At 42.1% G+C, this 144179-nt stretch overlaps 1 pseudogene; it reads left to right on the plus strand.

The window, feature by feature from the left end:
- Positions 1 to 83672: 83672 nt before the first annotated feature.
- On the plus strand, positions 83673 to 83791 carry LOC126191897 (5S ribosomal RNA; annotated as a pseudogene).
- Positions 83792 to 144179: the final 60388 nt, after the last annotated feature.

The raw sequence follows: 144179 nt of genomic DNA on the forward strand, positions 1-144179 counted from the left end.
GTTCTGAGGTGGAGGAGCCCTAAGAGATAGACTATAACACATTTTTCAATAATGTATTACGCTATTTGAATTACCACACTATTTCGAATATTTTCCACTCCAATTTAAAAAAAGACAGTCAACGTTTTTGGAACTATTGATGTTAAGTTTTTTTTTCTTTTTTTTTTTTTTTTTCAAACAGATAGTGATATTAAGGCTGCGTCTTGAAATGTTATATAGGGATTGAGGTGGGTCGGGGCGTGGCTAATTGGCAGGACAGTTGTTTACAGGCTTCTGGAAAGCTCGTTGTGCCAACCTCCATTTGACTTTTAGCTGCCACTAGTTGCCACGAAGGGGAATCATCAAAGTGGCTGTACGTTTGCTCTGGAATCTCTGTCTCTGTATCTCTCTCTGATGTCCTTTGATGCGTCATTAATCTATGTTTTCATAGAGTTAAAAATACTTTTTGTTTTTGGCGTTGGCAATTATATCCTTGGAAATAAAGAAATGCTACATTCGTGCACGTCTGACTAGAGTGTGCTGAAATACGGTAACATAAGTGTGACCACAGAGAGAGAGAGAGATTTTCATGAACTGTTAGATGAAATAAGGACGCGAAACTTGCGTTGTTACTTTCAGTTAACAACAACTTACTTATTTTTAAAAGCGTGCAATTGATCAACTGTGTTATTTGCAAGCTATTTTCGTTAGTTGAGGTACACTATGATGGTTTTCGCAACGTATTTGTCAGGCAGAATGCCAATAACACATAATTTGAAACATAATAGTAGGGGACAAAAAAATCTGTAGGACTAGCCGGCAGTCGACCTCAGTGATACCAAATTCCCAGCCGTCCCCAGTGTGGAAACCATAAGCCGTCTCTGCATATAAATAAAAGTATAAAGATTATTCTCAAGCGCTGCTTGATAGCGCTGCAAAATAAAGAATAAGTTCAAAATGGCTCTGAGCACTATGGGACTTAACATCTGTGGTCATAAGTCCCCTAGAACTTAGAACTACTTAAACCTAACTAACCTAAGGACATCACACACATCCATGCCCGAGGCAGGATTCGAACCTGCGACCGTAGCAGCCGCGCGGTTCCGGACTGCGCGCCTAGAACCGCTAGACCACCGCGGCCGGCCTAAAGAATAAGATTATACGATTTAGTTTAGTGTCATTACGTATAAATCGAAAGGTCCGGAAAACAAACAAGAATCCATTTCGCATTTACGTTCATTCATTATTAATAGTAATCTGCAGGGCAGAGTACTTCAGCTAGATGTGTTTGCTTCAAATTCTCTTTCACTCGAGAAAGCTGCTGGATTTAGAGAAGGTATACGGCAGTACATACTCATGTTAAGTGAAGCAAACCTCCTGGCGGTATTATGGGGCGTCTGGTAAACGAAACGAATTAGCCAAAATTATTCCGGCGAGCGACACAGTGCAATGTTTGTTGTTAAGAATTAATTACAATAGAATTGTGACACGTACAGAGCTCAATGTTCATACTAACAAGGGAACCTCCCCATCGCACCCCCCTCGGATTTAGTTATAAGTTGGCACAGTGCATAGGTCTTGAAAAACTGAACACAGATCAATCGAGAAAACAGGAAGAAGTTGTGTGGAACTATGATAAAAACAAGCAAAATATACAAATTGCGTAGTCCATGCGGGAGGTAGGCAACATCAACGATAATCTGAACTCAGGAGCGCCGTGGTCCCCTGGTTATCGTGAGCAGCTGCGGAATGAGAAGTCCTTGGTTCAAGTCTTCCCTCGAGTGAAAAGTTTATTTTCGCGAAGTTACGATCTGTCCGTTCGTTCATTGACGTCTCTGTTCACTATAATAAGTTTAGTGTCTGTGTTTTGCGACCGCACCGCAAAACCGAGAGATTAGTAGACGAAAGGACGTGCCTCTCCAATATTCATTGACCTTGTTATTGAAATCGCGAGCTATATTTGCAGGATTCGTATTGCCCACGGAATACATCTCCTGTATTTAATGCACTCTCGTCCAAAGTAGCGAACAGTCAACTGCCAGCCAGGGAGCCTCGTTAGCAAGAATACTCTCTCTTCCGTGCGCTGTAGTCGACTGACGTGGTGTGTTTCGATGTTTGTTTAGGTGTAGCGTCTCCATACTAGGGCGTAATTACCTCGCATCGGACGGACGGACGGACAGATAATAATTGTCTGAAAATAAAATGTTGTGGGTTGGCAGGAGAGTCAACACCGTGTTACTAGAGGAGGCCGAAAGGCACGCGTTTTAGCTCACGCAGGCTGGCGTGAGGTCAGGAACAAGACAAGGAAATTAGAATTTAGAAAAACGGACGTAGCTGGTGGAATACTTAACTTTAATCCATTAATGAAGAACGTCGGTCTTGACGGTACATGAATCAGTATCAATAGTAACTGATAATGGCGCCTTGCTAGGTCATAGCAAATGACGTAGCTGAAGGCTATGCTAACTATCGTCTCGGCAAATGAGAGCGTATTTTGTCAGTGAACCATCGCTAGCAAAGTCGGTTATCCAACTGGGGCGAGTGCTAGGAAGTCTCTCTAGACCTTCCGTTTGGCGGCGCCCGGTCTGCAATCACTGATAGTGGCGACACGCGGGTCCGACGTATACTAACGGACCGCGGCCGATTTAAAGGCTAACACCTAGCAAGTGTGGTGTCTGGCGGTGACACCACATAAAAAATTAAACTTCTCACTCGAGGGAAGACTTCAGCCAAGGACCTGTCGTTCCGCAGCTGCTCAAGCTAACCACGAGACCACGACGCTCCTGAGTTCAAATTCTCCTTGATGTTGCCTATCTTGCACATGGACTACTCAGTTTGTATATTTTGCTTATTTTTATCATAGTTTCACACAGCTTCTTCCTGTTTTCTCGATTGATCTGTGTTCAGTTTTTCAAGGCCTATCCACTGTGCCAACTTATAACTAAATCTGAATGGGGTGCGATGGGGACGTTCCCTTGTAAGTGCTGAACAAGACTCGAAGCCCAATCTAGAAACCATGTATTTTTTGACAATCGATCAGTTCGCTCACGGATCATACCTTGAGCCTGACAGTACCCAGTATACTGCCGTGGTACTGCAACGTCTGCAATACTGTTGCCTGAATGAAGTTTACACGTACTAAGGTTGAGAACCCCACATAATGGAAGAACCTTGTTTAGGTATCTGCTGCATAAATGCAATAGGTTAAATCAATCACTGTGTGATTTAAAGGAACATTGAGAACAGTGCTTTGGAGAAGTATGTTGAATAATTACAGGTGATTAATGAAAGCGCTCAGTGCAAAACTGTTTGTGTTAGACATAGAAGCAGTCTCAGCATTGAAGGATGCTCCTGCAGAAACAGTAAGGAGATAGAACCATCATTTCTCCTCTTCACGTGACCAGGAAACATCATCATCATCATCATCATCGACTGGGTGTTATGCTGTTGTTATACAGCGTTAGTGTGATGCTGAATGTTAATTTGGAAAAGAAAAGTTTAGTAAATAGACACCCACACCCACCCACCCACACACACACACACACACACACACACATACACACACACAGAGAGAGAGAGAGAGAAGATGGAGTATTATGGCTTGCGGACCATAGAGTTGTTAATTTCCGATGCACAAAGAAAGATAGTGAAAGATAAAACAGAGATAAAGGGGAGGGGTGTAGAGGGGACAGGGGGGAGGGGAGATGGGAGAAAGGAAATAAAGTGATAAGTGATTTGGTGTTAAGACCATGTATATGTTTCCAACGTACAATGAACATTAGTGAGAAACAAAAAGAGGAGAAGAGAGAGAGGAGGAAGGGACAGAGAGGGGGGGGGGGAAAAGAAATAAGATAAAGTGATAAATGATCTGTATTTGCCTGACATTGTTCAAATTTGGGGGGCGATCCAGATTTATATAGAAACAGAAGTAAGAAACTTCCAAATAGCCACAATCGTTTTCGTAGAGCATTTATTCAGATTAACAGTTTTGGCAAACTATGTTGTCGTGTTTGGGTCTTATTCACTGTACTTCAAAGACCCTTGTCCAAGGGATCACACTATGTTTTGTAACATCGCAAAAAGAAATTTCTACAGCATGAATGGCGTATTATATCGGCATATGACAGGTAAAACTACCATTAAATAAAATATCACGCAAGCTGATCGAAGTTGTTACGCGGACACGCATAGTAGAGTACAGAAGGAGAGAGGAAACATGAACGTTCCAAAGCCTCACTACTCTGGAGCAAGGAGAAGAAAATTTTATCCGCACCTACGTACATACTCCGCAAACAACCGTAGAGTGCATGGTGGAGGGTACCTTGAGTCACTTCTAGTCATTTCCTTTCCTGTTCCACTCCCAAATGTAGCGAGGAGAAAACGACTGTCTAGAAACCTCTGCACGAGGCCTAATTTCTTGCTTGTTATCTTTGTGATCCTTACGCGAAATGTACGTTGGCGGCAGTGGAATTGTTCTGCAGTCGGACTCAAATGCTGTTTCTCTAAATTTGCGCGACAGTGCCTCGCGAAATAGTGTCGTCTTCCTTGCAGGGATTACCGTTTGACATCACGAAGCATCTCCGTAATGCTTGCATGTTAATCAGTCAACCGGTAACAGACCTATCAGCCCACCTCTGAGTGGCTTTGATGTCTTCCTTTAATCCGTTCTGGTGGAGAGACAGTGACAAAAATTATGCTGAAAGTTTAATCTGTACAAAACACATAGCTGCAACTTGACTCTCATGGTACTCTCACATAAATCACTGTATCACATGTTTTCTGTGGATAAACAGAGCGATGGTCACACGCTAGATTTCTGCGTGCGGTCACCTGCGGTCCTTCACCTGACGTCTCGGCTTCATGTCTTTCGACCGCCTTCCGACAGAACCAACACTGACGTTATAAACACTCGCTGTGTTCTATTAAACCCGCGAAGCGCGCCACTGCACATGCGCCCTTTGGTACAGTAGCGCCAGAAACAATGTCATCGGCGGCAAACAACTATGCATAAACTGAATATGTGGATAGGTACCGGCTTCCATGCTGCGTGCAAGCTGAAACTGCTGTCTTTGTTAATTAAAATCTTCCCCAAAGGTTTTTCTATTGTTTCCTTCAACGATGAGTCGCAGAAACTCTATGCTAGAATTTTGACGATGCCACATAGCGTGAGGGATGTCGCCGCAGTCCTTCGCCAAGGCTGATTTATTGGGTCGCAAAAGCCGGATGTCGCTTGAATGTTCGGTGCGTCTTTGACGGACCGTCGAGTACCAGGTCAGATTATCTGCTGTTTCTCATGGATTACGTTTATTTTGTGCTTGGTGAGGATCCGTCCTATTTTTGACGACAGGCTTCCCAAATATGCCACGAAAGCCATCAATCTCTCCAATTGATCCTCCTTCTTTCATAAGTCCACATTGTTATCCGTGGTGCCTTAGGATTTTGTTGCTTCAAAAACTACGTTCAAGTGCAGAAGCTCATGCTGAAGACTGCTCTCGTCAGCGATATTATGAGAACATCCGTTGTGTGGGACCCGTGGTGGACACCATAAGCCACTCTCGTGCGCCATCCTCTTGATCCCACAGTAGCAACTGCACTCGACATCCTGCATCATTTCCTGGATGCAGTCCAATCTCAGTCTTCCGGTACAGTTTTTACCCTTCACAGCTCCCTGTAGCACGATGGGAGCTGTAGATGGTAAAAACCTTACGGGTAGACGTGGCGGTTTGCATGTAAATACAAGTCCGTATTAATCAGCTCCGTGATACTGCTGCCGTTATCTTTTCGCCGAACCAAAACATTCAAGCATGGTAGGCGTTACAACTAGCAGATTCCAGAGGCCCTCCGAAAATAAAATGGCCAGCAGGGGCATGGGACTAACCATGGCGACATTATCAGCCTGTTCAAAAATACGTCGTTGAATATTGTATGAACACAAAGTACAGAATGACAATTATTGAACCATATGAAATAAAATCGTCATAACTTCTCAACGGTTTGCATTAGGACGTTCAAACTGCAAGGCTGGCAGCGGAGGATGTTGGGAATTAGTATGCGCATGCATGGTTTGGTTTAGCGACGAACCTCACTTTCTTTTGTATGTCCATCCTTTTAGCAGGAGGTCTCTGGGACGACGGCCGTTTACTACCGTGACATAAAAAAAACACCTATAGGCGTCCTTATGATTTTATTTTATTTTGTAGCCGCCAGTTTCAACGCTTCAGTGCGTCATCTTCAGGCTGTTTTTCATGCGGTTGATGGTTGGAGTGCTGACACATTATCTGCGTATCCAGTAAAGCTGGCAACTGATGTGTTATGCATTGGGATCATTTCAACCTGTACCGCATCAAAAACAGCCTGAAGATGACGCACTGAAGCGTTGAAACTGGCAGCGACAAAATAAAACAAAATCATCAGGACGGCTGTAGGTGTTTTTACTTGTCACGAAATCCACTTTCAGTTGGATTGGTTCGGGAAAACTGACGCATTTGGGGGACTGAAAATCTGCACTCCGCGATCGAGAAGTCTCTTCTCCCTCAAAGGGTGACTGTGTGGTGTGCAATGTCCAGTCACGGAATAATCGGTGCGATATTCCTTGATGGCGGGATGACTGCCGAACGGTAGTGAAGGTTTTGGAAAATGATTTTTTCATCTCCATTACTCAAAGTGACCCTGATTTCGAGAAGACGTAGTTCATCCAAGACGGAGCTCGACCCCATCGAAGTAGGAGAGTGTTTTGATGTCCTGGAAGAGTACTTTGGGGACCACATTGCGGCTCTGGAGTACCCAGAGGCCACTGGCAAGGGCCTCGATTGGCTGCCATATTCTCCGGATCTGAACACAGGCGACTCCAAAACCATTGCTGAGCTGAAAACAGCCATTCAGCAGGTCATGGACAGCATCAATGTTCCGACACTTCAGCGGGTCATGCAGAATTTCGCTATTCGTCTGCGCCACATCATCGCCAATGATGACAGGCATATCGAAAATGTCATAACCTACATCCCAATACCTTCAGCGACGTCTACAAGTTGAATAAAGAGTGTGTACGCAGTAGTTTGTAACTAACTTACGTTTTTTTTCATATAGTTGAATAATTGTCGCCCTGTATGTCAGACGAACGAATACCTACATTAGAATACAGGAGGAAGAGGATATTAGTGTTTAACGTCCCGTCGACAACGATGTCATTAGAGACGGAGCGCAAGCTCGGGTGAGAGAAGGATGGGGAAGGAAATCGGCCGTGCCCTTTCAAAGGAACCATCCCGGCATTTGCCTGAAGCGATTTAGGGAAATCACGGAAAACCTAAATCAGGATGGCCGGAGACGGGATTGAACCGTCGTCCTCTCGAATGCGAGTCCAGTGTGCTAACCACTGCGCCACCTCGCTCGGTTTAGAATACAGATATACACCTCAAGGGAAAAGGAATGTTGGGCATCTCCTAAGAAGACATGGAATGATCAGCTGCAGTCTACTTCAGATTGGAAGAGGCAAGACTGCCTCATCCAAAATTGGATAAATATTATGGTGATCGATGGTATTTTGAAATGCAGCCACCAGGTGGCAGTCAACTGGTGCTAATAGGTAGTGGCGGAAAGCTAATGGTGTTACAAGGTCGAAACGACCTTATTCGCTTTTCGTGGCAAGACAAAAGACGCCGTCGCTCAACTGGCAATACCGGAATTTGGCTTTTTCGATGTGCGGCTTCCTTGACGCAACTTGAATGGAGTGACGTAGCTAGTGTCCCGCCTCGTCTTTTTGGTTATTACAGAAACGACGGAGGCCTAGGTGAATGCCAATGCAGTCACGTAAAACGAGTAAACGCTCGGTACAGCCGAAGCATACGGGGGGGGGGGGGGGATGGAGGGGGTAGGGGGTAGGGAGGAAGGGGGGAGGGAGGGAGAGAGGTAGGTAGGTAGGTACACTGAAACCGATACTCCACGTGCCAGAGTCGGTGAAACAGGCCAAAACGTATATTGCGAACAGAGTTGACTTCCTTGGTACTGGTTCCCACAATACACTGGACATACGTAATACAGGGCGAACATTAGTGTTTACAGGAGAAGCTTACGTAACTACACTTCTAGCGAAGTGCTGTACGCCAGAGAAGGGGTGTGACGCTGCGGTACACCGCGGGGCGTGGCCAGGGGTCACCACAGCTGGTCTAGACATCAGCTGTGGCTTCACCCAGTCACGACCAACGGCGCAGTTGGGCTACACCGCTGTTCCGCTGCAACACTATCTCTGTAGCCGGTTCCAGCACGTCGTGACGCAAGCTTGACCATATGTCCCGTCTTGTTGAAAGGCGTTCATCAAATAGTCACCTTTTAAATTATAATTTTACATGCGTTCAGACTTGCTAATATGTTAGAAGGACGTTCTATACCAGTGTTGTCGATTGCTAAGCATACGACTATCTACAGCCGGTAAAGTGAAGGTATGTTTGGAGCTAGAATCGGTTGGGCAATAACAAGCCTGGATGACCAGAGTCGCACGTTGATGTGCCCCCTTCAGTGGGAGACAAAGCTCTCATTTATCCTGTTTTGAGTTTCTACCTTCCTGCGGACGACTAGCCACTCCTGCTTCTTGAAACTTGTCAGAGTTGGCTTATGAAACGTCGTGCACTTGGTTTGAGGTTACATTATAATAACTGTTCTCATACTAGAAGCTACCAGGATTGCCGTGAGACCATGGGATGCTCTAGACTCTTGGTGTAATATTTTGTTTGTAACGCTTTCAAGTCTACAGATGTACCTTCCGTCGTGTTCAAAGAAATGGATCTTTTTCCCTGTTCATGGTACAGTACCTGTAGTTCCATAGTCCATCAGTGAGGTTATTGAAAGTACTCTATTCATTACACTCCCAGTGATTCAATATTGCTTAAAGTATTTTGGTGTGTATTAAGCTTCTTTTTGTTCTGATTTTCATACATCTTGAACTTCTACAATGAAGCGCCAAAGGAAATGGTATAGGCATGCGTACCCCAAATACAAATGTATGTAAACAGACAGAATACGGCGCTGGTTCTGGCGCTGCAGTCTGGAACCGCGAGACCGCTACGGTCGCAAGTTCGAATCCTGCCTCGGGCATGGATGTGTGTGATGTCCTTAGGTTAGTTAGGTTTAACTAGTTCTAAGTTCTAGGGGACTAATGACCTCAGCAGTTGAGTCCCATAGTGCTCAGAGCCATTTGAACCAATACGGCGCTGCGGTATATGAGACAACAAGTTCAAATGGTTCAAATGGCTCTGAGCACTATGCGACTTAACATCTGCGGTCATCAGTCCCCTAGAACTTAGAACTGCTTAAACCTAACTAACCTAAGGACATCACACAGCCGGCCGAAGTGGCCGTGCGGTTAAAGGCGCTGCAGTCTGGAACCGCAAGACCGCTACGGTCGCAGGTTCGAATCCTGCCTCGGGCATGGATGTTTGTGATGTCCTTAGGTTAGTTAGGTTTAACTAGTTCTAAGTTCCAGGGGACTAATGACCTCAGCAGTTGAGTCCCATAGTGCTCAGAGCCATTTGAACCATTTGACATCACACACATCCATGCCCGAAGCAGGATTCAAACCTGCGACCGTAGCGGTCGCGCGGTTCCAGACTGAAGCGCCTACAACCGCTCGGTCACAACAGCCAGCTAAGGCAACAAGTGTCTGTCGCAGTTGTTAGATCGGTTACTGCTGCTACAGTGACAGATTATCTAGATTTAAGCGCACGAGCGACGGGACCCAACATCTCCGAAGTATCGATGAAGTCGGTATTTTCACGAGTGTACCGTGAATATAGGGAATCCTGTAAAACATCAAATCTCCGTCATCGCTGTGGCCGGAAAAAGATCCTGCAAGAACGGAACCAACAACGACTGACGAGAATCTTTCAACGTGACAGAAGTGCAACCCTTTCGCAAATTGCTGCAGATTTCAATGTTGGGCAATCAACTAGTGTCAGCGTGTGAACCATTCAACGAAACATCATCGATATGGGCTTTCGGAGCCGAAGGCCCGCTCGTGTACCCTTGATGACTGCACGACACAAAGCTTTACGCCTCGCATGGTCCCCCAACACCAACACTCGGCTGTTGATGACTGGAAATATGTTGCCTGGTCGGACGAGTCTCGTTTCAAGTTGTATCGAGTGGATAGACGTGAACGGGTATGGAGACAAACTCATGAATCCATGGAACCTGCATGTCAGCAGAGGATTGTCCAAGCTGGTGGAGGGTCTGTAATAGTGTGGGGCGTGTGCAGTTGGAGTGATATGGGACCCCTGATACATCTAGATACGAGTCTGACAGGTGACACGTACTTAAAGATCCTGTCTGATCACCTGCATCCATTCATGTCCATTGTGCATTCCGACGGACTTGAGCAATTCCAGCAGTAGAATGCGACACCCCAAACGCCCAGAAATGCTACAAAGTGGCTCCACGAACACTCTTCTGAGTTTAAACACTTCCGCTGGCCACCAAACTCCCCAGACATGAAAATTATTGAGTATATCTGGGACGCCTTGCAACGTGCTGTTCAGAAGAGATCTTCACCCCCACGTTCTCTTACGGATTTATTGTTAGCCGTGCAGTATTCGTGCTGTCAGTACCCTCCAGCACTAGTTCGGACCATGCAACGTCGTGTTGCGTCACTTCCGCGTGTTCGCGGGAGCGTTACACGATATTAGGCAGGTGCATCAGTTTCTTTGGCTCTTCAGTGTTTATCACGTGATCCACCGTCGGACAAGTGTAAATAAATTGTTTGTCGTTGGTCACTGATTTGCTTGTTAATAATCGGGAATTTCAATGGAGCATCTTCGATTTTATTTTTTCACATTCATTTACGAAATCAGCACAATATTTTGGTGTCACACATGCTCTTATCTTCATTCTTGCGACTACACACGACGTGAGCATGAACTTAAAAGAACAGCTGCTAGCAGCAGGAATATCTCGAAATTTCTTACATACCTTCCAGCTTCTAAGATACAACTGTGGAGACTACTAGACTTCAAATTAAATACGAAGTGACTTTTATATTCCCTATGCAGACGTTAGGCCTACAGTGTTGGTTTGTACACCATCACTAAACAGGATCTGCCTCTAACAAGGGAACCTCCCCATCGCACCCCCCTCAGATTTAGTTATAAGTTGGCACAGGGATAGGCCTTGAAAAACTGAACACAGATCAATTGAGAAAACAGGAAGAAGTTGTGTGGAACTATGAAAAAAATAAGCAAAATATACAAACTGAGTAGTCCATGCCCAAGGTAGGCAACATCGAGGAGAGTGTTAGCTTACGAGCGCCGTGGTCCCGTGGTCAGCGTGAGCAGCTGTGGAACGACAGGTCCTTGTTTCAAATCTTCTCTCGGGTGAAAATTTTAATTTTTTATTTTCAGATAATTATCAAAGTTCAGGCACTCACACATAATCAACTTCGCTCTCCAAAATTCCAGGACATGTTCAGATTTGCTTGGACATATACAGAATTTGACGGTCTACGCACGGAAACATTTGAAAACGTAAAAAAACATATGTTTTGACAGAGCACAGGGAAAACTGTGCGACTCTGAAACTGTTGCATTCATTTGATGCAGTTTATGTGACAAACTCTTATGTTTTCATCACTTTTTTTGGAGTGATTATCACATCCACAAGAAAACCTAAATCGGGCAAGGTAGAAGAATCTTTTTACCCATTCGCCAAGTGTGCAAGTTAGGTGGGTCGACAACATATTCCTGTCATGTGACGCACATGCCGTCACCAGTGTCGTAAAGAATATATCAGACGTGTTTTCCTGTGGAGGAATCGGTTGACCTATGACCTTGCGATCAAATGTTTTCTGTTCCTATTGGAGAGGCACGTCCTTTCGTCTACTAATCGCACGGTTTTGCGGTGCGGTCGCAAAACACAGACATTAAACTTATTACAGTGAACAGAGACGTCAATGAATGAACAGACAGATCGTAACTTTGCGAAAATAAAGAAAGTAAAATTTTCACTCGAGGGAGGACTCGAAACCAAGGACCTTTCGTTCCGCAGTTGCTCACTCTAACCACGAGACCACGGCGCTCATCAGCTATCATTGTCCTTTATGTTGCCTATCTTGCACATGGACTACTCAGTTTGTATATTTTGCTTATTTTTTCATAGTTCCACACAACTTCTTCCTGTTTTCTCGATTGATCTGTGTTCAGTTTTTCAAGGCCTACCCACTGTGTCAAATCTGAGGGGGGTGCGATGGGGAGGTCCCCTTGTAAGTGAGATTACATCAATACTTCTCAGTCATGCACGTTAGTACAACGAATAATTACGATATTAGAGTCATTCAAACGTTTGTTCATGCACAAGTTTCTTTCCCAATTGCACAATGAAAGCATGTCCTGTTCTTGAATATTTCCATTAACCAATATCAGATAGTGTTATTAATTATTATTCTTGGGTCAATATTTTGTATAAAAGAGGTACACATCTTCGGGGCAGTTTAATGAAATCACATATTTCGTGTACTCAGTTCAGTCGGATTACAGCGAGGATGACTGTGAAAATTGCAGCAACCAAAATAAATCACCCTAACGAATCTACACTCGGAATACGCATCGAACAATAAGGTAAACCTGCCATCAACCTATGGGGTGGTTTGAGCACTTCGGTTTTCACTAGCTAGGAGTAATCCTATTGAAGATGGTATACACCTCTTCCTTCATCCTACTTTTAACTGAGTTAGGAGAAGTTCAGGTAGTACAGACACATAACCTTTTTTGTAGGGTCGGTTTGACATCTTTATGGATTACGGAAAAAGATTTTTGTTGCACACAATCAACAAGATGGCAAGGGACACACTGAAAAAAGGTTTCTCTGTCTCTGGCATTGTTTGAGCACAAGTGGGGTTGTACTAATGGATATGGCAGAAATACATGTGGCCATAATGTGCCTACCAAGGAAAAATCTGCCATGAAGAACTACTGTTAATTAGTATATAGCACAAACTTCAAAGACAAATAAAATTATTACAGATACATACACTCCTGGAAATGGAAAAAAGAACACATTGACACCGGTGTGTCAGACCAACCATACTTGCTCCGGACACTGCGAGAGGGCTGTACAAGCAATGATCACACGCACGGCACAGCGGACACACCAGGAACCGCGGTGTTGGCCGTCGAATGGCGCTAGCTGCGCAGCATTTGTGCACCGCCGCCGTCAGTGTCAGCCAGTTTGCCGTGGCATACGGAGCTCCATCGCAGTCTTTAACACTGGTAGCATGCCGCGACAGCGTGGACGTGAACCGTATGTGCAGTTGACGGACTTTGAGCGAGGGCGTATAGTGGGCATGCGGGAGGCCGGGTGGACGTACCGCCGAATTGCTCAACACGTGGGGCGTGAGGTCTCCACAGTACATCGATGTTGTCGCCAGTGGTCGGCGGAAGGTGCACGTGCCCGTCGACCTGGGACCGGACCGCAGCGACGCACGGATGCACGCCAAGACCGTAGGATCCTACGCAGTGCCGTAGGGGACCGCACCGCCACTTCCCAGTAAATTAGGGACACTGTTGCTCCTGGGGTATCGGCGAGGACCATTCGCAACCGTCTCCATGAAGCTGGGCTACGGTCCCGCACACCGTTAGGCCGTCTTCCGGTCACGCCCCAACATCGTGCAGCCCGCCTCCAGTGGTGTCGCGACAGGCGTGAATGGAGGGACGAATGGAGACGTGTCGTCTTCAGCGATGAGAGTCGCTTCTGCCTTGGTGCCAATTATGGTCGTATGCGTGTTTGGCGCCGTGCAGGTGAGCGCCACAATCAGGACTGCATACGACCGAGGCACACAGGGCCAACACCCGGCATCATGGTGTGGGGAGCGATCTCCTACACTGGCCGTACACCACTGGTGATCGTCGAGGGGACACTGAATAGTGCACGGTACATCCAAACCGTCATCGAACCCATCGTTCTACCATTCCTAGACCGGCAAGGGAACTTGCTGTTCCAACAGGACAATGCACGTCCGCATGTATCCCGTGCCACCCAACGTGCTCTAGAAGGTGTAAGTCAACTACCCTGGCCAGCAAGATCTCCGGATCTGTCCCCCATTGAGCATGTTTGGGACTGGATGAAGCGTCGTCTCACGCGGTCTGCACGTCCAGCACGAACGCTGGTCCAACTGAGGCGCCAGGTGGAAATGGCATGGCAAGCCGTTCCACAGGACTACATCCAGCATCTCTACGATCGTCTCCATGGGAGAATAGCAGCCTGCATTGCTGCGAAAGGTGGATATACACTGTACTAGTGCCGACATTGTGCATGCTCTGTTGCCTGTGTCTATGTGCCTGTGCTTCTGTCAGTGTGATCATGTGATGTATCTGACCCCAGGAATGTGTCAATAAAGTTTCCCCTTCCTGGGACAATGAATTCACGGTGTTCTTATTTCAATTTCCAGGAGTGTATTTACTTGAACTTTCTACGTTACAAATATAATATTGGCGAATTTGAAAATTTTCGAATTTTTCTTACAATTATCGGCTCGGTTATCTTACGATTTTCGCGTCAATCGTTTCTGTACCACGACTGCCTACCTCGAACTAACACGCTTTCCCTCTCTATTACACTTGGGAGTTCGATTCAACTGCATGGAAACACGCTGAAGATGACGATAATGTTACATGTTACGGTTATCCAGTAACCACTGTTTACTTGTGAACTTCCAAGAACACACAAAGGCACTCTCTGACGCTGTTTCATGTCGCTTGGAGCCCACTGTAGCATTTATGAATATGATGTAAACCTAACGTCTCAGAGACAGAGATCGTGCAGATCTTTGTAATCATTTGTCACTTAATTTATCTAGGACAATGCAAAGTGGGCACTGTCAGCCGCAAACTGCTGATTGTCTTGTCAGCTGGTGACTTCTGATTGCACAGTTACTGACTGCTGATTGTCTGCACAGTTACTGACTGCTGATTGTCTCGTCAGCTACTGACTGTTGATTGTCTTCCCAGCTACTGACTGCTGATTGTCTCATCAGCTACTGACTGCTGGTTGTCTCGTCAGCTACTGACTGTTGATTGTCTTCACAGGTACTGACTGCTGATTGTCTCGTCAGCTACTATCTGCTGCCTGTTGACTTGTCATCCGCTTTCTGCTGCTTGTCTTGTCAGCTGCTGACTGCTGGTCCTGCTGATTGCACGTCGCTGGGGGCCACGTGCAGCTCTCGCTGCTGGTTTCAGATTCAGCAGCACGAGCTTCACGTCGCCCCTGGCGCCGCAGAGGACGCTGACGGTCCAATGAGCCTACTATTAACTAAACCGTCGAAACACTACCGACTCTGATCTTCACCACATCCCTAGTGCGACACTTTGTGAGTGGCCTATTGCTACACACAGACTCCATTTTCTGTCAACATACCGGGTGATCAAAAAGTCAGTTGTTGTTGTTGTGGTCTTCAGTCCTGAGACTAGTTTGATGCAGCTCTCCATGCTACTCTATCCTGTGCAAGCTTCTTCATCTCCCAATACGTGCTGCAGCCTACATCCTTCTGAATCTGTTTAGTGTACTCATCTCTTGGTCTCCCTCTGCGATTTTTACCCTCCACGCTGCCCTCCAATACTAAATTGGTGATCCCTTGATCCCTCAGAACATGTCCTACCAACCGATCCCTTCTTCTAGTCAAGTTGTGCAACAAACTCCTCTTCTCCCCAATCCTATTCAATACCTCCTCATTAGTTACGTGATCTACCCATCTAATCTTCAGCATTCTTCTGTAGCACCACATTTCGAAAGCTTCTATTCTTGTCCAAACTATTTATCATCCATGTTTCACTTCCATACATGGCTAAAACTCCATACAAATACTTTCAGAAACGACTTCCTGACATTTAAATCTATACTCGATGTTAACAAATTTTTCTTCTTTACAAACGCTTTCCTTGCTATTGCCAGTCTACATTTTATATCCTCTCTACTTCGACCATTTGCTCCCCAAATAGCAAAACTCCTTTACTACTTTAAGTGTCTCATTTCCTAATCTAATTCCCTCAGCATCGCCCGACTTAATTCGACTACATTCCATTATCCTCGTTTTGCTTTTGTTGATGTTCATCTTATATCCTCCCTTCAAGACACTGTCCATTCCGTTCAACTGCTCTTCCAAGTCCTTTGCGGTCTCTAACAGAATTACAATGTCATCGGTGAACCTCAAAGTTTTTATTTCTGCTCCATGGATTAGTACCTACTCCGAATTTTTCTTTTGTTTCCTTTACTGCTTGCTCAATATACAGATCGAATAACATCGGGGAGAGGCTACAACCCTGTCTCACTCCCTTCCCAACCACTGCTTCCCTTTCATGCCCCTCGACTCTTATAACTGCCATCTGGTTTCTGTACAAATTGTAAATAGCCTTTCGCTCCCTGTATTTTACACCTGCCACCTTCAGAATTTGAAAGAGATTATTCCAGTCAACATTGTCAAAAGCTTCCTCCAAGTCTACAAATGCTAGAAACGTAGGTTTGCCTTTCCTTAATCTAGCTTCTAAGATAAGTCGTAGGGTCAGAAAACTTAATAAACCACGGAATAATGTAGATAGAGATGTAAAAATTGACACACATGCTTGGAATGACATGGGGTTTTATTAGAACAAACAAAAAAAATAAAGTTCTCAACATGTCCGACAGATGGCGCTGGACAGCAAAACGTCAGTGACTGCGCATGACAATCGTGTATAAAAGTAGCTGTAATGAGAGAGAGAATCAGATGCGCCAGCAGTCGCAACATGTTGAGGTTACCTGAAAAGGCGCTTTTAGTGAAGCTGTATTATCAGAATGGGGAATGTGCTAGTTCAGCGTTACGATCCTATCACCATGGGAAGGGGATTCGAACGGGTAAAGGTCCGTTGTCAAATGCAGCTGTGGCGAGAATGATTTCGAAGTTAGAAGCCACGGGTTGTTTAGACGATAGACCCTGTAGTGGCCGACCGAGCACAAGGCGTAATGCTGCTGAGACAGTTCAGGAAGAAATTGAAGCGGGTTCGTCTATGCACGGGGAAGTCAGCGCTCGTGCAGTCGCACGTCACACCGGCATTCCATACACTACTGTTTGGTTGGCACTTAGGCGTACCCTCCGATGATGCTATCCGTACAAAATCCATCGGCATCATGAACTGTTACCTGGCGATTTAGTGAAGCGGAGGGCATTTGCGGTGTGGGCGTTTCAAAAGATGGCGGAAGGTGACGATTGGTTGAGTAACGTATTGTGGACCGACGAAGCTCACTTCAGGCTCCGAGGGTCTAGCAACGCCCACAACTGCAGAACTTGGGCTACCTAAAATCCTAGAACTGTCGTGGAAACTCCATTGCACGACGAGAGAGTCACGGTATAGGTTACATTTATCATATCTACCGTTATCGGGCCTTTTTTCTTCGAGGAAATGCGTGATTCTGGTTTTGTAACTGCTACCGTGACGGGTGAGAGGTACGCCGATATATTACAGAATCGCATCATCCCCAGCCTGGCTGATAAAACACCTGCTGGAACGTACGATGTTTATGCAAGATGGCGCTCCACCCCATATTGCTAGACGCGTTAAAGATCTCTGGCACGCGTCGTTTGGTGATGATCGTGTGCTCAGCCGCCACTTTCGTCATGCTTGGCTTCCCAGGCCCCCAGACCTCAGTCCTTGCGATTATTGGCTTTCCGGTTACCTAAAGAAGCAGTTGTATAGTGATCGACCGACATCTCTATGGATGCTGAAAGACAACATCCGACGCCAATGCCTCACCATAACTCCGGACATGCTTTACAGTGCTGTTCACAACATTATTCCTCGACTACAGGTATTGTTGAGAAATGATGGTGGACATATTGAGCATTTCCTGTAAAGAACATCATCTTTGCTTTGTCTTACTTTGTTATGCTAATTATTGCTATTCTGATCAGATGAAGCGCCATCTGTCGGACGTTTTTTGAACTTGTGTATTTTTTTGGTTCTAATAAAACCCCATGTCATTCCAAGCATATGTGTCAATTTGTACCTCCCTATCTACATTATTCCGTGATTTATTCAGTTTTCAAATTTATACTGACTTTTTGATCACCTGGTATTTCACTTTTTCTGTCTTATTTGAAAATTTACAAGCTTAACTTGCTTTTCATATTGTCAGTCAGCGATTATCTGCACTGTTAGTGCCATATGTGGATTACATGTAAGGGAAATGACTAATTATTTACTGTCTTGATCTCATATTTGGTCTTTACAATAGTGTACGGTGACGTAACAATTCCACACACAAGTCAGAGGGCGGAGTTTCCCTATCTAGAACCTACATTGTTTCGAGTGAGGTAGATTTTGGTGTTAGCCCTCTCAATGCAAAAGACATCGATACTTCCGCCCTAAATACATCACTTTTCTTGGGGAAGCAGATTCGAAGACAAAAAATCTGTGGGAGATAATGGGACAACTGCAGCGTTGTTAGCTGTGTAGAACTCACGATGATGATGTTTCTGCTGGCATCCACATATCCTCTGCACCGTCAGCCGCAAACACATTCCGGAGGGAGGTCCAACGGAGCACCGATGGCATCAAATTCATCAGTGCCACCTTGAATCTCCCTCAGAAATGGAACTGGAGAGGAGTGAACTGTCTCACAGCTGAAGATAACGTCGTTAAGCGCTGTCCATCTGCATGGTATTTTGAAGTCACTGTAATCCGAACAGGTCTAACCATAGAAATTTGTGCTTACAAGGTTTATATTTTCTCTCTGGATTTCTGCTCAAAGAAGCAACGAAGGCAGCCAAAGGTTATCACAGTATGTATGGCCCAGTGGTCCATTGGTCAAGTGCATCCTTTGAAACTGAAAGGCCATGGGATCAATTTTCAATCTACCTTCAACCTAACCGTCATGTCTCGAAATCTGACGAGCCGCCAGGAATTACATGAGGTTCGGAGTTCACTTTAAACTGTAGGTACCCTTTTCATGCTTGGAAAAATGGGTTAGATTAGGGACACGCAAGCCACTGGATTGGTGTCCAACTGAAGGACTTACACTAATACTACAAAAAAAAGCCAGATTACAACAGTGGATATTTCAAAAGATCTCGATGCACTGTTGTGAAAAGAGAAAAACTACACTACTGCCCATTAAAATTGCTACACCACGAAGATGACGTGCAACAGACGCGAAATTTAACCGACAGGAAGAAGATGCTGTGATATGCAAATGATTAGCTTTTCAGAGCATTCACACGAGGTTGGCGCCGGTAACGACACCTACAACGTGCTGACATGAGGAAAGTTTACAACCGATTTCTAATACATAAACAGGAGTTGACCGGCGTTGTCAGGTGAAACGTTGTTGTGATGCCTCGCGTAAGGAGGAGACATGAGTTCAATTGGTTGGTTCAATTGGCTCTGAGCACTATCGGACTTAACTGCTGTGGTCATCAGTCCCCTAGAACTTAGGACTACTTAAACCTAACTAACCTAAGGACATCATACACATCCATGCCCGAGGCAGGATTCGAACCTGCGACCGTAGCAGTCGCGCGGTTCCGGACTGAGCGCCTAGAACCGAGAAATGAGTACCATCACGTTTCCGACTTTGATAAAGGTCGGATTGTAGCCTATCGCGATTGCGGTTTATCGTATCGCGACATTGCTGCTCGCGTTGGTCGAGATCCAATGACTGTGGGCAGAATATGGAATCGGTGGGTTCAGGGGGCTAATACGGAACGCCGTGCTGGATCCCAACGGCCTCGCATCACTAGCAGTCGATATGACAGGCATCTTATCCGCATGGCTGTAACGGATCGTGCAGCACGTGTCGATCCCTGAGTCAACAGATGGGGACGTTTGCAAGACAACAACCATCTGCACGAACAGTTCGACTACGTTTGCAGCAGCATGGACTATCAGCTCGGAGACCACGACTGCGGTTACCCTTAACACTGCATCACAGACAGGAGCGTCTGCGATGGTGTACTCAAAGACGAACCTTGGTGCACGAATGGCAAAACGTTTTTTCGGATGAATCCAGGTTCTGTTTACAGCATCATAATGGTCGCATCCGTGTTACGCGACATCGCTGTGAACGCACATTGGAAGCGTGTATTCGTCATCGCCATACTGGCGTATCACCCGGCGTGATGGTATGGGGTGCCATTGGTTATGCGTCTCGGTCACCTCTTGTTCGCATTGACGGCACTTTGAACAGTGGACGTTACATTTCAGATGTGTTACGACCCGTGGCTCTACCCTTCATTCGATCCATGCGAAACCGTACATTTCAGCAGGATAATGCGCGACTGCATGTTGCAGGTCCTGTACGGGCCTTTCTGGATACAGAAAATGTTGGACTGCTGCCCTGGCCGGCACATTCTCCAGATCTCTCACCAATTGAAAACACCTGGTCAATCGTGTCCGAGCAACTGGCTCGTCACAATACGCCGGTCACTACTCTTGATGAACTATGGTATTGTGTTGAAGCTGCATGGACAGCTGTACCTGTACGCGCCATCCAAGCTCTGTTTGACTCAATGCCCAGGCGTATCAAGGCCGTTATTAGGGCCAGAGGTGGTTGTTCTGGGTCCTGATTTCTCGGGATCTATGCACCCAAATTGTCTGAAAAAGTAATCACATGTCAGTTCTAGTATAATATATTTGTCCAATGAATACCCGTTTATCATCTGCATTTCTTCTTGGTGTAGCAATTTTAATGGCCAGTAGTGTATTCAGTGGTTTATTCAGTCTTGAGAGGAATCCAACAGATACATCTTGTACATAGTGTTCAAGAAATGTTGCAATAAACTTCGAGGAGCAAACAGAGGATCGGGACCTGAGTCCGGAGACGCCATCCAGTCACACCCAAAGCGCGGAAGTTACAGGCGCCAGCGATTGCCACTAGGCTACCTCTTTGGCAGTAAACGTGACCTTGGTACGCTGACGGACTATAGGCGGAACGTCTTGCAGCGTTGTTTGTGAACGCAACTTATAGCGATGAGCCCCAGCTGAGAAAATGGAGATAGCTGCTGCATAGAAAGGTCTCTCCTATCTGTGCCACGCTATTGCCTCAGTGGATGACAATTCCGTAAGTGGGTTTCGATCTGATGTTTACTTTTCTCCTGCAACTCTGTAAAATGTCCTATGTTTTTCGGCGTACAGGAGAAAAATAAACTGCGGATCGCAATCCATGTCTGAAACCATAATCCACCAAGAATATAGAGCACTACATTCGTAGGAGGCATAACCTCTGTACGCAGCTGCTAGCTTCGTCTTCTCCATTGAGGATCGTGGCAATCATTTGGAATCACTGAATAACAAACAACACTGTGCGACATTCCGCCTACGGCCTGTCAACGTACAGTCACGTCTGCTGCCGAAGGGGTGGCCTATTGTGAGGCGCTGGCGCCTGTAACTTTGGCGCTCCGCAGCGTTACTTGGTGACGGTTTCTGGACATGTTCCTATCCTCGATCTGTTTCCCAAGGCACCTTCTGCAACCCCACGAAATTTGTCGCGATATTTCTGGGACACCCTATATATCTCTGTACTTTTTTGTACTCTGCTCGTTTTGCTTTGCCACTTGCTGCCGGTTTAGGAAGGTACTAGGCCTCTTAGAAGAAAGTGAGTCCTTTTATTCTCCATACGCTCCCGATCAATAAATAACGATGTGGGCCGACACTCCGAACATGTAACCCAAACCAGCTAATATAGGAATTCAGTCCGAATATGGACAACAAAAAGAGAAATTGATAAAGTGGGCCGGCCGAAGTGGCCGTGCGGTTAAAGGCGCTGCAGTCTGGAACCGCAAGACCGCTACGGTCGCAGGTTCGAATCCTGCCTCGGGCATGGATGTTTGTGATGTTCTTAGGTTAGTTAGGTTTAACTAGTTCTAAGTTCTAGGGGACTAATGACCTCAGCAGTTGAGTCCCATAGTGCTCAGAGCCATTTTTTGATAAAGTGAACACAGATAGAAGTCCATCTCTTCCTCTCCCTATATCTGTCCATCTCGTTTTCTCTCTTTAAATGGTTCAAATGGCTCTAAGCAGTATGGGACTTAACATCGGAGGTCATCAGTCCCCTAGACTTAGAAATGCTTGAACCTAACTAATCTAAGAACATCACACACATCCATGCCCGAGGCAGGATTCGAACATGCGACCGTAGCAGCCGCGTGGTTGCGGACTAAGCGCCTAGAACCGCTCGGCTACCGCGGCCGGCTTTTCTCTCCCTTCCCCTCTCTCTGACTTTGGTCCTTGTTTATTGCTGTTGCGAACTAAACCCTGACTGGCAGTTGATATCGCTTAGAATGAATAGGTATATCCGTTGGGATCAATGGTGACAGCGTATGGAAGAGACTTCTCCAGGTGCTGGGTTTATGAGGATAGTCGCTTCAGTCACCGAATTTCGCATAGTTATAATCTACAACTGCTACGATTACAAACTTTCCGACGATTCTCATTCCGTAGTAGTATTATAATCAAATGCCGACTAGCTACAAATACAACTTTCCTGTATTACGTCAAAACCGACTCACCGACTACGTCTGTCTGGTTGTTTCTTAGAGTATCATGTAAAAATTTGAAGTAAATCGGCCACGAAGTTTTTTAGATTTTTGCTAACAACGTTTCTCTGTCTATTACATATATGTTTATGTAGCTTACCAAACATATTAATAATATGTGGCACATGTCGCTCCAAACGCTTATTATATTATTTTTATTATATAAAAATTAAATGGGAGAATACGGTTTCGAGATTTTTGCTAACAAGATTACTCCTTTACATATTAAATAAATATACATATACATATATATATATATATATATATATATATATATATATATATATTATAAAGTTATATAGACCACGTTCGTCCACACGTCTGTTAGACCAATATCTAAAAATTAGAAGTAAATCGGTCAAGAACAATTCGATATTTTTGGTAACAACGCTACTCCTTTATAAACTATAATTAGATATAAATACATTATGTATAATTAAAAAAATATGTAACCTATGACAGTCTTGTTGACTTGAAACTTCTTGACAGATTAAAACCGCTTAGCCAATGGGATTCGAACCTGTGACCTTTGCCTACCGTGGGCAAATACTGTACCAACTGAACTGTTAAAGAACGATTTACGACACACCCTGATAATTTCATTTCCGCTATTGCGACGTCCTATCTTCCATACTTCACAGACTTCCTCCTGCATACCTAGCAGAACTAACTCTGCTGGAAGAAAAGCATACAGCGGAGCTAAATCTTAGCCACAGACTCATATTGTTTCCAGAATGGATTTTCACTCTTTGGAGTATGCGGGGGGGGGGGGGGGCAGTATGTTCTGATTTGGAGCTTCCTATGTTACTGACCAGGCCTCAAACCTTGGGCCTTTGCCTTTCGCAGGCAGGTGCTCTATGCACTGACCTCTCCAATGAGCTCTACACCACCAGTACTCTCACAGGCCTTCTGAATTTCAGAGAGAAAATTCATTCTGATCCTGGTAAAGATCTCCCAGGTTGTGCAGAACCCATTTCTCTGCTACACAGGTCGTTCAAAATTAAAGTGCTGTATATTCGTACATGAGGTAGTATTGGTCACAGCTAAAAGACAAGTTTCTACAATGTTACGTCCAGAAACAAATACTTTTGAGATATAGACCAACCTGTCCTGTCATTCCCACCAGTCTGTTATGCAGAAGTAGAGACTACAGGCACTGCTGCGTGTGATTACCATGCATCCTGACGCATCTCTCAGCTCTTCTCCACAGTGAATCATGCACTCTATTTAAATACATCTGGATCCATTTGGGGTTTATCACACGAATTGGGCATACGCTTCTATAACATCTGCACATTGCCAAAGAGGTGAGCATATACCTATGCCTTTAAATACCGTGAAGCTAGAAATCAATGGATTCCAGTCTGGTGCTAGTAGATGATCTAGACCAATCAGTCGCCTGTAAAACATTGCTGTGAGATACCATTTCATGATACACAGAAAATAGTTTCACGCCGCACCATGCATAAACCATAGTAGCTGTCTTTCTGCAATGATAACGTCCTCAAATAGCACTCTCTAATTTACCAAACAGAAATCGTTGATGCACTGCACTCGTAAACAGAAATCGTTGATGCACTGCACTCATAAATACGTTACAGTTTACGGCCCTATGAGCCTATCACCATCAATTCCCACTGACACATTGATTTTAAAGCGATCCTGTAGCCTCACCTCCATGATTACTCGAAGATTTGCATATGCCGACGGGAGAATTTCATGGTAATTTACTACGCCATTTCTTGTGAATCCTGCTTCATCACAAGTAAAACGGTCCATATCTTAACAGGTTCTGGCTTCCAGACATGTAATTATAGGAACTTTTTTCTTGGTTTGATCAATACTATTGTTACCCTGAAGTTTATACCCAAGCTGTCATCCAACTTATTTTATAATATAATATCCACATCCCAATAGTCAGTATAGTTGAGTCTTTAACACTGCATGAAACGGCAGGAAATATTCACTCCTACCAATGATTGCACAGCTAATTACTGCTGCTTCTCCTTCCCTCTTAGTACAGTGCGGGCCACTTGTTATTTTCTGCAGCCTAGCGAGCTTTGTTTTGTTGGCTCGTTACAGAGAAGTTAACTTAGAAGGACCAAAGTGTCATAACCTTGTTCAACACTGAAAGCAGCCCCCGAGCAGGCAAAGAACAGGGAAGTCACAGAGTCCCACCTCTGTACAGCAGGTGTAGGAGGGCGCCCTGTGTGTGTTGTGTGAGGTGCTAGCAGGAATACTTTTAGGAGAGATAAAGATCTGACAGCCAGGTGAAACACACAGAAATTGAGACTGTGGGACCGGCCATTGTTCACAGCCATAGCATGCAAGATCGTTCGTTTAAATCCAAGTATAAGGGGCTGTAACTAGCTCACAATAATTACTTCGGTAGAAGGCGTGTTTTCTCACGTGTGTCTTCATGAAAAGCTTTTGATTGCCCAGGGTTATAAACCTGTCATGTAGTGGGAGAGATTTTCTGACTACTTTCCCAAGCCACACTATTATTAGTTAACCACGACAAAATTTGGGAGAACAGGAATTTGTTAAACTTGCTCATAAAACTATTATTGGTCAGAAATTGAAAGGTATGCTACAACTCGCCATCGAGATTTCTATACCGGAACAACAAGCTATTTTTCAGGGATTAAAGTCAGAACTCTCTTTCTGCCAAGAAATCAATGAGTAGAGGGATGCTGTCAAGAATACACTTCACTTTAGGCAGCAGTATACAGAGATCACAGTATAGAGGTCGAGTTGGGTTCAAAATTTGCAGCCATATTCCAGGCATTCTGTTGTAAGCATGAGGCAGTCATGCAATCACAGACCTAAGGTGGAGACAATGCTGTTTAATTTACATCAGAGTTTAATTATACACTTGTAAAATTCACAGCCAAGTACTTGCACCCATCATGGACAATGGTGCGTCTATTGTATTGGTGTTTATACTTGCTTTTCTGGGGTTCTTTCTCCAAATCACTAGCCATTTTTACTGTCAATTGCCATATCCATGATATACTTCCACATTATGCTTTCATGTAGCCACCCACTTCTCCAAAGAGTATAATTCTTGCTTAAAGGTTTTTGTCTATTGATTAAATGTTTATATGGTTTATGTGGTGTCACCGCCAGACACCACATTTGCTAGGTGGTAGCCTTTAAATCGGCCGCAGTCCAGTAGTATACGTCGGACCCGCGTGTCGTCACTGTCAGTGATAGCAGACCGAGCGCCACCACACGGCAGGTCTAGAGAGACGTCCTGGCACTCGCCCCAGTTGTACAGCCGACTTAGCCAGAGATGGATCACTGACAACTACGCTCTCATTTGTCGAGACGATAGTTAGCCTAGCCTTCAGCTACAATTGCTACGATCTAGCAAGGCGCCATAATCCTTTGCTATATATATTGTGGTTATAACATGTATCATCATGAGCGATGTTCTACAAATGTGGATTAAAGTTAAGTATTCCAGAAGCTACGTACTTTTCTTTATAGCATTCATTACGTATCCTGTTTCAGACCTCGCGCCAGCCTGCGTGAGTTTAAGCGCGTGCCTTTCGGCTTCCTCTCATTTTGTCTAGGCTGTCTTGTCTAGACACAACAGTTTATTCATTGGGTAAATCATTTTGATGTCTTGTGATAATAAAAAAAGAAAAATCAAGACACTTTCATAGGATTTGTAGATCCGGAAAATGCGTTCGACAGTGTAAAATGGTGCAAGATGTTAGAAATTCTGAGGAAAATAGGAGTATGCTATAGGGAGAGACGAGTAATATACAACATGTACAAGAAGAAGGAGGGAATAGGATTGGAAGACCAAGAACGAATTGCTTGGATTAAAAAGAGTGAAGACAGTGTAGTCTTTCCCCTTCTGGTTCAATCTAATCACCAAAGAAGCAATGATGGAAAATAAAAAAAAAGTTTAGGAGTGGAATTAAATTTCGAGATGAAAGGATATCAATGATAAGATTTGCTGATGATATTGCTATCCTCAATGAATGATAAGAAGAATTACAGGACCTGCTGAATCGAATAAACAGTCTAATAAGTATAGAATAAGGATTGAGTGTAAATGGAAGAAAGGCAGGAGTAATGATAAGTAGCAGAAATGGGAACAGTGGGAAACTTAAGATCAGGATTGATGGCAACGAAAAAGATGAAGTCAAGGAATTCTACTACCTAGGCAGCAAAATAACCAATGACAGAAGTAGCAAGGAGGACATCAAAAGCAGACTAGCATTGCCAAAAAAAAAAGCATTCCTGGCCAAGAGAGGTCTAGTACTATCAGACATCGCCTTAATTTCAGGAAGAAATTTCTGACCAATTGGAAATGAAACATGGACTGCGGGAAAATCGGAAAAGAAGAGCGTAGAAGCACTTGAGATGTGGTGCTAAATACGAATGTTGAAAATTGGGTGGACTGATAAGGTAAGGAATGAGAAGGTTGTGTGCAGAATCAGAGGGGAAAGGAGTTTATGGAAAAAAAACCGACAAGAAGAAGGGACAGGATGATAATACATCTGTTAAGAGACCAGGGAATAACATCTATCGTACTAGAGGGAGGTGTAGAGGGTAAAACTGTGGAGGGAGACAGAGATTGGAATACATTCAGCAAATAAGTGAGGAGATTGCAAGTGTTACTCTGACTGTGGGATGAAGAGGCTGGCACAGGCATAGGAGAGGAACTCATGGCGCGTTGCAGCAAATCAGAGACGTTATATGTTGCGTGATATGGTTTCCCTTATATTTGGAAAATGTAGATAACCTGGGATCAGCCTTCCAGCATTTTAGGGGTGTGCTAAATAACTTGACCGACAGCTCACACTACCTCCTGTAGGAATACATGTTTTAAGCGCATTGTGCACTGTAATGTAAGAGTGTTACTCACGCAAGGTAAGCAGGAGCACTACTGTGAAGTTTGGAAGATAGGAGTGTCGGAAGCGAAGCTGTGAGGGTGGATGTGTCATGAGTGAGTACAGGATAGCTCAGGTCGACAGAGCAGTGTCCCACGAAGGGGAAGTTTCCAAGTTCGAGTGCCGATCCGACATATAGTTTTAACCCGCCAGGAAGATTCAAATGAGTGTACATTCCACCTCAAAGAAAAGTTGACTTAGTCGGCTTCTTTTGCTAAACGATTCACTTGATAATATTAAAAAAAAAATCCAAAAGAAGAAAATTAAATACTCATCCAACACTTCTATTGACAGTCCTCGCCAAATTAACTGTTACAGCCGACAGATCGTACATTGTTTCCGTGTTCAATCATTGTATAATGGAAACATTATGGAATTCTATGGGCACTACAAGTAAACATTCTTGCATTTGTAATCTTTAATGTCGATACGATGATGAAGAGGATGGTGATGACAGTGGTAAACATGCTTTGGTGAGATGAGCTGTTGGTCTCTCAAGCCGTCAGCAGGTCATCACCATTATCATCATCATCATCGGATCGACACCACTTCTGGACAGACACCTCTTTCAGTCTCCACACACTTCCTCGCTCCAGCGATATGCTTGTGGTTTGGTGCTCCATGTTTGGCGATGTCGTGTATCCTCTTCCATTAAGTACCCCCGAAGCCACTATGTTGTTACCCAGCGTGTATGCCAGAATTAGGCTCCGGAGTCTCAACACGAATACTCATTTTTCTTCGTGCAGGATGAACTCTTTCCATAATAATTGTCAGTCAGTTGCAGGTGTCCATATACCACGAGGGACTCAAATTGCCCGATCCCGTAAAAGGCTCCTTCTCTGGTCAGTATTGGACGTTTCAGTACATTTTGTGCTGTTCCTAGACCAGTCTCTCACACCAAAATTCAAGACCGCACCGTTTTGCATTACGTGCCATGCACTCAGAATGCCAGTTGGCTTTAGGGCTGCTCGACGAGTCATGGTGGCCAATTCGATGCAACGACCTGAAGCGGGTGGTGGTGTGGATTCTGCACAGGAGGGGCGTTTCCAGCCGCTACAGCTACACCCCTAGCACCGCGTGTAGCCAGGGCGCCTGGAACCACCCCTCCCGTGACGTAACAGCCATTCTCCGACGCTCGTCTCTTCAAGTGCTGAGATGCCATTCCCCGAAGCTATTTTCTTATTGTCAACGGTATTCCGATAATAACAAGTAGTAATATCGCTTTGTTTTCCGCTCAATGTTTGTTATGTATCAGATCCACAATATTGACATAATGCTTTTAGCAATGAGTAAATACAGCTTTCGATTACATAGTCGACATTTAATGATAATAACAATTCATCTGCGGATGCCTATCTTTTGCTTCCTCTCCGAAGAGGGAAACAATGAACAAATATACAAGGGCTGACACAAATATGGAGACACTGAATACACATTACCGTACCTAGTGTCCGCCCCGATAGGTGAGTGATGGCGGCACGGTACTTGTGCGTATTCGGTCAGAGTAATGAGTAATAAAAAACTGAGTAACGGATTCACCAATCAAACTTAAACGTATGTCTTGTGACGTCCACCCAGATCAAACTCAAACCTAAAAAAAAAAAAAAGTGTGGTCAGCGTAACGGATTGCCGTTCTATGGGCCCGGATTCGATTCCCGGCTGGGTCGGGGATTTTCTCCGCTCAGTGACTGGGTATCGTGCTGTCTTCATCATCATTTCATCCCCATCCGGCGCGCAGGTCGTCCAATGTGGCGTCGAATGTAATGAGAGCTGCACCAAGGCGGCCAGACCTGCCCCGCAAGGGGCCTCCCGGCCAATAACGCCAAACGCTCATTTCCATTTACCGTACCTAGTACAGCGTAGGAAAACCACTTACGTACAGGACAGGTTCCAGCGGCCTCAGACTGGATAAATACAAGTTCTGCGTGGTTTTCATGAGAATTTTAAACATCCTTCCTGGAAAACAGTGGTAGATTCAGGTAACGATAATGGAGGTGGAAAACAATCGTGCACCCTTCTCTCCGAAGTAGACCACAAAGGCACAATAATGTTGTGATCTGGAGATTGTGGTGGGCAGTGGAGGTGCGACATTTCATCTTCTTCCTCACAAAACCAACTCTGGGCGATGCGAGCTGCGTCCTCTTGGAGCACAGCATCACCATTGGGGAACAAACATCGCACCACAGAATGCACCTGATCAGCCAAAATGGTCACACCTTTCAGAGTAACCATAGGGCACAGAGAATACCACGACATGGCTGCCGAAAACACCACCCATCCACTGTCATGTTTCGCTCTTGGGAGGTTAATTCGGCTTGAAGTTAGTGCGAAACAAGACTCATCCAGCCAAATGACTTTCTTCCATTGCACCACAGTCTAGGTTTTATGGCTTCGGCGCCACGTTTTCTTGCTACAGGCATTTTCTTAACTAATGTGTATTTTGTGGAACTCTAATTAGCCCTGCAACTCCTTGCCTACGGAGCTCTCTCCGTGTTGTTTTGATGCTGACAGAGTTCGTGAGTGCGAGATTCAGTTCTGCAGTGATTTCTGCAGGTGTCGTTCTTTTAGTTTTCGTCATATCTCCAGTGACTGTCTGTCACGATCACTCAACATAAGTTTCGTCCACGTTGTGACTTAGGTGATGATGAGTTTCCGATTTCGTTCTATGCAGTATAAATGTTCAGCACAGTGCCTCTTGAAACATCAACACTTCGGCTGCCTTGGTTACAGAAGCACTCATCACATGACCACCAACAATGTTTCCACGTTCCGACTTACTGAGCTCCAACATGGCGCACTCAAATCTTCCCAGAGCTCTGTTCCGACAGCAAACGACACGTACTGACAATATCGCACAGGTTCCGTTCTCAGTCAAATACAACAGCGCAACCGGCAGGCTTGACCAGCACCTGCAGTTATGTCCAGGCATCCATTCCTCGCAATGTTTCCATATTTTTGTGCAACCCCGGAACTTGTTTTTAGTGTGCCATTTGAAGAGATAAGACTCATTCACCTATTCATCCACCCTTAATAGCTTTTTAATGAATGCAAACTATAATCCACTATTACGTGAAAGCTTACTACATACAAAAATGGTTCAAATGGCTCTAAGCACTATGGGACTTAACATCTGAGGTCATCAGTCCCCTAGGCTTAGAACTACTTAAACCTGACTAACGTAAGAACATCACACATATCCATGCCCCGAGGCAGGATTCGAACCTGCGACCGTAGCAGCAGCGTGGTTCCGGACTGAAGCGCCTAGAACCGCACGGCCACGGGAACCGGCTGCTTACTACATACTGCTGTACCTATAAGTATTAATATCTAGAATAAATTATCAGTATCCACTGGCATACCTCTAAGGAAAGCTAAATAATAAACAAAAGTTAATCATTAAAATATGTTCACGCCACCTGTGCGTCAGCATTCCATACTAATTTTTTTTGTTCCCCTTTATATATATTAAAGGTATATACTTAAATACAGGAGAAACAAAGTGTCGAATAGTTCGTGACCGATTCGCTTCAAATTCTTACAATGTCACATGGGCATCTTTATATTTACGTACAACATATGGCGGTAGGTATGTAAAAAGATGCGCGTATTGGAATGCAACATAGTGCCAAATTTTCAAAGCAGTCGGTGGAGAATTTTGAGACATTTAAGATTCCGAACAAACGAACGTAGACATTTTTATTAATATAGATAAATAATGCAGTGATTGAATTTGTTTTCATATTATTTCTGTAGCTATTTAACACACGTCTATCTTTGATTATTGATTTACTAGGGTCATTGGCCACACAAGTCTGATTTTGTTTATAACACTTCCGTTGCACAAATGTTTTCCTCCATTTCCTTTTCGATTAAAAGTTCCACGTTGAGCCACGTATTATGAATTGCTATACACGCTGGAACGTTTCCCTCACCAGTTCTAGACATATAGTGTTTTCGTCACTAGTTTTCGAATTATGGTTCAAATGGCTCTCAGCACTATGTGGCTTAACTTCTAAGGTCATTAGTCCCCTAGAACTTAGAACTATTTAAACCTAACTAACCTAAAGACATCACACACATCCATGCCCGAGGCATGATTCGAACCTGCGACCGTAGCGGTTGCGTGGTTCCAGACTGTAGCGCCTAGAACCGCTCGGCCAACCCGGCCAGCGTTTTCGAATTAAACTTATACATTCTGTTCAGCATAAAGATATAACTGGGAATGAAAATAGAAATGTCTCAAGTGTACACAAAGTTCGAAATTATGATATATAACGAAGTGTAGAGTACGACATTTCCATACGATATCTGCAAGTCTGAGCACGTTCGCAACCACATAATCTGTGGCGCATAAATTCTGAAAACTGATTTACCCAATCGAAAAAACAAAGGAGTGGGATATGCATCTAGCTTTACCTCTTACCCTGTTTAATACCGTCAACAACGATACGATTTGCAAATAGATTTTAAGAGTAAATAATGGGGTAGAACTGAACAAGCTGTCAGTATTAAAAGTACTTCTTTATGTTGACGAACTGTATTGATTTCGAGGACAGAAAAAGACATACACATACCACCTAAAAATTGAAAACAAATGTTGGGAATATAATGTAAAACTTTGCTGTGTATTAAACTAAAAACACATCCTTTATAGGTAAGCACCAAACTTAAAGCGGCGTTAGCAATAAAATAATATAATAAGTCAAACAATTAAAATATTTTGGATTCGATATAATTTACGGCTGTTATAACCATACATCAGACGCCTGAAAAATTAAACTCTTGTCAGAAACATACGAGATTAAAGTTTTCTAAGACCGTTGCTCAACCAGCAATGTTATACGAAAGTACACCATGAATGGTAAATGTTGTGGACCACTTCATTCAGTATAAGGAGAGTTGGTATACAGAGCGGCGTGGCAACTCTCGTCGTAGGAAAGCTGGACAGGCGCAGAAATGATTTGCGAAAAAGTTAACACAACGAGCAGAAGATTTTTTCTCTTAAGTTTGCATGATGTTATGGGGAGCATTCCTCCCATTCATGTCACTGTGTGTCGGACATCTACGAGGGTGGTTTGAAAAGTTCTTGGCATTACCACGAGAGGTCAGCGCTAGCGCATCGAGTTGTTCTGTTCACGTGATATTCTTTGCACTGTTGCCTGTAAACACGCGCCACGTCAGTGCTCTTGGAAGAAAGCTGTGGCGGTGACGTGGCTCTGCTGCTCCCGCGTAGTGATTTGCGAAGATGGAAAAAATCGAGATTCGAGCTGTGATTAAGTACTTCGTAAAGAAAGGTATGAAAGCGAAGGACATTCTTGCCGATTTCCAGGCTACACTGGGGGATTCTGCTCCTTCATATTCAGCTGTCGCCAAGTGGACAAATGAATTTAAATTTGGTCGGGGGAGCTTAGATGATGATTCGCGCAGTGGTGAGCCAAGATGTATCACTACTCCAGAAATCATTGCAAAAATGGCACAAAATGATTATGGAGGATCGCCGATCGAAAGTGCGTGAAATTGCTCACGCTTGCCAGATTTCGAAAGTGGCTCTGAGCACTATGGGACTTAACATCTGAGGTCATCAGTCCCTTAAAACTTAGAACTACTTAAACTTAACTAACCTAAGGACATCACACACATCCATGCCCGAGGCAGGATTCGAACCTGCGACCGTAGCGGTCGCGCGGTTCCAGACTGAAGCGCCTAGAACCACTCGGCCACTGCGGCCGGCGCCAGTTGTCATCTGAAAGGGTATACCACATTTCAACTGAAGAATTCGAAATCAAAAAATTATCCGGAACAATGTTTGGCCCGTTTTAGGAGAAACGAACAAGAGTTTTTTGCACCAGTTTGTGACCACAGATGAAATTTGGCTGCACTTTTATACCCCAGAGACAAAACAACAGTCAAAGCAGTGGAAACATGCTGATTCTCCGCCACCGAAGAAAGCAAAGATAATTCATTCGATGGGAAGGTCATGGCATCAGTGTTCTGGGATGCGTAGGGGATTCTGTTTGTAGATTATCTCCCCACTGGGCAAACAATTACTGGAAAATACTACGCTAACCTCCTGGACAAATTGCAACAAAAAATACGCGAAAAAAGGCCTGGTTTAGCAAGGAAGAAAGTCATCTTCCATCAAGACAATGCGTGCCCGCACAAATGTGCCGTCGCCATGGCAAAATTACACGAACTAAGGTATGAATTGTTGCCACTGCCACATTATTCACCTGATATGGCTCCGTCAGACTCCCATCTCTTCCCAAAACTGAAAATTTTTCTTGGTGGACGAAGATTCACTTCAAATGAAGAACTGATAGCCGGAGTTGACAACTATTTTGCAGGCCTGGAGGAAACTCATTTTCGAGATGGGATCAAGGCACTGCAACATCATTGGATCAAGTGCATTTATCTACAAGGATAGTACATTAAAAAATAAAAAAAGTTTCAGTGATGTAAGATAGCTCAGTGGGCAGAGTAACCGCCCGAGAAGGCCAAGATTCCGAGTTCGAGTTACGGTCTCTGGCCTGCCAGGAAGTTTCAAAAAAGTATACACTCGACTGCAGAACGAAGTTGACTTGTTTTGCTAAACGACCGACTTGATAGTATTAAATATAAAAATAGAAAGCACGAGAGTGCAATCATCATTCAAGGCTTCTGTTTACAGTCCTCAGCAAAAAAACTGTCATAGCCAACAGATCGCATATGGTTTGTGTGTTTAATCACTGTATAACGAAAACATTACGGGATTCTGCAGACACCACAAGTAAACATTCTTCTATGTGTAATCCCTAATGTCGATAGGATGATGATGAGAATGGTGATGAAAGTGGTAAACATGCTTCGGCGAGACGAGTTGTTAGTGTCTCAAGCCATCAGCAGGTCGTCATCATCATTATCGTCATCAGCCCATTGGCACCAGTTCTGGACAAACTCCGCTTCCGGACTCCACACTCTTCCCTGCATCAAGGATGTGTGTAAGTTCATCTCCTCGAAGTCTGGTAATGTCATCCACTCATTCTCCATTAACTGTCCCAGAAGGCACTGCGTTGACACGCAGCATGTACGGCGTAATTAATCTCAGGAGTATCAATATGCGAACTCTTTCTTTTCTTCGTGCAGCACGCACTCTTTCCATAATAATTGTCAGTCTGTTGAAGCTGTCCATGTTGAGCGAGGCATTCAAATCCCATGCGCCTTCGTTGGTCAGTGTTGGACGTAGCGGAGGGTTTCAGCACGTGTTGAGCTGTTTCTGGATCAGTCTCCCACGCCGAAATTCAAGGCCGCATCTTATTGTGTGGCATCACATGCCCTGAACACTGCCGATCACCTCCAAGGCTGTTCGATGCGACATGGCGGCCAATTCGACGCAGCGACCTGAAGCTTCCAGTTCAGCGCCGGTGGTGGTGTGGATTCTTCACAGGAGGGGCGTTTCCAGCCGCTACAGCTACGCCCCCAACGTCACGTACAGCTGGAGCGCCTGGAACCACCCCTCCCGCGACTCAGTCATCCTGCGAAGCTCGCCTCTCCACCTGCCGAGATACCATTACCTGAAGGTATATTCTTATAGTCAACGATATTCTGATAATAACAGGTTGTAAAATCCCTCTGCTTTCCGCCTACAATGTCATTTGTGAATATATGCTGCAATATTGAAATAAACAAATTTATTAGCAATGAGTAACTATAACTTTCGATTATGTAGCCCGCGCATCAGAATAACAATAATTCATTTGCGGATTCCTTTCTCTTGCCCCCTCTTTCCGAAAGGAGAGACAATGAACAAAATTACAGGGGAGGATGAAAATATGGAAATATCGGAAACAGAACGCATTACCAAACTAAGGTGCGCCGACCGCTGTGACCGAGCAGTTCTAGACGCTTCAGTCTGGAACAGCGTGACCGCTACTGTCGCAGGTTCGAATCCTCCCTCGGACATGGATGTGTGTGATCTCCTTAGGTTAGCTAGGTTTAAGTGGTTCTAAGTTCTAGGGGACTGATGACCTCAGATGTTAAGTCCCATAGTGCCTACAAGGGAACCTCCCCATCGCACCCCCCTCAGATTTAGTTATAAGTTGGCACAGTGGATAGACCTTGAAAAACTGAACACAGATCAATCGAGAAAACAGGAAGAGGTTGTGTGGAACTATGAAAAAAATAAGCAAAATATACAAACTGAGAAGTCCATCTGCAAGATATACAACATCAAGGAGAACGTGAGCTCAGGCATCGCCGTGGTCCCGTGGTCAGCGTGTGCAGCTGCGCAACGAGAGGTCCTTGGTGCAAGTCTTCCCTCGAGTGAAAAGTTTAATTTTTTATTTTCAGACAATTATCAAAGTTCAGGCACTCACACGTAATCAACTTTGCTCTCCAAAATTCCAGGACATGTCCAGATTTGCTTGGACATATGCAGGATTTGACGGTCTACACATAGAAAAATTTGAAAACGTTAAAAACATATGTTTTGACAGAGCACAGGGAAAACTGTGCGACTTTGAAACTGTTGCATTCATTTGTTAAAGTTTATGTGACAAACTCTTATCTTTTCATCACTTTTTTGGGAGTGATTATCACATCCATAAGAGAACCTAAATCGGGAAAGGTAAAAGAATATTTTTACCCATTCGTCAAGTGTACAAGTTAGGTGGTCGACAACATATTCCTGTCATGTGACGCACATGCCCCCAACAGTGTCGTATAGAATATATCAGACGTGTTTTCCTGTGGAGGAATCGGTTGACCTATGACCTTGCGATCAAATGTATTCGGTTCCCATTGGAGAGGCACGTCCTTTCGTCTACTAATCGCACGGTTTTGCGGTGCGGTCGCAAAACACAGACACTAAACTTACTACAGTAACAGAGACATCAATGAACGAACGGACAAATCATAACTTTGTGAAAATAAATAAAGTAAACTTTTCACTCGAGGGAAAACTTGAACCAAGGACTTCTCATTCCGCAGCTGCTCACGCTAACCACGGGACCACGGCACTCCTGAGCTCACACTATCCTTGATGTTGCCTATCTTGCCCATGGACTGCTCAGTTTGTATATTTTGCTTTTTTTTTCATAGTTCCACACAACTTCTTCCTGTTTTCTCAATTGATCTGTGTTCAGTTTTTCAAGGTCTATCCACTGTGCCAACTTATAACTAAATCTGAGGGGTGTGCGATGGGGAGGTTCCCTTGTGAGCACTATGGGACTTAACATCTGAGGTCATCAGTCCCCTAGAACTTAGAACCACTTAAACCTAGGTAACCGAAGGACATCACACACATCCATGTCCGAGGCAGGATTCGAGCCTGCGACCGTAGCCGAATAGCGGTTCTAGACTGAAGCGCTTAGAACCGCTCGGACACAGCGGCCGGCAGATGTTATGTCCTATAGTGCTCATAGCCATTTGGACTAAGCTAAGCTGGTATAGGAAAACCACTGACATTTAGAACAGCTTCCAGTCATCTCGGAATGGATAATTACCAGTGATGTGTGGTTTCCGAGGGAATTTTATGCCATTGTTTCTGCAAAATAGACGTGGATAGCGACCATGCAGCCTAACCTGCAAAGTAGACCACAAAAGCTGAGTAACATTGGGATCTGGAGATCCATTTCTGGACGATGCGCGCTGTGTGAACAATTGGATTGTATTCTTAGAACACGGCATCACCACTAGGGAACCAATATTGTACCACGGAACGGATCCCATCAGCCAAACTGGTCATCTGATTCTTGGCAGTAATGCAGCTTTACAGAGTAACAATGGATCCCATGGAACACCAAAACATGGCTGCCCAAATCATAACCGAAGTACCCATGACGGTTCACTCTTGGAACAGAAACTGAACCAGAAGTTGCAAACAGTGTGAAACGACACTCGTCCCATCAAATGACTTTCCTGCATTGCTCCAAAGTCCAGGTCTTACGGCGTCGGCACCGCGTTCTTCAGTGATGGGCATTTACGTCAGCGATGAGTGACTTTGCAGTTCCCCGCTTATGGAGGTTCCTTCGTCCTGTTTTCGTGCTGACAGAGTTCACGAGTGTGGCATTCGTTTCTCCATTGGCTTTCGCAGCTGTCGTTATCTTATTTTTCGTCAGAAGCCTATTCAATGACCTTCTGTCACCACACTCAACGGGCAGTATCATCCGCGGTTTGACTTACCGGGTGATATTTTTTTTGTAGTGAAGGTGGACAGGACAAACTTTGCTCACAATTTTCTCTTCTTAAAAACGTTCTAGAAAATGTCTTGAGCATTTGTTTTAGCGATACCGAGTTCGTAGCTCAAATTCCAATATGTGACGCAACAATGTTGACACACTACAGCAGCACATTCACTACTTAAACACTATCTGCTCACAACTGACTATTCGAAGGCACATATTCTGTTGTTTACAGATGTTAATTCAAACTGCCATTGTAATAAGGGCGCTGACGTCGCTTATACGCCAGGAGTAGCATGCGTCTCGGAGTTTTTTTCGGACGGATGGTGAATAAACAATATAACCCTTCTGATCCCACGTGTTGTGAGGACGAGAGGAGACAAAAATGAAGGGCAATGTGTCAAAGATCAGCCAAATTAAAAATAAATGAAAATCTGCTAAAATGTTTAGACTTGGACAGTGTTTTCTCTGCCTGGTCGAGATATATCACAACAGCTCGGTTATATCGTTAGGGCAAAGGACATAACTTGAAAAGAGTTACGGACAAATAGTTTGACAAAATAGTCTGTCATACCAAGGGAAAAAATAGATAAGCAGCATATAATAATAGTCTTTCTATGGACCCCACTTCGATGACTTGCGTGTCCCTAACATACTCCAGTTATCCAACAGGGGAAAGGTGACCTGTAGTTTAACGCGCAATCCGAACCACTTGTCCTTTGTGGTGATTGCGCTCCTATCGTTGAGAAATGAAGGTGTAGTGATCCATGCTATTCATGGAAGGCAATGTATCAGGTTCGTCAGAGTAAATATGGTACGTGATCGCAATTAGTTTGTAAACATCGGGCCACATACTGTGGTTAAGTATTACTCGACAGGTGCGGAATCCACCTACTCGAGAGCATGCGTAATCTACTTGGAGCAAGAAAGAACGAAGGAGCTCTCTGGTACAATAGAAGATCGCCGCTACGAAGGACATGATGAACACAAGCGATCGTTGTTATATACTATTCACACACAGAATGTAAACGAGAAGTCTTTGAGACAGAAACAGCAGTTGATTCCCATGTAACCTTTTGTGAAAGTTTGCGATAATGCACAGAGTTAATTGGAAGCAATCTACGCTTTCTTTAAGTAGATAACCAGAGTTTTGTTTTATAGCCACTTCACTTATAGAAATCTGCACGGAAGAAAGAAGTTCGATGCCGAACGAGAACAGGGGACAACAGATTTGGATCCTGAGGTAAATCACAAGAGTTGTAAGGCTGAATGTCTACATGAATTTAATAAAGGAGCGTAAAGGCGCCGCTGCATGGAGTAATAGGTCTAGAAAACACGCTGCTCAAGTAGTCAAAAAACATCGCCATACTAACTAAATACAGCAGTCATCAGACACTAATAAACACTCCAAAGGCTGGCTTAAAACGCAAACTGAAAAGTTCAAGGTCCTAATGGGATTCGATACCGCGACCTCATGGCTTCCTGGGAGGCACTTTACGATCTTTCTTTAAATTTTATTATCAGATTGACTTGGTACTTTCCTGAACATTCAGAAGACCACAGTCAAAATCATCATGTAATATGAGCTGCAAATTGAGAAAACGAATAATTAATAGTAACGAAACAAGAAAAAAAGATTCTGAGTTACCAGGAAACCAGCCCTATTGTCTATTTTTTAATTCTAGTTATTTATTTTCTATTTTATTTCAATTTTTTTTATCACGAAGAAAGTGAACAAAATAAGGTTTCACGTGATTGGGCACCAAAAACAAGGAGGAATCAAAGACCACAGGGGAACTTAACCAATATACTATCGCAAAAGACAAGAAGAAGCATATTTGCTGAAAGCGCTCTGTAACTTGGGAACCGCTGCCTCTTCCAATGCGCGGTCTCCAGATACTGGTGAAAGATACAGGCATCAGCGTCGTTTCCACCTTCAACATCGTAGTGAACGTAATGGTCCAGGAGTCGGTTTCGTCTACGGAAGAAGGCATACGTCCGGGCGAATAAGAAATTCATCCGATGAAGCGGATTCAGACCCTCGGGAAAGATAAGCCAACTGCAGACAAACCCAGAAATAATTATCCCGTCCACAAGAGACCAGCCTTTGAAGTAGGTGGTGTCAGTGTGATGACATTCGAGACGTTGATCAATTGGGCGAAAGCCTAAGCGAAGAAGACGGTCGCCAGTCGGTATCCGACGATGAATGGCCCTATACCATGATGAAGCGATCTCCATAGGTAATACAGGAAGATTAAGAAGAGACCAGTTTTCCAGGATGCTGATGGGGCAGCTGTTTCAACTGTTCAGCGTCGTGGGTCGGCGCAGCTTGCTCCATGGAAGTCCACCTGCCGTTCCAGAGTCTGAAGATGATCCTTAAGGATTGAAACCGGTCACTCCAATTAAAAGAAATTTACGATCAAGACTGTTTTTAATTACATATATTTAATTATATTATATAAGATAGCTGATAATGTTTTCAAAAATTTTACGATACTGAATTGATCAACATTCGCTCGAAGAGTATTTTGTGGGAAAACGTCATTTAAAGATGTCTGCAGAGGATTCGAAATGTGTTATACATTAGCAACAAACCACCTTATAACATAAGTCAGCTTTTATTTTTCACAGAGTTAAGTGTTGGATTTTGTCAACATTAGCACAAATTGTTTATTACGACGCGTCTAAGGAAGTATGGAATGTCAATGAGAATTCATTTTCCCATACACAGCCAACACTATGGATTGCAGTACAAACAAACATAAAGACAGCAAGATAAGCATGCCGAACTGAAATTGCTCGTGCACAAAGAAAACAGAGAAAAATGTTAGTAGCCACGCGATAAGGAAAACTTGTCCCGTGCAGGCTTTCAGCTCGTAATATCGGTCGTGATCTGTAGTTCAATGCCAAATACATAATTTTTAACACAATACGTGTTTCGCAAGTGCAGATATATACTAACGCAGCCAAAGCCGTTCTGTGGCTCGCAGAAAGAGCTGTTGACGCTGAAATGGGACGCATTAATCGACGTAACGGCCGTTAACTGCTACGACCGCAATGGAAACTAGCGGCTCTCAAAGTACTGCTCCTTGTTATCACGCGGCGCAAGTACGTTGTGGGAACTGATAGCGGACAAGTCTTCGCGGAAAGCTGCTACAAGCCAGGCGACGCTAACTAAACAGGGAGAACACTGTTTTAGTGTCACCAGGAACAGCAGCTCGTATGAGTCTGGAATGTGGAAGCTAATCGGCCCTGCCCGTTTTAAAAACAAACGACGTCCGTCCCAGAGGGGAAAAAAAAACCAGACTCGGAATTCTGCTCGCCCACAGAAATGAAATGATCATACGGCATTGTTGGTAGGGAGAATCGACGACAGTTGTGGACAAACGTTTCAGTTTAGTATACGTTCGAAGAATACCAAAACAGGCGATGGATATTAACTGGTAACAAGCGAACTCAGAGAACCGATGTCAAAACTATTCGGTCACTCATCACTATTGACCTTGCAACTGAAAAACGCCAGGCGGGTTCTAAACCCCTGCATTTACGATATATCTTCAATTCGCCACTATTTCTCTTCGTGTTACTAGCCGTCTGTGTGGAGTAATGGGACAAAAAACCTCGCCCAGATGAGAGTATGTCGAAGGGGATGACATTGATGTATACAAATAAATGAAATTCTTTCCAGAAAAGTCGATTTCCCGTAATATTCTTGAACTCGTCTACCATGTACACTTTTCGTAATCCCGTAAGCAACTGAGAGAGAATAAAGTTATTTGTATTCTAAGACCTTACGCGAATATTCGAATATCTAACGCAAATTTGTGCAAATTCTAAAGGCAATCTTATACGTTAAAATCGACAATTGAAGTATCGATTTTTAATATTCGTTACACAACGAGTCCAATGGAACATTTATAATTAGAAAGGTACTTTGCCCTAGGTGCGCACAAAAATCATGTATGTATGTAGGCGTTAAGAGAGGTAAAAGGAAGTAGACATACACACATTTCAGAAAAGTTTTCCACTGTCCGTCACACATGCCAGCTTATGCCCCGCGTACCGATCAGGTACTCTGGTAGAAATGTCACACGAAAGTACGGAAAGTAACAACGTGTCACGAAATCCCTTCTAGGAACGTTCATGTTTAATTGTCGCACGTGGTTCATTTACAGTATACCGGGCAGCTGCAATGCCACAACTGTTAGGTCGTTGATGTTGGTAACAGAGGAAAACAAAACATCGCAGGAACTAAACCTTCGACAGCAACACAGACTGTACATAACATTGTTCACTGCCGTCTTTTTTTCGCTTATTTTTGTCTAAACAGGACTAACATTGTGTTCATTTGCCGTCGTTACCACAACATTTGAAGTAAGTTCCTGTATTTCAGTTTCTTCATTATGAATGACTACGACTTCTCGTGTTACAATTATAGTTGTTTTGGGCTAGGTCTCGAAGGAGAATAGTAACTGGTCGGGCGGAAAGACAAAGTACTGAGGAGACGCAATTTTGGCATAGACACACAGAAATAATGAGGACATGGACAATTGTAATTAATAACGCAGCTGGGTTTGGACCACTGGAAATACTAGTTTTGACACAACAATGAACTACTTTCCTTTCGGTTTTATAAGGAGGCCGTCGCACCACACGGAGGTCACAATGCGTTATGCTGGATGGTCATCAATAGATTTTGGAGGAACTCCAGGTGCGCCCAAGGGAAGCGTTTTGGGACCCTTCCTGTTCGTGTTATATATTAATGCCGTTGCAGAAACCTACTAACAGGAGCCTCAGACATCTCGCAAATATTGTAGTTGTTACCGTGAAACTCCCCTCATGAAACCACGCAAATATTCAGTGAGGCCTTTCTAACAGTTTTAAGCGGTACAAAGATTAGCAACTTGTTTCAGAAGTTCAGAAATGAAATAATTATGCTCTTCACTAAACGGAAAAAGACTGGCGATTGTAATAGTTATGATTCAAGTAAAAATTAGTCAACTAATACAAATACCAGAGATAACAGTTTGTAGGGATATAAATAGAACGATTACCTAGATTCAGTCGTAGGTATTTCAGGTTTGCAGACCTGCTCATTGGCAGGACACTGGGAAAATGCAGTCAGTCTGCAAAGGAGGCCGCTTAGAAATTACTTGTGTGTCCCATCTTAAAATATTGTTCAAATGTATGGGGCCCATGCCAAATAGGACTAACAGGGGATGTCTGTATAAAGAAAAATGTAAATGTTAATTTGTTCAAAATCTTGTATCTCTGAAAGTTGTTCACCGACTGCTTTGAAATTTTGACACAACGTTTCATTCCAATACGCACATGCTATTAGATTGCTAGTGGAGAGCCTTATATAATATCTAAATATAATTATCATATGTAAAGAGAAACGTTGTTAAAAATGTAAATGTTAGTTTGCTCAAAATCTTAAATCTCCGAAAGTTCTTCACCGATTGCTTTGAAATTTTAACACGTTTCATTAGAATATGTGTGTGTTTCTAGGTAATTACTGGAGCGCCGTATACAAACGTATATGTCTTATATAAACGAAAATGTTGTTACCAAAAATCTAGAGAAGTTCTTTACCGATTTATGTAAAATTTTTGCAGTACTCTAACGAACACCTGGACGAGCATAGACTATGTACATTTTAATATACATAGTATCTAAATGTGTATGTAATACATAAAGGGGAAACGTTGTCACGAAAAATCTCTAAAAGTCCTGTACCAATCTGTTACAAAAACTTCCACGATACTCTAATGAACATTTGGAACTACATAGACTACCTATATTTTTTGAAATATATGAAGAGGAAACGTTGTCGCCAAAAACCTCGAAAAGCCCTTGACCGAATTACTTCAGATTTTTACACGATACACTAATACACATTCACAGATCCATAGGCTATTTTTTTTTAAACGGCCATGTTGTATTTATGGCTCAAAAGCTTATTATCCCGCAACTGCAAGAGGTCTCTCTCATGCCATTGATACCAATGAGCCCAAACGACTTACCCATTCATTTTAAGCAACTTCAATTCTCAATCAAGATTTCGTTTGTAGCAACAATAAGCAAGACTCGCGCTCAGAGAGTGTGGTAAGAGGAACAGAGAAAGGGGTGGAGGAGACGAACGTGGAGAGCATGAGGAGGAAGTGAGCAGATAGAGGTGGAGAAGGAGGAAGTTATGATGTATATTCAACATCTATACATATTTAGCTATTCTGAAGCACTGCCCATTTTCAGAAAAGCAGTCCAACATCTGCTGCTAATATGCCAGACAGAAGCTAGCGCTGTGAAATTAAAAATATTAGAAACGTGTCCTTTCCCCTTTCTTTGTTTTGCGTTTAACCACACTGAGCCACATTAACGTGTGGCCAGGTAGCTAGTCGAACATATACAAAGAACCTAAACTGTTTGCTTCTTGAAAAAAGACACTAATTATCCCACGAAAGCCTACATACAATATTTCACTATTATTACGTCAAGGATCTACAGGGTGACCCAAAAGTCCGTCAACACTCGAAAATACTGTACTTCACGGAATAATGTAGGTAGAGAGGTAAAAATTGATACACAAGCTTGAAATGTCACTGGGTTGTACTGGAACCAAAAAGAAGTGCTAAAATGACGAACGGGCTTGCTTGATAAGATACAAAAACAACAATTAGCATAACAATTGATGTTTTGTAAAGACGATGTTGTCCATAAGAAATATTCAGCATGACGGTCGACATTCATCAACAATACCTGTCGTATAGGAACAATATTGTTAACATCAGTGTACGTCATTTCAGTAGGTATGGCGAGAAATTGCCATCGGATGTTGTCTTGTAGCATCCGTAATGAGGTCGGACGATCGCGGTACACTGTGCGACTTCAGGTAACCTTGCAACCAACAATCACAGGAGCTGAGGTCTGGAGACCTGGGACACCAATCATGACGGAAGTGACAGCGCAGATCGCGATGCTCACCAAACGATGTTCGCAAGAAATCTTCCACACGTGTAGCAATATGGAGGAGGAGCGCCATACTGCATCAAAATCGTACCTTGCAGCAGGTGTGTATCAGCCAGGCTATGGAATATATGACTCCCTCTACCACCACAATTCGTTTCACAAACGATGCGGCGTCACTGGCTAGTTGCAGTCCAGCGCCATCTGTTCACCAGTTTTTGCACTCGTTTTTGGTTTCGACAAAAGCCCGTGTCATCTCAGGTGTGAGTTTCAATTGTTACTTCTCTACATAAATGATTCGGTGAATCAGTGCATTTTCAAAAATTAACAGACCCTTTTGTCCGCCCCGATAGCTGAGCGGTCAGCGCGGCAGTCTGTAACGCCAAGGGGCCCGGGTTCGATTCCCGGCTGAGTCGGAGATTTTCACCGCTCAGGGACTAGGTGTTGTGTTGTCCTCAATATCATTTCATTATCATCAGTGGAAGGCAACGGGAAACCACCACTGCAATCACTTCCCTAGCCGCTCATGCGGTGGACCTCTCAGACGAGGCTTCCCCCCACGACAAGACCTCCCGTAAGACAGAACATATTTTTTTTATGTCACTTAGTACTGACACTGTTCAGTCCCCTACGTATCGCTTTCCTAGGCAGTGCGAAGTTACGCTAATCACAGCACGCGAAGAGGTAGTCACTGTTGCGCGCTCCATACGCGAATGGATCGAGAAGAAAGGCTAACAGGTACTACCTTGCTAAGTACCCTCCGCCACGCACTTCACATGTATATAAAAGTACCGATACTTACTCATATCGGTGGCGTCGGAACGTCGCTAATCGCGCGTTGTCGCCGTCGCCTGAACAGAGGCACGTCTGCGGTGTGCGTGAAACTTGGCGCTTGCTCTCCGCGTAGAGTGCGGCCCGCTTGCGCGGCGGTCAGCTGACTGACGCGTGCCGGTGCAGGCAGCTGCGGGTCTCAGCAAGCCTTCTGCGTTCGCGGCCTTCCGCGCGACAGCTTTCACCGCGCCGGCAGCGCGCATGCGCGCGGCGCCGCGAACAGAAAAGCGACGTCGGCCGTGGCGACGCCGCCAATGACGGGCAACCGCAATGAATCACGCGACGCCGGTGGTCTTGAACGCGAATGCAGGGAGGGGTCGCGGACTCTGTACAGTAAACGTGCGCTCTGACAGTCGAGGGCTGCGCTCGAGTGAGTAAAACAGCCGCGAGAGCGCGCAGCGTCTGACAGCCGTGTGAGCAGCCGCAGACCGCCGGCAACACCGCAGCGATAATCGCGCAGCGGCAGTTTTCACAAACGTGCTATAACTATCGTACATTTGCGATAATTTCTTACCGGCGTACGATGCACGAAAGCATGTGACGAGGGTCACTCAAAAAGAAATGCACAACATTTTTGTAAAAATACAGTTTTCATTCTGCATGTGTGAAAGTTTTACAGTGTGTAGATACGTCATTCCCGCTTGTTTTCAAACTTAGTTCGACCTGTTCCCGTGAGTGGCGCCGTCACAGCATGTCTTCAAGATGGCTGCTACACTTGACGTTCGTCAGAAGCAACGTGCTGCCATAGAATTCCTGTGATGTGGAAACGAGACATTGGGAAACATCCACAAGAGGTTGAAAAAGGTGTATGGAGATGCTGCTGTCGATCGCAGTACAGTTAGTCGGTGGGCAAGCAGGTTACGTGCTGAAAGCGGGCACGGCAATATTGAGGATTGTCCTCGCAGCGGCAGACCTCGTACTGCACACACTCCAGACAATGCGCAGAGAGGTAACGAACTGGTGACTGCTGACAGACGCATCACAGTGAACGAATTGTCACGCTACGTTGGGATAGGGGAAGGAAGTGTTTGCATAATACTGAAAGTGTTGGTGTTAAAAAAGGTTTGTGCCAGGTGGGTTCCCAGGATGTTGACAGTGGCTCACAAACAAAGAAGAAAACCGGTATGCAGCGAATAGTACGAGAATGGTGGAGATGAATTTCTTGGAAGAACTGTGACAGGTGATGAAACATGGCTCCGTCATTTTTCACCAGAGACGAAGAGGCAATCAATGGAGTGGCATCATGCAAATTCACCCAAGGAAAAAAATTCAAAACCACACCTTCTGCTGGAAAAGTTATGGCTACGGTCTTTTTCTATTCCGAAGGACTCTTGCTTGCGGGCATCGTGCCAAGTGGAACGATCATAAATTCTGATGCGTATGTGACAACACTGACGAAACTTTAAGCTCGACTGAGTCGTGTTCGACCACATCGTCAAAAGCAGGATGTTTTGCTGTTGCACGACAATGCACGGCCACATGTCAGTCAAAAAACCGTGGAAGCGATCACAAAACTCGGATGGACAACACTGAAACACCCGCCTTACAGTCCTGAGCTGGCTCCATGTGACTGTCATCTCTTTGGGAAACTGAAAGACTCTCTTCGTGGAACAAGGTTTGAAGATGATGACTCCCTTGTGCACGCTGCCAAACAGTGGCTCCAACAGGTTGGTCCAGAATTTTACCGTGTGGGTATACAGGCGCTGGTTCCAAGATGGCGTAAGGCAGTTGAGAGGGGTGGAAATTATGTGGAGAAATGAAAATATTGTTCCTAAAGGATGTATCTACACACTGTAAAACTTTCAAACATGTATAATAAAAGATGCATTTAAAAAAAATTGTGTACGTTTCTTTTGGAGTGATCCTCGTACTATCGTACGCAGATGTACGATAATTTCGAACGTAATAAAAAATTTTACAATACATTGAACTCTTACAGCGGTCGACAACAATTAAGTAAAAAGAAGGTATTTTTTCCTCACAGCCCTAACGACTTATCACTTTCGATTCATCATCTAAGTCGCTGTGAACTTCTACTGACCAGTGAGTGAGAATATAATGACGTTCTTCGATATCAATAATTCCATCCTTGGTTTAGGCGCTGTAAACATTTTCTGTGGCCAATATTCGCTATCTAAGACTGAGCAGCGTATTTTGGGTTTTTGTATTAGTGATAGCATTGCCTCTTCGGCATGTTGATTTCCATTCTTTTAAGAAAATGTATAAAGTTCGTAAAATAAAGGCGTGGCTTAATTTCTTCAAACATTAGCGCGTACAACAATCACAGCAAGTTCCTAATTCTTCTCCCCTCCGTGCGCCATGCGTCTCGCCAGCATTTGTTTTTCCCTTTATACTCGTCTCATTCATCGCAACCGAAGACCACAGGTAAAAGGGATCATTTTTTAATATTTATAGCTGCGTGTGGGGAAATATGTTAGAGGAAATGCTGACGTAATCCAGGGTCGGCTCTGTGCGTGCTACTCGTATTAGTAGCGCGTCTCGCACCCATCAATCTCGCACCGAACTAGCTCTGATTCGTGAAATGCATTATCCAAACAATGGGCTACAAATGCTTGGCTACTTAGTAGCAAGGAATACAATTGTTGGGTCGCTGGCGTCGGCAGCAACGGGAAAAGGAAGAGAGTGCACGCAGATTGTTCAAGGTGGACTTGAAACGTGACGTAACTTAACCAGGGGGCCATCGCACAACTTTTCACGAATGGTTTTTTATGCCATGCATAAGACAATAATTTTAATTCTAAAGGAATCACTGTTGATACGAAAACAGTAGTATGTTTTACAAGACATAGACTACAAAGTTCACTCAAACAGATTTCACACTCAGTATTTTGTATTACCGTCACTACGCTGAGAAGTATAATAATTTTGGTTAAATTTGGTCCATTTACGATAATTGTACTCCCTTGGTGCGGAAGCTGCCTCGTTCCAGGTTGGGAACGCTACACAGCAGTACCTGAGTGGAAAGCAACCAGTTTGCACGTTGGCAGAGGAAAGCAGGCACTACGGCTACTACACAGTCAAATAGTCATTCCAATAAGTCCTCTGAAATAGTAGATTATATTTCATGTTCTGGCGTAACCACAAGCGCCGGAACGAAGATGCGGAACGCCAGACCAGAGAAGGGGGTAAGGCAACGTCGGCCAATGGTGAGCAGAATTGGATCGCACCGCGCAAAGAGCGATACCTGGAAGAAGTGAATATAAGCGGCGGTCCTGCTAGCCTCGAGGGCTCAGATCGCCTACGGGTACTGTCTTTAGTGGAAGGTATTTGGGGAGTGTGCTACAAGAACAACTAATTGTGATCCGTATCAGTTACCTGTCTGGACTTTATGTATAGCAAGAACTTTACTGTCGACTCTCGGTGGCGACATTTGCTGTAATTAAAGTTAAGTATTGTCAATTGCTTCATAGAATTAAAACTACTAATGCTATTTGTTTGAATTGTTGTTCAGCATTCCGAGAACGCAGCATCCTTTAGGCAGCCTATAAGCGACGAGTGGGCAAGATCCCACATTTAAAACGGTTGTTACTTGTGGTATCGTCCAAAGAACGCGGCGCAACACCACAGTCGTCAATGCGTATTGATACCACAGACGTCAGCGTTGTTACGCAGGAAACTGCAAGGACGTCTGGGAGAGACTAAAGAACAGATGCCCTTCTCTCAGCAGGTGGGAGGTGGCACAGCTCGTGACCTCAACATCATCGAGAAGGACAAAAGGGTTATTCAGGTCTCAGATGGAGTACTTTTGTAAACGTTACTCACGTTACCTTAGGAAGCTTTTGCAACACCTGAAAACATCCGGCTCGCTTCTCAATCTTATCGTGATACTCCTTACGAGATACGTGCCATACTGAATGGTAGTTGCCCAACCCTCCAGTGAAGAATTTCACAGGATGCTTACCTGGCATCCTGGCGGCAGCTGCTACTACAGTTACGAACACAAATGCTCTGTTACATATAATCCGTCTTGATTGCAAAAATTTTATTCATATGACCGATTTCGGTCACATCATGTGACGCAGCATTGAAAGTTGCTGGATTTGGACGGGTTACTCCTGTAACCGAAATATCAGATCTGAAGATGGTTCTAGATGAACCGAAACCGGTCATATGAATAAAAATTTTGCAATCAAGACGGGTTAGAAGTAACATTGTAAAATCACTGACTGCGGCTATCCTATCAGATATTATGCCTGTTTTTGCAAACAAATGCTCTGCGCAAATTCCCCAACAGCGACCGCTGTTTAAGATCGTAAGAACATTGCTTCATCGTTTTCTGTGCGTGGTTTGAAAACATCCGCCGACCTTCCAGGTGTGCCACAATGCGATTTCCATCTTTTCAGCAAGATGAACGAGCATTTAGGGGGAGCCTGGGGGGGGGGGGGGAGGAGGGCGACCACGAGATTTTGCTGCGCTGAGGAAGTTCACACAACGATTCCCGAATGTGTCCGTGACCGAAGGTGAATATCCATCGTCAACGAACTGAGTGATTGCTGGCACGTTCCGAGAGTTGCTTACAGCGACTCGGTGAGTATACTGAATAGTAGTGTCATGTGTCTGTGCCAGTTTAAGTTGTAATGAAGCATTGGATAAAAGTTACGTGGCCTCCCGTAATAATGCATAACTTGCTTTTCGAAGTCCCCTAGAGATAGAAGATGAGACAGACTCCAGGCTGAGCTTCATTTGAAGAATCCCCAGAAACTGTTGTCTACGCATGAGGAAGGTACCTTATAAAACTCCCTTTCAACCACTAATTCAGTACTGCGTGTCAGTCTAGGGTCTGTACCAGATGAGATTTATAGAGAAAATATACAAGATCCAAAGAAGAGCAGCGCGTTGCTTCACGGATCTGTTTAGCAAGCGCGAAAGTTCACCTAGATACCCCGACAGCAGTAGCAGACGCTGCAAGGAAAGCTTCCTACATCACGGTGTAGTCTACGTTAGACAGAGGAGATAGAGAAGATCCGAAGAAGAGCGGCGCGTTTCGTCGCAGGGTTATTTGGTAAACGTGATAGCGTTACGGAGATGTTTAGCAAGCTCAAGTGGCAGACTCTGCAAGAGAGGCGCTCTGCATCGCGATGTAGCTTGCTGTCCAGGTTTCGAGAAGGTGCGTTTCTGGATGAGGTATCGAATATATTGCTTCCCCCTACTTATACCTCCCGAGGAGATCACGAATGTAAAATTAGAGAGATTCGAGCGCGCACGGAGGCATTCCGGCAGTCGTTCTTCCCGCGAACCATACGCGACTGGAACAGGAAAGGGAGGTAATGACAGTGGCACGTAAAGTGACCGTCACACACCATTTGGTGGCTTGCGGATTATAAATGTAGATGTAGAATCCCGAGAACCGACGTTTCTGGAAGAGTCAACCAATATATTGCTTCCTCGTACGTGTATTTCGAGAAAAGACCATGAAGGTAAAACAGAATATTTCGGGCAGACATGAAGCGGACTACTGGCGACTAGAACAGAATAAGGGGGAAGTCACGGTGGTACACAAAGTGCCCCCCGCCACACGCCACTACGTGGTTTGTGGGGTATGGATGTAGAAGTAGGACGTCGAGCTGTAAGTGCCTCTCTGAGGCGAAAAGCTTGGCACACGAGCAGGAATGGTGGCGGGCTGCTTCAAGCTAGTAATGACAAGCCGTTCTTTAAAGTTTTTAACAAAAAATCTCGAAAAGTGCTTGTCCGATTTACTTCAGGTTCTTACAAGACAGTCTAATAAACCTTGTGAAGCATATACATGGTGTTCATTTTAACTGAAGACATTGAAATATCTCGAAAACAACAATCAGATCGAAAAAACATTATTTCTCCAATTTGTTCGTCTCGGAGGTATCCAATGATACCACACTCGACTCCTCACCACCAGCCCGTGCGTGGGTGGCGGGGACCAACTTTGAAATCTTCAATAGGAACACCCATTTTTTTATTGCAAATTACGCTTCTACGACAGAATATACACATGTTTTGTCTGAAGCATTTTCTTCGCTTCGCCAAAGGTGGCGCTGTAACCAGAGGAATAGAAATGGGTACACAATCGTAATTTAAATCCTACTCAGTGGCCCTTGAATATCCAATGGCACGTGGCATGGCAGGTTAGGGCAGGCCAGTATTTCATAACTTGTAATGGGAAACGTTGCATTCCTCCGACGCATCGAACAGGTGACGACTCGCTACCGTGCCCATGTAGCGACCCACGACGTATGATAGCAGACAGTGCATTGCGACCGGAGCTCACGTATCGTACTGACGCTCAACAGAAAGCCTCTGAACTTGAAACTTCCCCTTTGAATAATTTTACATGACTGTGCTTAAACTGACACACAATATTTTTTAGCGCAACGCAATCGGACTTTCAACACACAATATTTTGTTAGCGCAACGCAATCTGACTTTCAAAATTCTCTACAAGAGAATGGCCCTGACTAACATTAAACTATCTCTTTCACAAATCACTTACCTCACAAAAATCTTCGCTGCTCAAGCTACTGCAATACAGCGAGCGCCACTACTGCCAGCTAAATAAAAGATTCGAACTATGGAAGGCACTAACTACTCATAGGGATAGTTAGCAAATAAAAGATATTAATAGAGAACCAACAATGTATTTACCTTGATATCATGACAAATTACAAAACTCCGCCATCTCTCTCCCCACATCCACCACTGCTGGCGGCTCACCTCCAACTGCCCAGCGCTACGCGCTGTTCACAGCCAGCTGCCTAACACTACAATGGTTGAGTATTACAACAATGCAAAGCAGCCACAGACTGCACACGGCACAGCCGGTGATTTTCATACTGAGGTGGCGTTATCAATAAAAAAACCTAAACAGCCTACTTACATAGCCCCCATCACAGCCTACTTACAAACTTTACAACACTTGCACAGTGTTTATTGTCTACACATCTACCTATCATTTGGAGGACAGACGTGCAAATGGACGAAGAATGCTGCAACCACAGAAGAAAAAAAATGATATGTTCCTGGTTTACGGAGGATGTAGGAGAAATGTTGAGGCTGCTGTTGCCTTGTATTCCGAGCGTTTTCCAGAGAAAAATGGTTCAAATGGCTCTGAGCACTATGGGACTCAACTGCTGAGGTCATTAGTCCCCTAGAACTTAGAACTAGTTAAACCTAACTAACCTAAGGACATCACAAACATCCATGCCCGAGGCAGGATTCGAACCTGCAACCGTAGCGTTTCCAGAGAAAGCTCGCTCTCGTTCGTTCTTATACAAGTTTGTGAATGCCTTTATGTCTGGTGGCAGCGTACAGACCGCCAAAAGGAAACGAAGCAAACTTGTTACAGGAGAAGCAAATGAAATGCTGTACTAACGGCAGTGCAGCAAAACCCACGGATAAGCTCCCGCCAATTACATCGCGATTCCGGTACGTCCGTAGGCAGTTCACAATACTGCGTCGTTGTAAGTATCATCCATACAACGTGTCACTGCATCAAGAACTTCTTGGCGCTGATTTCCATAACAGGATAGTGTTTTGTGAATTAGCACGTTAACAAATGTAAACGACTCCCACGTTCTTACCCGTCGTAGTGTTTTACGATGAGTCTACATTCCGAAACCATGGTAGCGCTAACCGGCATAACATGCATTACTGGAGTGTAGGTAATCTCCACTGGTTACGGCAAATTGACCGTCAACGTCCTTGATCGATTGACGTATGCTGTGGCATCAAGGGGTACAAACTCATTGCCCCGTATTTTGCCGATGGCACGTTGAATGGACGCAAATATCGAACGTTTTTCGAACAGGAAATAGCGATACTATTGCAGAATGCTGCCCTGGACGTTCGACGACGCACGTGGTTTCAGCATGACGATTGCCCAGCGCATTACGCAATGGAAGCACGGGAGGTATCAGGCCCTGTTTACACTGGTCAGTGGATCGGCAGAGGTGGCCCTATTAATTAACCCGCTAGGTCGCCAGATTTGACGTCACCGGGTTTCTTTCTGTGAGGATATTTAGAAGAGAAGGTGTACCAGCATGAGCCAACAAGCCGTGAAGACATGGGAGACCGTATCAGAAACGCCTGTGCTGACATTCCCGCAGACATGCTTCTGTCCTGTGTACGGTCATTTGGAAAGAGGAACACTACTTGTACTGAAGTTGGCGGTACTAAGTTCGACACTTAATCTAGTCGGAAAAGTAGCGTTCGCCTCGGGCCACAGCCATAGTGGCACGCGAGTAGTCTCCTGTTCGATACCTCGGAGCAATATAACGTTGCGAATGGGGTTTCCAATTAGAAGTTATGAAATGGTGGACTGTCCTACCCTCACAGCATGGAGGTGGGGTCCCACGTCCCTCTGACTAGCATGTCGCAAATTACGATTGTGTACCAATTTCTATTCCTCCCATTGCAGCGCCACCTGTGGCGAAGTGAAGAGACTACTTCAGACGAAACGTATGTAGATTTTGTCGTAGAAGCGTAATCTGCAATAAAAAACGGGTGTTCCTATTGAAGATTTCAAAGCTGCTCCCCGTCACCCACGCTCGGGCTGGGGGCTGAGGAGTCGAATGTGGCAGCATTGGATACCTCCGAGACAAACAAATTGAAATAATAACGTTTTTCGATATGATGTGTTGTTTTCGAGATATTTCTATGTCTTCAGTTAAAGTGAACACTGTGTACTGTATATTGAAAATCTATTCTACTATGTTAAGAAAAGTCCATGTTTAACGCTGATACCAAGTACCTCGAAAAGCTCTCGACTGATATATTTCAAATTGTTACACGATGCTTTAATAAACATTCAGGGGGACATTGGCTATTTTTAAACAACAGTGTACTAGTTTTATGTTAAACGTGACTGCGAGAAAGCAAAAGGTCTGCTGTGCTGTGCAAACTTCGTTTTCTTTGTTGCAGTCAATTTTAACCAGGGTAGCAGAGCATTTAACCCACAACGCAAATTGTTTCTCCCATATATACTCTTTCCCCCTATCAACAATATTAAACAAAAATTGTGTACACGACTATGTCCTAACTTGTTTTCTTCCACTCAGTTGGTGTTGACAGAAAACAGGAAAGTTGTATTTATGACTTATCGACTTATGATTAGAATTCTGCTACGAAATCTGAATCGTCGGAAACTTTGTAATCCTATCCATTTACAGACTAAAATACTGTGAAGTGCTGTCACGGAAGATGCTGTCCTCACAGATCCAGTAACAGAAGAGGTCTCTCTAGCAATGACTCCAACTGATTTATCCATTTGTGTTAAGCGATTTTAATTCCCAATCAAGTTTTTGTTGGCTACAACAATAGACAAGGCTCAAGGTCACCAAGAGGGGGAAGAGGAAATCGACAGAGATGGGGGGGGGGGGTAGAGGAGAGGGGTATGAAATATACATAGAGGGAGGAGCAGGAAACAAATAATGCGAGGGGAGAAGGAGATCAGAACATATATCCAATTACCATTTATATTTAGCGATTGCGGAGAATTGCTGCTGGGTTCGCTAGTTATAGTTTCATTAAACATCGCACACTTTGATAGTTTTCTATCGTCGCATTACTAAAATCTGATGCCGCTGCAATACAAGCAAACTGTCGTCGTGATCTAATGGTTGTGTGAAATTGTTCTTAGCTGTTAAATAAAATTTAGTAGTTCAAAAAAGTAGAAGTAATCGTTTTTAGTCTGTAACACAGCGGTACCAGGTTCGATTCATGTTATCACCACAGTTTTTTTCATGGTGGAAAATTCTGTCAGGAGGTCCAGAATGCTTTATGAGGCCAATTGAAAAGCTACTCGAAATAAAGGCAGCGAAACTGAGGCGCAAGTCTGAGAAGTAGCTTTTTTCGTAGAAAGCCTTTGGGTGGGTGTCACACGACGTTTACCTGTTAGCAGAAAGTTTATCAGCCGTTATTTTTACGGCTCAGAGAATGAGATGCTCGACATATTAAGACTACGAATCTTATTCTTTACAAGATTCCAGACCGGTTGTGTAGGTTTCAGGTCTTGATCGAATGGCAGAAGCATAAAGTGAACCATTTTGTCAGAGCAGTAATTGGTGTCTCCTTATTTAATGCCAAAAGTTCGATTTTCGTTATTTGTACGCAATTTTAATTTTTTTGTCCATTTCTATATGATGGATTGACGTTTTCCTGTCACACCGATAGAGAAGTGAGACCACTCAGTCTGCATTCACAACAAGGAAATGTTGACCAGCGGTGTTGTTTGGCGGTACTGCTCACGCTCAACCACTTTACATCACTCGCTGCAGCGTGTGTGACTCAACGGTTCGTCTCAAGTAACTACTGGTTGCTATAGTAATTCTCATGCTTGATTTTTCGTAAAACAAGTCCGTTCTTTTTTCTGCACTCAGTGACTCGTTCATTTCGGCGTCTTTTAAAATCAGATCGCGGAGATGGAACACATTTTCCTCAGTTTCCTTTCCATCCTCGAATTCCATTTCTGTGCAATAATAAGCTGTAAACTATTTGCAAAAAATCGAATTTTCTTATGTTGTTCATTACATCATAAAAATTGCTGTGTGATAACACATATCTCCGTATCGCCATGTTTATTGTGTGTATTTCACTTACTATACCTTGGTGCAGATATCTGACTCCTGCTCCACTCACCATGGTGACCCTCCTATAACTTCCACACCCTTGATTTGCTTAACTTCTGCTCGCGCCCTTCTTCCCCTTTTCGTTCCCCAATCTAATCCTCAACTGTCTGTAAAATTAATAACGTTAACAACAACTAGTCGCACCTTCCTGCGAAGGTATTTTCTGCTATCACTCGTAACGATCGCAGTGCAAGGTAACGATGTGTACTTCTTTGAACTGGAACGTGACTGTACCTCGTTGAGTCACAAAGTTAGTTGCCGCAACGGCCGGGTGACCACCACGCCCTGCCGAGTACTTGGATTATCGCTTCGGGTGTCGTCGGTTCCCGGTGTTAACAGCAGAGTGAGTTGTCGCCCTGCGGCGGGGCTTCCCCGTGGCCGGGCTTCCCACCCAGCGACGTCCCGTGCTGCCGCCTGGTGGCCGCTGCGCGCACCAGCGACGGCGTCCAGCTCCCCCACGCAGTTCGGCTTCCATTTCCGCGAACTGCATGGGGTTACTGGTACGCCGGCGCTCGCTGCCGTCTTCGTGCGATCCTTTCTCCGTCGCCAGAGTTGCTTCTGACAATTCACTCATACATTTCTCCTCTTAGTTTTGTAATTTGTCAGTTTCTGCAGACTCTGAGAGTCTATAATACTCTCCGCCACGAAAGACAACTGCTCAACGTTGCTGATACCGCTCCGTGCCTGGCCTTGCAGTCCAACCGCATCAGCTACCGATCGGCTGGTGTGTCGTCACGATACACGACTTTCATGTATTTGGTTACGCTCTTTTTCGTGAACTCGTTCTGCTTGGAGATACAGTTAAAAGTGGAACTACCTAACTACAATACAGATTGAGTGCGAGGGCGCGGAAATGTTCGTTCTTTACTCCGTAAATGGCAAGTCCAAAATACGTGACGATGGACGCAAATTTCTTAAGCGACGAAACGATAGTGCCACCTCGAGATCTTCATTTTTGCGGACTGTGCAGTTATTGCATACGGATGACAACAGCCCCGCTGTTTACCTGGACAAAGCTTGGGGTTTGCAAAACCATACGAACAAATATATTGCCATGATTCCAAAGGGAATGTTGTTCCGAAAATATCTGCAGGCAGTTCAGTTCAGTGAATGTGTTTCTGATGATGGGTGTAGTGATGAATACTCTATAATCTCGTTCATAGGTGACACGATACGGTAAAGCCGTCGGCACACGGACCGTGCTGTCGAACGTTAACGATGAGCGTGCCAAGTTCAACGTGCTGCTGAACGCTCGGGGACGATGCGACTGGTGCATACGGTACGTGCGGCCCCAACGTGGTATACGCGATCGCAACGCACTCCAGCGACAGTTGAGGGATGTTTCTAGTTCGTAAATCACACTGTTTACTCAACGGGCGCGCGTAAAATTCCCACGTTAGCTCTGTTAAGACGCACATTTCCTCCATCGTCCACGAAAAGGAAAGTACCATGTCCAATCGATAAAGACACAGGCTTATAAAAGTTCCATTACAAACAGTGCGGTACAAATTTGGAATACTTCTCCGCATAAGATAAACAGTATTTCACGGCTGGTCCTGGTGGAGGTTCGAGTCCTCCCTCGGGCATGGGTGTGTGTGTTTGTCCTTAGGATAATTTAGGTTAAGTAGTGTGTAAGCTTAGGGACTGATGACCTTAGCAGTTAAGTCCCATAAGATTTCACACACATTTGAACATTTGAACAGTATTTCATCACTCCCACATTTTAGTAAAACCCCAAGGTCAGTTTTACTTGATCACTGTTCCTACCCAGTAGCAGAATCATTGTAACTGTGGTGTCACCGCCAGACACCACACTTGCTAGGTGGTAGCCTTTAAATAGGCCGCGGTCCGGTAGTATAGGTCGGACCCGCGTGTCGCCACTATCAGTGATTGCAGACCGAGCGCCGCCACACAGCAGGTCTAGAGAGACTTCCTAGCACTCGCCCCAGTTGTACAGCCGACTTTGCTAGCGATGGTTCACTGACAAATTACGCTCTCATTGGCCGAGACGATAGTTAGCATAGCCTTCAGCTACGTCATTTGCTACGACCTAGCAAGGCGCCAATATCATTTACTATTTATCTTGTGATGCATGTTCCGTCAGACCGATGTTCACCAATTATGGATTAAAGTTAAGTATTCCAGAAGCTACGTACTTTTTTTACTAGACTCAACTCCGTTAACTGTTCCAGACCTCACGCCAGCCTGCGTGAGCTTAAACGCGTGCCTTTCGGCTTCCTCTCATAGTGACTGGGCTGTCTTGCCAAGTCACAACAGTAACATGTGATTTAGGAAGCGTAAAAGAAAAAGAAGCAAAATACCTTTATACCAGTAGCCCAAGCTGTCCTGTAGATTAAGCCTATCGAACAAAGTCAAAAAAAGGTGAACTTATATTTCCATAACATCAAATATTATAGCATATACTTATATTAAACTAATAATAAAGTATCAGAACCTAAAAAATATGCAAATGTTAGGAAAAAAAACATTGGAAGTGTTCAGACGCGAACCACCGCCGAAACGCTAAACGAACCTTAGGCTCCATAGATGTAAACATATTGTGTTACCCTTTGCTAAAAACGGTAATCGTAGATAATTATGTTACTAATTGAAATTTAATTATAACAAATTGTACCAAGAACAATGCGTTTTGGGTGGATCTTCAGTGTGTCGCTGCCTTCAAATAGCCTACTCTCATAATACGCAATTTACAATAATTCTTTTGCCACGAATATGAAGTTTCTCATTATTTTATTGGAACGAATCACACAAGTAACAACGAGTTTTCCAGTGATTCTCAATTTGCTGGTGCTCAGAAACGGCATAGGCTTCAAATGAATGCCAATATGGCGCCTCACAACTCTGTGCTGAAGGGAGACGGCGTGCGTGTGACGTAGGTGGCGTTTGGCCATCTCATTGGTCAACGCTCAGACGCGCGCTCAGAATATCTTACATGCCCGATAATGCTCTGCACGTTCGGAAAGACTCCCGACAATGCTATTCCATGCTATGACGTCAGAAACTCGGCACGCTCAACTCACAACGTTCGGATGCACGGTCCGTCTGCCGACGGCTTAAAGATGCCTCACATGTTACCAAAATTAATTTTACAACGTTCTCGCTGGAAGTTTGTGTGACGTACAACACAACCCAAATTCATCAGCGGTGACATTTTTCGTTGCACAGGTGAAAAAACTTCCCACCTCTTATAGCATTTTACTTTATAACCTCGGAATACGTTTATGTTTTCATTGGCAAACACGTATCGCACGCACGTGTAAACATCGAGGATGTTCATACGTTTTCCTCAGTTTAGAATGGCGTTTCCCCAGCAGCTCTCTGAGGGGACCACTGCCGCTGTCCTCACACTTGCCCAGCCGACTGCGCATCTAGCGGCCACGACGGTTTGCGCGGACTATACTAACCGCATTCTAAAAAGGGAAATTGAGAACCGCACACACAGAGGCGTAGGAACATCGATGTCAGGCCAGATTCGAAGACAGCTAGCGATATTTGTGTTGTAACGAAAGTCTGTGATATAACAGAATGGTTTACGGCAGTGAAGAGGAAATGGGTGCAACTAGTTGCCAGACGAAGAGGGAGATGGAACTCTAGTTGTGGGACACGCGCGGATATAAATAGCTGAAGTTCAAAGATTGTATCGCCTGCAGATGTGACAGTTAATTCCGAGAACTGGACACGTACAAATCGTTGTCTTCCCATTTCGACGAAGAGTCATTCAGTGGTTCTAGAGCAGGGCCGGCCATAAATTCTGCACGCGTGCGGCGCTCCTGCACATGTGCAACTTCCGGGTCACAGCGTGCACGCCGCAGCCGTCAGCGTTCATGTAGTACATGTTTCGACGCACAGATGTCGCTTTATCCACTTGCTGAGATACTCCGTACCGGCGCATTCTAGTGCTCTTTCCACAGCTTGCAAGCCAACCATGGGACGGTATTTCGCGTATTAAACATTTGAAGTACTGTTACTGTCTACGCATTGAGACGTCTACTTTTATGTTAACAGTTTAACTCAGTAAGACAAGTAATACAGTTAACAACCGTGAGTTTTTATTAAGGCAGCTTGACTGACGGCACGTAAATACGCGTAATGTTTTTGATCTAGTATTTAAGAAGGAGCGCACTTAGCGACTTCCAACGAATCTTAGTCATGATTTCAAATAACATTAAACCAATACAAGGTTTGCTATAACTAATTCTCGGTGCCCTCAGTTACACCCACATAATTTCTGTCTCGCTGACCTCTGAACAGAATGACAACCGCAGACCTCTCGAAGATCACCTGTACCATTATTGCTATATCTTTCATCAGTTCCGTCTGAAATCTGCATAATAACCGACAATTAGATGAATGTTATGTTTTATCGACTTCAGCTGAGCGTAGCCCTTCACACATTTAAAAAAAACCCTAAATGTAAGTATACAACAATCGGTTTGATGGCCAATTTTCCTGATAATAATGTAACATGGAGCAGAATGAGGCAATAATGCACAGTTAGTAAACAATAATTTTTAATTATGAAAGGAATATCCAAACACGTATATCACTGGTCATGAGAAATGATATAGTTAATATCGGGCACAAAAGCACGGCTCATTGACAAACGCAAGCAATTGCGGGAGATTTTCATCACTGATGCTTGATCGAAACGACTGAGAACATAGATCTCCCGTCCTTTGCTTTTTCACAGTACCTGCCATTTCTCAGTTCTTCTCTGTTAAGGTTACGGTCACCAGGGGTAAACGAGACTGGGTATGTTGCGCTCTTGCTTGTACCACATAAAAAGGGAAAGGAGCCGCCGCCGTTCATTTAGGACACATGCCTAATAACAGATGTCGCTGTCGCTCGCTGTCGCACACGGGCGCACATGTGCAGCACTTGGGCACGTCTGCACACTGTGCAGCGTTTGGCCGACCCTGTTCTAGAGGGACTTCACTACTGGCTTTTGTCCTCCCGTCACGGAACATTGACCATCCAACAAGGCTTACCTTGGGCATACGTGATGTCGCGACAACCTCACGAATTTGGCAGACCATTCGTGGTGAGTGTGCCTCCGGCGATGATCGGAACAGTGGCGCAGTACGCCTCTCAAATCCGCGTTCTGCACAAGTGTTCCGGTGCACCGACGAGGGCTTTTCCCGTAGCTGTCTGCTGACCTCGCTTAAGTATTTATTGAACTGCTGGCTATTAATGGGCAGCCTGGAATACGACTCTGTGTGATCTAGCCACTCACACAATCTCAAAGAGAACACGGGCAAATAAGAGCGAGAAGTTTCGCATAATCAGCTAACAACTCGTGCGTCCAAGTTGCTAACAAGAATAATATACAGAAGAATGGGCAACAAAACAGATGATCTCTTACATGACGATTAGTTTGGCTCAAGGAAAGGTAAGGGCACCACAGAAACAGTTTTGACGTTCCACTGGATAATAGAAACAATACTTAAGAAAAGTCAAAACACACCTATTGTGTCTGTCGACTTGAAAATGCGTTCGACAGTGTGAAATGGTGCAAGATGTTCATAACTATCGGACGAATATTTGTAAGCTACTTGGAAGGACGGGTGATACACAATATATTCTAGAACCAAGAGGGAAAAATAAGAATGAGAGACCATGTGAAGAACGAAATCTGAAGACCAGAAAACGTATAATATAGGAATGTAGTCTTTACTTCTACTGTTCAATCTATACGCCGAAGAGCTGATCAAAGAAATAATTAAAAGGTTCGTAGGGCGATTAAAATTCGCGGTGGAACGATATCAATAAGGTTAGGTGATGCAATTGTTACACTATGTGATCAAAAGTATCCGGACACCCCAAAAACAAATTGATTGGCTACTCTATGGAGTGCTGTATGCACAAAGACCATATATGTTAAATTAAAAGGAAGGCCAGCGTTGCGTTGGCCGTAATATTGATGTTTTATTGATAGCAGAATCGAGTTTCGATCACATAGTGATCATCTTCGGTGCTGTACAAATTAAACTCAGACACTGGTATCAGGTTATCAATAACCAAAACTGAGAAGCGATCACAATAACTCAGTTTTGGTTATTGATAACCTGATACCAGTGTCTGAGTTTGATTTGTACAGGACCGAAGATGATCACTATGTGATCGAAACTCGATTCTGCTAACAATAAAACATCAATATTACGGCCAACGCTGACCTTTCTTTTACTTTACCAAAAACAAATGTTTTTCATAGGTGCATTGTGCTGCCACCTGCTGCCACGTACTCCACATCAGCTACCTCAGTAGTCATTAGACATCGTGAGAGAGCAGAATGGGGCGCTCCGCGGAACTCGCCGTCTTCGAACGTGGTCAGGTGATTGGGTGTCACTTGGGTCACGCGTCTCTACGCGATATTTCCACACTCCTAAACATGTCTAGGTCCACTGGTTCCGATGTGACAGTGAAGTGGAAACGTGAAGGGACACGTACAGCACAAAAGCGTTCAGGCCGACCTCGTATGTTGACTGACGGAGACCGTCGACAATTGTAGAGGGTTGTAATGTGTAATAGGCAGACATATATCCTGACCATCACACAGGAATTCAAGACTGCATCAGGATCCACTGCAAGTACTACGACGGTTAGGCGCGAGGTGAGAGAATTAGGATTTCGTGGTCGAGCAGCTGCTCATAAGCCACACATCACGTCGGTAAATGCCAAACGACGCCTCGCTTGGTGTAAGGAACGTAGACATTGGACGATTGAACTGTGGAAAAACGTTATGTGGAGTGACGGATCACTGTACACAATGAGGTGATCCGATGGCAGGGTGTGGTAATGGCGAATGCCCAGTGAACGTCATCCGCCAGCGTGAGTAGAGCCAACAGTAAAATTCCGAGGCGGTGGGGTTATGATCGTTTTTTTCATGGAGGAGGCTTGCATCCCTTGTTGTCTTGCTTGGCACTATCACAGCACAGGCCCACATTGATGTTTTAAGCACTATCTTGCTTCCCACTGTTGAAGAGCGATTCGGGGATGGAGATTGCATCTTTCAACAAGATGGAGCACCTTTTCATAATGCACGGCCTGCGGCGGAGTGGTTACACGACAATAACGTCCCTCTAACGGACTGGCCTGCACAGAGTCGTGACCTGAATCCTATAGGACACCTTTGGGATGTTTTGGAATGCCGGCTTCGTGCCAGGCCTAACCGACGGACAGCGATACCTCTCCTCAGTGCAGCACTCCGTGAAGAATGAGTTGCCATTCCCCAGAAACCTTCCATGATTGAACGTAAGCCTGCGAGAGCAGAAGCTGTCATCAAGGCTAAGGGTGGGCCAACACTATACTGAATTCCAGCATTACCGATGGAGGGCGCCACGAACTACATTTTGCGCCAGGTGTCCGGATACTTTTGACACATAGTGTATCTTCAATGACACCGAGAAAGTATTACATAACCTGTTGAATGCAATAAGCAATGCACTGAGCACACGCTATGGATTGAAAAAACATCGAAGAGAGGAAAGTAATGACACGTAGCAGAAATGAGATTAGTGGTAAACGTAACCTCAAGAACCCCAACAAACTGGGTTAGGTGAAGAAATTCTATTACCTTTGAAGCATAAGAACACACGTTGGACGAGCAAGGACGCAAAAAGCATACCAGTAGAGGCAAAGAGGGCATTCCTGACCAAAAGAAATCTGCTAGTACCAAACATAGGCCTTAATTTGAGGAAGACATTTCTGAGAATGGACATGTAGAGAATGGAAAAGAATAATATCGAAACGTTTGAAATGTAGTGCTATATATGGAATCTGAAAAATAGTTAAGATAATAAATGTGGACAGTCTCTGCAGAATCTCGTGCACTCTGTCTGGATTACCCTGAGGTCGTTAAACCTCCCCAAAGCCAGGAATCTGCGGGATTATCGTCTACTGAAGGGATATACCATGGTGCTGGACTTCCATGATCAACCTATCGCCTATTAAGCTTTCTTGTTAGACACTGTCGTACCACGAGTGAAAAATAGGATTGTGCGACGTCGTGCATTAACCGCATTCGTTGCGTTTCTTCAATGGTAACGTTCTCCAATACCACGTGTCAGGCAGAAATTGTTACAAACAGCACCTGGTAGTCGTAATGTATCCAGTAAAAGTATGCCTCTGTGAGTCTGCCTACATATACAGTGGATAATAAACTGAACCTGATGCCTAGCGTCCTTAATCGCTGCCCATACGCGGTTTTTGCAGTAATTTAATAGTCGATTCTCTGTGAATTCCGCTCCATCTGTGTTACAAAACGGCTAAAACAGTAATAATTTTGCGTTCAAGGTTTAACACCCTCCTTATTTTTCTTTCGCCTTTGTCCCGTATCTATGTGGGGTCGGCGTGAGTACTTTCGGATTTGGCATTGTCAGTTTAAGGGATGACCAGATGCCCTTTCTGTCGCCACCCCGTCAGGAGCAAAATGACCCACATCCGAATAATTACGTGTTGCCGAATGTCTGTTATTAGGACATACTTTTTTTTATGAAAACCCCTTGTAATGAGAAGAAGAATATGTGTCACAGTTGTAATGCAACAGACTGGGACTCCTTTTTATTTCTTTTTTGGTACTACAAAATGCACCTGTTTAGGTAATAGCACTACACACTGCACCAGGATATTTATATGATTAAATATGTATGGGAATTGGACATACGACCAATATTCCTCTACTCCCTTTCTCTATCCTTCTCTTCCGCCCCTCTCCTCGCGTCCTCTGTCCGTCAATTTCTCCCCCTCTCTCTATCCATCTTCTCTCCCATCCCCCCTCCCTCTCTCCATCTCCTCCTGCCTCCCTCTATTTCCATTTCCTTCTCCCCTCCCTGTCTATTCCCTCTTTCCAACATCTTTTTGACCTTGAACCTTATTTATTGTTGTTGCAAACGAAACCTTTGTTGGGAATCGAAGTCGCTTAAAACGAATGGGCATATCGGTTGGCAACTTAGGTATACAGTATATGAGACTGACCATCTCAGTTGCTGGATATGCGAGGACAGTAACTTCAGTGACAGTATTTCGCATTGTTTTAATCTGTAAACGGAAGGATTACAGAATTTCTGACGATTCATATTCCGTAGCAGAATTCCAATCATAATAAGATAAGCCATAAATACAACTTCCCCATTTTCTGTTGAAGCTGACTGCGAGGAGTAAAACAACAAACTGCTGCGTATATAAATATTGTTTAAAATTATGTGCAAGGAGGGAAAATAAATATAATTGGGAAACAATTTGTGCAGTGGTACAAATGCGCTGCTATCATAGTTAAAACTGACAGCGGCAAAGAAAACGAATTCGCACGTTGTTTCACACAGCACAGCACTGCACAGCATATTCGGTCTACCAGTCGGTTTCAACAGAAAACCTGTACATCGTTGTTCAAAAAGTATATAGGCTATGACCATCTGCAAGTTTATTGGAGGATCGTGTAAAAACCTGAAGTAAATCGGTTTGATAACATTTACTATCATACATTATCCACATATTAATGTACGAGGGCAGTTCAATAAGTAATGCAACACATTTTCTTTCTCGGCCAATTTTGGTTGAAAAAACCGGAAATTTCTTGTGGAATATTTTCAAACATTCCCGCTTCGTCTCGTATAGTTTTATTGACTTCCGACAGGTGGCAGCGCTGTACGGAGCTGTTAAAATGGCGTCTGTAAAGGATGTGCGTTGCAAACAACGGGCAGTGATCGAGTTTCTTTTGGCGGAAAACCAGGGCATCTCAGATACTCATAGGCGCTTGCAGAATGTCTACGGTGATCTGGCAGTGGACAAAAGCACGGTGAGTCGTTGGGCAAAGCGTGTGTCATCATCGCCGCAAGGTCAAGCAAGACTGTCTGATCTCCCGCGTGCGGGCCGGCCGTGCACAACTGTGACTCCTGCAATGGCGGAGCGTGCGAACACACTCGTTCGAGATGATCGACGGATCACCATCAAACAACTCAGTGCTCAACTTGACATCTCTGTTGGTAGTGCTGTCACAATTGTTCACCAGTTGGGATATTCAAAGGTTTGTTCCCGCTGGGTCCTCGTTGTCTAACCGAACACCATAAAGAGCAAAGGAGAACCATCTGTGCGGAATTGCTTGCTCGTCATGTGGCTGAGGGTGACAATTTCTTGTCAAAGATTGTTACAGGCGATGAAACATAGGTTCATCACTTCGAATCTGAAACAAAACGGCAATCAATGGAGTGACGCCACACCCACTCCCCTGCCAAGAAAAAGTTTAAAGCCATACCCTCAGCCGGTAAAGTCATGGTTACAGTCTTCTGGGACGCTGAAGGGGTTATTCTGTTCGATGTCCTTCCCCATGGCCAAACGATCAACTCTGAAGTGTATTGTGCTACTCTTCAGAAATTGAAGAAACGACTTCAGCGTGTTCGTAGGCACAAAAATCAGAACGAACTTCTCCTTCTTCATAACAACGCAAGCCCTCACACAAGTCTTCGCACCCGAGAGGAGCTCACAAAACTTCAGTGGACTGTTCTTCCTCATGCACCCTACAGCCCCGATCTCGCACCGTCGGATTTCCATATGTTTGGCCCAATGAAGGACGCAATCCGTGAGAGGCACTACGCGGATGATGAAGAAGTTATTGATGCAGTACGACGTTGGCTCCGACATCGACCAGTGGAATGGTACCGTGCAGGCATACAGGCCCTCATTTCAAGGTGGCGTAAGGCCGTAGCATTGAATGGAGATTACGTTGAAAAATAGTGTTGTGTAGCTAAAAGATTGGGGAATAACCAGGTGTATTTCAACGCTGAATAAAACAACCCCTGTTTCAGAAAAAAAATGTGTTGCATTACTTATTGAACTGCCCTCGTATTAAAATATATAGACTATTCCCATCGAAATATTTATTAGAGTATCGTCTAAAAATTTGATCTAAATCAATGCTGAACTTTTCCAGATTTTTGCCAACAATATTTCAGCTAGCCGGCCACTATCATGGCCATTGTAGGTGGTCAACGAGAATTTGGGATCACTAATTGTCATGGACCCGTGGTCCAGGGCTGCCGGCACCGTAACTCAGCAGGTTCGATCAGAGTGTTACTTGCCCTCTGTAATAAAAAAAAACTGAGTTAATGGATCAATGATGAACTTGAACAAGCCTCATGGGACGTCCGGCTCGAACAAACAGAACAGACAATAACGAACAAACTGAGTTAAAAAAAAGAGAGATAGTGTCTTTGGTTGGTAATCGAAACGTCTTCGGCCGCGTGTTCGAAACCTTCCGTTGCATAAATTTTGAGTAATAATCAGCATTGGCAGCCGAAGGCGTCCGGCGTAAGAAGTCTCCATCATTCTGCCTACGGCCTTGTCAAAACGGCGGAGGAGCGTATATAGGTTGAGGGTACTCTCTCGCCCTTGGCGGTGGGCAACTGCCCCTAAGGCGGAAGAATCAGCAATGATTACTGGCACGAGGATGCACAAGGCAAAGGGATCCACTGAGTTTAAGGCACATTACGTGTATCTACAGGACATGTGGCTTGGCGCTGATGCTGAAATCGTTATAAGCACTGAAAGCTGGCTAAAGCCGGAGATAAGCTCAGCCGAAATTTTTGCGAAGAACCTAACGGTGTTCTGAAAGGATAAGCTAAACACGGCTGGCGGTGGCGTGTTTGTTGCTGTCAGAAGTAGTTTAACTTGACGCAAAATTCAAGTAGATACTTCCTGTGAGTTACTATGAGCAGAGGTCATTGTTGGCAACCGGAATAAAATAATAATTGGGTCCTTTACTGTCCTCCCAATTCAGATGATACAGTTGCTGAAAGGTTCAGAGAAAACTTGAGTTTGATTTCGAACACTCATACGATAATAATTGGTGGTGTCTTTAATTTACCCTCGATATGTTGGCGAAAATACATGTTTAATTCCGGAGGTACGCATAAAATATCATCCGAAATTGTGCTAAACGCATTCTCTGAAAATTATTTCGAGCAGTTAGTTCATGAGTCCACGCAAATAGTTATCGGTTGTGAAAACACACTTGACCTCTTAGCAACAAATGATCCTGAGTTAACAACGAACATCGAAACCGTTTCAGGGGTTGTCTGGGCAGGGGCACTACAAATGTAGCGTGTGGACATTGATTTAGACATGTGGGTCTCACCGGGAGCTTGCCAGAGATAAGCCCCTGCAGTCGCACTACCCTCTGTGTCCTCGATGGTTCAGCCGGATAGAGCGTCTGCCGTGTAAGCAGGAGATCCCGGTTCGAGTCCCAGTCGGGGCTTCCGTACAGGAAAGGAATATGTGGAAAACACTGACAAGAAGGGATAGGATGATAGGACAGTTGTTAAGGCATCAGGGAATGGCTTTCACGGTACTAGAGAGAGGTTTAGAGGGCAAAAGCTGAAAAGGAAGATTTAGATTGGAGTATATCCAGCAAATAATTGAGGACGTAGGTTTCAAATGCTACCCTGAGATGAAGAGATTAGCACAGGAGAGGGATTCGCGGCGGACCGCATCAAATCAGTCAGAACACTGATCACAGGAAAAAAGGGGCTACCGATTTTCACGAGCGAGTTTTCGACTATTATAATATGTGAAATGTCAGTATGTGACATAAATTTCAACTGACAAAAATAGTTATTTACTGTTGGATAGGCAGACAGACGGACTTCTGAGAACAGAGCGATCCCATAAGCATTCCATTTTTACCGACGTGCACGGAACCCTTACCGATTGGTGCACGGATCTTCAAAAAATTGTCATGGTAGGAGTACGAAAATAACTGTTTTAACAACATATTAGTAATTTTTGAATATTACATCTCTATAGATATAGAGGGTGAAAAGTATTTAAACCGACAAACTCTGGGAGGTTGCAGGGGACATCAAAACAAATATTTTTCCCTAATGTCATTTTTTTGCTATGAGGATTATTTAACCCGGTGGAGGGCGTATTACGCTCTTCAGTTGTTAGAGGCCGTATTACGATCTTCAGTTGTTAGAGGGCGTATTACGCTCTTCAGTTGTAGTCAACTGCTGTCCACCAATGTCGTAGTGTATTGTCTCTGTTTACTAATGGAGCGATACACCTGGGGTGAGTACACTGATATGGTTGATGCGTACTGCGTAGCGCACCACAACGGACGAGCTGCACAGCGGGTTTATCAACAACAATATCCTAATCGCCGTATCCCGGATCATACGACCTTTGCTGCTGTGTGCCAACGTCTGCTTAAGACCGGGTTATTTAGCAGATTACCTGGACAGGGGCACCGTCGCACGGTAAGAACGCTGCAATTTGAGGAAGCTGTCTTGCAGCATGTGGAGCGGGATCTTTCAATCAGCACTCGTACAATTGCACGTAACAAGGGGACGAATCAGACGAACGTAAGAACAGTCCTTCGAGAGCATGCGTTACGTCCATTTCACGTACTGCGTGTCCACAACCTGGAACCAGTTGGTTATCCACCAAGAGCACAGTTCCTCTACCGGTTTAAACACTCCTCATAGGAAAAAATGACATTGGGGAAAAATATTTATTTTGATGTCCCCTACAACCTCCCAGATTTTGTCGCTTTAAACACTTTTCACCCTGTATATGCATCACAACAGTTGCATCTTCAAGAGTTCAGTTCCTTACAGAGCAGCATAGTTTTTCTGCTCGAGTTCTGTTAAAATCATAGTTGATTTAATTTGTTGCGAAGATATCTTCAAAATCAGACAAAAGATAGCAAAAAAAAATTGAGAATGTGTTGTGGTATATCTGTCAAGAATAAATCGGAAGTGGCATGGAAATATTGTCAGGTTATTAAGGACGATGAAGAACCCAGGAGCTAATTATTCAGCACTCAAGTATTCAAGTTGCCCTGTTCTAACACTACTCGATCGAAAAGTGACTATCGGTGATACGTATTGGGTTAATGTTCCATTTATGTGACCTGAAAAAAATCATCATATCTTTTGCAGATCGATTACTGACTCCTTTATAATTTCAGACATTTATGCACATTACTGAATTAAGAAGGCCGCGCACAGCACATAAAACTGAAGGGGTCTTCTGCAAGTAGAGTGCGTACTGCATAAACATTTATATTTACCATATGTGCGTTTCGGATTAGTTATATAAGATCTAACTTTTAGCGCGCCCTTCATTTGTTTTAACAGATCTGAGGTTGTTCGAAATATGAATGAAACCGGCCATTATTGTGAAGATAAATGCAACAACAAACTGTAATAAAGATTATTAAAAGCAGGCTTTTATGCGCAGTGATTCAGCTGGCCCTATCGCCGTCGTTTTATGCAGCCTGCAATGTTATATCTGGCCTTCAAGAAACATGCGTGAGCTTTTGATATTGTTTCGCTAGCTACGGGCAAACATTTGGTCGTGTAGAAAAAGTGAACAGGACTTTCTTTGTTCGAAATTTAATGTAGTTATAATTCGTACCGAGACACGTTTTCGCTAGAGGCCGTAGTTTTGGAGTTATTCAAGAAAAACGTACGAAAGTGACCTTTAAACGCACCCTCATGCCAAAACTCAGCCCCCACTTCTTCCTGCCAGTGTACAAACATTTACGACTACACTAATTATTTTCCACATTCGGCCTTTTTTTATCTTTATTGACTGGCCTCATTACGCTACCGGCTCATCGAACGCTGACAACTTGTAAGACTTTCTGCAAATTTGACCTAACAATTTTGTGAATTTTAACAGCATAAAATAAATTAATGTTGTATTCCTCAAGCCGTCTGACTTAGAAACTATTGCGCTTGTGAGGGCTAAGATTGGATCGAATTATCAACGTAATTAGCTTTAACGTAACGTTTACATTAGTCATTTCTCATTCATTACCCTCACGGGCAGATTTCAATTAATGACGTTAACGAAATAGCCGACTATGCTGGTAGCGTAATAGCCCAATCAATAAGTGACAGAAAAAGTTCGAATGTCGGAAAAGTTCGTATAGTTGCAAATTTTTGTAGTGTGGTAGGAGGGAATGGAACGAAGAACATACTAGAAATTCTGACTGGTGAGGGATGAGTGTGGGGCGCGGGTGCGTTTGAAGGTCACTTTTGTGCGTCTTTCTTGAATAACTCGAAAACCGTGGCCATAAGCGAAAACGTATCCCTGCACAAAATTTAAATACAGTAAATTTAGTACGAAAAGGTAAATATTAAAATCTTGCGCGTAGTTTTTGAAGCATAGTGGGAGGCATAAAAAGACAGCGATAGGGCTACTGAATCAGGCAGTATTGTCACAGAGACGGACCTTATATGTCAGGAAGATATTCACAGTCTAGTTAACGACTAGAGAACGTCATACGATGTACAACATAGCGGTAGACTTTTCTGTGTACCAAGCTATTACTGAAATCCTTTTGTAGTTGAGACTTGCATCTGGTGCTACCCATTAGAGGCCAGCACATATTCAATCCCTTTTATTATAGAACAAACCATCTATCTTTTTATCTCCATTTTACATATGTTTTTCTGTAATTTCGTTCGGCATTAAAACGTGATCCATACTACACGGACATTCTTCTATAAAACGATTCGTTTATTTGTTCATTCCAGAGTATAATGATTTTTTATATTTCGTAGTTGCTTCTGACTCCTTTCTTGGACTAGTATATTATCACAGCCTCTTGTCATTGATCGAGAATTATTCATCTTTATCAACATTCGTTTCCTTCAGCCTGTAGTCTCGTATTTAATATGAGGCGTTGACGCAGACGACTTATTGTGTATACCTAACAAGCAGGCTGTTACAATTGCCTCAATCTAAGAGCATAGTAGACTCAAGGAGAGGAGAGTAAGAAATAAGTTGTACGGTTTAAGTGTAGAGGGATATAACAGGAATGATCATTCTAAACAAAAAAGTCAGGTAAACATGGTCTCTGAAACGCATACCGTAAGAGCTATGAGCAATTCTTGATTTTCGATACTGTGAAACAATTCTCTTCTACTGCAAGTTCTTTGCTTTCCCTATTTTGTGAAGTGGTAGTATGAACCAAAAGAAGAGAAAATGTCTAATAAACATATGTTCTAAAATGCATACCGTAGAAATTATGAGCACTTTTTCATTTTCGCTACTTTGAAACACAATTCTTCTAATGAACAAGTGCTCATTACTTCTAAGGTATGCATTTTAGACCACATGTTTAAGGAAATTTTTCTTGTTTTGGTCCATACTACCACTTCACAAAATGTGGAAAACAAAGAGCTTGAAGTAGGGGAGATTAGTTTCACAGTATCGAAGATCAAGAATTGCTCATAGGTCTTAAGGTATGCGTTTGAGAGACCATGTTGAATGGACTTTTGTGTTTCGAATGATCATTCCTCTCATATCCCTGAATGCTGACCATCACTTCTGAAACTCTCTGAATATATAATGATACGGTGTAGAGAAGAAAAAATATTTTTCTTCATTTGGAACTAAATTTTCATTTTTTTTAACCAAACATATTTCTCCTAATTGTATTAAACATCTACAGTGGTTTTCATTTCTCCTAAGACGACTTTATGCAAGCACTAGTTGAACGCTGTGTAAGTTTCCATTCAAATTCATGTCACAGTTTTACAATTCACTGCACATAGCCTTACTTTTTTTTTTTGTACGCTGTTCTAAACCTTGCTCCTAGATTACGGGTAGCGAATTGCAAAATTGTGAGAAGTAGTCGATTGAAAACTTACGCTGCGTTCGACTAGAGCTTACGAAAAAGTCAGTGGGCACACACAAAGCATAGGGGACATTAAAACCACTGAAGATGACTAATACATTTAGCGGAACCATGTTAGGCAAAATCAATGGTAGCAATTCATCTGCAAAAGACGGTACAAAAACAATAACGAGTGAAAAAATAACTGCGTTTGGTCAAACTGCCGATGGGAACCAAAAAATCACTAGCGATGATTTTCTGATTTTGCAAGTTTATCCAATAATTTTCTGCTGGCTGATGATGTCAGTTCATGGATGGAGGTGTCGATTACTTAACAACGTATGTGGATTCTTTTTAAAATCAATCTCTGTACGACTGACTACACCCGTACCCTTTAATGGCTTAAATCAGGCTTTCTGCTTACACAGACCGCCGAGCAACTGTACAGACACACTTAAAATGCTATAACTGAAAGAGATTACAAAACATTAGTAATTACTACACTCTGTGGCCAAAAATCTGTTGACAACGCTCTGGACGTGTCATGCTGTAATTTGTGCACGAGTGGACGGAATGACGGAGGGCAGTTGCGAAATTTAGAGGGCCAGTTGTTCGGGTCTTGCGACACAGAAAGAAGTAAGTTTAGTGTTTAACGTCGCGAGACGGAACACAGGCTCGGATTAGGGGAGGATGGGGAAGAGATTTGGCCAAGTGCCCTCCTACACAGATGTGCGATGACCCCGAGGGCAGGCGTGTTACGCACGGCACTTGGTCATGCAGCGAAGAAGTAACAACGAAAAAGATGAGAAGGTTGAGGAATGGCATTAAAATTCACAATGAAAGGGTATCACTGATAAGATCCGATAATGACATTGCAGTACTCGGTGAAAGTGCGGAAGAATTACCTGTTATTTTAAAGTCAGTACCGCCATTAGACTGTTTTTTATTTACAGTGTTATATTTACACGATCATGATTTCGGCTTCAAAGTGCCATTATCAAGTGTTTTAAGTGTTATACATTGGCCAAGATGGCATACTGTCGTATTTAGCCACTGTATAACACTTAAAACACTTGATAATGGTACTTTGAAGCCGAAATCATGATCGTGGAAATGTTACACTGCAAATAAAAAACAGTCTAATGGCGGTATATGACTGGGGCCTCACACTATGAAAAAATTATTAAATTACCTGTTAAATGGAATGAACTGTTTAATGAGTGCAGAATACAGGTTGAGATTAAACTGAAGAAAGATGAAGACAATGAGGAGTAGCAGAACTGAGAACAGCGGGAAACTCAACATTAAAATTGGGCACCGCGCGGTAGATGAAGTGAAGGGGTTCTCCTACTTTGGGAGAAAAATAATACTTGGCGGGTAAGCATGGGGTATATAAGAAAAAGAAACTATAAAAGGCAAAAACGGCATTCCTGGTCAAAATAAGTCTACTAATATCAGACATCGGCCTTAAAGTGAGGAAGAAATATTTGAGAATGTACGTCTGGTGTAAAGCGTTGTACGGAAGTGAATCATGGACTGTGGAACACATGTCTTCCTAAGTGGCAAAACGTTTTGGTGTGTGGGAGCTTTAGGCTACGTGTATATACATAAATCAAGTAAGGGTTTCATATACTCTTAACTGTTTCGTGAAGACAAGCAAACACTTTAAAAAAATGATGGAGGATTTTCGACGGCACTACTGTCCCTAGGATGTTCCACCAGAAGGTGGAATAGAGAGAAAAAAACCTATGTAAACGTCAATAAATGTGCACCTAGACGTGAGCAGCCTTGTGAAGATCAAACTGCATTTTCATTTGAAGCTAGTTGTAGTTTCCTTTATTTCGAAGAATCAACCTGTACACCCGAAAACGATTTCCATGGTGCTAGAGGGCAACAACTGTAGAAGGATACGGAGATTGTGGATACATGCAAAAAACAGTTTAGGATGTTGTGTGTATTACTCTGAGATGAAGAGACTGGAATACGAGAGGAAGTCGCGGAGGGCCGCATCAGACCAGGCTGATGGAAACGAAAAATAATTGAGAACCATAATCATTTTGATGCGAAGTTCTTTCCTTGTCCGTGTTTACTCATAATATGTAACAAGTTAGGTTGGTTGATTTGGGCAGACGACCAAACAGCGAGATCTTCGGTCCCATCGGATTAGGGAAGGAAGTCGGTCGCGCCCTTTCAAAGGAACCATCCCTGCATTTGCCTGAAGCGATTTAGAGAAAGGGTAAAAAACTAAAATCAGGATGGCCGGATGTGGAATTTAACCATCGTCCTCCCGAATGCGAGTCCAGTGTAATAACCACTGCGCCACTTCGCTCGTTTATGTAATAGGGAAATGTGTTTCTGCCACGAGCAAATACAATTTTTGTTTTCTAGTTTTGCTACACACATATATGTTTCGGAGAGCTTTCTCCATCTTCAGCAGGTTTTATTTATTATCTTATTACAACATGTTGGTGTTCGCAAGTCTGTTTGGTATTTGCAGCACAGCTACAATTATTGCGTTGCATTGTGTCATTTTTTGCAGACCTCGTGCTTTCGTACTTCTGAGGGTGTTTGAGTGGAGTTTCCTAACAGGTAATATTTTTGCTGTGTCGTCCGAACAAGACACAGTCTCTGCAAAAGCACAAGGGACGGAAAGATGCGAGTTGGTGCCAGTGCTATAGACTCGCAACTTGCGCGAGTTCCACAATCGCCACGGGTGGCGCCGAGGAATAAGATATCGACTTCGCCTCGGCCAGCTGCCAGCGGAGTACAACCTGCTAATGACCGGACGACAACGGACGGAAGACTGCTCAGAAAATAGAAGAGCAGGTCTCTCCCGGTTGGTTATAGATCATCGTCCAGGGCTGACTTAGACTGTGGACGTCGTTTCGTGAACTCTTAGAAGTGAAAAGACAGTTGTTGTAATTGCATTTTCTATGTGCTGTGTAGTGTACCTACGATTATTTGCACTTAACCATTGAGGGCCTTTTTGTCTGGTCTCATTCGAAGAGAGGGAGTTGGGGGGGTTGGGTTGTTTTGGGGAAGGAGACCAGACAGCGAGGCCATCGATCTCTTCGGATGAGGGAAGGAAGTCGGTCGTGCCCTTTGAAAGGAACCATCCCAGCATTTGCCTGGAGCGATTTAGGGAAACACGGAAAACCTAAATCAGGATGGCCGGACGCGGGATTAAACCGTCGTCCTCCCGAATGCGAGTCCAGTGTCTAACCACTGCGCCACCTCGCTCGGTGGCCTTTTTTGTGTTACATTACATGCAATGTTGCAGACCTGATTATTCGACCAGTCACAAAGATAAGTAGACCTTTTTAACTCATTTGTGTGACTTCAAAAAAATGGTTCAAATGGCTCTGAGCACTATGGGACTCAACTGCTGTGGTCATAAGTCCCCTAGAACTTAGAACTACTTAAACGTAACTAACCTTAGGACAGCACACAACACCCAGCCATCACGCGGCAGAGAAAATCCCTGACCCCGCCGGGAATCGAACCCGGGAACCCGGGCGTGGGAAGCGAGAACGCTACCGCACGACCACGAGATGCGAGCTGTGTGACTTCGTTACTAATTTGTTGGAGTGTTGTAGAACCTTCGTTGTCCTATCCTGTTAGCTGAGCCTGGGGTATAGCTGTGTAATGGCGGCAGGGAGAAATTGTCTTAGCGGTGTACTGCACCAGAAGCCGTTTCACGAACCCACAAACTGGTCCTGTCGTAACAACAGTGGCATCTCGGCTCACCACCGTAGTAGCGGCGAGGCCTTTACAAAACTGGCGGCGGGGGTTTACAAAAGTCTCATTGTTTGACCATGAATGAACCAGTGAAACAGTGTATGTTAGGAAACTCCATTCAGACACCCTTAGAAGAACAAAAGCGCAAGACCTGCAAAAAATGACATTCTGCAACGCAATAGTTATAGCTGTGCTGCAAATACCAAACACAATTGTGAACACCGGTACATTATAATACGATAATAAATAAAAACCCCTGAAGATGGAGAAACTTGTCCGAAACATATATGTGTAGTAAAGCTAGGAAAAGAATGTTTTCGCTCAAGGCAGAACGACATTTCCTCGTTACAAAAATTGATGAGCAGGCTAACATGAAGGTGGAGGGATGGATTCCACGAGAATCTGTGATGAACGACTGGAGAGAGACAGAGAGAGAGAAACAGAACACAGTGCAGGAGGGCCCGTCAGGTACGGTTACGATGAACGGTGCGAATGAGGTGGTTCTGGCCGCGTTGAGGTAAACGCCTGGCGCGCTTGTACTGAACGGCAGTGCGTGCCTGCAGACTTGTGACCACACAGTGTAGGGGTAACAGTGAGGAGGTGCAGTACTCACCAGGCTGCGAACTGCTGCGAAGTGCCTCGAGGCTGCTGCAGCCTCGCGGCCTTCTGCGTCGGCCTCCGGCGTGGACAGGAGGAAACTGGCGCTCACTGGCCGCTAGGCCAGCCCACGGTGGCCCAGGTAGCCAGACAACTGACTTTGCAGCGCCGGCCACCGCCTGCAGCGTGTCGGGGCCACAGCCGGATATACGCATACAGCACGCTACAGCCTGTCCCAGCCTCTCCCTGGTCCCTACGCGTCGGTGTAGCAACCTGTCAGCAGCCCGCTCCAATACAACACTAGTCCCTAAACGCGGGGCGCCTCACACGTAAAATGAAGGCCGCATTTTCTCCGTTTCCTTAGTCCACGGGTACTACCGCATAAAAAATCACGGAGGCGAGGAGAAAATCAATCGGTCTGGCACAGATACGGTGAGGCCGATGAATAGCGGCACCAGTTGTTACCGTAAATACCTAACTCTAGTGCCAGTTCGGTCGAGAAAGGGTGCAACCATAGAACACAGCCAGTTTTGAAACCTTACAGGCGTGAAATAACGACGGTGCACATGACCAACAAGGTGCTGTGGTAGTGGGACAACTGGAAAATATGAAGCACGAATTGCTTAAAGATTCACTTTGCACCGGTATCTCCTGTAATTCGGTTTCCTTGCAAGCGAGGAAACTGTGACCAAAAAAACATTATGAGTCCTGAGGAAAAGGTATGGAAGTCGTATGGTGTACCACGGACTTTTCAGAATGGTTTTTCAGACGTGGAAATTATCAAATGAGCGTAGCACATTGCTCTAAAAGGGATGTGACCTAGGAAACGCTGTCTTTTCCTGTCAGGCCAAGAAATCATTGAGTAACGAAACTGGTGAAATTAAGAAGGTCGTGGGAGTAAGTGGTAACGAAAACATAAAAAGGTTCTCCTCTCAGATATGATGTAGATGTACAGCCAGTAGTAGATTGGAAGAAAGGCATCGTTTCTTCGTATTTTAAAAGTGCTGATAGAAAACTTAACTTTGTGTTCTGCCTTACGGCAGGTCTTGTCATGGGGGAAGCCTCGTCAGAGGGGTCCACCGCATGAGCGTCTAGGGAAGTGATTCCAGTGGTGGTTTCCCGTTGCCTTCCACTGGTGATGATGAAATGATAATGATGGCAACACAACTCCCAGTCCCTGAGCGGAGAAAATCTCCGACCCAGCCGGGAATCGAAGCCAGGCCTCTTGGCGTGACAGACCGCCGCGCTGACCACTCAGCTATCGGGGCGGACGTGCTGAGGGAAAAATATATTCTAAATATCGAGGTGTCAGTTTAATATCGTAGGTGAGAAGCCTCTAAGAAAGGACTTACAGGAAAAAAAAGCGAGGAACGAATGGTATGGATGATGCAAGTGCATATATACAACCGATTCAATCTTTGTCACGTTTGCTGATGGTAAGGCTGGTCGGAGCCCCTTGCTAAATAAGTACTGTGATGTGGAACAATGACTTATGCAAGCGATGATGTGGCAAGTATAAGGAGAAGTGGTTACCTAAGCAGTGACTCAAGCCTTACTATATCAGAGGTAATGGCAGAAAGAAAGCGTTCCTTGTTGCAGATGACGGCCATGTGTTGGGAGTCTCCGAACTAGAGCTTGAAAGGGAAATCCATGCTTTGACAGACGTCAAGGCAGTTTGGAATTACGTTGGCTCAAGAGAAATGTGAGAGGGCGGTTGATTCTGATGTGTTGGAAGCAGGCCATGAGCAATTCGTTTAAATATGTTCAAAATATGACAACGGAAAAAAAGATTCTCACGATGTGGACTTTGCCAATAGGAGGCGTGCTGCAGGTAGGTTCTGCAGCACTAATAAAGCTATTGTTCGGACCAAAAAAAGGAGAGTAAAAAGGAGTGATGTATAAATTTAACTACTTCTCAGGTTTAACGTCTTGGTGCAAAAGTGGTATTAGAGAAGAAAGACGAGAAGAGAATCAGATCACATGTGGATACTTCGGTTACAAACGTGACTAATGAGGAAAGGGGAGACGCAGTTTTGAAACTCAACAGCGAGAGATGTCGAAAAAGAAACCTTTCGCTGTATGCAGACCATATTACGTGTGGTAAGCCGAAAGGGTGTGCAGGACCGGAATATAACACAGTTGCATGCAATTAGTAAATGAAATTTATGAAATGTATAGAGGGTATATTGTACGTATACACTGCACAACACAATTAAAGGGTCACTTTTTCGAAACACCATAATTGTCTCCCATTACGACGTACAAGTTTGGAATGTGGCTCGTATGTACATACAACCTTCCTGTGTAATGATACAAAAGCGTGGTACCCTGCGGCGACACTCTCGGGGTCACAGTTGACAAGTTCATGTCAGGTGTAGCGTGGGTTAATGATGTTACATTGACACAAAATTTCACCACGATTCTCCCCAACGCCCCTGTGGACGTGTCACATGATGGGAAGGTCGTCACTCCCTCTCTTACCCACATTTCACTCCCCCTCTGCCCCCCTCCATTTGACGCCTGTACGACGGAAGGCAGAACCGTGGCGCCTTGCGTTGAAATCACGTGGTTTTCTGATGGGTAGACGAGGAAAATATTTGAGGCACGTCGTCGCTCCGAATCGGCTCGTAAAGACCTCAGGGGGGTGGCATGAAAAGAGTCAATGACACCACCCCTTTCCGCTGCGAGTCGATTACCACACATTTCGCGGTCGATAAGGACAGTTCACAGTGTAATGAACAAGAGGACGACGTTATTGTCATCCTTTGACATTGCTGACATCCCCCAGGTAATGCACCCCTTCCCTAAGGACTTCGTGACACAGCAACCCCACTGTACGTGATGGCACCCCTTCGGTGTGCAGTGCAACCGCAATTTTTGCTCTGATGTACACGGTGAAACCGCAAGGGACCGTTTAAAACTATTCGACGAAATCTGAACGTGGTCCGAAGCAGCAAAGTCTGCTATTGCTTCTTCAGCCCTCCCGTGGCGTGATCGGGGGTGGAGGGTGGGGGGAGATTTACACATGCGTCAATAAAACAGCAGAGGATACCTCCAAGATTCCTCAGTACAGTAATACCAACACCCTCGGTGTCATCCGTGCACCTTTGTTGAGCTCTTCGAAAAGTACCTGTAAAAGTACCTGTACAGAAATAACCCGTGATGGAGTCTTACGCTTCTGCAGGCAGAATATACTGCCGCTCTAGCTCCCGTTAGCGGGTATACGGAATGAAGGGGTATCAGGAAGTTGCCTGCCTTTAGCCGCCTAGGACTCCGTCTCGGGTTCACACTGTACAGGTGCATATTTAAAGCGCCCAACAAGTGCAGGTGGATGGCGAAACTGGAGAGTGTTAGATGGTCTCTTTGCCGTTTTATTCATGCATGTGTCAAGGTTACACCTCCCCGTGATCACGCCAGAGAAGGGTGCGAAACGGGAGAGGAAAAGGCGTCCTTAGCTGCTTCGAATCATGTTCAGATTTCGTCGAATGGCTTTAAACGGTCCCTAGTCGTTCCACCCTGAACACCAGAGCACTGGACTCCAAAGGGGTGCGATCACTTGTAATGGTGTTGCTGCCTCACGACATCCCTAGAGAAGGGTCGAAACATCTGGAGGGTGTCACAAGTGTTCACGGTCGTCAAGATCGTCGTCCACTCTGAACTGTCGTTTCCGACTGCGAAATTTGTGGGAAACCACGCCCAAAGTAATGTGGTGGTTTGACTGACGTCCTTTATCCCACCCCCTTGGGGCCTTTTCTCGTTGCTTCTAGTCGGTGGTGTGTCTCAACTACTTTTCTCGCACACCCATCAGATACAGCATGATTTCAAAGCAAGGAGTCGTAGTTCTGTCCTCTGTCGCAGAGGTGTCAAATGAAAGGCTGAAATGTTGGTAAGAGGGGGTGTGGTTACCTTCTCATCGTGTGACGCGTCCACGGTGGCTATGGGCAGAATTGTGGTAAAACGTGGTGCCAATGTGACGTCATTAACCAGCCTCCAGGGGCAGATGTGGATTCTGACCACAATCTATTGGTTAAGAACTGTAGATTAAAACTCAAAAAACTGCAGAAAGGTAGCAATTTGGGAAATGGGACCTGGATAAACTGAAGAACTAAAGGTTGTAGAGAGTTTCAGAGGGAGCATCAGGGAACAATTGACAAGAACAGGAGAAAGGAATACAATAGAAGAAGAATGGGTAGCTTTGAGAGATGAAATTGTGAAGGCAGCAGACGATCAATTGGGTAAAAAGACGAGCGCTAGTAGCGATCCACGGGTAACACAAGAGATATTGAATATAACTGATGAGTGAAAATATAAAAACGCAGTAAATGAAGCAGGCGAAAAGAAATACAAACGTCTCAAAAATGAAAGCGATAGGAAGTGCAAAACGGCTAAACGGGAATGGATAGAGGACAAACGTAAGGATGTAGAGGCATATATTACTAGATGTAAGATAGATGCCGCCTACAGAATAATTAAAGAGACCTTTGGAGAAAAGAGAACTACCTGTATGAATGTCAGGAGCTCAGATGGTAAACTAGTCCTAAGCAAAGAAGAGCAAGCCCGAACGTGGAAGGAGTATGTAGAGGGTCTATATAAGGCGATGTACTTGAGGGATGTATTATGGAAATGGAAGAGGACGTAGCTCAAGATGAGATGGGAGATATGAAACTGTGTGGAGATCCTGACAGGCCAATGAAAGACCTAAGGAGAAACAAGGTCCCGGGAGTAGGCAACGTTCTGTTAGAACTACTGATAGACTTGGGAGAGCGCGCCATGAGCAAACTCTTCCATCTGGTGGGCAAGAATATAATAATTACAATTCTAAAGAAAGCAGGTGCTGATAGATGTGAAAATTACCGAATTATCGGTTTAATAAGTCGAGGTTGCAAAATACAGACGAATGGAGAAACTGGTAGAAGCCGACCTTGGGGAAGATCAGTTGGCAGCGGTGAAATACAGGGAGCGAAAGGCTATTTACAATTTGTACACAAACCAGATGGCAGTTATAAGAGTCGAGGGACACGAAAGGGAAGCAGTGGTTGGGAAGGGAGTGAGACAGGGTTGTAGCCTATCCCTGGTGTTATTCAATCTGTATATTGAGCAGGCAGTAAAGGAAACAAAAGAAAAATTCGGAGTAGGAATTAAAGTCCAGGGAGAAGAAATAAAAACCTTGAGGTTTGCCGATGACATTGTAATTGTGTCAGAGACGACAAATGACTTGGAAGAGCAGCTGAACGAAATGGACAGTGTCTTGAAAGGAGGATATAAGATGAACATCAACAAAAGCAAAACGAAGATAATGGAATGTAGTCGAATTAAATCAGGTGATGCTGAGGGAATTATATTATGAAATGAGACACTTAAGGTAGTAGATGAGTTTTGCTATTTGGGGAGCAAAATAACCAGTAATGGTCGAAATAGAGAGGATATAAACTGTACACTAGCTATGGCAAGGAAAGCTATTCTGAAGAAGAGAAATTTGTTAACATCGAGTATAGATTACAGTGTCAGGAAGTATTTTCTGGAAGTATTTGTATGAAGTGTAGCCATGCATGGAACTGAACAGAATTGGGGAGAAGAGGAATTTGTGGCACAACTTGATTAGAAGAAGGGATCGGTTGGTAGGATACATTCTGAGGCATCAAGGGATCATCAGTTTAGTACTGGAGGATAAAAATTGAAGAGGGAAACCAAGAGATGAATACAATAAGCAGATTCAGAAGGATGTAGTTTGCAGACGAAGAGACGAAGAGGCTTACACAGGATAGAGCAGCATGAAGAGCTGCATCAAACAAGTCTTTGGACTGAAGACCACATTAACAAAATGTAAATTGAAGATGGAAATGGGAAGAAAGGGAAGGAAAGGGAAGGGACTAGTGATGTTAGCTGCATCGGGACGTTAGGCGCGATCAGCGACGACGAATGCGAATGTGTGCAGGATCGGGATTCGAAAACGGCATATAAAATGACATAGAATGCGTTAGTATAATAAAAGATATAGGATAAATCGAAATTTCCCAAACAGACCACTCAGAAATGCACGCACACAATTACGTAGAGAGAGGTGTGCGAGCATTACGAAAAGTAAATTAAAAATAGAACGAATTTCTAATGGCGACGGCAAGGTATTGGAGGACGGGCTGCTCCTAGGCAAGTAATGACTCCGCTTTTGAGTACTGTTCCAACGAACCTTTTTGATAATCACGTACAACGGCCGCAGTAAGAACAAAAAACTTATTGAATATCGTAGGTATGCAGAATATCCTAAGTTTAGTCCGAGTTTAGTGAAATAAGCCCTACTCGCCAAAACACTCATGTTTGTGGAAATCGCTACACCAGAAGGGATCACCAAGGCAAGAAATTTATACGAAAGCCTCAAACAATTTGTAATCGATTTGAAATATGGAGTAAATATGAGCGGATCGCCATGCTTTCAGCGGCCCTGTGAGCGCAGGAATGGGCTGCACAAGAAATGCAACGTCTTAAAGAAGTTGCAAGTCACTTCGGACATGGTAATGTTTAATACCTTTGTGCTTAGAGGACTCTCTTAGAAACCGTTGAGCCCAAGTGAGACTACAGATTGGACTGAGGGAAGGTTTTTCATATTACGAGAGCGTTGCTCTTATGAAATGAGTCTTGATGATGATGCAGTGTGTGACTCACGTTCTTGCACAGGCTTTCAAGCACATCTACAGCTTAGGAGCCAACGACCTTGCCGCAGTGCTAACACCGGTTCCCGCCCGATCACCGACGTTAAGCGCTGTCGGGCTTGGCTAACACTTTGGTGGGTAACCGTCCGAGACTTGCGAGCGCTGTTGGCAAGCGGGGTGCGCTCAGCCCCTGAGACCAATTGAGGAGCTAGTTGATTGAGAAGTAGCGGCTTCGGGCGTGAAAACTGAGAACGTCCGGGACAGCGGTGTGCTGACTACATGCCCCATCCGTATCTACTTCCAGTGACGCCTTTCAGTTGAGGACGACATGGTGGTCGGGCGGTTCCGTTGGGCCTTCCAAATTCTGTTCGGATGCTGAGTTATAGCTTAGGAACTGATATTCGTTCAGGATATCCTGACACCCAAACAGTGATAAAATACCCTCTAAAGAGTTTCAGAATGAGCTATTATCAGCCTCTTAGTATTGCGCAATAGATCGAAAGGACAACCGTATCCAAAAGACGTGCAATCTTCTACAAAATAATCTACATATTAGCTCTCTCTTCTTGAACCATCCTGTAGGTAAAATAGTCCCCAACTCTGTTCTCTGCCTTCAGCCAGTGCAAGAGATCGAGGGACGGAGGGCTGTCAAGGGCAGAATGCACCAGCGTAGAGGTCTAAAAATCTGAACATTGAATGTAAAAAGAAAGGAACGAAGCTTAGTTTCGCGCCCGTCGACGATAAGGCCATTGCAGATAACAGATAGTGTGTCAGCACACGATGTGAATGGACGACGAAGTAACTAATTGGATTTGTCCTTTTTAAAGCAGTCATGTGGTTGTTTGACTTGAGCGATTTAATTAAATCACAGAAAACTAGCGCTGGGGAATAACAACAGCATTAAGGAACGGTGTACCAGGTATTCGAGTGCCTTACTATAAACTCTGCTGTGACAGATTTAGCCTGCTCAGCTTATAATCAAAACCACAGTCATCCACATAGCACAGATTTGCGTGCAGGTGAAATAGACGATATAACAAAACTGATGAATTGAGATAATCTGTGAAGTAGATAATTTAATATTACTGGAAACTTTATAGTATGCCAAAGACGGGAAGTATATTGGCGAGAAGAAATACACGAGGTATAAATGATTCCTGATCGTGCAAAAAAATTAAAACTGATTTTAGTGAACACTCCTTCCTAAAATCACGAGAGAGGGAGATAAACTCTAAAAAAATAATACGCACCATGAAGGAATTATCCGAGTGGCAGGGACATCGTTAGATGTGATGTACATGTACAAACAAACAAACGATGACAATTTCAGTAAATTGGGATCATTTATTGAAGAGAACGAGCTTCACAAATTGAACAACTGAGTAACACGTTGTTCCACCTGTGGCCAATATTCAAGGAGTTATTCGGCTTGGAATTTACTGACAGAGCTGTTGGATAATTTGGCACGATATCGCTCAGGAGGACAGCCAACAAAAGTATCAATCAATGCCAAGCCGAATAACCACTTGCGTAAGGATCAGAGGCGGATCAAGGCGTTATTAACTTGCTCATTTTGTCAAGTGTTTGCTCCTGAATAAATCATTCAGTTTTTCCAAAGTCGTAATCATTTGTTTGTCTGTTCATGTACATCACATCTACTGGTTTCCATCCCATTCAGATGATTCCTTCTTGGTGCGTCATTTCCTTTTTGTCTTGGAGTATATTTTTGAAAAGGCCAGTGATATGAGGCAGGAGAAGATCTGAAGCCAACCACGTTAGAATTAGACTGACTGAGGAACCAGTGGAGAGGTGACTGTAGATTGAGCAACAACATTTCAAGAAGAACGACCTAAGAGAAATTGGGTCACTGTGAAGTTAATGAAGGATGAGGCAGAGTTCTTAGAACAGGAATAAAACGCAAGGCAAGAGAGGCATATGTCTGTGCTGTGCCTCACACCGCCATAGTTCTTCTGACTGAAGGCGACCAGGCAGAATGGACAGGCTTTTGTGATGTTAACAGCTACTATAATGGTAGTTAATTGGATTACCATAATGTTTTCCTGGGCATGGTCATATTAGCCATGTTATGCCCTTGACCTAACAACAGTTTTCTCTTTGGCATTATCATGTACACACGAAATAGTTGCAGAGATAAGAGCCGCAAACGTATCAAAATGTTGGTGCTATTTCCACAAACATGAGCGCATATTACGTCGCTGACGAGGTAGAAGCTGCAGCTACCGAATCGTACTAACTAGTGGAAAACCGGTTTATGAAACTGCGTACTAAACGCCTCCTCTTGTCCCTTTCTCCAGTCTCGGTTAGCATATGTTGTCCTTATTATATGTACGTATCTATTTCTTGAAAGTCACTTTGCGCGTCTCTGTTCCTCCTGTATCGCTCACTGTTTAAGTAAAACAACACAACAGATGTCGCTATGGACGGAAAAGAAGCGTAGCTGAAAAGAATCGACAAAATTTACAATTTTGAATTAATGAATAACCGCTCCAGTTGTTCAAAGCTTTTTGTTTTACTGCATTGCCGGTTTCCAATTTATATTGATGTCATTTTCTAGCACAATATAAGATGACGTTGCAAGTTCAATGTTGTTCATAGTACATAATGATATAAGTAATTTATACAACCAGAAAGTATGAGTTCCGACATAAAAACACCGTAAGCTTACACACATTCGGTGAAAGCATAGAATAATTAATTAAATAAAAACATTTTAATAGTAAAAAGTATAAAATAGTTCCTCCTAGCCCCATACTGATTCCTAACACCTAACATAGTCCTGACAATTTGTGACTGTGAATTTTTAAAAGCTACAACAACACTTGTAAAATATAAAACGAAAAAATGAGGCGCATGTAACAGACAACTTACGTATGCATACTTCACCTAAATCATCAGCAATTTTATTGCAGTGAAAATGACAGCTACTCTCTACACGCCTTACTGTTGTCTATTGGATGCATTCCACGTTTTTTGTTAAACATTTTACAAGTATTGTCACGGCTATTATACAGGGTGAAGAAATATTCGCGCACTCGGTCTTCGCAGCGTGGTCCCTCACACAATGACAATGCGGAAGTGTCTCTCACAAAATTTCGTCCTAAGCATATTTCGGGCAGTAAATGGACGTTAAAGACTGGCAATCTGGTGAAACTGTAATCACATGTACGGTAGCTACCTCCGTCCGGAGTCGCAACTGGCGGTTTTCAGTTGATGCAGTGGACTGCGTTTAGACTTAGCATGCAGGAGGTCGAGGGTTCGATTCGAGGTATAGGACCATTTGTTTTTATTTGCTAAAAGTAGTCTGCGTGGTCGGTATCTGACTTCTTAATCGTCATACAGCGATTACAGTGGGTCTTCTACGAAACATTTGCAGTTACGTACTACGAACACAGGAATGGAAATACAATTGTTTTCACTGGTCAGTTTTTAAAGAAACCTTTTGTGTGTCGTGCACGTGAATTGTTTCGCACCACTGCATCTACTAGATTTCAAACTTGTTTTATGTGTACCGTTCCCCAGTTGTCCCATCGATTAATAGCACCTATTATGGTTTCCAAGTTCAGGTGCATTACATTTGCCTTACGTCACCAGCAGGGCAAGCAACGTGCTCTGCAAATACTTTCGATGGGACCATTGCTGGAGGGTACACAGGAAACAGGTTTGGAATCTAGTAGATGCGGTGACGCGAAACAATTCGCGCCCACGACGTGCAAAGACCTCTTTAAAAGCAGACCAATGAAAACTGTTGTATTTTCATTTCTGTGTTTGTAGTATGTGATTGCAAATGTTTAGTAGAAGACTCACTGTAATTGCTGCAAGACGATTAAGATGCCAGATACCGTACCAAGCAGACTACTTATAGCAAATAAAAACAAATACGCCTCCACACAGAATCGAACTCTCTACTTCCTGTATGCTAACCCAAAAAGCTAACCATGTACTAACTGCACAGCACTGCTGTTATTAACGACAGAGGTAGTTACCATACACACGATTACAGTGTTGCCAGACAGCAAGTCTTTAGCGTCCAGTTACTGCCCGTAAAATGCGCAGGACGAAATTTTTTTAGAGACATTTTTTAGTTGCCAGTACGTGAGGAATCGCGCAGCGAAACCCGAGTGCCCGAATTTTTCTTCACCCTGTATAGTAACAAGCACAAATTTTCAGGACTGACTGTGCTTGATGATAATGCAACGGTAACTTCCTTCCTGATCTCGTGTGTAGCGAATGGTGGTAAGGGCAGGTATGTGCGAGAACTATCTTGCAAGTTAGTTAACAGCTCATGCATTACTATTGCTGACTAGAAGTATACACAGAAGAAAAAAAGAGAATTATGGGACAGTGACAGTCAGTTTGGCTGTCGGAAAGATAAAGGCATCAGAGAGGAAATTCCGACGCTGCGTTCGATAATGGAAACAATACTTGAGAATAACTAAGACACCTTCACTGAATTCGTGGATCGGAAAAAGCGTTCGGTAACGTAGATGGTGAAAGAAGTTCTGCACTCTAAGAAAAATTGGTATAGGCTATAAGGAAGATATGTAATATCTGATATTTACAGAAAGCAAGACGAAACAGTGAGAACCGTTGAACAAGAACGAACTATTCGGAATAAAAAGGGTGTAAGACAGGGATGCAGTCATTTGCCACTGCTGTTCAAACTATACGTCGCAAAGACATGACGGAAGTAAAAAAAATTGGAGGTAAGACGAAAAATGAATAAAATAGAGAGAAGTGGCAACTCCGTTACAGCTGGTCTCAAGCACATCGCACAATCTCGCACGTGATGGCGACGGAGGAGCGTGTGAGTGCCGAGGGTGGGGCTGGGGGGTGGAGGAGTGGACGAGAAATAACAAAAAAAAAACCTCTGACCATTTGGCTCCGGATGGTGGCACCCAGTAAAGTGCACTGCCTTGGGATAGAGGAGAAACCTAGCCACCAATATCAAATGTGGAAGAGGAAATAGAACTCCAAACGGTGGAGAGAAAGGAAGAGCCTAGGGGGAGGGGGGGGGGGTGGAGGAGGGGGCGAAAAATAACTACCTCGTAAAAAAAACCTCGGGCCATTTGGCTCCGGATAGTGGCACCCAGTAAAGTGCAATGCTTTGGGCTAGAGGAGAAACAAAGCCTGCGATATAGAAGGTGGAAGAGGAACTAGAATTCTAATTGATGGAGAAAACGGTAGTGCCTAGGTGGAAGGGGGGCCGGATGAGGGGGCGAGAAATAACAACCTCATAAGAAAAATCTTGGACCATTTAACTCCGGATAGAGGAACCCAGTGAAGTACACTGCCTTGGGCTAGAGGAGAAGCCTAGCCAACGATATCAAACGCAGACGAGGAACTGGAATTCTAAACGATGGAGAGAACGGAAGAGCCTGGGGGGGGGGGGGGGGGTTGAGGAAGGGCGAGAAATAACAACCTCGTAAAAAAAGTGCACTGCCTTGGGCTAGAGGAGAAACCTAGCCAACAATATCAAATGTGGAAGTCGAACTAGAATTCCAAACAATGGAGAGAACGGAAGAGCCTAGAGAGAGGAGGGGGCGAGAAATAACAAACTTGTAAATAAAAACCTTGGGCCATTTGTCTCCGGATAGTGGCACCCAGTAATGTGCACTGCCTTGCGCTAGAGGAGGAACCTAGCCAATGATATCAAATGTGGAAGAGGAACTAGAATTCCAAACGATGGAGAGAACAGAAGAGCCTTGGGGGGTGGGGGGGGGGGGGGGGGGGGGGTTGGAGGAGGGGGCGAGAAATAACAACCACATAAAAAAAGCCTCGGACCATTGGGTCCGGATGGTGGCACCCAGTAAAGTGCACTGCCTTCGGCTAGAGGTGAAATCTAGACAACAATATCAAACATCGAAGAAGAACTAGAATTCTAAACGATGGAGAGAACGGAAGAGCCTATGTGGGGGGGGGGGGGGGGGGTTGCTGGAGGTTGGGGCGAGAATAAACAACCTCGTAAAAAAACCTCGGACCATTTGACTCCGGATAGTGTCACCCAGTAAAAAGTACTGCCTTAGGCTAGAGGACAAACCTTGCCAATGATATAAAACGCGGAAGAGGAACTAGAATTCTATAGAGAGAATGGAAGAACCTGTGTGGGGGGGGGGGGGGGGGGCGGCGGGGGTGGAGGAGGGGGCGAGAATCAACAACCACGTAAAAAATCCTCGGACTGTTTGGCTCTGGGTGGTGTCACCCAGTAAAGTGCCTTGGGCTAGAGGATAAACGTAGCCAACGATATCAAATGCTGAAGAGGAACTAGAATTCTATACGATGGAGAGAACGGAAGAGTCTAGGGGGGGCAGGGATTGGTTGGAGGAGGTGGGGAGAAATAAAAACTTCATAAAAAAACTCGGACCATTCGGCTTTAGATGGTGGCACCCCGTAAAGTGCACTGCCTTGGGCCAGAGCAGCAACTTAGCCAGCAATATCAAATGCGGAAGAGGAACTAGAATTCTAAACGATTTAGAGAAGGGAAGAGCCTATGGGGGGCGGGGGGTTGCCAGAGGATGGAGCTAGAATAATCAACCTCGTAAAAAAACCTTGGACCATTTGACTCCGGATAGCGTCACCAGTAACAAGCACTGCCTTGGGCTAGAGGAGAATCCGAGCGAACGATATCAAACGCGGAAGCAGAACTAGAATTCTAAATGATGGATAGAACGGAACAGCCTATGGAGGGGGTTGGAGGAGGGGGCGAGAAATAAAAACCTCGTAAAAAAACCTTGGACCATTTGGCTCCGGATAGTGGCACCCAGTACAGTGCACTACATTGGGTTAGAGGAGAAACCTGGCCAACGATATCAAACGCGGAAGAGGAACTAGAATTATAAACGATGGAGAGAATGGATGAGCCTAGGTTGGGGGTTGGAGGAGGGGGCGAGAATTATTAACCCCATAAAAAAAGCCTCGGGCCATTTGGCTACGGATAGTGGCACCCAGTAAAGTGCACTGCCTTAGGCAAGAGAGGAAACCTAGCCAAGGATATCAAACGCGGAAGGGAACTAGATTGCTAAACGATGGTGAGAACGGAAGAGCCAATGGGGTGAGGGTGGAGGAGGGGGCGAGAAATAAAAACCTCATAAAAAAACCTTGGACCATTTGTCTACGGATAGTGGCGCCCATTAAAGTGCACCACCCTGGGCTAGAAGAGAACCCCAGCCAACGATATCAAACATGGAAGAGGAACTAGAATTCTAATCGATGGAGAGAAGGGAATAGCCTAGGTAATGGGCGTGGAGGAGGGGCTGAGGAATAAAAACATCGTAAAAAAACCTCGGACCATTTGGCTATGGATTGTGGCCCCAGTAAAGTGCACTGCCTTGCACTACAGGAGTAACCTAGCAACAATATCGAACACGCAAGAGGAACTAGAATTGTAAACTATGGAGAGAACGAAAGAACATGGTGGCGGGGAAGGGGGTGGTGGAGAAAGTGTGAGAGATAACAACCACGTAAAAAAAAGCCTTGTACCATTTGGCTATGGATGGTGGAAACCAGTAAAGTGCACTGCTTTGGGCTAGATGAGAGACCTTGCCAACGATATCGAACGTGGAAGAGGAACAAGAATTCTATATGAAGGTGAGAACGGGAGAGCCTAGAAGGGTGGGGCTGGAGGAGGGGGCGAGAAATAACATCGTCATAAAAAAAATCTCGGACCATTTGGCTCCAGATAGTGGCACCCAGTAAAGTGCACTGTCTTGGACTACATTAGAAGCCTAGCAAATGATATCAAGCGTGGAAGAGGAACTAGAATTCTAAATGATGGAGAGAATGGATGATCCTAGAGGGGATCAGGGTGGGGGAAGGGACGAGAAATAACATCGGCGTAAAAAAAACAAACTCAGACCTTTTGGCTCTGGATGGTGGTACCCAGTAAAGTGCACTGGCTTTAGCTAGATGAGAAACCTAGACAACAATATCAAATGCAGAGGAGGGACTAGAATTCTAAACCATGGAGAGAACGGATTAGAAGGGAGGGCGTGGAGGAGGGGTCGAGAAATAATATCTACGTAAAAAAGCCTAGGACTATTTGGCTCCAGATGGTGGCACCCAGTAAGGTGCACTGCCTTTGGCTACAGGAGAAACGAAGCCAACGTTATGAAACGCAGAAGAGGAACTAGATTTCTAAACGATGGAGAAAACGGAAGAGCCTACGGGGTGGAGGTGGAAGAGGGGGCGAGTAATAACAACCTCGTAAAAAAAACTTTGGAACATTTGGATCCGGATAGTGGCCCCCCAAGTAATGTACACTGCCTTGGGCTACAGGAGAAACCGAGCAAACCATATCAATTGTGGAAGATGGACTAGAATTCTAAACGATAACGTATGAATCTAGGGGGGGGGGGGGGCGGAGGAGGGGGCGAGTAATAACAGCCTCGTAAAAAGAACCTCGGCTCATTTGGTTCCGGATAGTGCCACCCAGTAAAGTGCAGTGCCTTGTTCTAGAGGAGAAACCTAGTCAACGATACCAAACACGGAAGAAAAACTAGATTTCTAAACGATGGAGAGGATGGAAGAGGCTAGGGGGAGGGGTGGAGGTGGAGGCGAGAAATAGCAACCACGTAAAGAAAACCTCAGACCATTTGGTTCCGGATAGTGGGACCCAGTAAAGTCCACTGCCTTGGGGAAGATGAGAAACCTAGCCAACGATATCAAACGCGGAAGAGGAACTAGAATACTAAACGATGGAGAGAACAAAAGAGGCTAGGGGGAGGGGTGGAGGAGGGGGGAGAAGTAACATCCTCGTAAAAAAACCTCGGACCATTTGGCTCCGGATTGTAACACACAGTAAGTGTACTGCCTTGGTCTAACGAGGAACCTATCCAACGATATCAAACGCAGAAGAGGAACCAGAATTCTAAATGATGGAGAGGACAAAAGAGGCTAGGGGGAGGGGTGGAGTCGGGGGTGAGAAATAGCAATCTCGTAAAATAAACCACCGACCATTTGGCTCCGTATCGTGGCACCCAGTAAAGTGCACTTCTTTGGGCTAAAGGACAATCCTAGCCAGCGATATCAAACGCAAAAGAGGGACTAAAATTATAAACGATGGAGGGAACGGAATAGCCTAGGGGGGGAGGGGGGGTTGAGGAAGGGTGAGAAATACCTACTTCGTAAAAAAAACCTCGGACCATATGGTTCCGGATAGTGGCACCCAGTAAAGTGCACTGCCTTGGGCTAGAGGAGAAACCAAGCCAACGATATAAAACGTGGAAGAGGAACTAGATTTATAAGCGATGGAGAGAACACAAGAGGCTAGGGGGAGCGGTGGAGGAGGGAGCGAGGAATAGCAACCTCATAAATAAATACCTCTGCCCATTTGTCTCCGGACAGTGGCACCCAGTAAAGTGCATTGCCTTGGGATACAGGAGAAACCTAGCCAATGATATTAAACGCGGAAGAGGATCTGGAATTTTATAAGATGGAGAGAACAGAATAGTCTAGGTGGGAGTGGGGGATGGGGCGAGAAATAACAACCTCGTAAAGAAAACCTCGGACCATTTGGCTCCGTATTGTGACACACAGTATGTTCACTGCCTTGGGGTAGAGGAATAACCTAGCGAACGATATCAAACGCGGAAGAGGAAGTTGAATTCTAAACGATGGAGAGACGGAAGAGGCTAGGGGGAGGGGTGGAGATGGGGGCGGGAAATAGCAACCTCGTAAAAAAAACCTCGGACCATTTGGCTCAGGATAGTAGCACCCAGTAAAGTGCACTTCCATGGGCTAAAGGATAATCCTAGCCAACGACATCAAACGCAGAGTAGGGACTAGCATTCTAAACGATGGAGAGAACGGAAGAGCCTAAGGGTGAAATTTGGAGGAAGGGGCGAGTAATAACAACCTCGTAAAAAGAAGCCTCGGTCCATTTGGCTCCCCATAGCAGCACCTAGTAAAGTGCACTTCCTTGGGCTAGAATAGAAATCTAGCCAACGACATCAAATGCGGAAGAGGAACTACAATTCTAAACGATGGAGAGGATGGAAGAGGCTAGGGTGAGGGGTGGAGGTGGCGGCGAGAAATAGCAACCATTTAAAAAAAAAACCTCTGCTCATTTGTCTCCGGATAGTGGCACGCAGTAAAGTGCACATCCTTAGGCTAAAGGACATACGTAGCCAACGATATCAAACACGCCAAACAGGGACTTAAATTCTAACTGATGGAGAGAACGGAAGAGCCTAAGGGTGGGGTTGGAGGAGGGGGTGAGTAATAACAACCTTGTAAAAAAGAGCCTCAGGCCATTTGGCTCCCCATTGCGGCACCCAGTAAAGTGCATTTCCATGGGCTACAGGAGAAAACTAGACAACAATATCAAATGCGGAAGAGGAACTGGAATTCTAAAAGAAGGAGAGAACAGAATAACCTAGGGGGGTGTGGGGGATGGGGCGAGAAATAACAACCTCATAAAAAAAACTCGGACCAGATTGTGACAAACAGTAAATGCACTGGCTTGGGGTAGAGGAGGAACCTAGCCAACGATATCAAACACGGAAGAGGAACTAGAATTCTAAACGATGGAGAGGACGGAAGAGGCTAGGTGGAGGGGTGGAGGACGAGGCGAGAAATAGCAACCTCGTAAAAAAAACCTCATAATATTAGGTTCTGGATAGTGGCACCCAGTAAAGTGCACTGCCTTAGGCCAGTGGAGAAACCTAGCCAACGATATCAAATGCAGAAGATGAACTAGTATTCTAAACGATGGATAGAACCGAAGAGTGTAGGGGGGGGGTGGGGGTGGAGGAGGGGTGAGAAATAACAACCTCATAATAAAACATGGGACCATTTGGCTATGGATGGCGGCACCCAGTAAAGTGCATTGATTGGGCTAGAGGACAAACCTGCCCAACGATATCAAATGCGGAAGAGGAACTAGAATACTAAACGATGGAGAAAAAGGATAGGGGGACGGGTGGAGGAGGGGGGAGAATTAACAACCTCGTAAAATAACCTCAGACAATATGGTTCCGGATTGTAGCACCCAGTAAAGTGCACTGCATTGGGCTAGAGGAGAAACCTAGCCAATGTTATCAAATGCGGAAAATGGACTAGAACTCCAAACGATGGAGAGAACAGGAGAGGCTAGGGCGAGGGGTGGAGTAGGGTGCTAGAAATAGCAACCTCGTAAAAAAAACCTCTGCCCATTTGTCTCCAGACAGTGGCATCCAGTAAAGGGCACTGCCTTGGGCTAGAGAAGAAACCTAGCCAAAGATATCAAATGCAGAAGAGGAACTAGAATTCTAAACGGTGGAGAGAACGGAAGAACCTGGTGTGTGGGACTGGATGAGGGGGCGATAAATAACAACCTTGTAAATAAAACCTCGGACCATTTGGCTCTGGACAGTGGCACCCAGTAAAGTGCATTGCCTTGGGCTAGAGGAGAAACCTAGCCAATGATATCAAACGCGGAAGATGAACTGGAATTCTAAAAGATGGCGAGAACAGAATAGCCTATGGGGGTGGGGGGATGGGGCGAGAAATAACAACCTCATAATAGAAGACCTCGGACCATTTGGCCCCGGATTGTGACACACTGTAAGTGCACTGCCTTGGGCTAGAGGAGGAACCTAGCCAACGATATCAAACACGGAAGAAGAACTAGAATTCTAAACGATGGAGAGAACGGGAGAGGCTAGGGGGAGGGGTGTAGGTGGGGGGAGAAATAGCAACCTCGTAAAAAAAACCTCGGACCATTTGGCTCCGGATAGTGGCACCCAATAAAGTGCACTTCATTGGGCCAAAGGACAAACCTAGCCAACGATATCAAACGCGGAAGGGGGAGTAGAATTCTAAACGATGGAGAGAACGGAAGAGACCCTGTGGGGGGGGGGGTGTTAGGAGGGGGCGAGATAGAGGAACCTTGTATAAAAAAACCTCGGACCATTTGCCTCCAGATAGTGGCACCCAGTAAAGTGCACCGCCTTGGGCTAGAGGAGAAACCTAGCCAACGATATCAAATGCAGAAGAGGGACTAGAATTCTAAATGATGGAGAGAACGAAAGAGCCTGGGGGGGGGGGGCAGGGGTTGGAGGAGGGGCGAGAAATAACAACCACACAAAAGAAACTCGGACCATTTGGCTCTGGATGGTGACACCCAGTAAAGTGCACTGCATTGGGCTAGAGGAGAAACCTAGCCAAGGATATCAAACGCATAAGGGGAACTAGAATTCTAAACGATGGAGAGAACGGAAGAGCCTAGTGGTGTAAAATACGAACAAAATATTATTTTTCGGACTAACAATTCGTTCTAATCCTGGAATTTATTTCCAAGTATTTGATGACTGTGGGGCGGGAAGTCTGCTAAACGAGTGCACTATCCCAGGTAGTAATTCGAAAGAAAGATCCACCATTGCGTCATGCCATGCATTGAGACAAATGGAATTCTTCTTAGAGGCCTTAAATGTAAATTCTTTACTCAAACTGGTAAACAAATAGAACTGGAAGTAGTTTTAGAGAAAAATTAAATTCATATTCTTGAAGCACAAGAAACAAGATTGCCGGAAGAAAATGTAACAGTTGCTTGGAACTACAGCATCTTCAAAGGAAAACTTGCAATCAGAATTCTGAAAGTGATGTTATTACTGCGTACAGCTTTCGTTGTTCAAAAAAGTATAATAGGGATTGTAACAGAATTTGAATCTCACTAAGAAAGACTACCTGTACTGCCAGTCAAATGCAGAAAGAAAAAAGCCCTTGTTAACTGCCATACACGGAGATATGAAGGCGACACAGATAATACAGAAAAAATAGAAGAATTTTTGGATCTTTTAGAAACCGAAACATCTAAAATGCTGAGGATGAGCACCGTATTGCTTTTGTGTGTCTGTTCGGTACGAATTTGAATACTGATTTCAAACTAACTTCCAGAGCAGCTACAGACTTAAAATTTTCCACGTGGCTCAGAATTGAATCACACTGCAAAATTAAATAGAGTTCTTGTCTGGTGTGTGGCGGAGGGTATTTTGTTTCCCAGTCTGTCAGTCTGTTCGGCAAAAACTTCACACCTGTTGTTAAACGAGCATCGCAATGTGCTACAGTCTTTCGATGCAGGTCAAAACTGGATGGCAATGAAATAATAATATAATTTTGTTAGGTCATTTTCTTGTCCGTTCGGCTACTAGGTAAATAATTGCAATTACAGTTAAATAAACTTCATGACGAGTTGTGCACTGTGCACCAGTGGTCTCGGAGTAGCGTCTTCGATTAGAAATCAAAGCCTCCTGGCTTCGAAACCCGCAACAGCTTAAATTTTGATTAATAACTGGCATTGGCGGTCGCAGACTTCCGGTATTAGAAGTCACCCTCATTTTGCCAACAGCCTTGTCAAAAGGGGCGGAAGAGCGGACAGAGGTCCAGAGCACTCTCTTGTCCTTGGGGTGGGAAAATGCCCCTAAAGGCGGAAGAATCAGCAATGATCAACGGTATGAGGACACCAGAAGGCAACGTAAACCACTGCATTAAAGACACAGGACCTGTAACTGAAGAAGTGCATGATGATCTCTCCATTGGTAAAAGGTTCCGGAATAGTCCACCATTCGGATCTCTGGGAGGAGACTGCGGTGGTGGTGGTGGTGGTTGTTAGTGTTTAACGTCCCGTCGACAACGAGGTCATTAGAGACGGAGCGCAAGCTCGGGTTAGGGAAGGATTGGGAAGGAAATCGGCCGTGCCCTTTCAAAGGAACCATCCCGGCATTTGCCTGAAACGATTTAGGGAAATCACGGAAAACCTAAATCAGGATGGCTGGAGACGGGATTGAACCGTCGTCCTCCCGAATGCGAGTCCAGAGGAGACTGCCAACTGGAAGGTGACCAAGAGAAAAAGATTGAATAACCAATAAAAGTATAAAACTCTAGGAGTCGGGGCATTGAATGTCACATGCTTGAACGTGGTAGGGAAGATAGGAAATGTGTAAAGGGAAATGCAGACGCTCGATCCAGATATAGTAGGGGTCAGTGAAGTGAAATTGAAGGAAGACTAGGATTTCTGGTCAGATGAGTATAGACTAACACCAACTGCAGCAGAAAATGGTATAACAAGAGTAGGATTCGTTATGAATAAGAAGGTAGGCCAGAGAGTGTGTTACTCTGAACAGTTCAGAGATAAGATTGTTCTTATCAGAATCGAAAGCAAACTATCACTGACAATGTTGGTTCAGGTATACATGTATACGTCGCGAGCTGAAGATGAAGAGGTACAGAAGGTATATGAGGATACTCAAAGTGTAATACAGCATCTAAATGGAGATGACAATCTAATAGTCATGGGGGACTGGAATGCAATTGTAGGGGAAGGACTAGATAAAACAGTACAAGGAGAATGTGGGATTGGGACAAGAAATGAGAGACTAGAAAGACTAACTGAATTCTGTAATAAATTTCAGCTAGTAACATCGAAAACTCTGTTCAATCAAAACAGGAGGAGGTATACTTGGAAAAGGCCGGATGGTACGGGAAGATTTGAGTGAGACAGTGATTCCGAAATCAGAAACTGGATTGTAATGTGTACCCAGGAGCAGATGTAGACTCATATCACAATTTAGTAGTGACGAACAGTAAGCTGAAGTTTAAGAAACTGGTTAGGAAGAATCAGCATGCAAAGAAGTGGGATACAGAAGTATCAAGGAATGACGCAATGCGCTTCGAATTCTCTAATGCTACAGATACAGCAGTAGGAAGTAGAGTTGAAGAGGAATGGACATATCTAAAAAGGGCAACACAGTAGTTCGAAAGAAAAACATAGGTACGAAGAAGGTAACTGAGAAGAAAGCATTGGTATTAGAAGAAGTGCTTCAGTTGATCAATGAAAGAAGAAAATACAAAAATGTCCAGGGAAATTCAGGAGTACAGAAATACAAGTCACTGGGGAAAAGAATAAATAGAAAGTGCAGGGAAACTAAGAAGAAATGGCTGAAAGAAAAATATGAGGAAATCGAAAAAGAAATGATTGTCGGAAGGACTGACTCAGTGTACACGGAAGTCAAAATAACCTTTTATGAAATTAAAAGCAAGGGTGATAACATTAAGAGTGGAATGGAAATTCCACTGTTAGATGCAGAGGAGAGAGCAGATAGGTGGAAAGCGTACCGTGAAGGCATCTATGAGGGGAAAAATTTGTATAAGGTGATAGAAGAAGGAACAGCATTCGAGTTAGAAAGATAGGGATTCAGTATTAGAATCAGAATTTAAGAGAGCTTTGGAGGACTTAAGATGAAACAAGGCAGAAGGGATAGATATCACTCCATCACAATTTCTAAAATCATTGGGGGAAGTAGCAACAAAACGATTATTCACGTTGGTATGTAGAATGTGTGAGTCTGGCGACATACCACCTGACTTTCGGAAAAATACCATCCACACAGTTCCGAAGACTACAAAAGCTGACAAGTGCGAGAATTATCGCACAATCAGCTTAACAGCTCATGCATCCAAGTCAGTGGGAAGAATAATATACAGAAGAATGGACCAGAAAATTGAGAATGTGTTGGATGACGATCAATTTGGCTTTAGGAAATGTCAAGGCACCAGAGAGGCAATTCTGACCTTGCGATTGGAAGAAAAGCTAAAGAAAAATCAAGACAGGTGCATAGGATTTGTCGACCTGGAAAAAGTGTTCGACAATGTAAGATGGTTCAAGCTGTACGAAATTCTGAGAAAAACAGTGGTAAGCTGTAGGGGGAGACGGCTAATACACAATATGTACAAAAGCTCGATAATGAGAGTGGGCTACCAAGAATGAAGTGCTCGGATTAAAAACGGTGTAAGACCGGGATGTAGCCTTTCGCCCCTACTGTTTAATCTGCACATCGAAGAAGCGGTGTTGGAAATAAAAGAAAGGTTCAGGAGTGAAATTAAAACTCAAGGTGAAAGGATATCAATGAAACGATTCACTGATGACATTGCTAACCTGAGTGAAAGCAAAGAAGAGTTACATGATCTGCTGAATGGAATGAATAGTGTAATTAGTACAAAATATGGATTGCGAGTAAATCGAAGAAAGATGAATGTAATGAGAAGTAGCAGAAATGAGAACAGCAAAGAACTTAACATCGGGACTGATGGCCACGAAGTAAGTGTAGTTAAGGAATCCTGCTACGTAGGCAGAAAAATAACCAACGATGGACGGAGCAGGGAGGACACCAAAAGCAGACTATAACTGGCAAAAAGCGTATTCATGGCTAAGAGAAGTCTACTAGTACCAAACATAGGCCTTAATTTGAGTAAGAAATTTATGAGATGTATGTTTGGAGCACAACATTGTATGGTAGTGAAACATGGACTGTGCGAAAACCGGAACAGAATAGAACTGAATCACTTGAGATGTGGTGTTACAGAAGAATGTTGAAAATTAGGTGAACTGATACGTAAGGAATGAGGAGGTTTTGCCCTGAATCGGCCAGGAAATGAATGTGTGGAAAACTCTGACAAGGAGAAGGGATGGGATGGTAGGACACCTGTTAAGACATCAGGGTATGGCTTCCATGGTATTAGAGGGAGCTGTAGTGGACAAATCTGTACAGCAAGACAGAGATTGGAATACATTCAGCAAATAAGTGAGTACATAGGTTCTAAGTGCTACTCTGAGATGAAGAGGTTGGTACCAGAGACAGGCAGCATCAAACTTGTCAGAAGACTGATTATTAAAAAAAAGAAAATGAGTTTCAGACATGAAATTTTCCACATAGGTCAGAATATGTCCCTAATGCAATATTAACTGTGTGGTGGAGGCTGCTTTTTTTTTTTTTTGTTAGAGTGTTTTCTTGAGTGTTTGGTATAAATTTTGCAACTGATTTTAAATTAACACCTTATACAGATATAATTCTGAAACTTTCAACATAGTTCAGAACTTGATAACAGGGCAAATTAACTCGCTTTCGTGCGTCATATGTAGCGGAGGGTATTTCGTTTCCTAGTCTCTCTGTCTGCTCAGTAGAAACTTCGCTAGTGAGGTTAAAGTAACGTACCAATAAGTTAGAGACTTGAAACTTTCGACGAAAGTCATAACTGGATGACAATGAAATAATAACTCTTTTTCTTGTCTGGAGTGTGGTGGAGGTACTGCTCTTATCAATGCTTTTATTGTGTTCCTTTTTTGTATGTGTGTCTACTCGCCACAAATTTGGCATCTAACTTCACATTAACTTCATGGTGAACTAGAGGCCTGAAGCTTTCCATATGGGTCAGAAAACGATCTAATGAAAACATGGTAAAGTAAGCAACCTCAGCCACATGCCACAGACGGAGGAACGTTAATATTGCATTGGCAGCCAGTACTGAGCTATGGTGAAACCTTCAAGCCTGTAGCTCATATTGACGTTAATTTAAAGATAGTTGAAAAATTTGTACTGAGTAGACAAACACACAAGAAAGCGACCTAATAAATGCATGGCAAAGAAAGTACCCTCCGACACACACCAGACTTCGAAGCGAGTTAATTATTTCACTGTCAACCAGCCTTAACGTGCGTTGCATGTTTGGAGTCTCTAGTACATTCGGAAGTCTGTTAACGTAAATTGCAAAGTTTGTACCAAACAGACCGACAGACTGAAAACCAAAGTGCCCTCCCTGACAAATTAGGCATTAAAGGGAGTTAATATAGCACTGCCATTCAGTTCTGAGCTATGTTTAAAGTTTGAAGACTCTAGTTCGTCATGAAGATAGCTGAAAGTTAGTTGCAAAATTTCTACTGAGTAGACAGATAGACAAGAAAGCGATCTAATAAAAACATAGTAAAGTAAGAACCCTCCGCCACCCACCACTCACGAAACAAAGTTAATATTGCCCTGTCATCCAGTTCTTGAAAGATTCAGGTCAGTCACTCACTGAGAAGTTCCTTTAAACTAACTGCAAAATTTGTACCGAACAGATAAATAGACAAACAGACAAACTCTACAAAAGCACCATAAACAAAGTACCCTTTGCCACACAACATGTACGAAACGGAGTTAATATTACATTATCGACACTTTCTGACCTACGTGAAGAGTTTCAAAATTTTTGCCAATAATGAAGGTAATATAAATTAATCGCAAACTTCGACCGAATACACAAAGAGACGAACATGGCATGAAAAGTACACTCCGCCACACTCCAGACGCGAAGATGAGTTGTTATTTCATTGGCATCCAGTTAATATTGTATTATCATCCATTTCTGAGCTACAATGAAAGCTCGAAGTCTGGAACTCTTTGAGATGTTGGTGTCTCTTTAGCGCAAACATTGCAGCTCATGAACAACTAACGTCCCGATGTACTACAGACTTGAAATTTTCAGTGTAACTCGAAAGCGGATGACGATAAAATAATAACTCTCTTTCTGTCTGGTGTGTGGCTAAGAGAAATATCTTCACCAAGTTTTTATTAGATCGCATTCTTGCCTGCCTGTCTACTCGGTACAAATTTTTCAACTAGCTTTAAATTAACTTCAATATGAGCTAGCTGCTTCAAACCTTCGACATTGGTCAGGCCTGGATGATGATGCAATGTTAACTCGCTTTCATGTGTGGTGTGTGGCAGAGAATATTTTGTTTTTCGGTCTACCTGTTTGTTCAGTACAAACTTTACAATTGATGTCAAGGAATATCCCAATGTGTGAGAGACTTAAAATTTTTAATGAAGCAGAACTGGATCACAATGAAATAATAACTAGTTTTTGTGTTTGGTGTGTTTTGGAGGGTACTCTCCTTACCATGGTTTTATTAGAAAACTTTCTTGTCTGTCTGTCCACTTGGTACAAATTTTTCAACTAACTTTAAGTACCTTTGGGATGAGCTTGCAGCATGACACGTTCAACGTAGGTCAGAAGTGGATGACAATACAATATTAACTAGCTTTCGTGTGTAGTGTGTGGCGGAAGGTACACTGTTTACAGTGTTGTTAGTAGAGCAGTTTCTTGTCTGTTTGTCTGTTCAGTACAAATTTTCCAGTTGATTTTAAACTAACTTATCACTGAGTTAAAGACTTGAAACATAGATCATAGCTCAGAAGTGGATGACAATGCAATATGAATTCGCTTTGTAGTGAGTGGCGGAGGGTATTTTGCTTCTCAGGCTGTCTCTCTGTTCGGCACAACTTTGCATTTGATGTTAAACTAATGCCCCGATGTGCTAGAGACTTGAAACATTTAGTGTAAGTCAAAACTGGATGCCAATAAAATAAAAATTCGCTTTCGTGCCTGGTGTGTGGCGGTGGATGGATTCCAGAACATGTTTTCGTTAGGTCACTTTCTAGTCTGTTTGTCTAAATGGACAGATTTTCAAATCAAAGTCTCTAGCTCGTAACGAGCTAGAGACTTGAAACATTCTGCATAGGGCAGAAGCTTTCGATAATGCAATATTAACTCCGTTTCGCGTATGTTGTGTGGTGTAGGGTGCTTTGTTTATGGTGTTTTTTTAAAGTACTTTTTTGTCTGCTTGTGTGTTTGGTCCAAAACATTGCATCTGATTTCAAACTAACTTTTCAATGAGGTACTAACTTAAAACTTTCAACATTACTCAGAACTGAATAAGAGTGCAACATTAACACACTTTTGTGAGTGGTGTGGGTGGAAGGTAATTTGTTTCTCAGTCTCTCTGTCTGTTCAGTATAAACTATGCAGTTGTTGATAAACCAACATCTCAGTTTGTTACAGAATAAAACTTTCAATGAAGGTCAAAACTGGATCTCATTGAAATAGTACCAGCTGCCGTTACTAGTGTGTACTGGAACGTAATGTATTTACTATGTTTTTAATAGGTTGTTTTCCTGTCTGTTTGTCTACTCAGTGCATATTTGTCAACTAACTTTAAATTAAGTTCATGGTGAGAAAGAGGCTCCAAACTTTCCACATTGGTCAAAACTCGTTGATAATGCAATATTAACTTTCTTTAGTGTCTGTTGCGTGGCAAAGGATGCTTCGTTTACGGTTTTAGTAGAGGTCTTTCTCGTCTGTTTGTCTGTTAGGACAACTTTTGCAGTTGATTTTTAACTGACCTCTCAAGGTTTTACAGACTTGTAACATTGAACATAGCTCAGAACTGTATGACAATGCAACATCAATTCGCTTTCGTGTGTGGTGAGTGGCGGACGGTATTTTGTTTTCCAGGCTGTCTGCCTGTTCGGTACAAACGCTTTGCAACTGGTGTTAAACTAATATCCCAATGTGGTAGACACCTGAAATTTGCATCGTAAGCCGAAACTGGAGGAAGATGAAATGATAACTCCCCAAGTGCCTGGTGTATGTTAGAGGGTAGTTATTTACAATATTTTTTGTCTGTTTGTCTACTCATTAGAAAATTTTCAATTAACTTTAAATGAATGTCATGATGAGCTTGAAACTTTCATCTTAGCTCAGAATTGGATGACAAAGCAATATTAACCCCCTTTCATGTCTGATATGTGGCGAGGGGTACTTTGTTAACAGTGTTTTTGGTGAAGCACTTTCTTGTCTGTTGTCTGTTCCGTACAAATTTTGGAATCGATTTTAAACTAACTCCCCAGTCTGTTACAGACTTGAAACATTGAACAAAGAGGAGAACTTGATGACAATGCAACATGAGTTCACTTTCGTGTGCGGTGATAGGCGAAGGATAGTTTATCTTTCAGTCTATCAGTCTGTTCATTACAAACTTTGCAGTTGATGTTAAACTAATCCTATGTGCCAGAGGCTTGAAATTCTAACGTAAGTCAAAACTGTAAGATGTTGAAATAATAATTCGCTTTCAAGTCTGGTGTATATCAGAGGATAGTTCTTTACCATGTTTTTATTAGGTTGTCTAAATAGTACAAATTTTTCAATTAACCTTAAACTAACTTCATGATGAACTAGAGTACTGAAACTTTCAATATAGCTCAGAACTAAATGACAGTGCAATAGTAACTTGCTTTATTGCGTGAAGTGTGGCAGAGCATACTTGGGCACTGCTGCTCTTTACGCCTTTTGCTTTTACAGTCACGAAATTTTCGAAAAAAGGGAGATAGTGATCGGCCTCCATGTGAGCTTGGATCATTCTAATTTTTACTTTTACATCCGTTGGAGGAAGCAACTTTATTGTTGGATTCAAATGAAGAGAAACTAATAAACCTGAAATTTACCGCATTTGTCTATTGTAATGTTATTAAAATATTTGAAATCGATTGAATATTAGCACACACAAGGCTAAACTGTAGAAAATAATTATGCAAACCACAATTCTTTGTATAATGTGTTTTTGTAATGGGCTTAAAAGCATAAAGTAATTTCTCCTAGATCTGTACAGGTGACAAGAAAGCGAGTTAATTTTCCATTGTCATCCAATTTTTAGTTTAATGAAAGTTTCAAGTCTCTAGCTTACTGGCAAGTTAGTTTACAACTGAGGGTAAAATTTGTACTGAACAGAGAATCAAACAAGAAACTACCCTAAGAAAAACATGATAAACGATGTAACCTTTGCTGCACACCAGACACGAGAGCGAGTTAACATTGCATCATCATCGTGTTCTAAGTTACGTTTAAGGTTTTAGGTCTTGAGCTCATCGGTAAGTTATTTTAAAATAACTATAAAGTTTGTACCCAACAGACAAACTGACAACAAAGCGACCTAATAACGATGTGTTAAATGATATAATAGCTTGTAGACCATATATTGTGCTGTGGTGAAGTAAAATCAAATAATTAACAAAGTAAAAGTCAAAATAATCACTTTCAAGTGTACCAAGCTCTTACATTGTTTACTTCACCAAAGTGCAATGTAAGCTGTATTTCTCTTTTTATGTCAAAACACCTACACTTCTCTTATGTAAATTGCTTTAGTATTCATTATATCATTCAGTACTTGATACAACATTACATTTACAATGTCAGTTTCAGAAAGTACTAGAAAATGACAGTATAGACATAGATACCTGTCATGGAGTAAAACAAACTACTTTTTAACAACTGGAAGAGTTATTCAACAATTCAGTACATAGTTGGCAAGCAGCAGAACTCTGAAAACATGGAGACACCAATAACAATTTAGACAATTACTGAAAACATTGAGACAGCCAACATAAGAGAGCTGCACTTACCAAACAACTGCTCTTAAGCTGACATAGCATGCAAGGGTACTTACCAAACGGCTATTCTAGCTGACAGCATTGTGGTGAGGAACCTGGAATGTACAACAGATTATATTTATTGAGGTAATTTTTTGGAATTACTTTTGTGACATATAAGAGCTGTCAAACTAAACAATCGCAAAAGAAGCAAAATGTAAACCATAGTCATGAAGGAAATGAAAGTCAACACAAAAAATTTAAATTAAGTAATCAGGAACAATTATAGTAAAACTAATTTCCATGATAAGCAAATGTAGTTAATCAGTGATGAATGAGTACCTCATCTCAGGCAAATATTACAAATAGCACAAACAAATTCAATGAAATTGGATATCTACCTGTCAATGAAACAACTCATTAAAAATAAAAAAGGAAAATTCAAAAAGTGGGGAAAAGAGACAAGAAACACCTTCGAGGTCCCATTTCAAATATACATTCCAAGGGGTACAGGCTGACCAATCGGTAAACCAGCCAAATCGTTTCTAGGCATGAAAAACACTTATAGTGACTCATGTCCTAGATGTAAGCAGTTACAGATGTAGGCAGAAGACTCAGATAAACAACATAATGAGAACAGAGAAGGCAAGAAGAAACCACTGTGTTAGAGATCCATTAGGATGTCGTTAATTGCAGTGGACCACAAATTCTCATAGGAATCATGGCCTGCTGTAGTAGTAGCAACAATTCTTAAGTATGCCTGCATTTGGATCTCTACATGTGTACTGCAGGGCATCAGTGACCAGACAAAAAAGGGAAGAAAGAAATCTGCAAACAGGTTGTTGGATTGTGAGAATAATAAACAGGAAAATAAAGAGGCTCTAAATTCCGAAAAAGGGACTGGAAGAGAATATGCTGATCATCCTTGGACTAAATGAAGAAAGATTTGTGACAGGCTGATAAATTTCGTGATAAGAATTGAAGAGAATATATAAAGATTGTGGAAGGACAGAGAAACTGAAGTAGTAAATTATATCATGTATATAATAACAAACGAAAACATTTGAGCAGTTAAACTGAGAGGAAACTCTCCAAGCATGATGGATGTTAATGGGGCAGAAGTGCATGAGATTTGCCTAAAAACCGGAAGTGACGGAAGAAAATGGAAAAGGACAGCTTATTAATATTGTAATACATGATTAAAATTGTGTTATTGACTAAGGAAGAACAGGGAAACATGTGAGGCAGTATACATTTGTGTATGCTATCCATTGGCTGATGGATGACATGGAGGTTGGTCATGTTCAACTGGGCCATCTGTGGCCAGAATGGTGATGCTTTTCATTCCATGAGATGGATAACAGAAATGAGAGGGACTGTCAGCAAAGAGGAATCAGAAAAGGAGAAGCTGGAAAACCCACAAAAGCGGTGGGTAGTGAGAAAATACCAAGACAGAACTGGTATGTTTAGGTCACATACTACATAAGCCTTTCCTTGTTCAACATCAGGAAGAATGGAAAAGAGAACAAAGAGAAACTTGTGAGAGGATCAGTTTTGGTTCATGTGAGGAATAGGAAGGTGAGGTGTCACTGGACATGTAAAGCCACTGAATTCAGTAGGAACTTTTAATCGCACTCCTGAACCTATCTTTTATTTCCCGATTTCTTATTCAATATACCGAATAAACAGTAGATTAGAAAGACTGTATTCCCCTATTACACCATTTTTATCTGAGCACTATATTCTTGGTCTTCAGTTCTTATTACTACTTTTTCACTCTTATACATATCGAGTATTACTCATTTTTTCCTATAGCTTACACCTATTTTTGAGAATTTCAGACATATTGCACCCTTTAACATTGCCAAATTCTTTTTACATGGTGACAAATTCTGTAAAGTACCTTGGTTTTTCTGAAGTCTTGGTTATACGAGTATTATCAATCAAATGTCAGAACTACATCTCTGATGGTTTTAAATTACTTAAAGCAAACTTATCATCACCTAAGAGACACTCAATTTTATTCTCCATTACTCCGTATGTTGTCCTTGTCAGCAACTTTGCTGCATGAACAGTTAAGCTAAGTTTGATGTCATTCTTGCACTTATCTATCCTTGCTATCTTCGTAACTGTGTGGACAATATTCTTTGAAAAGTCTGAAGGTGTGTCACCATTGTCACAGATTCAATGTGAGTTGAATAGACATTCTGTTGCCATTTCCCCTAATGATCTCGAAAATTCCAAAGGAATTGTATTTATATTTTCTGCTTTATTTGGCTGCAAGTATTTCCAAAGCTGTGGGAATTCTGTAATACTGGATCCTCTACATCTCCAAATCGGTTTCCATGTCTTCTTCTATCTTATCAGGAGACAGTTCCTCTCGCTCATAGATTCCTGCAATGTATTCTTTCCACCTATTTACTCAGTCTTCTAGGTTTAGCAGTGGAGTTCCTTCTGCACACTTAATGTAGGTGCTTTTAGATTTAATTTCAATCAAGGCTTTTTTGACTTTCTCACTTGTTAATTCGGTCCTTTCAACAATCCTTATGTTTTCGATTCCCTCCCATTTCTCCTGAAGCCATCCTACACTCTGGAACCTATAATTGTCTCTTCAGCTTCTGTGATGTCTGTACCCCTTCAACTGAACTGCCTACTTTGGTATTTCTTATCGCTGTATCTACAGCATCAAATAACTTCAAAGATACCTAACCATTTCTCATTACTGTCCCACCTGCTTAGCTGAGTCATGTGCTTGCCTGCCATGCAGTGGGCCCAGACTCGATTCCCGGCTGGGTTGGAGATTTTCTCTACCTGTGGACTCGATCTTGTGTTGTCCTCATCATCATTTGATCCTCATCGCCAGCAAACAACTCACACCATGTGGCATCGACTAAAATAAGACTTACACTCGGCAGTTGAACTTCCCTGGATGGGGCCTCCCAGCCAACAATTCCACATACTCATTTCATTTCCATTTCTCAGTACTTTAGTATCACACTTCTTTTCATACACATTGTTCCAGAATATTCTCTTAAACATGGGTCCTCTTCATCATTGCTAAATTTTCAGCTGAGTCTGAGTCCTGGGTATGCCTTACAATCCAGTATCCATTCAGAATATCTGTCTTACCATCATCCGCCATTTTGGGGCAATTTCCCACCCAAAGGGCAACAAGGTACCCTAAAACTCTGTATGCTCTTTTGTCCTCTTTTACAAGGCCATTTGCAGAATTAGTATGACTTCTTATGCCAGAACTGTTTGGCTTCCATATTTGATTATTTTTATTCAAAATTTAAGGAGTGGCTGGCATCGAACCTGGGACCTAGGTCAAAAACTACACTCCCGGACTCAGGGACCCTCTTTTATCTCTTTTATCGACTCATATTTTGCTCAACTTGTGTTTTTGTTTCCTTGCATTTTTCTTTTGGTTTCAATTTTCTGCAAGCAGTCTTTACCTATAATGTGACAAAATTACTAAGTATTCCACTTACTAACATTTTTAAACAGATTTCTGGTTTCTTACAATCCTTCAAACACTTCATCTTCCCTTATTGTTCTTCTTATGTCAATTTTTCCATTCATGCTCATACTCAAATTGCAAAGTTTTTCAAATAGTTTATTCTTTCTTTTTGATATTCTCAATAGATTAATTTGGAAATTCCGTGGAAATATATCTCTTGCTCATGTTGTCAGTAATATTGGTACTTTTCTGAAGGCTTCCTTTTCATATATTTTTCTTTTTCAGTTCTTTTCCATATTTCCTCGGCATGCCTTTCACCTGTTGTAAATATGCTTTCTAAGCAAGTGATGAAGCTCACTTCTCAAGTTTCTTTCCCTCTAATTTCTTGAAACTTTTGAAACACATAGCAAATTCTATTTGTTTTCCTAATTGAATTCATAAATTTCTCAAGATCTTAATTTTCTACCAGGATATCTTCACCATCTGTGTAAGTTATAATTTGTAGTCTCTCTCCTTCTACTTATATTCTCCATATATTTTTCATGATTTCATACCCAAATCTGACATAGCAGATTTAAATAGAATTGGAGAGATGCAATGAACTTATCTCACAACTCTCTCAGTGCCTGTCTAATCTGTTTCTTCCTGGTAAATTCCCACCACTGCTTCCTAAGTGTAGTTCCCATACAAGTCTCTGGTCCTCCTACTCTGTTGCAATTTTTTCATACTTTTAAACATTATCTTCCATTTGGCTCACTTAATAAATTTTTCATAGTCTATGACACATTTATATAGGTCCCTATTGCTCTCTGCCACTAGTTGACCACATGGCAGTTTCACTATGTCATTGTGTGTCCACTACTTCTTTCAGTTGCCAGCTGGTGGTAAATATGAACACCTGCAGTTGGTGCAATATAGTTCTGTTTATGTTTATACATAATACTTCTATGTTTGATGTGATGATGTGTAGTGATCTTCAAAGTAGTGGGAAATGCATATACAGTGTGAAGTGACTTGCATCACTGGTGGTCAAAACGGTGAAAAAACTTTAAAGCATAAGATCTGATGATGACAGCATAGCTCATTGAAACCAGTCATCCAATATAAAACAGTTTTAGTGATCTTGGCCTGTGAAGTTTTTTTTTTTCAGTTATCACACTTCAGCTAAGCTTCTCATATATTACTCTAAACACCTTTGTTCTAGATATTCTATCATTTTTCAAAAGTTATAATCATGAAACAGCACAAAAGATTATCTTCATTATTGTTATTAAATTCTACTATGCTTAAACTGCTGAATTATACTAGAAGAACGTTTTCAGTCTCATATCAATTGATGTAAAATGTGTCATAGATGTCGAACTTCTGTTTATAAATGAACGGAAAATATTGTCTCATAACTTCTTCGGTTTCATAACTGCTCGTATTTTGCTGTACTCAGAAATATATGGCATGTTTGAAATAAAACATTAATGTGTGGACAGGTTGATAATTATCTCTTCTAGCTAATCAACTAATGCATTAAATGACTAATTAAGTCTTTACTAGTGAGCTATGTACCTCAAAGAGTGGTGGCTGTACTACACATAATAACAAATTAAATCTTCATTACACCTATACTAAAATTTGATATCAACTCCAAATATTAAAATTGCTGCCTTCTTTACTAGTACATGATTTAATTATTAATCTACAAAACACAACCCTTGGAATAGCAACTTTGTTTGGCTTTTTCAGTGCCATTGCTTTCCTCAATTAATTTTTCTCTTTATATGTTTAACTATCTAAGTGAAATAGGCCATTGGAGAGTTTCAGTGCATTCAATTTTGATATTTTTTTAAATTAAAAATTATTTATGGTACAACAATGGTCATTTTCTTGACACAGCTCCAATAACGTACAAAAACACAATGTGTGACTTTTTAAATCTTCAATTCTGTGTGGTTTTGTGATGTGGACATTGAATTTGTCTATAACTTTTCTTCCTTCCACATCTGTAGAATGCTGAACGCGTCTATCACTTCCGGAGAAGAAATCAGTAACTCTGAGTGTACTGTCTTTCCCAGTCCATCATATTCTTTTCAACTGCCTGTAGTTACCTCAGAATATTTTAGATAGTATCTTTAGAAAAACACCACAGGTATTGTCATTTGAACATAAATTTTTATTATTTCTGTAAGTTTAATTAATAACTTCCCCAAATTTGAGACACATCAGTATCAGCAATTTAGAATACATACTAGCATTTGATTTTATTTCTAGCCTACCAACACCATCCTAAAGACAGTCACCTTACATTGGTCGTTCTCATTTCACTATTTCTTGCTTATAGTTTCAAACATTTTGTTTATATATATATATATATATATATATATATATATATATATATATAGTTAAGGATTTTGCAACCGGCTTCTGTTTCAACCACCATGATTCTTCATTTATAACTGGGTTAAGTCTTAGTACAAGGCCAATCATCATATGCAGTTTTGAAACTTTTATTACTGTATTCATTCATGCAATGCTTTTTTCTTGAAGTTAAACAATTAGATTCTAACTTTCGTAACAAGACTGCTACTCACTCTATCTTATTCACGTTGAAACTCAGTTTCAATTTTAGGTGTGCTGTTTTTACAACTCATTTGATGTTGAACACTATTTTATTCCATTCTTGGGTTACTCCTTATCCTATTTATGTGCACATTTCTCAATGGTCTGAGCCAGGTTTTCCTGTATCTTTGCACTGGACAGTTTTATCTTCATACTAGCTTTCTTTATGGGATGCTAATGTCTTAATTAGTCATTTAATAAATCATTTGATTAGCAAGAACTTGTATCATAACCATTTGTATGGCATATTTTAATGATAAGTAATGTGTTAGTTTACAACCTATATGTATTCCATTCTTATATATAATGTTTTCAATGATACATAAATGTATGTACATAGAATTAAAAAAATAATTATTAGCAAACATACACACAATAAGTTTGCTGGAAATAAGAGTAACATACAAGCAGAATAGGAATCAGCTACACAGATGAACTTTACATCAGTAAGTTTGAGATGTGCTCACTCTACAAGACATGCAAAATTGAATGATTAACTTCTGACCAATTTTAAATGTGTATAAACTACAACATACACTCTAGTTTACATATAAAACTTAAGGAAAGCAATTCAGTTTCTATAAGTGTTATTTGCAGAAAATGATGTTGGAAAAATTTAGTTAAAAGCATTGATAGTAATCTATATACAAATAAACTGAACATCATAAATGAGTTAAAAGAAAGTCATGAGTATTTTACACCAGTGAGTTAAGGAATGGTGATGTTAGAGAGCATAACACAAAGCATGCATAACTGGTCATGAACATACCCAGTGTGGAGACGTGGCAGACTGTGCGCTGACAGATGTGAAGTCCCACGATGTGCTGCTAAATTGTAGAGTTGTTTCTTCAATGCTGATGTTTGTGGATTCACTGCAAAGTAGAAACAAATACAAGTTTCAGTCATAGTGTTGGTGGTAGTTGAGCCTTCTCCACATTTGGCTACAAGATGAAGTGAGAGATGGCAGGCACTCAATGCAACCCACAACACGGAGTTGTGGAAAATGTTTCTTATGATATGTACTACCTTAACTACTTCCTAGAGAAATCCCTCACATATTACACCTTCACATTAAAAATTCGAAGGTAAAATGAAGTTAATGTACAAGTTTCAAAAAATCAGATAACTTTACAAATAATTTACAATATAAAATTATCTGTGAGATTTAAGGGCTCAGAATCAACACTGAATTCACAGGGATTCTATTTGTTTTAACTTATGGGGGACTAATGAAATAACAAATTATTAACACCTTCATTCATATTATGTTACTATCAGAAAATTTATTACTATATATTTTTTTCCATAACAGCTGACAATCACAGATTCAAAAGAATGAGGCCAGTTGCCTTGATTGTAACTGGAACTAGAACATTTCTCTTCTCACTTCTGTAGCAGTATGGCACACCAACGAAACTAGAGAAAGACAGTGAGGTACATCAGCTAGTATGAAGTGACTGCATTCAAGGCTTCGTAATTCGGGATAAAAAATGTAGGAAATATATCTGTTCAAACGTCCCGTGGCCATAATTGAAAACAGGTTAAGATATTTTCGAGCCATGTTACAGACTAAGTTTCTAATGATGACACAAAAAGCAAACATAATTGTATTAGATGCATTCAGAATTTACAGAATATGTCAGCTACTTTGTAAATGTAGAATAGCTTAAAATCGTTTCTGTGATCATATAATAAAATGCGACGAAAGTCATACCAACACCATCATGGAACAGCCTTCCATGCTAGATGAGTCTTATTGAAAAACTAATCAACTGTGAAATTGTAAAACCAGAACGTCACTGTTATGAATTCACTTGAGTCACTAGCATAAGAGCAACTTCCAAATTATTCCTCACTACTCACACAGTAATCTCCACACTGTGCACCAGTGTTCAGCACACGTCTGTTTGGCTCGAGGGTTGCAGCTGAACTGGCTGTCTTATAGGTCTGCCGGGTGTGGCAAGGAGCTATCAAGGGAGGGGAAAAGGAGGGGGAAAGAGTGGGGGAAGGGTTGGATGAGGTACCGTCACTTCCATAAAAGGTAATGGTTCCCTCCCCCTCCCCATCTCCCATCGAGTAAGTCTAAGTGGTGGGCCAAGGGAGGGGGAAAGAGTGGGGGAAGGGTTGGATGAGGTACCGTCACTTCCATAAAAGGTAATGGAGGATCCTTCCCCCACTACTTTTCCTAGGACCAATAGTGGCATATCCATGGCTCCCTCCCCCTCCCCGTCGCCGATCCAGGAAGTCTAAGTGGTGGGCCAAGGTGCGTCTTCTGGAATTTGTGTTCGTCTGTATGGCAGATCTTGCCGTTGGCTGTTGCTATTGGCCTGGAAAGGAGACGGGAGGCTGCTATGGAATAAATGACGTCACTATTGGGATGGGCTGTAGAGTCCCGTGACATCTCACAAACAATATGGCCGACTATTCACACTCAAGATGCGACGCTGATGGGCAGACACAGATACACCAAGAAATTATATAAAAACAAATAAAAGAAACAAATAATAAAAATTAAACGAATAACGAATTGCAATAAAATTTTATGTTATTTCGTTGGTTGCACTAAAATGAAATTAAGAATTTACAGACGTTAATACTGGTCTCACATAGAAGTATGCAGTTTGGTTCTTCTGGTTGCCTAAACGGCAGGGAAACACGAGACGACTGTAGGTGTCATTATTTAAGATGAGCAGATCCCACAGCTAGTTGAGATGTCGTACCAACTTCGAGTTGATATACCTATCAGACAATCAGTTTTGTAACATATGTTTCCTTGTTGAACTGCGTCGGTTATTAATTTCGGATTCTTTTTTTCTTGTGACTGAGAGGAGTGGTGTTAGCAACGTGAATTTAATAGGCTGTGTACCGCCTGTATTTAGATGTAGGGTCTTCAACAGTTCACAATATTCGTTCACTTTCTTTCCACGTATTCTGATAAATCTACGATTAAGACGCGTTCTCGGATCTAAAACGCCGCCATTGGTCCTATATAACGAACAGTGTATAACATTCAGGTGTCACTTTAGTCTGTATTAGGCGACATTATCGCAGCACAAGAAGAATCCTCATTTTTGCACATATCTTAACAGTCTGAATCGAATGCAATTCGGTTAAATAAACAACACGCCGAAAAGGAATTTAAATTTAGAAGATCAGTGTTCGTGGGTAGATACGAGTTTGTAATAAAGTTTGACGTTTGGATTTCGAACGAATTGTCCCACTACACCTAAAATAAAAGTCATGCCTGAGATATCCCGTTCTTTATGTCTCACAAGAATTGCACAAAACCGATATTTAAGTTTGTAACTAAAACAGGAACGATATATGTCACTGATATTTCGGACGACTCCGCATGAAAACAATGCTGTGCAAAACTGAAGTCCTACTTTCAGTTTACAGCCAACAACTTGTTCCAGGTTGCCGCACAATTGTATCATATCCTTGTATAATCCACGGAAGGGAGTTCAGAATCGAAATTGCCCTCCTGGAAACTATCTGACATACAATTTCGCACTATTTGATTGCAAGACTCCAGTTTTTATTTCTTGCAAGGAAATAATTCTGTGCAAAATTTAAGTCCTACTTTTGTTTATTGCCAACAGGTAGTTACAGGTTGCCGCACGATAGTATCACACCCTTCTAAAGTCCCAGAAATGAAGATCAAAACCGAAATTACTCTTATCAAGACGATCAAAAATAAAATTCCACAGCACTTGATTGCAAGACTCCAGTTTGTATTCCACAGTTATTACAAACGGGACGCACATGAATGGAAATAATTTTCGTTACGCTTACGCAGTCTTCTTCTGCAACACTCTCTTCACACGATAAATAGAATACGTGAGGTTTAGGTAACTTCAGGTTTTTTAATATGTTTTACAAAAATATGAGACTTAATTAGAGCCACACCCAACACTAGGATTCCGAATAAGCCGACGAAGTATAGCAAGAAAACTGAATAAACACGAAGGAAATCTTATTAGTACAACGAGAGATGCCTAGATGAGTGCGAAAACCACTTAGCTGACTACGGAACAATGTAACCACGGACCACGAACATAGTTGGGTTCACTACGAAGTTTCGAACTAAAGTCGATCGAGGGGCTGAAGGAAACGACTGAAACAATCCAAACGGGTTGAGAACTAGAGGAAAACTCACGGTACGTAAAGAATTCGCGACGACGGGCCGGCTTACCTCTGCTGCTGCTGCTGGTGGTGGCTGCTGCAGATGACCTCCAAGTCGCGCCCGGCCGCCGGCTGCTCGTTCCGTCGCACACGTACCACTGCCGCTTCCGAAGTGCGCCCTGCGTCGCCCTCGCCGGCCCTTATAAAGGCCGCTCGGGAGCCGCGATGGAGGGGACCCGCCGTCGGCTCAAGCAGCGACCTGATTGGTGGCGAATAGTTGCATACTCCCCTCCACTGCGCTGGCTTCACGTGACGTCACGAGGCCTTCTTCACTCACCGAGGCGCGGCTCCCCAACTAATGCTCCGTGTAGGACCGGGGACCGCCATTTTGCACCATCGGAATACCTGTTTTCGTATTTCTACTTGTTACACAGTCTTGGAAATGTTCGTCCCTGACCACAATTAATTACTTGATTTTTTTTTTTTTTAAGAAGTCCGGCTAAATGCGAGTAGCACTCAAGTACCGACGGACATACAGCCAGTCAGAAAACAAAATAAAAAACATACTGTTTCCCTGTTATATAACTACAAATTAGCAATTTTTGGATTTTACCCCTTTGTTTTACTGTGAAAACTTCCTTCTTGCCAAATTTCATGATTCTTGGTCAACGGATAATAACCTGTAGCTTTTAATGAGTGAGCTTACGAGTGCCAAAAGACGTGACATAAATGGCCGTATCTTTTGACTGCATTGACTTAGAAGCTTCAATTTTTTGCATTGCCAAGGACCTATGGACCCAGGTATGCGACATAAATTTCAAATTGATGTGTGTACCCGTTCCTGAGAAGGAGACTTAACAGAAAGACGGTCATACAGACAAACAGATAACAAATGACAAAAAAAGTTTTAGTGTATTATTACTACAAATTACCAATATAGTATTTTTTCCTTTATTTGTTTAGTGAAACCTTACTTCTTGCCAAATTTCATGATTCTAGGTCAAGGGGAAGTACCTTGTAGATTTTGGTGAGATTGGGAGTGTAAAATGTATGACATAAATAGCCGTATCTTTTGATTTCATTGACTTAGAAGCTGATGTTTGTTACAGCGCCATGAGACCATAGACCTTACTATGTGACACAAACTTCAACCTGGTGGGTCTACCCGTTCCTGAGAGAAAGGCTTTTAACAGTCGGACAGACAGACATACAACGAAGTCACCTTGCAAGGGTTCTGCTTTTACCGACTGAGATATAGAACCGTTAAAATGAAAGTTGTGCAATTAATTTATTGTTTCTCTAGAGGTATAAGTCTGTAGTACCGTCACATACTGAAACCTCTTGCCACAGGACCGTAGCACGCCGGTAGAGGGGGAAAAAAGCTGGTGCTGTCCATACGGAATTCAACAGTATTCTATACTTTTTTTTTTTTTTTGCCCCTTTGCCGTCATGCTACTTTACTGCGGCGCAAGTGTTGCAGTATGCACCGTGGCTACAGACATGTGCATACGAACAAATAAAAATTTAATTATGTAACCTGACATTTTCTTGATGCTAATTAAAGCTTCATGACCACCTCTCTTACGATGGACGCTACAGTATATCTGCATCTAAATCGAAATTTATACTTTGCAAATCACATTATGGTGAGTGGCGGAGGGTACTTTTGTGTACCACTAGCACTCGTCTTGCATTTCTTGTTCCAGTGGCGGAAGCTCCATAGGAAGAATGATTGTTGGTAAGCCACCATGTAAGATCGAATCTCTTTCGCTGGTCTCTCTTCATGGTTCTTTCGAGAGAAACATTTACCTGTTTCTGATACAGTGATACAGAAGCGAGCTCAAACGTTCTTACGTACTGCTAAAGTACAGTATTAGCTTCAAACAAATTTGACGTATAAGAACCATCGTCTTTTGTCCTTTACAAAATTGGGGAGTGAAAGAAAGGGACAGAGACAGCAAAACGTGTCGAAAAATATCTTTTGTAAGGAGGATAAACTGCATTTGAAAGGCTGATATTTATTAATTTTTATTTATTAATAGCAACAGCGATACATTTCAGAGTTCCTGTAACCGCACGAATTGAAATACCTACTGCGGTAGTGACTATCTTTTAAGCTGGTCGCCTCGACTCCTCAGCAACAACAGGAGAAGAAGCTGACCGATATTAGACTGCAAAACATCGTTTTACGTGGGAAAATCAAGGTCTCAGGGCGAAAATCTAGAACACTCTAACATTTTTCGAAGACAAACTGAAAAAGAAGTTGGCTAAAGTAAACCATTTATTAACACATTAAGCATGCTTCTCTGGCAGCAAGGTTTATCTAACAGAGGACGTTATAAATTTTTCTCCCACGCCCGGGTTCCCGGGTCGATTCCCGGCGGGGTCAGGGATTTTCTCAGCCTCGTGATGACTGGGTGTTGTGTGATGTCCTTAGGTTAGTTAGGTTTCAGTAGTTCTAAGTTCTAGGGGACTGATGACCATAGATGTTAAGTCCCATAGTGCTCAGAGCCATTTGAACCATTTATAAATTTTTCTACTGGAAGGTTTCTTGCTACGCTGCTTTCATAACCTCTCACTAGTTACTGAGACAGAGTAAATGCGGTAGAATTGTTTTATTTTTCACAAGGAATTTTTACAGAACCGATGTGATGTGCTGTGCAAAACATAAATGCGTTATCGGTAATTGCCGCACAGTGAACAGTACGTAACCCTATCACCCAATCGCAAAGCATTCGTAATGACCTCAGCCATCTAGGAACAGTGCGTTCAGAGCTTTAATACCGCGTAGTTAAAATTAATGTGCAGCTACTCACAGACCTCTAGTGTGGACTGTAATTATCGTATCGGAGCGAAACTTGGTATATAACTTAATTCGTTAATGCGAAACCGATTTATGTTGGAAAAAAAAATAGTTCAAATTTTTGCCAACAGTTGGATGCAAGAAAGACCTGTAGAAATGTTTCCATTTGTAATGGATTAGGAACGGGACGCTGGCAGAAAATATCAAACAATCGAGAAAGACATGATTTTGATTTTTTTTTTTGTTTACAGAATTTTTTTTTAATATGAGCACCGGAGACGTCGACGAGATGTTGTACAGCGCCAGATTTGCACCTGGTGACGAATATAGGAACTAATTTTTTCCACCCTAAATCGGTTGCCACGTTTCGCTGCCACATTATAAGTATGGGCCACAATGGACCTCCGTGAATAACTGCACATTAATTATAGCCTCGCATTAACAAGGGACAACAAATTACGCATCTCAAAGCGAACTCGAGCAGCAAAAAAGTATAAAGTTAAGTTCTGTATCCAGTATTACGTCTGAGGCTGATGCTGCAGAGTAGGGTATCTGTGAAATATGGAAAAATTTAGAAGATTGACCGTACTAATCACATTAGCTTACATTTACATACATTTAATGTTCTTCTTTTACCATTTCATTTCACGTAACGACACACTAAATGCAAGAAAAGAAATGAGAAAAGCAACCGGCAGTATTCAAGAATTTCACATTAACCATGAACGATGTTAAACGTCACCTCTTGTTTAGTGTTTCAAATAGTGTCTCGATCTCTCCGTTCAGTAAGTACAGTATATAGTTTCTGTCCCTTCTGACCTTTAGAAATACAATCGGAAGCGAGTACTCTGGCCTTACGTTAGGGATGTGCGTTGTTGGCAAATCATGAACGCTGATTTACATTTCACAATCGTTGTCTAAACATCGACGGTCAATAACAATCTACTTCAAAATATCGACTCTTTTAGAGTAAAATGTAAGGTGATGGATTTATAGAACAGCAACATACGAATACAAACTGGACAAAATAAAACTGTTACGAAAAGTATTTACGATTAGATCTATCATGGAAGATGCTGGAAATGGCCACCATTTACGTCGGTGTCGGTGCACCGCTTTACTCGATTTAGAATCTCTGAGACACCCGTAGCAGCTCTACCCGAGGGAGAGCACCCTTAACTCTTCCAGTGTGGATTCTCAGAGTACATCTGTACATCTGACGCATACGGGAGGGGGGGGAGGGGTGATGTACGAGAAAATACTCAGGTACTACATATGAGCTACTTTTACTGTTTGAGAGATAATTGAACGAAATTTTGCATATGCTGTTATTATAATATTGACTATAATTAGATGTTTTTCTTTTTTTGTCAAATAATCTCACCAGGACGCTGCAGGATACTTTCAGAACAGATAGTGTTACGAGAGGAATATTTACTCAAAGGTTACTGTACTTACCACATTCAAAATGTGGTTAGTTATTCTTAGCAATTAGATAAACAAATCTGTGTACAGTTTTCTAATATCAGTCTTAGAACACACGCAACGATTTTTGAAATTTATGTGTATGATACAAAGCAATTTTTATTTAACAAAACGTTACATAAATTCGACAGTAATGCACTTCGAATAATTTTGTTCCTCTGAAAGTAGTGTTATAGTATTTTCAATGTTTATAGGAAATTTCATCTTTGCAATGGTTCAGTAGAAAATGTTCCTTATACACTGGAAAATTAATGGTGCGGGAAATGCAAGTAAAAGATTTTACTAGCGTTATACCAGAAACAAGTACCTCTTATGTTGCCCATAACCATATGTTTGGTCTTTCTGGGTTCATGTAGCTCTTTTCTTCTATTCTGATCCTTCTGCATGCCTATTTCGCAATATCCTCCACTGTGATCTCAGAACTAGGAATACGCACATCAATCTCTATGTATAGGTTTTCAGTGAAGCAACATGCATCAAATCCTAGTCTTATGATGGTCCTGATTCTTCCAGTGTCACTACCATTGAACACCAGACAAGCGTCGTATGAGTAAATTTTAACGATAACAGACGAGCACAATGTTGTCTTTGGGCGTCTCCTCTAAATGGGGATATTGAAGTTTTCGATCGATTCTTGTGTTCCACCATGTGTGCATTTATTTAATGAACCATAATTAACCGCATCGTAAGTGGGCTCACAGACTTCTATACTTGACATATGTATTCTCTGATGGCAGGAAATAATAAAATATCGCAAACAAGGATAGAGGCCCCTAGAAAAAAGGGTGTGATACTATACAGTGGTTGAAAAATTTGGCTTTCACATCATTTGTAGCTCGAATTGAATTGAAGACAATATTTCTAACATGCTACACAAGTAACTGGTAGCAAAACAAATTTCACCATATTTGTGACCAATTTTATATACATCGCCCCTTAAATCTGCGCCACCAGTGAAAGTCTCAACAAGAGAGGTTAGGCGCTCAAGGAGGCCAGGAGATTGCACTGCCGCTCGTGATTGTCCTCTCTTCACTGAACACCTCATGCACTCATAATAATGTTGTCAAGGTAGAGCTGTTGCTCCGTCTTGCTGAAAATTTTCCGCGAACTGATGCACAAATCGCTTAAACATACCGGTTAACATTAATAACATGCTGAAAGAATCGTGTGGCGACTGGGACACAAGACATTGTACATCAAACAACTATCTTCAGATTATGCAGCACCTCTTGAAGCAACTCATGGTGGATTTTCTGATGCATAAGGGCCCACGTTCTGTGACTTTTACATACCCACCAGACCTCATCTGGAGAAATAAAAAACGTAACGCCACAGAGAAGTACTCGGGATGGAGTATAGGGAAGATACGCATGCACAGACCTGTGGCAGCAAGCGACTGGTACATCGAAATCACGGTTGTCTGAATTTTTTGTAATGGGTAGTTTTCCTGTTCATTTATAGAAATAAATTTCGCGTCAGCCTTATTCATACTTCACAGGCCAGGTTTATTTTGACTATGTCACACGTACTTTCCAGTTGCGATTTTGCACTCAGTTTATGCGCGAGTGGTTTTTAAACCTTCATCTGCAGTGCTTTTCGTCTAGTATTTACTAGAACTAGAATGAGATTTTCACTTTGCAGCGCAGTGTGCGCTGGTATGAAACATCCTGGCAGATTAAAACTGTGTGCCGGACCGAGACTCGAACTCGGGAACTTAGCCAATCGCGGGCAAGTGCTCTACCAACTCAGCTACCCAAGCATGACTCATGCCCCGTCCTCACAGCTTTACTTCTGCCAGTACCTCGTCTCCTACCTTCCCGCCCCGTCCTCACAGCTTTACTTCTGCCATTACCTCGTCTCCTACCTTCCTTTGATGGATACTAATTTTAAATATAAAATTGGTGATAAAGGAAGAATAAGTAAATTAAATGTATTTTCGAAAAAGGATTTACTGCAAATTAGACAACATTAACATTTCAAATTGTCAATGTTATTAATTTTAATCCAGTCACATATAAATTAAATTATTTAAATGTTGATGTTATAAGAGAAAATTTTTATCAACAAGAATTATTGAATATGTAATATTACTGATGTTTACCTTGTGGAAAAGGGAAGATCATGAAATATTTGTTGAATTGTTAGGATTTGAAAAGTCACTCATTAGCTGGATCGAAAAATAACATGGTTATACAATTTATATGTATAAAAGTAATTAATTATTGAAAATTTAAACATATTTTATATAGTAATATAATATTCATTATGCATATTGTTTTATTGAAGGTGATTAACATAAAAATTACAAAGGAAGATAATATGTCAGAATTATATGAGAATTTTGTATTTGATCAATTGCATCAACTGGGTTTTATGGTTTTTGTTTATTACATATCTATATAAAAACTGTTATTAATGTTATTTAAAACATTATTACAAAAAGAGCACTTGGATATTTACTTTTATATTATACGAATCTTTTGCTCGATTCAAAATTGCATTATAAAATTCTTCTCATGAATAAGTATCACAATTTTTCTTTTAATCTGATAACTAACAGTATCCAATATTTTCCTTGGAATAATTTTATTTATTTGGGTACATAATTAAGCCTTAAAAATCATCTCAATTTTATTTCAAATATTATTCATTTTTTCGAACATTTTTAAATTGTGCTCGAATAATATAATCATCATAATCAAAAGTATAATTATTAATTTTAAAATAACCAAAACAGGTATTAAATTTTCATCAGTTTTCTGAGGAAGTACTTTCGTAGTCATTTCATTAATTATATTATTTTTCTGTCTTATTATTTCTTTATATTCTCAAATTTTCAATTAAATGACCTATATGATCATCTCTAATTTAAATTCCTTCTTCTTTAATTTTATGTGAATTTTCTAAGTGTTATATGACATAAATGCATCTCTTTTAGGTCTTTTATTAATTCATTTTCAATTTTACATTCGCCATGTTTTGGAATTGATTGTAACAGTAATTGAAATTTTTCAGCAAAAAGCTTTTGGAACATATAATTAAAAAATTAAAAAATTTTGTATAACAATTTCTTTCTTTAGAATGACGTTTTCCTACAAGATCACAATATATCTTACATATATGTAAAAATTATTTGTTCATTAGTAATTATTAAAACTTGTTTGTTGTTGTGTAAATACATTAGTTTTAAGATCTAACAACAGCTCTATTTATATGTAATAAAATTTGTTAAATTTATCTTTTAAGTTTGGGATAAATTCTTTCTTTATGATTGGAAGTGAAAATAATGTGACGTGTCAATTTTGCAGCAAAGAAAAATAAATTTGTTGAACAAATAAAATGTAAAAATTAAAATACACCTTCAAAAATAGTTTGTATTGATGGTATCAAACAGAAGCAAACAGAACAAACAGAAAATAAAACATAACATACAGAAGATCTTATTAATAACTGGAATGTAAGAAACAGTTACTCATGAAAATTGTAAACACTAATTCAACAATTCTTTTAAATATATTCACAGATGCAAGTAACCAAAAACAGAAAAAACGTTTTCTATGATCAAAAAAAATAAGGAAAAGAATTATCTAAAGATTGATGTTTTTGTAGAAAATATGTGTGTGCTATAATTTATGGAAACACATCAAAAACTACCCTATCATGAAAAAATATTTAAAATAATTAATTAATTATTTTAAATTATTTTTCGTTTTTGACACAAATTTAATTTATCTTATTATTTATGGCTTCGAATTGTTTTATAATGACCACATTCCAAGATATTTATTCAATTTTTTAATATGATATATTTATCATTATCAGAACTCAAACAATTTCATTACATTCAACTATATATAATTAATGCTTACACATTCTCATTAAATTCATTTTTCTAAATTGTTTTATTTTGTTATCTAAACAGGCCTTATAATTATCAAAAGTAATTTCATTTTTCAACACAGATTTATAGCTCCTTTACATTTCTTCGTATTCTTACTATTTCTTTCTACTTTATAAGCATACATTTCATATTGTAAACTATTGTGCTCTTCTGTAAGTTTCCCACAATTTTTATCTTTCATTTTTCCTAAAAGTTTCTTACTTGTTGAATTTAAAAATATTGTCTTTTGAATAATCGAATCAGCTTACCGTAGATTTTGTAACCTTGTAAAAATCTTCAGTTTTTATATCATATATTACTGAATCTGCTCCCATTTAACATAAATCACTATTTTCACTATATTTCCGTTCCGATACATTATAATGAAAACCATTTTTAGTTTCGAAATATCTAGAATACTTATTCCAATATAAATTGGTTTTTAGGATTGTACTATCGTTTTTTCATATGAATGGCAACTACCTATATAATACATATATTGTTGTCGATATGTTACTATTTTAATCTTGTACTGTAAAATTTACTACTATATTGCAATATTTTCGATCGTTTTGCTAAAAACAGAGATTTTTATTGATCTTACTGTTATATTTTTCCTTGAGACATTCAAGTCTCTGATTTATCTATGATGATGATTGAAACGTGGGGGAAAATAAAGAGAAGATATGAAGTTTGTGTGGGAGAGGGCACTGAACTTGGGTGGTTCGTGCAGCAATGTTAACCAAAGTGCAGTAGTTGTGTAATGGTTAGCACTTGTACTTCGCGAAGAAGAAGACCTGGTTTCAAGTCCAGCCACAGCACGAATTTTAATTCATTAGTTTTATTCCATTCATTGTCGTATAAAAACAGTGTTGTTCATGAGTTTACAAAAATCTTTTTTATACGCGTTAGTGGCATTTTTCTCGTATCTGTGTTAAAATCAATGTATTCTTTAATCAATTGTTCAGACAATAAACCCTGTGAATTTTTATTAATTTTTGTCGAAGTTTTAAACATTGTTCAAGATATCGATACTTAAAAACATTTTTTCTTTATTGTTTAGCGTTGTTAATGATTTATTACCTCCTTCTTGTGCTAATGGCAAATCTTTGTGCAAATAATGTAAATATTATTCATAATGAAATCCGACTTTTAAAATATAACGATATATATTATTTTCTACTGTGTATCTTTCAGATTTACAATGTATTTATATCTAACCATTCGTAAATTTAATTGGTAAAATTTGAGAAATTTCCCAGTCATATAAATTACTTGCGTTTTACCAAGTCACATCGAGTTTACATGATTTAATACATGTTTCTCTAAAATTTTTGACAGTATCGTTTCTTATTGAAACACAATGTTTATTACATAACTTAGTATATTGTTCTAAAATTGTAATATATATTTTTTCAACCTAGTTTTGCACACTAATAATCTTCATCAGAATATGTGTATTTATATAGGCAAGAACGGTAACATTCTTTTTCATATCGTATTATTATTTTAGTTTTTCTTCGGAAGCCATATATTTTTAAGGATATACATTTTTAATTATTAAATCTATTTGTTCACCTTTAAAATACTATTTTTTTCTCTAAATTGTTCTGTTGTAAAATTGTTAGACAATTTAACAATACTCAATGTCATAAATTAAAATTTTCCGAAAATCATCATTTATTTTACTGAAAGAAAGTCATTTTCTTCATTATTTGAATTAGTGCCAATATCTTGATTATCTAATGCCAATTCTTTAATAAAAATGAACTTCATAATTTGTTAAATTATGAATAAAATGTGAGTAAATTTAAGATTTAGGTAATTAAGACTACAATTTTGTGTGCAGCTGCTTGATATTTTCCTGTTAAGTGACAATGATATCTTGTTTTATTCTCCTTTAGTAAATGATTTTTCAGAAATAGAACTTTTTTAATTTCTTTTATTTCTAGCTTCTTGTTTTAACACATCAACTAATTTTTCTATTGCCTCTTCTCCAGTATACAGTACAGGTTTTTTATAATCATCATTAGAAAATTTGAAATAATTACTAAGTTATAATGATATATATTTATGACAGTAATTAATAAATCATATTTATGATTTGGTTGATATGCATTAATAATGTATGAAAAACATTCATAATGGATGATTATAAATTTCAATTTTAATTTTTTCATATTTTTGGGCATAACTATTTCTACTTCTTTACATTCTTTACAATCCTTTCCCTGATTGGGTGATTTTTTTGTAAGTAAAAATATCTTATACATCTACCACAAGGATATATTTGATGTTCATTTTTAGTTGATGGTGATCTAATTTATCTACACAGTTTTTTATCCAACAGTAAAGTCAGCTATTTTCGTCTAGATTTAAAGGAAGGCTAATGTGTTTTACTTGTTTATATTTTGTATGATGAAGATGATATACAATGAATTTTTTATCATTAGTCTAAACATTAATGGAAATATTTCATTTTTTCAAGATTTGGAATTCCTGTTAATTGAACAGGATTTTAAATTTTTTCAAAAATTGTATCTAATTGTAACCTATTTTTTTCAGATTTTTAACTCTTTCCACATCATGACCAGATGAATATTAAGCTGATTGTACTGAATATAGACAACATTTTTGATTTGTATTTGTTAGTTTAATTACAGTTTTTATCTTTGATTTCATCTTTAATTGGTAAATCGATTTGAGAAAACCAGAAATCGGTTTGTATGTATTAACATTTAATTCTAAACTATTCACATAAAATAAAGACCAACCAGATTTTTTTGCTTTGCGTTTCTTTCCGTTTTGTTAATAGTTTATTTACCGATTTTTGATAATTTCCTAAATTATTTGTCCTTAATAAAATATCAATACTTGGTTTATAATATAATTCTTACATTTTGTCTTTATGTTTAAAATTACAATAAAACTCCATATTAGCTTAAAATTAATTTTTGTATTTACTTCTTTAATTTGGTGATGGCTTCTTTAATATGATTAAAAAATTCATGTGATTCAACAATATTAATATTATTATTAATTCTGTTAGTTATTTTACTTGATTTAATAGCAGAAACGTTTGAATTAATTCATTTAGGTGATTTAAAAAATCCACATGATCTAGAAAATTATGTGAAGAATTTTCAGATGGTTATTTTGTTATTTTGTTGATATTTATCTGCTAGTAGCTTTTGAAAATAATTCTCCTTATTCATATTATTAATATTACAATCAGATCTACTGAACAGGTGGATAAATTTTTGTTGGTTAAGTTTAGAATAACTTTTTAAATATCTCATTTTACAGATTTTACAAGGATTTATTAGAGATTTTTTATGCAATTCATTGTTGGTATTATTAATGTTGTCCTCAGATTTTTTGATAAATTCGATTAATTGTTGTTCAAATATATTTTTAAATTTCTTGTTTTTACCATTTGTTGAGTTCATTTAAGGATTTTTTATTCAATTCCTTATCGTTATTATTAACATTATCAACATCATTTGGGATAAAATCGATTAAATGTCCTTTATTAAGTTTGGAGTAATTTTTTGCATTTCTCGTTTTACAAACTGTTCGAAGTATTTCTATATTTTTATAACTTAGCTCTCATCTCTACTCTTCTTTGATATTAAAATAATATACAAATCCTAGAAGATGTTGTCTAGTTACATTTTTATAACCTTTCTCTTTACAATAATTTGCTATTTTCTTCTAAATCGTTACAACTCGATCTACATTTTTCTTGACAGTAATTTTCTACCTTAAAGAAATTAGATTTTTATTTAAAAAAGTTTGCTTTTGAAATATGTTTGCATTTTTCACTTTGATTTACACTGAAAAAATTTAATTTTATATATTTTTTAATGTTTACAGTTGAAATGTACCTTTGATTTTTTAAAAGAAAATTACAATCATTCATATGGATAAACACAATTTGGTTGATCTCATTTATACAGAAAAAAATTATTACATTTTTCGTATTTTAAAATAAATATGAAATTCGTTTATGGGTATAGATAAAGACATATTGGAAAAACATATTTATAAACAAAAATGTATTAGATTTTTTAAATAAATGAGAATTTCGTTTGTGGGTATACATAGATGAAGATTTGATGATTTTATATATAAAGAAAAAATTATTAGATTTTTTATTTTTAAATATAAATGAGAAATACAATTGTGGGTACAGGTAAATTTTTAAAGTGGGGTACAGTAAAATTAAAATCTTGGTTATAAAATGGGGAATTTAAAAAAATATAGTTTTTGTGCCAGAACTGGCATTAAATACCTCCTCTTTTGAGCCCACCCTGATAAATAGTGCGTCCGCTGTGGCATCAAGCAGCTGCTGAGAAGCCTTTCTTAAGAGCTACATCAAGTCTCATATTAGTAGGCTAATTACTAATTATGGTCTCTTACAGCTTATCTCATGCAACACTTGTTGATGCAATTCCTCTACTCTTTTGGTCACGAGGTCTTCATGATTTGTTTGACGATTTTCTGTGCATTGAGTGAAGATGTGATAAGTGCTACTTTGTACGTCATGTTTTGTCTTGACTGTTTCTAAGATCACAGTATCATTTCCATTACAGACTTTACAAATAGCTTTTATTACACACATTAATATGAAATCTACTTTTTTTAACCTCTGCTCATACTCATTTAGTCACTTAAGCTTTTTGCTGGGTAGACTGTTTTGCAATGTCTTGTATTTTCTATGATGTGAAAATTGTCATTTTGTAAATCTTTAATGCATCCTTGAATACTCCCATCAGTACGAAAATTACAATTTTGTAATTCCGTTTGTAGAATGACAATACCAACAATGAATGGGAGTGGGAAAGTATTTTGTCTATCATTGGAGTTTTTGTTGGGAGAAGTTCTTCCCTCTACATCTTCTCTCATGACTCAAGTGTCATCAATGTTCCAAAGCTCCCAACCACCCTCCTCGAGGTGCATAGGCTCAGTTTCCACATGTTTTAAATATTCAACACTCTAAATTGGCTTCCAATCTGTCGCTCATTATGCAAATGGATACTATATCAGTGCTGCTGACAGCAAAGTGAAGTCTACTGACATCAACATGAAGTAAAGAAATTTCTGTATTTCAGTAACCTGCGGCCGACATCTTGTGTCACTATTATCTGGCCCCAGCATACTGGAATTTTAGATATTTGCCTAGCTGCAGTAAAATATATTGCTGAGACTATACGATGTGGGTCTTTAAAAGACGTGTTGCGGTGTGGTGTAAAATTCTGAAACGTGCAGCTCTGCCTTGATAGCTGTACGGACAGTGCAGCAGATTGCTAACCGGAGGGGCCCAAGTTCAATTCCTAGGTAGGTCAAACACTTTCTCAGGTCAGGGACTGGGGTTTGTGTTTTGTTCACTTTCGTATCGTCGTAATTGACATTACACTGTTGAGAGAGCTGCATGGGCACATCTCGAAAGCCACTAAACTAATAAATAAAGACTTCTCCTGCACTAGTGAAGCAATATAGAATGTACTGTGGCTGCAATTAAACCTTGTGTTAGCATGGCCATCAGCTACCTGCCCCTCTCCTTGGAGTCACCTTTTCTTCTGTCCAGCTATACAGTTTCCACATTCCACTGTGCCTTGCAAACAAACCGAATGTGCAGCTCGCGAATTGTTTCTCAGCACTAGTTACTGCCCGTGAAATGGATATCATTTTCTACTGCATTTACGTTGTACTCCGGTTAAAATACCTTTGTGATTGAAGTTTCAGGTCGAGTCACTGGATCCAGACGCCGCTAACCGAAGCTTTCTCTGGGGCTCCACGCGCTTTCTGTGTTGCCTAACTTGCAGGCACTTGCAGCTAGGAGAGCCAGCGAAGTGATTCCGCTCAAGGTATAGCGCCAGCTACCGAGATATTTCAGAACATGCATATTAACCTCCATCACAAGTTTCTACAGTTGTAATTCCATCCAGCCTTTCTAAAACATTATAATTACTTGACCTATAGCCATAACCATTCGACTATTTGCCAGTCGATGTAGCATTCAGGATCTTATCTAGGAGCTTATTTGAGAACTGAATGTTGAACGCTATCCATTTGCTCGTCTGTCTGGCTGCCGGAGGCTAGATTCAGGAACTAAATAATTCTGTGCAGCGACTCACCTTCATTCGCAGCTGCTGGCCGCTGTTTTACAGTACGCCTTCCTGTAGAACGTACCTGCTTACCTAATTGCAGGAGAACTCCCAGACAGTCAGCTCCCTGATCGAAACTGCCTTTACATTATACATCGTTTAAAATAACTTTGTGATTGGAGTTTCAAAGAGTCTATTTCTAGTCCAAAATACTGAAGGGGATTTATGCTATAAAAGAATGTTTTAAGCCATCCTGCACAACAGAACCAAATATTATTTTAGACACTCAATTATGGGGACTCAGCTGCATCTACGTTGTTGCTCGACAAACGATGTTAACACTTTTGCGTGGTCTGTTCCTGGCACCAAAGCACAAAGTGCCAACATGGACAACTACGAAATTAGAACAAGCGTTCCCTTCGTAATCTCTGTAGTCGGCATGAAATTATGGAACTAATGCAAAACAAGAACTCGAACTTGCAAGTACCAGTAATACTCTGTCAAGGTATTTACTCTGCCACGCACGTCTTTTAAATATGGTAATTTCAACGCCGCATCCACCATTGAAGGGTTCGATGCGCTAGTTTACAGCGCGAGAATATTATTACACATTTACGAGGCGCAATGTACCGTGACCATCTGGTCATCAGCAGTGAAAACACTGATACTGAGAAACGAAACGAGGCAAGCCAATGTTCAGTGCGTAGGTGCACGTACCTCTTAAGGAGGAGCCGAGCGGTTCTAGGCGCTTCAGTCCCGAACCGCGCTGCTGCTATGGTAGCAGGTTCGAATCCTGCCTCGGGCATGGATGTATGTGATGTCCTTAGGTTAGTTAGGTTTAAGTAGTTCTAAGTGTAGGGGACTGATCTCCCATAGTGCTTAGAGCCATTTGAACCACTGGTTAAGAAGGGACACGAGCTCTTCAACGAACAGCTCCATTCCTAATAACATTAATCACTATTTCATAGTACACTTAACCTAAACTAAACTTGTGAACTGAATCTAGAACTGACAGCTGTTCTTCTTTAGAACTTCAACACTTACAGGGCGCGGTCAGCAAAACAGCTCTTGCGTGAATGAGATTTTCACTCTGCAGCGGAGTGTGCGCTGATACGAAACTTCCTGGCAGATTAAAACTGTGTGCCCGACCGAGACTCGAACTCGGGACCTTTGGAAGGTAGGAGACGAGATACTGGCAGAAGTAAAGCTGTGAGGACCGGGCGTGAGTCGTGCTTTGGTAGGTAGCTCAGATGTTAGAGCACTTGCCCGCGAAAGGCAAAGGTCCCGAGTTCGAGTCTCGGTCGGGCACACAGTTTTAATCTGCCAGGAAGTTTCAGCTGTTGCGTGATCGCCGTAACGACTTGGGCGCCCTCCATGACGCTTGCCATCGTGCGAACGTGTTGTCATTCCTGTCTGCGTCACCTCAGACCACACCCTGTGCCGTCATTCACCGTTTGTCTTTTTCGTATCTACTACAACTTTATGTGTTTCTAATCTACCATACGACTATAGGGCGAGCCACGTAAGACGTAACACTCCTTTTATTTCGTGAACAGTTACATATATCGAAACGCGATTTTCGGGAAATGTTAGAGCGTCGAGGGGCACGTATTTCTTTGTTTGATTAATGTTTTTAACGCTGGTATCAACGGAGATCTGAAGCAAGTACGTTCTTTTTAAAGGGAACCGTGTGCTTCGTATAACTGCATTCGATAGCTCATGAGAAGTTTATTACAGTGATATAGCATGTTTCAACGTTGACGTTGAAACTTGTCCTGAAACAATTCCAGAAATGTCCTAGAATGTGACAGCACGATGGTCGGAAACGGCATTTGCGATGCAGACACTGCGAAGCAGGCATCTCGGACCAGGCTGCATAAATGTATACCATAAGGCAGGCCTGCGCTACGAGAATAAAGTTTTATTTCACCTTAAACCAACCTACGACCTAAATGCAGATTCACCTGCGAATGTTGTATAGGGGAATACGGCATAGGTTAGAATCTAGCGTATCACAAAGGGCTCAGAAAAACTGTTTCACATTTGTATATTCTCCCAGGTCTACGCGAGCTGAAACAGAAACGAACTGTTCATTCTTCAAAAATAAAGAGGTCTTAAACGCTGTAAAAAGCAACTACTGTGTTAATATCTAAATGTCAGGAGGAAGGTTTGACCTATCTTTTCCTGTGTGTTTCTTTGAGATACAATATTTGCTGTCGGACAACTGTCTCTGCTTAAACTGCTCTAAATTATATAATACGGGGTACAATGGTTGCACTAAACATTTTGTTAAAATGATTTTGTGACTATCTGTACGCCGCAAAATAAATATTCTTCTTAACGAAACGTCGTTTCGCGCTGAACGTAAGCGCATAATGACAGTTACAAGCTACGAAGCAATACACGTTATTTGACATTGCAAAGCAACTTCGTACACACGTAAATAAAAGAAACAATTTACTAAGAATTGTTTGGTCATCTAAAGAAAATAATTATATGCTTTATTTAAGCATGTGTTCAAATTTGACCGTGAGCTGAGCAGTACAGTTGCACTCGTAGTTCGAAAGAACGACGAACAAATGTAATTACAGTGGATGATATGGTAGAGGATGCAGTGGCGATTCGACGACACATATCATCTGTTACGGCTAATAATGGAAGCAAGGCTAAAGAAAAATCAGGACACTTTCATAGGATTTGTCGACCTGGAAAAAGCGTTCGACAATATAAAATGGTGCAAGCTGTTCGAGATTCTGAAAAAAGTTGGGGTAAGCTATAGGGAGAGACGGGTCACATACAATATGTACAACAACCAAGAGGGAATAATAAGAGTGGACGATCAAGAACGAAGTGCTCGTATTAAGAAGGGTGTAAGACAAGGCTGTAGCCTTTCGCCCCTTCTCTTCAATCTGTACATCGAGGAAGCAATGATGGAAATAAAAGAAAGGTTCAGGAGTGGAATTAAAATACAAGGTGAAAGGATATCAATGATACGATTCGCTGATGACATTGCTATCCTGAGTGAAAGTGAAGAAGAATTAAATGATCTGCTGAACGGAATGAACAGTCTAATGAGTACACAGTATGGTTTGAGAGTAAATCGTAGAAAGACGAAGGTAATGAGAAGTAGTAGAAATGAGAACAGCGAGAAACTTAACATCAGGATTGATGGTCACGAAGTCAATGAAGTTAAAGAATTCTGCTACCTAGGCAGTAGAATAACCAATGACGGACGGAGCAAGGAGGACATCAAAAGCAGACTCGCTATGGCAAAAAAGGCATTTCTGACCAATAGAAGTCTACTAATATCAAATACCGGCCTTAATTTGAGGAAGAAATTTCTGAGGATGTACGTCTGGAGTAGAGCATTGTATGGTAGTGAAACATGGACTGTGGGAAAACCGGAACAGAAGAGAATCGAAGCATTTGAGACGTGGTGCTATAGACGAATGTTGAAAATTAGGTGGACTGATAAGGTAAGGAATGAGGAGGTTCTACGCAGAATCGGAGAGGAAAGGAATATGTGGAAAACACTGATAAGGAGAAGTGACAGGATGATAGGACATCTGCTAAGACATGGGGGAATGACTTCCATGGTACTAGAGGGAGCTGTAGAGGGCAAAAACTGTAGAGGAAGACGGAGATTGGAATACGTCAAGGACGTAGGTTGCAAGTGCTACTCTGAGATGAAGAGGTTAGCACAGGAAAGGAATTCGTGGCGGGCCGCATCAAACCAGTCAGTAGACTGATGACAAAAAAAAAATCATCTGGCGTAGTTAGGGATTCGTCATAGGCTGCATCTTTGAATGCTTCCCAAATAAAGAAATCAAGAAAAGTCAAATAGTGCGACCTCGCAGGCCATATGGCAACAGGATTCAGGATTTCAAACATCCAGGAAAGTTTTTATTCAGTATTTGCGCTGCAACACGGGACAAGTGAGCTGGAGAACCGTAGTGTTGCAGCCACATACACTGTCGAATATCCAGTGATGCCTATACTAGAAGAACCGGCAGAATGTTCGTCGTAAAGTGTGCGTTCAAATGTCCGTTTAGAACGCCTGAGATGAAGTAAGGTCCCACAATGTAATTTCCCATGATACGTTTACGCTTCGCGGCCGTTGATGTTGCACCTGACGATGCCTGTATGGACTTTCGGCTGCGCAGTAGTGCAAGTTTACATTAGCATTAATAAAAGTTGCTTTATCGGTAAAGAGGACGAGCTTGGAAAAACATAGGTTCGTCTCTCAGTTGCTGAAGGACAAGCCGACAAAATTTTGTACGACGTACGAGATCACAGTCGTTAAGTGCCTGATGTATTGGCAGATTATAGGGATGGAAATTCTGTTGATGCAGTATGCGAATGGCACTCGTTTGGCTGATTCCACATTCCTTGGCAATGTATCTCGTACTTCTGTGCGGATTCATTAGCGTCGTAGCGAGAACAGCTTCTTCGTGTTCTCTGTCAGTTGCAGTCATCTTTCTTGTTCTCTTTCTGACGTTCAAGAAGCCTGCCGTACTAGCTTCTTAACAATTCGTGCAATTGCCTGGCGCGTCGGACATTGGCGATCCGCATGGATATCCCTCCACCGCTGTACGATTTTGCGGCATTTTTATCACATTCAACGTATAAAAGTAGTATATCCATCTTCTCCTTATTGGTGTACATATCTGCAATGTTTAATCAGAAATGAGCGGCCTGCACCGCAAACAAGTAAACAGGCAAATGTGTTGATATTCTGACACAGCGTTACACGAGAGGTCTGATTGACGGTGTTTGCACCACTAATAGAAAATCCGGCCACCGTGCTCTCAAATTCTGGACATTTATCCACTTTTTTACGACAGGTTTCAACGTCAACATTAAGAAACGCTATACCACTGTCATTGTCTTCTCAAGAGCAATCGACAGCAGTTAAGAAAACTATAAGGTACCATTTAAAAAAAAAAAGAAAGAAACGTACTACGATTCAGTACCTCCGTTGATACCAACGCTAAAAATATTAACCATACAAAAAAAAAGAACCTTACCCCTCGACGCTCTAACATTTGCCGAAAACAGCATTTCGATATGTCTAACCGTTCACAAAATAAAAGGGGTGTTATGCCTTAGATAATTCACCCCGTATTTCTGCTATCGATAAAGGCATAAGAGACTACAGTACCATCACCCCACACCCCCCCCCCCCTATCGCTCAAGTTAGACGGAGCAGTCCATTCATCTGGTTGACGTGTGTCTTTCTTGGTTTACGGCGTCTTAACACTACTGTAGTACGAAAGTCCACCTGTGCGGAAAGTTCTGGAACATCTTTGATGCTCGTATAGGTCTTCCACGTGGCCACTTTTCGGTCACGAGATTACTACGTGTCTCTCTCCTCACCCGAAGTGTGCTACTCATACGTAATACCCTCAACTCTGTCGCACTGCTAAGGACGAAATCAAGGCTTTCTTGCCGTGCGCTTCCTTGAGTTATGGCATCTTGAGTGCAGCAGAACGTGCTCTTGAACTGAATGGTGGATGCATTCAATCACTTTTACTGTTAATATAGTATTTCATCGAATCTATCGATCAATATGCAAAGCCACGAACTTTCGTTGCTACGTAACTCATGTTTACGCCTCCACCCTGGAACACGTCCTGCTCCTTCCAAATCAGCTAACCAAGTTGTCTTTTCTGTCGCTCGAAACTGTGCTTTAGTGTGTGCCAAGAAAGTCGGTAAAAACTAGTAAACCATATAAATCAATTTCCCTGACTAAGCCTGTTGTGGCGTAACAAGCTCGCTACGCCACACTGAGAAGGAAGCCGAAAGGCACGTGTACACACACGCCGACTGGCGTCAAGTCTGGAACAGGATACGTTATGACTGCTATAAAGAAAATACGTAGCTTTGGAATATACTTAACTTTTAATGCTTCCTTTGGTACATCTCTCTTGACTATACAAATGAGACTCGTAAGATACATGCACTGATACAATTGGCGCCTTGCTAAGTCGTAGCCATTAACTTAGCTGACGGCTATTCTAACTGTCTCTCGGCAAAATGAGAGCAAAGGCTTCGTCAGTATAGTCGCTAGCAACGTCGTCGTACAACTGGGGCGAGTTCTCGTACGTCTCTCGAGACCTGCCGTGTGGTGGCGCTCGGTCTGCGATCACACAGTGGCGACACGCGGGTCCGACATGTACTAATGGACCGCGGCCGATTTAAGCTACCACCTAGCAAGTGTGGTGTCTGGCAGTGACACCACAAAGCCATCTCTCATCCTCACTCCGTTAATTATTACATTTTTAGCTACTGAATTAAGGTACTTGTAGTAGTCGGCGACTTCAAAGCGCTAAACCTCATTTCCTGTCTCCTGTATCGTCTTTTATTCATTTAATTACTGACGACATTACTTCTGTTCATAGCCCTTGCCTCAGAGACATGCCACTGACGTCATCAGCATCTAATCTTCTTCTGAGCCGAGGTGACGGAGCTTGGAGCCAGCAAGTTCGCCTTCGCTGCTTTACCACTATCAACATGAAAAATAGTGCCGGTCTGGTCTCATCCACTTACTGGCCAGCGGCTCTCGCTTCCTCTGCGACGACTTCCGAATGCCTTCTCCACCTCTACACAGCAAAACTCTGCGCTGCCTCGAATGTATCTTATTTCACAGTTATTTCATGAAGTGGATACATCATAAGCTACCTTTTTAGGTCGCTAATTACAGACTACTGTGAATACAAAGCGAAACTTTAAACTCATTAAACCTTTTAGAAAACTCAAGTATGTAATTTTCTTTGCTATGAAACACCTAAACATTTAAATCAATTTTCTGCGATGAGCAGCGAACTTAATGTTACAGAATTAAGGGTCTCCGGAAAGGCTCAAAATCACGAAAAGTTCAATTTTTACTGTTTTGCGTTTTCTGAATCTGCAGACTATTACCTTTTAATAGATATATAATTTATTCAATTCCGAAGACTACAACTATTTTTAAATTTTTTTTTGAAATGTGTTCTACATGGTCGTGACCCACTGTGGCGCTGTTAAACTGCTGTCAAATGGTGTTATTATTAACGTCCGTGTTCAAAAATGGTTCAAATGGCTCTGAGCACTATGGGACTCAACTGCTGAGGTCATTAGTCCCCTAGAACTTAGAACTAGTTAAACCTAACTAACCTAAGGACATCACAAACATCCATGCCCGAGGCAGGATTCGAACCTGCGACCGTAGCGGTCTTGCGGTTCCAGACTGCAGCGCCTTTAACCGCACGGCCACTTCGGCCGGCTAACGTCCGTGTTCATCAGGTACATTTTAGTGATGTGAGATAAAGTATGTGTTGTGGCTAACCTTGTTTTCAGAGACTTAGCAGCACCTGAACTGTTGAAAAAGTGTATTAACGGAAAAACTCAAAACCCCAATGAAAGTGTAAATAGTGTTATATGGTCGAGAATCCCCAAGACTGTATTTGTTGGAATAGAAACACTTCACTTTGGTGTGTATGATGCTGTTGCGACTTTCAATGATGGCAACATTGTAAGGCGCAAGGTATTTAGAAATATGGGAATGAAGATAGGTTCTAACATGGTACGAGCGATGCTTGCTTTAGACAAGGAACGCCTTCGGGCTGCAGACAGGGCTGTAAAGAGTCTAGAAATACAAGCAAGAGTAAACAGGAGGAGGAACAAGAGGAAGCTGGAGGAGGAGTTTGCAGAGGATGAAGATAATCCATCCTATGGACCTGGAATGCACTAAAAAGTTAATCCAATCTTTGTCGCTCGATTCCCAAAACTTTTATTTTCTCATACTAATTACAGGTTTTCTAAGGATCTTCCAAACATATTTGTTTCAAACTTTCAGTAAGTGTTACACAGTACCTTCTGCATAATTTAACACAAGCTTTTTCCAAAAAACTATATTTTTGAATATATAAATAAAAAATTGCAAAAAAATATTGTGAATTTTCATTACAATTGAAAAAAAATCATCTTTAATAACTGAACTAAAATTTTGTAAAATCCCTGTGTTAAGTTGTAGCCCATATTCCAATAAATAATCTGTAAAAAGTTCAACTTCCTACCTCAAATACTTTGTGAGGAAAGATTTAATTTATAAGCGTTATTTTAACATTGCAAGTATAGGGCGTTCCGGAGCCTCTTAAAACTGGTCAGTTTTAATGAAATGTCAATGTCGGAAAATAGATAAATTTGTATTATTCTGTTTCCCAAGGAAGCTGCGGTTACAGAGTTTCACACGTGGTTCACATCGACATATGATCCTTATTCAAGCAGATGCTCTGTTTGGAAGGTAAATGTAATTCTTCGTCACCGACATCTAGTTAGAAGCGCCTGTACCGTACTATAGTAGCAGCTTCATAATTTGATTCCATTTATTTGTGAAGGAAATTTACTACTTTTATTACGGTTTTGAATTTGGTACGAAAAATAAACGATGTTTATTCGGAAAGTAACGTTCGATCGATCGCCAAATGGGAACTACAGCGACAGCCAGATGAAGCTGTGCAAAGATGTGTTGGCAGTGCCGCTGGTATGACTGTCGAACGCTTCGCGTCGCTCTTATCAGTTCGGAGTGCACAGTGAGCATGTAAAGATGCATACAACAATAGTGTCTCCCACCAAGTATGGGTGCCTGACAGATTTCGCCTGATTTCTTGCAGCCCACGTAACATACCTGCCATGTATTTCCTTCTTCACGACAGTTCTCGACTGCACACTACAGGGGCCATGAGCACGCTCTTGCAGCGTTTTCAATGGGAAGTGTTTGATCAGCCATCATACAGTCTGAACTTGATTCCTTCTAATTTTCATCTCTCCTCACAAGAGCTGCTGGCTATGAAGCCAACATTTTGGCACAGACAACAACCTGCAGATCAGCGAAGAGAACTGGCAGAAAGCACAGCCTTCTATAACGAGCGTATTAGAAAATTGGCACAATGCTACGACAAATGTCTAAGTCGGAGCAACGATTATGTATAGAGGTAGGTGAAATAAGTATCAAATTGTTGCAAATAAATCATTTTTGATTTTCGCTGTGGTTTCCATTACCCGACCGATGGGACCTCGTTTTCCGAATAGCCCTCACACAACTTAAGAACTTAAATTATGTTATGAGTTGATTACGTTTCGGAACAGCAAACAAAGGCTCATGCTAATTTTATAAAACTGAACTGATTTAACTTCAGTGAATGTCTTAAAAATGGGTGTTTAGCCGTGTGTAGAACTTCAACATCTCGTGTGTTGGAATTTACCGTGTTTTAATGTATGCCATCACGCGAGTGTCTGCAGTACATGTAAGTTTTAGTTCTGAAGTGTTTCACGGGGCGTCAAATTTTTACTGAATTAAACTGGTTTGTTGGAATGAAGTGAATAACTATTGGTGGTGCTCTTTTCTTCTTTGTATGTGACTCAACCCCTGTGTGCGCTCTGGACATGTGAGTGGTAAGGGTAGCAATAGTTTGTTGTTATTTAAGTCAGCTTATTACTGAAAGCGAAATATTTGTCCTGTGCAATGTGGGGTTTGTAAAGCAGCATCTTTGCGACTCCACTGTAAAGGACTTCTGCCATTACATACCACCACTGTTAGTAAACGTACTGCCTGGCACAGCGATGTTTCTTGTAATGTGGGATAAGAATTTCACTAGTATAAGGAAAAAAAAGCATGACTCTATGGTTAAATACCTGACAGCACATTTGTAGGTTTATTGCTCGATCCCCAAAGAACCCTAGCAGTATTATTTGTCGCTATGTACTTCTTTCCCTCTGTCAGTGTGTGCTACAGTTGAAATGTTGCGTGGATAGGGCCTCCCGTCAGGTAGACCGTTCGCCTGGTGCAAGTCTTTCGAGTTGACGCCACTTCGGCGACTTGCGTGTCGATGGGGATGAAATGATGATGATAAGGACAACACAACACCCAGTCCCTGAGTGGAGAAAATCTCCGACCCAGCCGGGAATCGAACCAGGGCCGTTAGGTATGACATTCCGTCCTGCTGACCACCCAGCTACCAGGGTCGGACTGTGCTACAATACAGAATGACGAGTTGCACTGTTTTTCCGAGTCCACGTTAAGCTGAAGGCGAGGGTCCAATGGGGCCGTTTGTAGTAAAGCACTGTAGAGCTGAAACCAACCTTTGGCTTGATAACGATACGAGCTTTTTATTTCGTGATACATCACGTTTGTAACGATTGTGTATGGACTCTAGGAACAGTGTTCACAGTCCACATGTCAGGCCAGAATTACTGTTGAAACCCACAAACTAATGTGGCCAGACTGGCCGGCGTTTGGCTTTGATCTGTTTTTCACATTCCGACTCTGTAGACAATCTGTATTACTAAACCTCTATCCTGGAACCCAATACAAGCAACAAGAATTTGGTTTCGAATACTCCATACAACTGTTCGCCGAATTTAAAAATTTAAAGTGCTTTAATAGTCTTCTCATTAACAGATGTAGCCTTATGTTAAAAGTTTTAACACACTAAGACAAGTATTACAATTACAAACTGTTTGTTTGTCTTGAGACAACCTAACTGACAGCACGCAAACACCTGGACTTTATTCATCCACTGTTTGAGAATAAGAGTAGTTACCGACAAAAAATTCACGAATCTTTTTCTCGGTGACGTTTCCCACAAATTATTAATAGCAAAAAAGTTTATCGGTTAGCTCATTTTCGCTGTCGATGGAGTCAAGTTGAGCATTGGACATGGCGTTTTAACTTGTTAGTTTTTTACTGCCGACTCTATCCGCAACGCAGTTTGCAGACAGTATCTACACATATCACTGAATGTACCTGAAAAACTATATCACTGTACACCACATAGTGCTGGAGATAAGAAGTCATAAACATCGAGACGCGTGGAAAACTAGCTTTCCCTTAAAATGGAGCGGAAATCACCCAGACTATATTCATCCAGTGTTTCATTATGAGAGCACTTAGGCTCTTCCATCAAATTCCAAACTTTCCCTCTCTTAATGCTTTCAGTCAAATACTTAACTCATCTATAAAGTAATCAGATATTTGAAGCTGTTTTATACGTGGGAATATTTAAAAAAACTGGTATACACAGAATGCTGATTAGACATTCAATGAGCGTGTAAGGTGGCAGAATAAATGAAGCTCAATTTCGCACTTTACATAAGAGTTCATACATCGTAACGGGAAGGTGAGCATGACACCTAACTTACTTTGGCAGCACTGAGCAGATTTGCCTTCCAGTGTGTAATGTAAAAGGGAAGACACTCAATTGACGGTATTAACCCACCACTCCTATATAATGCATGTCATTGAGCAGAAGGTGAGACAAGCAGCGAGAGGAAACGTTTTGTGTGGAAGCCAGCACAGGCAGATGCAGAGGCTGCACCACGGGAGGCACCACGAAAAGCGCTTAAGGGGCGTCCCGCAGTGAGAGCCAGCGACCAGGCAGGTGACGCATACTGGGGACACCAGAAGTAGGACAGAAAGAAGCTTTAGAAAACTGCGTTTCGGGATGTCAAAGGGATACGAAAAAAACCAATGATGCATTCGATCACGTGTACTGCAAGTGGTACACACGTGATAGACACATGTAACTTTTTAGGTATCTGGAGCAGGCACAAAACGTCCGATTGGCGGATACGCACCGGGAAGGAGTACAGTGCCGAGATTTCGATGCAGTTCAATGGCACGAACCTTGTGATTGGTAGACAGAGTTTCCACAGAATAAGAGGAACGCTCCTATTGATCCAAAAAAGCCGTGGCGTGGAGAACAAAAGAACCCAGGTGGGGAGAGAGTTCGGCTACGAGAAAGACGAGACCGAAATTTTCGGTGAGTCTTCTCTGAACTGGTGTCAAGTGCAAAATGGAGCGCATAACGCTCTGTACGTCGCAGAGGAGAAATTTCTGTGAACACTGCGATCACAGTGGTTGACATCCAGCTGGAAATTAGCTGTAGTGTCATTGAGCTCCAACTGTGAAGAAACGAACCAGCCAGTTAGTTAATTGTTCTTGTGAGAACTGAGAGAGCATTACAGTATGCACGCTACTACGGCCATGCGCTTGTATATCGCCATAGTCTGAGACTAGGGATAAGTTAATTTTTCTTGCTTATCGAGAAACATAGGGAGAGTTTCTGCTGGAAAATTCAGCAAACGTTTAATTAGTTTTATACGAGATTCAGAGGGTGAGAGCAGCCAGGCAGATGACAACTCACCGCAGCTAAGGTTCAAAAATGGTTCAAATGGCTCTGAGCACTATAGGACTTAACATCTATGGTCATCAGTCCCCTAGAACTTAGAACTACTTAAACCTAACTAACCTAAGGACATCACACACATCCATGCCCGAGGCAGGATTCGAACCTGCGACCGTAGTAGTCGCGCTGCTCCGGACTGAGCGCCTAGAACCGCTAGAGCTAAGGTAAATACAGCGTGCAGAGGCGTAAACTTATTAGTTCACCAGCTTGCGTCACAAAACTAACCATTCTCCGTAGACTTGATTGTCATCCTAAAAATAGTACTGAACTTTGAACCAGAATCGGAAGATTTATCGTAGTACTGGCCAACATCACAACGTAATCGTAAGTATAATTTTGTAAAGAAACTTCTAGTTACAATTTAATATTGTTGTATTTAGGATTAGTTCTCTTTCAGAGGCCGAGATGTGTCATTTTGACAACTGTCTTAAAATTGTCACATTGTAAACTATATAAAAGCGTGTATTTCCGTGACAAAATTGCAATATTAAACAGTGTCATTACAGCTTACACAGTTGTGTTCAGTCATAGAATAAGAAACCACCTAACCATAACCTTACACACTAAAGATTAAAGTATTAATGAAGCGCCAAAAATATTTGAGAAATTATATGAATAAATAACACATTACATACTAAGGTACTCAGCTACTGTGGGTAACTCCTTTACTGAAGTGTTATCTCGGAGATGTGCCACGTGGCCATACTTAGGAGCGTGGCGAGCCGGCTAGTACTCAGGTGCACTCAGTTAACGACGGTCTGTACGGTCTGTAGCAGAGGGTGCAAGAGATTTTACGCTTTTTACATTTGTCACTCAATTAGAAAGGAATTTAAATATGTGGCTCAATCTTACATAAATCGTGCGAGTATAGCATGTACAATTAAATATTAGCGAATGCGAAAGTCATTCAAGAGATCCTGTTTGAGTCACTACAAGTAATGGTAATCAACTTACAGTCGACCACAGTGCAATGTGGTCGGGGCCCTTTCCCATAATCACAACATTGAAACATAAAGATAATAACTGTTGAGGATGCGGTTCGAAATAATTGAATAAGCATGAACTACTGCGTAGTGCAGGGGACACCAGTACAACAGTCTCTGCGAGTAAGTTTTGTGGAACACGAACGTATACTGTATATTTCGTAAAATCCGCTACAGAAATGCTTCACTCAGTCACCGACACTAAGACTTACCTTCTCAATCAAAAGATTTGCATGCAGAGAACTAGGTATTTAACACTAGAAATAGGGAAAAATTATCTGAATGATTTTGTCTTCTTCATCATGTTGCACTTAGATCTAGAGATGCGAAACTTAGCAATATGCGAACACTGAATGCTGGCAGACAAAGCACGCCTGAAAATATACGTAAATGCTCAATAATTAACTTAGGAAAGTCTAAAAGAGACACAGAAAATGCAGATAAAATGTATATTGACTTCAAATCAAGCAAACTAAGGACACAAGCCACTTGGTATTCAAGATACACGAGCAACCTAAGCCGGAACTTCCAGACATGGTAATGTCACAGATATGTATGCACGACTTTATAAGAGGCGTAGAATAATCTAAATTGAAGGGGATAGTGTCAAAATTGATTGCATAACGCTTCGTATTTAATGACCAGAACATGAGTCCGTAACTAGCTTCAAGTTTACTCCAGTTTACTCCAAACGCAAACACTGGGAAATTCTGTAACAAAAGTCGTCTCAATATCGGCTCAGTTTCGAAGTTTATAGCAAATTTAACACCATAAATTAGTGAAAATAAGCCATGAAAACACTGACTGCAAAACCTTGCCTGTGACCAACCACTCTGAATAAATAAAACGTTGTCAACAATAAC

The sequence above is a fragment of the Schistocerca nitens genome, chromosome 6 (assembly GCF_023898315.1).
Source record: "Schistocerca nitens isolate TAMUIC-IGC-003100 chromosome 6, iqSchNite1.1, whole genome shotgun sequence".
Taxonomy (NCBI): Eukaryota; Metazoa; Arthropoda; class Insecta; order Orthoptera; family Acrididae; genus Schistocerca; species Schistocerca nitens.